The following is a 144179-nucleotide window of genomic DNA, read 5'->3' as shown; positions in this document are numbered from 1 at the left end:
AAGAAATGTAATCTCCAGATCATTTCTTGTGCTCTGAGACTTAATTCTGCAGAAACTGATTCTTGTTAACAAGTTGCAAGTGAGTAAATAAGCTAAATGATTAATTTTTCTTCAGTGTGTGTAAGCAGATGAAGTTTGTATGTTTTGAATGTCCTTTGCTTTGTAGAAATGGGTCCACAAGCACAAATGTGTGGTAGAACATGCTCAAAGATTAGTTAAGTACAAGCTTTAATAGCATAGGAACCTTAATTTCTCTAAACAGCAACTTCAAGGTGGTATGTGATCAGGAGGAACAACAGGCAAGTACCTAATTTTACTGAGTATTTTAACAATATTAACAATCATAATTTTTCTTTTGTTTACTACATTTTTTTACATTCTGGTGATCTAGCCCTGCTCCAGGAATAAGCTCACCACAGTAAATCCATTAATGACTTTACCTACTACCAAATTTGACTTCACTTTAGTATTAGTATTTCCCACAACAAATTGATATAGTGGGTCACCTTCAACATAAAGTATGTTTCCAGCTTCGAGACGTCGGTCCTCCTCTTGAACACCGGCTGCGTGCGTTGAGGCCTTGCTTCAAGGACGTGGTCAATCATCGCTCATTTGTGGGAAGTAGAGAGTAATTTCTTTCCTCTGCACTTCCATATAGCCTTCATTTATTTTGTTTGTTTGTTTTCCTCCCTTCTTTGATTTTCCTTTTTTCCCCTCCCTTTCCCCTTTTCCCTTTTTATTTCCCCTTAGTTAAATTGTTTAGTTCATGGTAGTCTTTATTTAATTATTATAATTATTTCCCTTTAATTAAATTATCCTTATCTCAACCCGTGAGTTGTTCTTTGCTTTACTTCTCCCCCTCCTCATCTAAAGGAGGGGGAGTGAGAGAGCGGTTGTGGGGTTTAGCTGCCCAGTACGGTAAAACCACCACACCAGTCCTCATCTGTTCTAATATTGACCATTGTGCTCATTTGGTTCCAATTATGTTTGTTCATGTTGATACCATTATCCTGGAACCATGCCGGTTCCAGGATATGTGATGTAATGCTTCGAAATTTTCTTGCATCTTCTGTCAAATTGCTTTCCCTTCCACAGAGAAAGGGCACAATTGTTCAACTTTCATAAGCTTTAGGCATGAAAATGAGGTGAACTTTAGATATGCAAAGATCTAAATAGCCCCAAACAAACTGTGAGTGGTCTGCCTCTCCTCCAGGAAATGTCAGTATCTGCAGTCAGCAAACTATCCTAAAAACTTTTCCCAGGCAACATGTAGGAGGCACGGGGATGCTGAACTTTTGTTCTCATTTCACTCACCATCTGGTTCTGGTACTAACTTCTTCCAGTCCCAGACTGGAGCAGCATAGATTGGCTGACCTGTTGTAAAGTTCCATATTCTCAGCTATTTGATCAGTGATCAAAACAGAGATAGAACATGTCATTTAGTGTTTCATAATTTGTCTATTATCATACTATTTAGTGGAAAATGTCCTAATAAATTCAAATATAACCTTCAAGGGTCACAAACTGTTGTTGAATCGGTTCAACAGAAGTATTTAGCAACTTATTACTGCATCACAATGCTGGTTACTTTTTTTTTTTTTGTCTTTATATTTTGTCTGCAGGTTTCAACTGTCTTCAATCAATAATGGAAAGGAATACACTATAGTCTCTAAAAACTCATTACTTTCACTCCTCACACTTTTTTTTGGGTGGGGGGCAATTGCTTTAGACAGGGACACTAATTTTGTTGAGAAGCTAGGACACTATGTTGTAAATACAGAAAGCACTGAGGTGAAGAATATACATCTTTACTGTTGATCTGTTTTTCTGAATTCTTGGATCACCAGTAGCAATAATGTCAACACATCAGGCATATGACTGACCAAGGTAATTGCAGGGAACATTTTGCATTGCTCACAGATGGCAATATCTTTCACATAAGTTAAATACTACAAATTACAGGAATGTCAGGAGAGGCAGGATCTACATTCTGTACCAACCTAGTTTTAAGGTCCTAGGGCAACTCACAGTAATTTTATTTTAGTCCTTTCTGCTTTCAAAGGCAGTAACATTCGAAGCAGACAAGGGTACAGGAGGGTAAAATCTGAACTGCTGATGTGATCTTCAACACCACCCTGTACAAGTCTGACCCTTGGAGGCAAGGAAACAGCAGTCACATTCACCTGCTGCCTGACAGTCCATCCAGGTGGATTCATTAGCCTTATACGAGCTCATTTTACAAAATGAACTGGTTTAGCTGACAGTTGCAGGGGCACTTTCGTTAAATTAATTGAATTTTCAAGGAACAGCGTGTATAGGATTTAAATGCATTTTAGTCTGGTGATGCCCTTTGAAAGATATTAATTTGTTAAAAGTCTCCCTAATAAAACCTTCCACCAAAGAGCCATCAGCAGCAAAAACAACGCAGCAGATGAGGCATAAAGCTGCTTATTTAAACCCATTGTAATAACCCCCAAAACAGCGGTTCCTGCCACGTGACAGACAGAGCCTTTTGTAACCCTGAATCACGGTGTGAGGCTGGAGACAAGAAATAAAGATCAGTCTTTTGCCAGAGACTTGACAAGCCACACGTTTACTACAACAGCTCATTACAAGCACTGTTAAGGGAGCATTTTTCCATTTGTCTTTTCACACACACAATAGTTGGTCACAGCAGTGTTTGTGTCCCTAATCTGATTAGCTCAATGGTGTCTAAAAGTCTCCACTCCTACAGCAGTCAATTTACAGTAAGTATTGAACTGAAATAAAGCAATGATTAAGAACGTAAGCGTGGGCAAAGGCACTTGGAAGCACACGGGAGAAGAGGAAATGAAATGATAGGCGCTGTAGGCTCTGCATTTCCAAATTGCATAATTCAGTCACTTTGCTTGGCCTGCTCCCTGTACAGGAACACCACGCTCAGCTTTGCTACCTCATTGATTTGTGTGCACAGAGGATTCAATACTACAAACTGTACAAGAACCCTTCTCTCATCCCCAACCCCTTGCCCCAACAATTCTACTCTTTTAAGGCAAAAGAGATTTATTTATTTATTTATTTATTTATTTAGGTCTGGGTCTATTCTCAGTAGTGTAAAGAAAAATTAAGTACAAGCTACGCACCAACCTGAAGGCAAGAGCTTGCACATGCCTTTGATAAATATGCAGTTGTGTAATTTCCAATTTTCTGTATAAGCAAGCTTTTTCTTCTAGTCTAAACTGAACCTTTTGTAATATTCTGAACTACAGAAAGCAGATCAGAATCACTGGACTGGAGCATCTAGGTAGACCCCACAAATTAGATGTATCTAAGTTTTTTCATTTCAGTTGCCCGATCAGGAAACTTTGGGTATTAAAAAAAGAGCTACTTTGTAGTATATTAGCATGTAGAAATAGCATGCCTGAACAGTAAATCCACATACAAGGATTTAAAACTATGCAGGAGCATTTACTTAAAATTAGGAAACAACATTTATATAGCACCATTTAGGATCCTGTGCATACTTACTTGTGTGGGACTGATCAATTATCAGAGTACATGTAATGTGATAACAGAATTAAAGAGCATGTAAGGACCCAGTAAAGCTATGGGATACATTTGCACGCAATCATGACCTGGATTTTGCAGCCTTAAGTTTCTTTTAGAAATCTGTGCTGCTCCCTCCATGCTTTTCATGGAAAAGAAAAACAATTGCAGCAAGCACTACATGCTGAACCTGGCAATAAAACTGCTGCAGCTGCAGACAGGGATTTGGCAATGTCTGGGAACATTCTTTAGTTCCCTGGGCCTCATGACTGTCACACACAGCATGGGCCTACGACATCGGTGGTGGCACGAGCCCTGCCTCAGTACTCCAGTGCTCTGACAGTTTGCAATGCTGCTGAGCTTTGGAGAATGAATGAAAGCACAAATTACCAGTGCACATCTCTGAGGTGTGAAAAAAAATAATAATAAAATAAAAATTAAGTATATCTAATGTGTGGTGTCTGTCCATGTGTTTCAGTCCAGTGGTTCTGAGCTGCTTTCTGTAGCTCACAGTATTAAAATAAATAAATAAATAAATAAATAGACTATTCAGGTTAACTGGGTAAATTATTCTTGTCTGGGGGCATTATCCATACTACATGTCCTCTAATGCTTACCATCTCTCCTTAAATCCAGTGGCACTGAACTCTGGGATAGAAACAATACGAAAACACTTTATTCTCACAGCTGCTTTTCTTCAAAACAGTGGAATTTAATGAATGTTCAGGAAGCAGTCACTACATATATTTTTATTATGATTTCTTTTCCTTTTATAATGCAGTGTGTCAGGAAACAAACAGATCACTACCAGTTGCCGCTAGGTTTACTCCTGTCTCAGTGTATTCACCACTGGAAGGCAACAACCTACATAATGTTACTCAATAAAAGTAAATCTTCACACTGAGAAAGTGTGAAGATTGCAAACTGAAGTACCCAAGTAATGAAATGACAAGCTATTTATTCTGTAATTATTCACAGTCGCTTCAAATGTCCTATTTTGTTGTTGTTGTTGTTAACAGTATAGCTCAATCTGCCTTTCCCTCACAGAAAAGTAAGGGGTACTGGGCAGATAGCAACCTTGGAAATTTTATTCCAGTTTCCAAATGCAAATTGGCTAAACTGATAAGACCCTTTTGGCAATTCGAGGAACCGTGAAAACCTTGCGAACCTTTGTTCAAAGCTAAGGATTTTAACTTGACTTGAGAAATTGCATATCCTTCTGCCTTGCTACTGTTTTCCTGCCCTCTGCTCCACATGCCCATCAAGGGCACGAAAGGCAGATGTCTTCATGGCTGCCCTGCAATGTGAGAGCCAACTAAACTGCAGAGAGTGAAATAAAAAGATGATGGACAAGGGGTGTCCCCACTGTTTCTTCAGAGGTGTTTGAAGGGTTGGGATTATCCTCGCATAGCTCAGTGAAAGGTGACTGCAGAACAGAGAGGTAGGTACTTGCGGAGCATGCAGCTCCTTGGGAAGAGAGAAAAAAAAACGGGCTTATTCTCATAGCAAAACCCACCTTCACTTGGCTGCAGGATCAAAGATAAAAGAAATCCAACCAACTAAAACACACAGGTATGCTATTATTCAGTAATAGGATGTGATGCTCTTCAAGTCTCTGATCGCGCCCTTCAGATCCTGCAGATGGGTGAGGAAATCAGCCATGGAGTCGGTCAGCTTCATTTAGTTGTCACCTCCAGTCATCTATTTTGCCCACCTGAAATTAGAAGGATTTTGTACAATATATTGCCTATTTCAACTTACATGCATCCCCAAACATCAAAATGCCCTCCAGGCTGCTGCAGTAAGGAGGTGTGGTTTATTGAAAGTTCAGCATTTTCATAGGGGGCTTTATTGGAGCCAGCAATGGGTCAGTAACAGAGAGATATCTGCCAAAGAGGCTACGATCTAATCAAAATTGACTCCTGTTCTTAACCCAAGGAAGGTTTACAGCATGGATATGCAGTTCAGACATAACTGGGGAGCACTCCATATGGCTGTTATGAAGCTTATTCGGAAAAAAACTGCTAGGTCATTTGCAATTACAGTCATGGTCTGTGTGCCTCACGCATAAGGAGACACAATAATTTTCCAAAACATTCGGAAAAGAAAACTAATAAGAAATCCAACTCTGTTTACCGGAGGCAAAATGGTATTACCTGAATTTGGCACAAACATGGGAGTCAAATTCCTGCTCTGAAGCATAATCACAGACACCATATGCACCCCCTAAACAAAACCTGCAGAAATCCTGGGAGAAACCACCCTCCTGTGAGAGTGTCCTCCCATGCAGTGTTCCTCTTCCTCTTGGCTACACACCTCCCTCAGAAGTTTCCTCTAAGGAACACCCTTGCATCATGTAGCTCCTCGGATTGCTGCCTGGGACTACACAGCTGTTGAGCACTGCCACCTTCACACCCTTCCACTTGTTCTTCTTTCAGCTTCCTCACACTTCACACACATCAACAACAGGAAGACAAAAAGTATTTTTGCAGCTACAAGTTGGAAGTGTCTAACATTCATGAAAGCAGGAAAGTTTAACTCCAGTCCCAAGGTTGCTGTCAAATGAATACTTTGATTAAATATAACGAATAGGAGACACACACACACACACGATAATAAAATGCTGTTTCTCCCACAGTCACTGTCGTCTAACAAAGGTCGTTTGATTGTTTACAAAACAGATCATCTTATTTTACACCCGTGGGTAGCATTTCAGTTGTGGGAAGCAATTTCATTCTAATTTAATGGCAAGGAGGCATGCCTAACTTGAATTCCCATTATACCCACTTTCTGGCTTCAAGGAAATTGCACATTGTGAAGGGAGGTACATGTCTGTACTTGTTAAACTGTTAAAATTAATGTATTTAAACTTTATTTAGCATACACAATTTTATCCATTCTCCCAGAACCCCTTAACTGAAAACAGATTTAATGAATATTTTTAATATCGGTTGCAGAGGAAGCTGAATGCGTGGCATTCACTCCTGAACAAAAACATAAATCTAGCCATTCCTATGAAAGAAACTAACTTCCACTTATCACTAAATAATCCTACACCAACTCACAGCCTTTCTACCTTTAAACCCAGTTATTTTGCTCCCTTTCTTATACACTTACCTAATGCCTACATTTAAGAATAAATTTTATGATAACTCTGTAACTGGTATTTCATTCTTAATTGCTTATTTTACAGCAATAGTTAGACAGACAGACTGAGATAACGACCTGCTTATACTAAATGCTATAAATACTACAAGAGATATCTTGGCCTATAGATCTTATAGGCCAAATCACAGGCTTCTCTAGAGAATCAAGGCACTGTGAAGAAGCTACTATGATAGACAGTGTGCTATCAGAAAACAGCATGAGTTTGTATTTGTGAACACACTGCTGTCAGTATGTTCCTGGTAATTTCAGATAAGTAGCATCTTTTTTCGCTGCACCATTATGTACTCAGCAGAACATCCAAAAGCAGTCCACAAACTTCCTACTCCCCTAGGATGTATTCTGATGCATAAAAATGCCAAAAGCTACATAATAACAGAGTCAGTCAAACAAGCCACAATAAAGCTCTGTTTCCTTAACCAAGTATCTCAGGGTAGGAAATGCTCCATAATAAACACACTCTCATCACTTACCAGACAGTTGTTTCAAGCACATCAAAATAATAGTGGATTAAGTTAGTTAAGCAAGTATTCGGGCACCCTCATGTTTCCCATAAATACTATAAGACCATATATTGAAGCTGGTATTTCAGACTAGGTTTCAAAATTGATATAAATGATAAAGTTTTATGCCACTGGTAGTTTTCATGTTATTGGGCAAAATACTTACCACCACCAACTTTTTATTGCCTATTTTGGAGGCTACAAAGAGAACAGAGGTTAATGCTGGGATGATAAACTATTTTTAGGGAAGCACTTCTCTCCTTCGATTTAGTTTGTGTCACCAGACAGTCAAGGTAGGCTCTTAATTGGGTGCTTAAAGTTGGCTTCTGTAGACTAGCTGTCATTTCTACATCAAAAAATATGGTTTTCTTTGTCTCCTGGTAGGTTCTTTGCACCTACAATGCAGGAATGAGTAATGTACCCTGGCCAGCTGCAGGCAGCCCAACATCCAGCTACCACAAATTTACCTTGAACTTCCAACAATCTGAAGAGCTGTCATCAGGCAGACAATTTTTTCAATTTTCTTTCACACAAACTGTAAAAATTCCTTCCTTAAAAATATCTTAAGTCAGGAACAAAACAGATGTAGTTACAAGCTAGTGACAGCTTCTCTCTGCACTTTTTTAGTGCCTCTATGGCCAAAAATAGAGACTTTGGTCATTGCAAAGAGGAGTTTTTACCTTAACGTGGGAGAAAAGGCCAAAGGTAAGAGACTTGAATATAATGACACTATTAAGGGCATGCCTATGCAGCACAATACATTTTTTTGTGTAGTGATTTGCAAGCTATCCTAAGGACAAGTAAGTACAATACTTTCTCTAACACACGTTTCTGTTCTAGTTAATCAGCTCTGTTAAGAAGCTGGCAATTAGCATGGGTGTAATGTAGAGCTAATGCAGCCACAATTTTTCTATTTGTAACCTCATACTTACATGATAGTGCAAGGTGGAATGTAGTCATACCTTGTGTGCTATTTACACAGTAGGTTTTTTTTCTTTTTCCTTTTTTTTTTTTTTATGTAAAGATAATTTAGAAATTTATATACAGAATCAAATGCTGTGTGAAACAAACCTATGTTATACTGCAAAGTTCTAGCGATGATCCTCTCTCTACACTTGAATTTATTTTGCATGCTTTCGTAGTGAAGCATGAATATTGCTATTCATTTAACAGAAATGTTATATCTCTGGTGCCCAGAGCCGGGCTATGAAGCTGGTGAAGGGCCTGGAACACAAGTCCTGTGAGGAGTGGCAAGTTTCTCTGCAACTGCCTGAAGGGGAGCTGGGGGTCAACCTCTTCTCACAGATAACTAGTGATAGCACTAGAGGGAATGGCCTCAAGTTGCACCACGGAAGGTTCAGGCTGAAAATGAGGAGACATTTCTTCTCAGAAAGAGTGGTTAGGCATTGGGACAGGTTGCCCAGGGAAGTGGTGACATGGTGGCATCACAGTCCCTGGGGGTGTTTAAGGAAAGGTTGGACATGGTGCTTGGGGACATGGTTTAGTGGGTGACATTGGAGGTAGGGGGATGCTTGGACCAGATGATCTTGGAGGGCTTTTCCAACTTTAATGATTCTATGATTCAAGAATACCGTATGAAGGTTGATTGTGTTTGAAAAGACTCACATTCTGCTTTGTAACAGCAAAACTTGCTCCTTAATAGGTTCTCTCTCTAGCCTTCTCACCAGTACATAAACAGTATCACAATAGCAATATTAAATATATGTAGTTTATACACCTACAAAATTTAATTCTGGGGTCTGACAGAGCTCCAAACAGTAGTCATAAAACAAGTCAACTAGCTGAAGATTCCATTTTGCTGAGATTTGTAGAAATCATAGAAATCTCACTTAGAAAGGATTTTTTATCTCTCCAGTTAAGACAGTTTATATTGTCTTCCATTGGAGTCTTTTTCCCTTTCAACTTAATTTAAACCACCCGATAAGATAAATATTAGAAATGTTAGATAAATAGATGCTACATTTCCTTTTTTTTTTTTTTTTTTTTTTTTGTAATGTGACCAGTGGAGAGCATGGAAGGCAGTGCTTGAATAGCTACTCCTCTTTAATCTCAAAGCACTTTATATGGGAGGAAAGGGATCTTATGAGAGTGAGGGGCATGCTCCTGCTTACCCACAAATTAGCTTTGCGGACAGTTTCACCCACATCAGTAAGCACATGTAAGTGTGCAATCCCACTGACTTTCAGGCACCTTCACAAAAAAAAAGTGTAAAATGGCATTATTCTCCCACTTCAAACCTTCATTTGTGCTCCTTCATTTTTCTGTGCCAGTAAGGGAGGTTTTGCTCCAGACAGCTATCTTAACCTCTAATCTTTTAGGAAAACATAGCCAATTGGAACAAGATTAAAAGCTGCTGTCTAATGAAGGTCCTATGCTGATTAAAGAAATGCTGTTGTTGAAGAAAATGTAGAATCCGTCAGATCCATTACTTGTTCCTACTGTTCACATCAAATTTGAAATTTCCTGAGTTATGTAGTCAATAGAGCCTAAGAATTTTTTCTTGGGTTGGGCTGGTTTTGTTCGTTTGGTTGTTGTTGTATTTTTTTTGTTTGTTTTGTTTTTGTTTGTTTGTTTGTTTGTTTGTTTTTGGGGGGGAGGGAGGGAGGGAAGAGTGCATGGATGGGAGTCCATAAAAGGGCCACAAGGACTACTATATTAGCAAGTTACTATCCTTTTATATTTAGAAAAAATAATGTGAGTAGAAGCCACTGTCTTGTGTGCTGCACAGAAATTTCACTAGCACACTGAGAAAGATCAAGAGGGAATTTTTAGTTTTTAATTTAAATTTGAGTTTTACACATTATACAGATCAAATAAAGCAAGAATAGATCCCTTAGTTATTTTTAAAAGTAAATTTTGTAGCTCATCTGGACTTAATAACACATACAGTACAATACAGAAACACTAGAAAATGCCCTATTTATGATGTATAATTGAAACTATGCTTCAAATGTAGTCCTCCAAAGAAATTTTCCAGCCATTCTATGATTCTAAATTAATTTTCTTGCTCCTGCAAGCAAGTTTCCTGTATTCCTTTCAACATGAAAAATGCTAGCTCATAACAACCTTCTCACCCTATGAAAAGCCAGTTATGCTATTTTCCAGGTGTAATAAAGGGGCAGAAGGTAATTATCTCTAAAGGCCAATGCCTTGACAGCTGAAACACCACTTTAAAAATGCAGTGCTCTTTGTAACAGAGCCAGGTGATTCTTTTGAATACCTGTTGATAAACAACTAAATATTTATCCCCTAGAATCAGCTAGTGGTAAACTCATCAAAACTTCAGGAAAAAAAAAAATCCATGCAAACAATTCACTCATATGAGTGGGGTTTCTGTTCATATTCTTCAGAATCCCAGAGGTTTCATGATCCATCTTAAAAGTGTCGAATGAAAGATGATTCAGCAAAATGAGTTTGCATGTGTTATGCAGAAAACCACAAGTACGAACTTTCTGAAGGGTTCACAGTGTCCTTGGTATGCTATCAAAACACTGAAAACCACTGGCTAGAGTAATCCACTGCTTTACATCATATTACAGTATATTTAGCTGATAATATTTCTGTCACAGAGCAACCACGGAATATTTCCAATAAATTCTGACTGACATCAATTGAAATGCATCATTGACCATGCAAGGAGGATGAGTTATCAGGTCACGGAACTAACATACTGTTAAATTTTATGGTTAATCAGAATATCGTAGAATAAATATTCATGACAAAATTGATCAAGCTGTGATGCATAGTCAGTGGTACAGAGAGACCAGATTTGTGAATCCTTATAGACAAACATCGTTCATGCTGATGCTGTTGGCATTTCACTGAAAAACATAATTTTACAAAGCTGTCTTTACAAGCAAGATTCCTTGATCACATTACTTAAATAGGGTTGCTTTATCATTCCTGCTTTAGCCATTACCTCAGCCCAAATACATGGCTAGACCATAAATAATCTAAAAACACAACATAGCAGCAAAACAATGAATTTGTAGAACTATATTTCCCCTCTCACTCTCTCTCTCAGAATTATTAAAATAATGACTTTTTCGCTGAGTCTACAAGATTAAGCATTAGGCTATCTGGGAATTAATTTCACAGAATATTCTGTTGTTTCCCTTTGTATGGTTATGGTTTTGAGGATGTATTTAATTTAAACATCTTTGTTAACCTAGACAGCCTCATGATAGCAAAGAAGAGTTAGTGGTAGACAGGAGCTAGCAAATCCCTTTCTAGATGTGGCTCAGATTTGGACTAGCCTGATGCAAAAGCTGAAGTATTGGTTCTTAGATAACCATAATACATATCATATAAAAGCAGGTCTCCTCTTTACAAACTGTTTGATAATATGCATAAGGCAGAAAATCTTTCACCATTAGCATGCAGCTACAAGAGAGCAGTTAAAACAAATGGAGTATAAACACTATAAACCATAAGCAGTTATGAAACATTCTAAAGGTTGAAAAGTTTATATGCAAACAAGAGGAAATGTTAATTGCTCCTTTTTTTTTTTAGGAACTGATTTCCTACAGATAGTGATCTCCAGGTTTTAACATTTCTTCAAGAAATGTTAATTCCTTTCCTTAATTCTACTCTTTTTATCTTACAGAGAGCAGAAATAGCTAATTAAATCTGAGGTCCACACAACACAGGTTTGGGACAGAGTAATACTTAACCTGGGAACTTTGAAATTTAGAAAAGGTAATCCATGGAGGAACGACATGGGGTAGGAATGAAGGGCACAATGCTGTACTTTGTATTCCAGACAGATTTTTCTTCCTCAAAATTTTAAAATACTGTGGCTGGAAAAGCATGTTCTTAAAAAAATGCCCCCAGTTCCAAACACGGAATTTGTCCATGATGTAATTTAATTAGAGATAACTCCTAACATCAAGAGCCATAGCTTCTGAGCACCGTTCCTCTGTTAGTCTGGGAGGCTGTTTTACGTGATTGCTGTCGTGTGTCTATACTTAACACGTATCATAAATAGTTGTATTACATAACTCTGCTTTCAGGTAGCTGTGGGAAGCTCACTGCTTTCCTCTTTTAGGATACAAATCTCTCTCATGTCACAAAGCCCCTATCTGCAAGAAGCCTTATGCCTTCAGCTCTGCCAGCCCTTTGAACAAAAGCCGGCCAAAACCAGGAGCAGATTGCTCCTGTTAGAGGGGGAAACCAATGGAGACATTGCTTTTGACAGAGCTCTGTACAAAGCAGGTGCTACATCTTACTCCCTGGAATGTAGCAAAAGACAGCTTGTAGGCTAGAAGGCCTCCTTAAATGAAGCATTGCAGTTATAAGCAAAGAAATTCAGCTGTTTTAAGGGCTAGGCTGTCTTCTGTGCCTGCTGTTAAATTTTTCAGCTGTGCTGGTCCTTCCTACTCCATGTTCGTTAACAAAATCCTTGAAAAATAATAAAGGCTAGCCAAACCTTTCTTCCAGAGATGTCTTATATATTTATAGAGGGTGGCAGTGAAAAGTTGGAGCAGATAGTTTCCATAACCAGAGCTGACCTAACTTCTACACTTTTACGAGAAGTAGCTACTGCCATCTCTTAACAATATCCTCCCAATCTGAGACAGTGAGAGTTTCCTTTGCTTAATGTGGGCAGCTTCATTCTGAGACACCAGTTTCCTCACTGAGATCAAATTGGTTACAGTAATGTTAGACTTGCTTAGTATGAGAATAAGCCTGACAGTGGCCATGTATAAACACACCAGAATTATGAACTAATCTAGTCATTCAGAGGCATCTAACTTCTTAAATTCCAGCTTAATGAAACAAACCTCACAGATTTTACTTACCAAAGATACAGCATCATAAAGCACTGCTTTCAAAAGGAACTATAGGCACTTGATTTCTTAACAAAACACAGAAACAAAAATCAACTCAAATGTGAACATTTGTTATGAATTTAAGGATGTGGCAACTTGCATGTTCCAGAATAGTTCATATTCGTATCCCTTTTTAATGTGGATATAAACAAAAGCAGGTAAGTAGCCAAAACATGCAAAACTATAACCATTTAAAGAAATAAAATTCAAGCTGAATGACACATATTTAAACCATCAAAGAAGAGGTTATTCATTGTTATCTGGCTGCCCACCATTTACCAGCATAACCATCCCTCTCATCTGCCACACACGCAAAATGGCTTCTTCTCCTGTCAGCCTTACGTACAGGAGAACTGGTTTCCTCAGCTTCCAGACATCAAACAAATGTACCCACAGCTGTGCTGAAAACAGATAAGCTCAGCATTTCTTTCAGGTGTGATGTACCCATTCTAAGAGCATCCTGTGAAGAGCAGTGAGTTGTCCAGCATACCTGGCTGGCATTCTCTTCAAAAGCATAGTAAGGCGAGCGAAAAAGCACACGCACACACATTAGAAACCTTTCAACCTGCCAGAACTACAAAGAACCATTTCACATATTGTTGTTATTGATTCATATACAAGAAGAATAAAGACACCCACAGTGGAAAACACCAGCAATTTAAAAAGAAATGCTGTACTTGTAAACAAAATTCATTCCACTCAAGCTCCATTATCTACTGGTGCTACAAAACTCAGAGAGGAAGGTTATTTAACAGCTTAATTTGAATCCAGACCATTCAACAGACTGCTCATTGCTCAAAATCCAAATACCAGCAAGTCCTTACACCCTTTCAAAATAAAATACCTGTTATCCCTCTTCCATCTGCCCTCATCTCATCCCAGACAATGGAAGAAACGTGCTAATTTTTCCTACAGTATGCCAACAACTGTAACCCTAGTGTAAGCTGATTTTTCCATTACAGACCATACATCAACCCTTCCCATAACTTGAATGGGGATTTGGGAGATGGACAACAGCAAGGAAAGGATCAGTTGTGCAGAAGAGATCTGCAGGCATGCCACAAGGGCTGCTGAGTGGAAAGGCAGAAGGTATGTTCAGGGCAGCCTTCTGCAGGAAAACCTCCTTCTGGAACTCATTCCCAACAGAAGCAGAGCTGCTGTGCAAAGTGTGTCAAAACAGCATTAGCAAAATAACTAGGGTAAAATTGATTTAAATGATTAAATGAAACTGTTGAGAAAAGCTTTTTAGCTGCTCTTGAAAAAAAGAATTAACTTATATTATTTAAATTACAATTCAGTAATTGACATGTATTTTTAAAAAGGATATAATCACTTTAACATCAGATATGCAGACCTGTGTGAATAAAAAAGAACTTACAATTGGCACTTTCCACACAATATTTTAATGGCAAGATTAGATATCTATATTAAATTAGCAGCAGTTTTCTGCAAGACAAGCTATTTCCATACAGTTATACTTCTCACAACACTTCTAGGACTTTATGCTATGACTTGGTATAGAGCGGCACAGTGCCCTTTCTGGCTATGAAGGCCAGCCACACTTTGATACCAGACTCAGAAGTACTGTACACCATGGACACTTTCTGAGCTCCTACCAAGTGAGATGGCACTGCTGATAGACTCTCACCTGGCTGATTCATTGCAGATGTACTAACTCAAAGCACTACTTATAAGGAAATATTAATTTTATTAAAAGCACGCAAAAGACAGTATGCGTGCACTAGAACACAAAAGTATACTTGAAAAAAGAAGGGTAGTATCCTTGTTACGCAAAGAGGTTGTATTTGGTTATTTTTGAACCTGTACCTTGTATGCCTTGTGTATCTGATGGAGAGACTCCTGGGAGCAGACTACAAAGGGAGTTTAATTGTCCAAATGCAGCCTTTGCTACAAAATATGCAAAACCAAATGACAACAGCAACAGCCTTTCAAATTCCTGCTACTGCTCTGCCTTTTCTAGCTGTAATTGTTGTGGAAGCTACTATAAACACCGAAATGGCTCCTCTTGGTATAAGAAAGTACAATGAGAGACTATCTATGACTGTGCATACACTGTGACAGTGAAGTACTCAGCTTATCTGCACAGATAACAATCAGCATTGGAAGGTTACAAACACCTCTGACTTTGAAAGCAATTCAAAAAAGAGAGAACTGTACTGTTATTTCACGGAAGCACAGAACATACAGGTCAGAAGCGACCTCTGGAAACTACCTGGTTCAATACTCTGCTCAAAGCAGGTTCATTTCTATCAGGATGCTCAGCAACTTGCCCCACTGAGGTTTGAATATTTCTAAAGATGGGTATATCAGAAAGAAATTCACTGATCACATCTCTCTAAACCCACCAGTCCCACCCAACTTTTCACCTCCTTTCACGTGCATTTATCTCACCAATTTAGTGAGAAGAAAGCTACGGAGAACTCTGCCAAAGGCCTCGCTAAAGTTGAAGTCCACAATACGCACTGCCTGCATGGTGCCAGCCACCTCATCACAGAAGCAGCTGGGTAGGCTGGGCAGGCCTTGCCCTTGGTAAACCTGTGCTGGCAGCTCCCAGTCACCCTCTCTTTCTACAGCTGGAAATGTCTTTCAGGAGCACTTGGATCCACACACGTTCCAGAGAAGTGGCAGAGATGACCAGTCTGTAGGTGCCTGGATCCTTTCTCCATTCTTCTTGAAGAAAGGTGCAACATTTTCCATCTTCCCATCAGCAGAAACGTCCCCAATTGTCACGACCTTTCAATGTCAAATGCCAGCACTCAGCACCCTTTGGTGTAACATCTGATCCCATGTGCATATCAGTGGGTGAAGTGCTCCCTAAACCCCATCTTCCTCTCCTGTGTGTGCTGTCTCCTTGCTTCTGAACTCTGCTAGGAGACTCGGGGACCTCAGTGCAGGCCTTATCAGTGATGAAAATGACAAAACCAAAAAAGACAAGCACTTTTGCCCTTTCCACCTCCTTTGTCATGAGGTTTTCTGCCCCTCCTGAGTGGAGGGGACACATTTTCCTTAGTCTTTCCTTTCACTGTTGATGTATGTATAGATAAACTTCTGTGCCCTTCACAGCCTCACCAGTTTCAGCTGCAACTGAGCATTCTCCTTCTTCACTCCACACTCAGGCAGCAGGTACTCTCTTCATAGCTCTTCCTTGTTTCCAGCTTCTCTTCATTACCTTTACGCATTTGTGACCATCTCCAGTCACGTTGTCCTCTGGACACCTCTGCTCTGTCCACGGAGCCCTTGCGTTACCTCAGGTTATGGGAAAACTGCCCTAGCTTCACAAAGTTAGTGAGTCTCTTTCTAAACAGTCAAGCAATCCTCATTCTTTGAGGAGGGTTCCCAGGAAAACGATTCATTCACGGGTTCATGCATGATGATATTTTAATCATCACAAGAACTTAATGCTAAAGAGAGAGGATCTCTATTTCAGATTCATGTGTAAACACCTAGATTTACTAATAATTCTTCAAATCACCAAGCTTACTTCTCAGCCAAGAAACCCTAACTCCATTTAAGCTGAAAATTAAGAATGCACAATGTTGAAAAATATAAGTATATATTACATATGAACACAACTTCACATTTAACTTGCACATTATCCTCCTGATTGATTATAGACTGCCGGACACAATTTTATCAACAGACATATATGCCATGCAAGTGGATTCAACACATGTCTACTGTCTAAGAAATCTGTGCAATCTTATAAGATACTTTGTGTTTTGAACAGCTAAGGTGCATATTTAAACAAATTCTGCTGTAAGCTTCAGATCTGAGACTGGCCTCCTTTTGCCAGTTTCTTGCATGCTACTCTTCCCACAATGCTGGTTCCCACAATGTTGCTTTAAATCCACCTAAATACAACTTTCAGGATGTTTTATAAAATTATTGCAATTACAGGAATTCAAAGGACAGTGACAATGCTCTTGATGTTTGTAGTATTTCTCAATTCTCATGCAAAGGGAAGTCTTTTTTGTCTCTGCTTTTGTAGATCCTTGTGGATTACCAAAACACTCAACCGCAGAAGACAAGATCCACTAACCCAACCTACCTTCATTTTCAAATTGCAGCTGGACAGCTTTGAGTATTTACAGCCTTATACTACAACTGCTGCCTTTTTCATCTCCTACTATTCGAACAGCAGTTGGAGACAGATGACTTAAATACCTCACCCAATGCAAAATGCCATCCTGTATTCTTCTCAAGAACATGGTACTAATCATCTCAAAAGAGCTCAGAGGGGACAGGGCTGACTACATGAACGTCAGCAACAGAAAATGATATCATGACTAAATGTTAAACTACAACAAGATATGCAGTGAGAATTTTCAACTGGATAGCCTTCAAATGAATAATTCATGCTTTAAGCTAACATTATCTTTGTAACAATAGAAGAAAATCTTGGATCAAGCTTTTACGTACCAACTTGAGTTTTTTCACACCATAGTTCACAAATTGATATTATGTCAGTATATACTTTTAAAAAAGCTAACTACCAGGGAATATTTTCAATATATGAAGAGAGAGCAACAGATTTCAATTCTGCTTAGCCAGCAACCCTTTTCTACAACGTGATCTTCCAGCTCATGAAGATTCAGCTACCATTCTGCTGCTCCTAATTTAATCAATTCTCTCCTCTTATTCAAAAGGAAATCAAAATCACCTACACTTGAACTCTCATGGCCAATACTCTCCTCAGTATATGCAGTCCAAATATAGAATAGATTTATCTTAGGTGCAGAGACTAAGTCTCAATATCCTGCTATTCCTTTCAAGCTGGGTAAAAGCAATCCAGAAGAAAAAAACAAATTGGAAGTTTATTTTCTTATTTTGGAGTAAAGAGCATCTATACACATCCTTTTTAAAGGAGAATATTATTTTTTTTCTTCAAGTAGTGGAAAAAGAGAATTAAATATCTTTGCATATAAACAATTATTGTTATGGTTAACAATAGAACTGTCTTCTGCTATTAAAAAGCACAGTATGAGAAGTAATGGGAACTGTGGGGTTCTAGATTTATGAATAAACAATTTGCTTTACAGCATTCACTAGGATATATCAGCTTCTTGCAGTCCAGCTGATATAAAGAACAAAGTCTGAATTGCATATGTGCTTTTACATCTGCAAAATTAGTGCAAGATAGTAGAAATATCCTTTCCATGGAACGTAAGAAGCACAATTGACAGGAGAAAGAGGAAAAAAAAAAAAAAAGTTGACAGTTGACATATGAATCAGAAAACAGTAAAAAGATTTAGGAGGGGAGTGCCTTCACCTTCTGACATACACAATTAAGGACAGTTCTGACCCTGATGCTCAAAGGCCCCTAAGAGTTTACAGTCCATTAACAGACAAAATAAAACTTTACAAAGTTCTTGCATCTAATCCTACACCATCATTAAAGAAAGGCATTACTCACTCCCTGGTCTCTACTTATGGTATCTTCTCTTCATCAGCCTGTGAACCCAGACATAAAATCATCCATCATCTGCATGGAAACGTTCTGCTGCAGCTTCCTTTACAAAAAGAAAGCAGCAACAGACTTGGTAAGCATTTAAGGAAAGATACTGCTACAATAGCACAAACACAACCACTTTCTTTGAGATTAAAAGAAAAAATACTACACACTGCTAATTTAACACATTACCTCATGTATTTTATTTGCAGTGACCATTTACTGGTTAAATTATAAGGATGAACAGCATCACACTAAGAAGGCAATTGAAATGAAGAAATTTTCATCTGCAGATTTCTTCCCAATTTACATTCTTACAGTGAAGGAAATAAATTACTCTGTAAAGCAGAGCAATGGTGTAGAAATAAATGGTTTTAAATTTCCACTTTCAGTGCAATTTGTCTTCTTGGATAGTTCTCAGACATTCCAATGGCTAAAGTATTGGAAGATGAATAATTTCAGATGGGTTGTTTCACTGCAAGACCTTGAACAACTGTTTTCACCCTATCTGTGCCTCAGTTCCCTGCCACACACAGAACAAATAAAAGTTATATGGGCTGAGCTGAGACAATGAATGGAAATTGTTTCTGGAATGAAAGTGGTGTAACTCATATATTCTGGTCTGTCCCTTTTCTTAGTGTAGTTCCTTTCACCTTTAATGATTAATGAGGTAAATGACCTACTTGGCTCACTTTGTCCATAGATGGAGCAACTTGAAAATATTCTTAGGCAATAACATTTCTTACTTGCATACTAAGCCTGTTCCATCAGGAATGTTGATTTCCTCCTCAGAAATCCCCAGGATTAAAAATATAAGTATAGAAGAGTATAGTAGTTAGGTCCTTCATACACTGACTACACCACCTGCTGCTGAACTACCATCAATTAACTGCATATAAAATTTTTTATAAAATAGCTTCTCCAATCTCCTGAATATATGCTATATTGTCTATCAATGCAAAATGAGCATTAACATGACTAATTTCATCACATGTGATTTTGTACTTAGTCTGAAATACTTTAAAATCATAAACACCATATAGAGTTCCAACACTGCTCAAACTTTATTTTATGTACACACCATATTTCAGTGAATTGTTTCTAGTAAAAATTTTAATTTCAAGAGCTTTAAATTCTGTAAACAAATTTAGCTCAGCTCTAATTGACTTCTACTAAAATACAAGGACACAAGTTTCTAGAAATATAGCATGTATACATTCTGTCAGGAACCTTTCAACTTATTTCTGTCCCTCTGCTGACCACAGGTTGTGTGGGGTTAGAATGGAAAAGCTGTAATTTCATTATTTCATTCTCTGTAAAGGCTGCATTGCTTTCAATGGGGGAACACAGATGCAAACGAATCATAGAATATCCCGAGTTGGAAGTGACTCATAAGGACCATCAAGTCCAACTCCTGGCACTGCACAGGTCTACCCAAACGTTTAGACCATGTGACTAAGTGCACAGTCCAATTGCTTCTTAAATTCAGAGAAGCTTGGTGCAGTGACTACATTCCTGGGGAGCCTGTTCCAGTGCGCGACCACCCTCTCGGAGAAGAACCCCCTCCTGACATCCAACCCCCAGATCTCTGCAGGGCTGCTCTCCAGCATCTCGTCGCCCAGTCTGTATGTAAAGCCAGGGTTGCCCCATCCCAGGTGCAGGACCCAGCACTTGCATTTGTTAAACTGCATGTGGTTGGTGATCTCCCAGCTCTCCAATCTGTCCAGATCTCTCTGCAAGGCCTGGATGTAGCGAGGTGGCAAGGCATGGGATGTAGCAGGACAATACAGCTCAAGTTTCTTGACTAATTTGCAAACATTTTGAAAGCCTTGTTTCACTAATGTGTAAAGTAAGTTGCTGCAATGGTTTAATTCACAAAAATCAGCAACAGTTCACAAACAGTACTTCTTTCTCCCCTACAAAGTATTTTGGCGATTAGAGTAAGTGCTAAGAGTAGGTGTGAGAAGCCCCCATACTGACAACATTTCTACATGGGTGGCTCACCACAAACCCCTCACAGGTCCTACCACAACCATCCAAGACCCTTAGAAGTGTCTTCAAGTGCTCATTATGGAGCACCATGAAAATGTTTTTCTAGTTGACAGCTTAGAAAATAAATGTGCCATTAATAACAGGACATTTTCTGGTTTCCCAAAGAGCATTTCCAGGGAAGGGGTAGAAATCAGGCAATGTCAGTTTCCAGAGTAGAGAAATTCCTGTAGTAGAAACCTACAACACCTGCTTTACCAACACAAGTTTTGTTTGCAAAGAAAAATCTGAGAAACAGCAAAAAGCACTGATGCAGATGGATGTTAGAAGAGCCTCAAATCATAACCAGGGTTACAAACCCCTAAACTGGGTAATGGGCTGTGCCTCTGGTGTTCCAACAACTGAGGTAGAAATTACAATAACTAGAGTCAGATTCCATTTTTTGATATTACTTTTGTTTTTATTTTATTTTCTGCTTTTTAAGACAGAACCTGACCAACTCAAATATCTGAAGCTTTGTAGCTGGCCTCTGACCACCTTTTAAAGTCAATGCACTTCAGAGATACTGCTACATTAAAATCAACTTTCCGCAGAGAAAAAAAAATCAGCCAAGTTCATAGTCCCTACTGTCTAAGACATTAATTTATACACTTTTTCCCCCCTCTGTCACTCACTTTTTGCAGGTAAGCCTTTAACAAGAGCTAGCAAGACTTCTTGTTTTGATTGCACAAGTGAAAATAAAGCCCCTGGCAAGAGAACTGCAATAGTTTAGTAAATGTTGCAGCAGGAAAACTAGAACTAGCCTGTATCTCATGACTTCCCAAAAACCTTGTATCTGGAGGTCTTCAAGAAGTAGATCACATAAACACATTTCTATATTTCTGACATATATACATTCATTTATATTCCATTTCAAGACAACTACTGGCTGAAACAAACCAAAGCTTCAAACAGTATTATGTACTATGGCATGATGACAACACCATATCTTCTTTCTTTCAGCATCATCTGCAAAAACTGATTTGCTTCTAGACAAATGTTATATGTTTAGTTAATTTATTTTAAATGTATCTAAATTGCTCTCTTAGATAAAAAAACAAAGGTTTCAAAATAAAGGTTTTTAATTTAGGACAAAAGCACCAGATTTGCTCTTTTCCTAAAATACCCCCAACTGTTTCCTGAACTAAAACAAGCTTTTACTTTACATCTTTTTAATCATTTATCTTCAAATATTGATATAAAGCAGAATTTCATGCTTGGAAATATTTCTATAAATCTACATTTTGAAAGTTGGCAAAGATACTCTGATCTGCACAGATAATCACAAAAAATGCAGGAAGTGCTCAAAGAATGACTGTTTTCTGACTAAGTAAGCCAGAGGATTTACAACATTACAGTGCCCTGATTAATGAAATGATGACTAAGTCTTCTCAAACTGGGAAATGCCAGGGCTTGCTTATTTGTACCAGTCCACTGAGCAATTTTTCCCAAGAATTAATATTGCTTGCAGGCACATACTTTGAGGTCTCTGTGGACAGCCTGCTTGGTTTCTCATATTCCCAAATATTTTTTTTTATTGGTAAGATTAAACAATTAGCAGAAAAGCCAGAAGTCTTCTGTATTAAACACTGAAACCCATTCATGATGAGCTTTTGGACAGCTAGATTCCTTCAACAAAAGAACTGAAAGGGCAAGAGAAATACTCTTATTAGCACAATGGCAGGCACAGGATAAACCTTACTGAAGTCAAGCCTTTTGTCTCCAGCAATACCAACACTGAATGAACCTAATGTTGTTAAAAAAAAAAATAAAAATTTTTGATCATTCTTATTCTTCATTAAGATTATCTGAAGCATTTCAACAGTCTCAAATGATGCTTTGGCCACCATACACATACCTAAAAATTTATTAAAGGTGATCAAAAAGATTTGGAGAACCTACTCATTACACCTACAACAGGATGCAGAAGTGCATTCATAAGTACACAGTACTCCCTTCAGTATTAGTCTGAACAGTAAAACATTTGTGTATTTGTGAATTTTGGTTTAAGCATGTGTTTCTTATACATGTAAATTGGAGCAATAAATTGTCACAATGAGAGTCAGCATGCCTCCTCTCAGTCTCCACCCTCTACCAAACATACACATCATAGCTATTTAGGTAATAAATAGATGCCCTAGATTTGATCATTTTCTCAGATACCAACATGAAAAAGGCTGGCATTTCAGAGGAAAGCTGTACAGGTAGACTGTACCATACACTTGCATCAGTCAGATGTTCACTTAATTATACTTCTCAATGTTTACTGCAAAAGTTTTGCACAATAAGTTTCACTTGTATATAAGAGAATCTTTGATGTTACAGAGTTAAAGATGCATTCAGTGCAATTACAAAAATTCTCTTTAGTGATCACACACAACCAACCGACCAAGGGATACACAATTGGCAACAGGACACATTGCATAGCAATGGACATGACTGAGTTGACTGGCTTTTGGAATAGCTTCTCATCTGAGAAATGCAAGGGATGCTCTCACTTTTCAGATATATCACTTGGCTTCTTAGCTATACAGTTCAGTGCAACATCAAAACACGGTGACACGAAAAATCACACACAGATAACACAGATAACCACCAGCTATAAAAAACTGCTTTGGTTAGCATGATTTCTGCGACAGCATGTGCGTGGTATATTGGCTGTATTAGGAAACAGGTTTCTTTTTCCACTCCAGTAGTCTGAAAAATTTACATCCTTTGCACAGCTAGATAAGTGTGTGAAAAACAGCACTTTGCATGGCTTATGGGCACGCTAATCTGCATACAGGCCACTGGGGAGATAAGCAGCTACGTCTTCTGGAATACTTGTTAAAAGGGAGCAACGTACTACTGGGTTACCACTTTCCATCAGGACTTCTTTTCTGCTACTGTATGGGAATGGCCGGAAAAATCTAAGCAATACACATCAGAGTAACTTTGAATTATGTAAGAGATCAGAGATTCCTTCTAAGTAATAAAATGGAAGCCTCACTGCTCAAACCAAGCTATCCATGAAGCAGTCCTGAACCACTTAGGCTCCCAGCCTAACAACTCTGGGAAGCCAGGTACAGCGAGATACCGTTTGGGTGCTGTTTCCCCCACATGTCAGTCACCAGGTAGGCACAAAAAAACATAGGAGCTACCCCAGTTTGAGCCCAGCTGGCAAGCCAGAGACAAAAATCTGTATGGGCTTAGATGTTTGTAAAGTATTTAAATGCCAAAGCACTCAGGCACTCTAATAATGTCTCTCATTTAAGAACGCTGCCAGCCAGAATATCCTCCTCTGCATTTGTTCTGTCACAGCAGAATAAAGCTAACTTGGGCCACAAATCTGTCCCTCACTTCAGCCACAGCTCATTTTCTGTGTTTAAGCTGCAATTGTCTTTATCTCAGCAAAATTGACAGTTACCGTGATGAATAATGACAATGCCATTAATAGGCTCCTACTTAAATATCTCTATTAAACGTAGCCTCTGCCTCCATGAGAGCCTATGATGTCAGCTGAACAAAAGCTGACTGATGTATTAATGAGAGAGATTCATTAGCTAAATTAGATCTGCTGTTCAGCAAGGGCTGATGGTATCACACTATTTGTGCTAGAAGTGAGCACTGGTATCCAGGATTTCTGACAGAAGTCTGCTGAAGACAAATAACTCTTCCCTCCACAGCACAGAAGCTCTGATTTAAAGGACGTGCTACAGCAAATGAAACAACTCTGTGTTCGGCTGACAATTAGCAAGTACTTTCTGCTGGTAGAGGCCCCCCTGCGATGCATCTGTTTAAGAAGAAAGCTTTAAGCATGAATGATAGGCTCAGTGTCTGACTCTGAGTGCAACTGCTACATCTGTTAGCACTGCAGTTGGTTTGTGTCCCCTTGTCACTTTTCTGAAAAGCCAACAATAAAAAAAAAAAATAGATCCTTTGGGAAAATGAAGCAGAGGTGCAAATTGCAGTCACACCTCCCCATCTCCTCGCATGTCACTTCTTGTCTTCGCAAACAGCATGGACTTGCTTGCCTGCTCATTGCAGGTATCCACACTCACTGCTGGCAATAGGAATTGGTCAACACATGACAGCTGAATTTGGTGCTATCCTGTAACAGACAAGCTCCTGCAGAGGGAAAAGGACAGACCTCAGCTTTTTGAAGACCCCTTCCCTCTCCCCTATTGTGACCAGCAGTGGCATGTGTGTGTGTGTAGGGGTGTGAGAATATTGCTGCAAGCTGTGTTAGAGTGTTTCTGACAGCTAAGTTATTGCCAGTTTTGCTATGATCCAAGAAAAGAAGCTACCAGTTGCAGTGAGGTTAGGTGACACTCCTGATAAATTAAACCTCATGAGGTAAAAACAGAAAAAACAGGGAAAACCATTTGGACATAAGAGGTAAGTCAACTATTGATATCCATCATAGCTGATTTCAGTGAAGTGTTCATTAGAGGGTCTACAAAACACCAACTTTCCTATGTTTCTCCCCACCTCCTAAAGTCTCTGCAATGGCATTTTTTTTTCTGGTAAGTTAATGATGCAGTGCTACACAGATATGAGGAATCTTGAAGGCTTGAACACAAATTTTAATGTATCTCAGTTATAAAAGCTTAAAAAATAAAACCAAAATAAGCAGGTCACATTTGAGTTTAGTCTTGTAATAAGCATGTTTACCAGGGTTAAAGAAAATGTTTAGCTTTAAAGGGGAAAAGCAGTCTAATACTGATTATATTTAATTTACATTTAGATTATAGTGATTGCTTAGAGCTCTTAAGTTTTCAATCATGCCTTGTTGCAAATATTTTCAAACACACTATGTACAAACCTGATACTGAAAAAATGTATACCTTTGTTTACCATTCAGAGAAAATAATATTTCATAGTCACTAATTATTTCTATTTTAAAGCTGTCTAATGCAGAACATATGGAGCTAAATTAGCAATAGCACTGCACAAACGTGGCTTATTATTTGCAAAAAATATTTAGAGAACTCCAATTAAGCATACAGAACTGGTGAACTTCCAATTATTTTGGCCTCAGAAGCCTCAAAGAGGAAGTATGAGAAAAATGAAACTATATTTTTTCATGAGGAGATTTAATGCTTTTTAAAAAAGTTTTGAATATCAGAAGCACTTAAGATTTATATGTGAGAAAAGGAAATGAGGATCAGAGATGCAAAATAAGGAAAAAATATCAATCCCCAACAGAAGTCCATACACCATTTTGCAAGAGCAGGAACAGGCATCCAAGGACAGGGACAGTTCCCAGAAAACCCCAACAGAATGTGAGATTTAAATAGTAATTCACTTACCAGTAGAATCATAGCATTATATAGAGTGGTTAGGATTGAAACGGACCTTAAAGATCACCTAAATCTAATGCCCCTGCCATGGGCCTATGCCACCCTCATCAGGTTGCCCAGGGCCTTGTCCAGCCTGGCCTTGAACATCTCCAGTGATGGGGCATCCACAGCTTCTCTGGGCAGCCTGTGCCAGTGCCTCACCACCCTCTGAGCAAAGAATTTCTTCCTAACATCTAAATCTTCTATTTTTTAGTTTAAAATCAATATCCCTTGCCTTATCACTATCTTCCAATGTAAAAAGTCATTCTCCATCTTATTTGTAAGTCCCTTTTAAGTGCTGGAAGACAGAAATGAGGTCACCCTGGATCCTTCTCTTCCTCAGGCTGAACATCTCCAGCTCTCTCAGCCTGTCTTCACAGGAGAGGAGCTCCAGCCCTCTGATCAACTTTGTGACCCTCCTCTAGACCTGCTCTGACAGCCCCACACCCTTCTTGTGCTGGGGGCCCCAGAGGAGGACGCAGCACTCCAGGTGGGTCCTCATAAGGGCAGAGCAGAGGGGCACAATCCCCTCCCTCCTTCCCCTGCTGCCCACCCCTCTGTTGGTGCAGCCCAGGATGCAGTCAGCCTTCTTGGCTGCAGGCACCCACTGGTGGTTCATGTTGAGCTTTTCATACACCAGAGCCCCCAAGTTCTTCTCTGCAGGCTGCTCTCCAGTCTGTGCTCATGGCTGGCATTGCCCTGGCCCAGGTGCAGCACCTGGCACTGGGACTTGTTGAACCTCATTAAGTTCATGTGGGCCCACTTCTCAAGCTTATCCAGGTCCCTTTGGATGTCATCCCTTCCTTCTGGTGTGTGACTGCACCACTCAGCTTGGTGTTATCTGCAAACTTGCTGAGGGTGCACTCAATCCCACTGTCTATGTCATTGATAAAGCTATTAAACAGCACTGGTCTCAAGGCAGACCCTTGAATGACACCTCTCCTCACTGACTTCTACCTGGACATAGAGCCGTTGTCTACAATTCTCTGGCTGAGCTGCAGCCATCCAGCCAATAAAGACTGACAGAACAAATTCTTAGCTTGGACCAGTGTCTTGTCCAAAGTAGACTCACTAAACAAAAACCATGAAGAAATTTCTTGGACTTCTGCCAAAAAAAAAAATATCTGATTTTGAGAACAATTTTAATTTCAAACAACTCAGATGTTTACTTGCTAGCTAACACTTATCTAGGATGTGTCCTGAGTAACCGTACATGAAACAAGCAGTAGCCATACCTGCTGTACTTATTCTCCTGTGCTCATTAGTTCATACACCCACACAATGGTTAAGCAACCGGGGACACAAACTGCTGCCATCAGAAGGCAAATCCAAGCTCAAATCACAGCCCCTCTCAGTGTTACTTATCATCAGTATGTACCTTGAAAGAAAATATCGCAGCAGGCCAAATTAAAATGCGATACATTTTGAAGTATTTATTTGTATCACCTTTTTCTTGCATACTGTGAAATGCTTGCACAAATGTCAAATAAGGGATGTTGTTTTTCTCAACTTGATGCCAAAATGTTGTTCCTTCTGAAAACTGGAAAATGTATAAACTGCTCTATTTTACAGCACGATAAAGTTTACTTTGTATTTTACAGAATAACCTGATATACTGACATATGGTAATGATACTTTCAAGGATAATCTTTACTTTCATTTACATTGTATTATGTAGATATTTTTGCTACGTACAGCAAGCAGACATGTATAAACAATTACAAACTGAGCAGGTAGTTTCTGCTCTTTACGCATCATCTTCCAAATGTTTCTTTAATGAAGACAAACCACTTCTTGCTGAGATTGCAGACCTTTTTAAAGTATACATTAATATTTCCAGAGCTTATTAAAACTATACCTTTTAAATTTTTAAACATTTAGCTATTACAACTGTCACAACTTCAAGGCAGAAAGGAGATGAATTACAACACACTACTGTGCATGCAATGACTGAGCAAAGCCATTGTTTTGTAGGCAGACTTTTGAAAAGACAAAATGAAATCTCCCATTGCCTTCCTTCCTATTTCTATATAAATTGTTATGCAGTTTAAATCTAGGACATGGAAATTTAACCATTTTGTGAACTACTCTATACTTCCTCAGTGTTCTTGATTCACAAACCCCCAAAAGTTATTATTGTCGTGAAGATTATTCCAAATACAATTGTCTCTCTCTCTCTCTCTCTTTTTTAAGTATGATGTTAATAGGGTTGCAAGCATATATTGTTTTTTTTTTCCCAGGAAAACCAATCTCTCAAAATTTAAAATTTCATGCTTTCAAGAGCTTGCATATTGATAAAATTTAATACATTCTCCATCAAGACAAATACTTGGTTCTTTGGCCAGATGTCAGGATAGGAAAGGTACTGTAACTGCCACATTAAAAAAAAAAAAAACCAACAACACACCACACCACAATTTTTAAATGTTGCTGGTTTGGCAGTGATGTATTGAGATTCCTTTCCCAGACAGGTACGAAAATGAAAGAACTAGAAGAATGAAAGGCACAATGACACCAGTTCTTTTCAAACACTTGAAACACATGAGGCTTCAACTTTAGTGCTCTTCTACTCTTTCAAAGGAGCTGACAATCAGACTAAATCTGAATAGCTGAGGAAGATTAACTGTGGATTTACACAGACTTTTCAATTTGATATTTCCTCAAAGAGGACCCAATATGAAGCAAGCTACACACCTTCATGATGAAAAAATGTGAGTTATTGATGTGAACTTGGTTTTCTACACAGTATCTTCCTGCAGTTAGCTGCTGTAACGCATAGGGTCATGAACAGTAAAAAAAAAAAATAAAAAAATAGCCACTTGTTTACTGAATTAGATTCATGAATGTTGATACCAGAACTCAGGAGATTTAAATGCAAACCATGGTTTTCTATTAGCTCTATTTTCAAATGCTGCAGGGAGCAAAAAAATTCACCAAGTGATGCTCATGTCTGTCTCATTCCAGGTGACAGACAGACACATCTATTACTGTGGAAAATTGTTTTATATACAAATGTCTTTCTATACACACAAGGAAAGGAGCAGAATCTGTGATGAAACTGTTCACCTTGCCTTTTGGGCACTTAGGGGTTCTTCTGTCAATACCATACATCCTCCAGATGTGCACACAATAAAACCTTCGATATTCACACATCTTTTTTTTTTTTTTAATACCCATGACAAGTTGAATTACACAATAGCACACCCCAGTTGTTCAGCTGAAAATTAAAAGCATACAAGTGGTAGAAAACAGTGACCTGTTATGGAGCAATCAGCCAAGTGCCTTGCTGTTAATTCAACCCTGGTCCAGAGGAGAGCTGTCCTCTGAGCAAAGTCACATGGCTGCACAGTGAAATAAGCAGAGCTATGAACACACAAGCTGATCTCATTTCTCTTTGTGGACCCGCTGATTGCCAGGAGCATCCCCTGATGTAAATGACTCCAGACCCTGACTGGATTCCATGCTGAACCTAAACACACACAAAGCCTTGATGATCTCTGCTGGAGCTCAGAGTATCTAACAGCTGCAAGTGACTGCTCTAGCTAATTACTCCCAGCAACAAAAAGAATAAACAATCACAACAGGAGGAAGACTCTCTGCCAGTGAAATATTAATGCATTTTTAGGCAGCTGCTGTTTGTCCTACATCTTGGTTAAAGTTTTCTCAAAGGCAAGACTCCTTTTGTAAGTCACTGGTCCTCTACTTGATTTTTCAGGGTAGCAAAAATGGTAGCATGGTCTAGAAAACGTTTTAGGAAATCTTCGACAGTTACATTTTTTGTCATCGTTCAGTAGAGAAAATAGCATTGTTTTTCCTGTTTCAGGGACCATTGCTTACCTAATCCTATTAACTCTTGTAGAGCACCACCTGTTTGTAGAGATGTTTTACAGTATTTCCTAAACGTGACTAAACTTTGCATTCTCTTGTTTCCTATAGAAATTTGCTCATAACTAACTTCTTAGGAATGTCTCTTCGCTGAGCTTATAGCACATTTTCCAGGACATAGTGGCATGCCTCATCCCAGATGAATGCAGTTTCTTTAGTGATTCTTTGGTGCAGATTATGCATAGCAAGAGTCTCTGATGATGCATTTCAGAACAGGAGGATCTAGCATCAAGCAAGTGGTACTGAAGTCCAAAGGTACTAGCAAAGATGTTCCCTGCAATTCTAGCAGAAAAAGCCATAAAGAACAGCACACAATTTTCACAGAATCACACAGAATCACAGAATTGTAGGGGTTGGAAGGGACCTTGAAAAATCATCGGGTCCAACCCCCCTGCCAAAGCAGGTTCCTTAGAGCAGGCTGCCCAGGTAGGCGTCCAGACGAGCCTTGAATATGTCCAGAGAAGGACACTCCACAACCTCCCTGAGCAGCCTGTTCCAGTGCTCCGTCACCCTCACTGTGAAGAATTTCTTTTGTGTGTTGGTGTGGAACTTCCTGGGCTCCATCTTGTGGCCATTGCCCCTTGTCCCGTCCCCACAAACCACTGAAAAGAGTTTTTCAAATTTTTCCAAATCCCTCTGTCTCCCACCCATCAGGTATTTATACACATTGATGAGATCCCCTCTAAGTCTTCTCTTCTCCAGGATGAACAGACCCATGTCTCAGCCTTTCTTCATAGGGAAGATGCTCCAGGCCCCGTATCATCTGTGTGGCCCTCTGCTGGACTCTTTCCAGCAGATCCCTGTCTTTTTTTTTGTACCGGGGAGCCCAGAACTGGACACAGTACTCCAGGTGAGGCCTGACTAGGGCAGAGTAGAGGGGGAGGATCACCTCCCTTGACCTGCTGGCCATGCTCCTTTTAATGCACACCAGGATCCCATTGGCCCTCTTGGCCACCAGGGCACAGTGCTGGCTCATGGCCAACCTGTCATCCACCAGGACTCCCAGGTCCTTCTCCTCAGAGCTCCTTTCCAGCAGGTAGTCCCCCAGCCTGTACTGATACATGCAGTTGTTCCTTCCCAGGTGCAGGACTCTACACTTGCTGTTGATAAACCTCATTTGGTTTCTTCCTGCCCATCTCTCCTGCATGTCCAGGTCTCGCTGAGTGGCAGCACAGCCTTCTGGCATGTCAGCCACTCCTCCCAGCTTTGTGTCATCGGCGTACTTGCTGAGGGCAGACACTATTCCCTCATCAAGGTCATCGATGAAGATGTTGAACAAGACCGGACCCAGCACTGACCCCTCGGAAACACTGCTAGTTACAGGTCTTCAGCCAGACTCTGTGCCACCGATCAGCACCCTCTGAACTTGGACAGTCAGCTAGTTTTCAACCCACCTTGCCATCCACTCATCTATCCCACACTTTCTCAGCTTTGCTAGTAGGACGTCATGGGAGACAGTATCAAAAGCCTTGCTAAAGTCAAGGTAGATGACATCCACTGCTCTCCCCTCATCTACCCAGCTCGTGATGCCATCATAGAAGGCAAGGAGATTGGTCAAGCATGACTTCCCCTCAGTGAATCCATGCTGACTACTCCTCATAACCTTCTTCTCTTCCAATTGCTTGGAGATGGCATCCAGAACAAACTGCTCCAACACCTTTCCAGGGACAGAGGTGAGACTGACTGGCCTGTAGTTTCCCGTGTCCTCCTTCTTGTCCTTCTTGAAGACTGGAGTGACGTTGACTATCCTCCAGTCTTCAGGCACCTCTCCTGTTCTCCAGGACTTTTCAAAGATGATAGAGAGCAGTTCGGCAATTACCTCTGCCAACTCCCTTAGCACCCATGGATGCATCCCATCGGGACCCATGGATTTGTGTGCATTGAGCCCACTCAGATGCTACCGAACCAGTCTCTCATCAAACAGGGGGGAGCCCTCCACTTCCCAGACTCTTTCTCCTCCCTCCAGGGTTGAGGAGTCCCAGGGGAGTGTCCTTGTAGCAAAGACTGAAGCAAAGAAAGCATTCAGTATCTCCACCTTCTCAGCATCTCCTATTACCAGGACACCCCCCTTGTTCAGCAAGGGACCCACATTATCCCTAGTCTTCCTTTTACTGTTTACATACGTAACAAAAACAAAACAAAATCTTCTTGTTATCCTTTATCTCTTTTGCAAGCCTCATCTCTAGGTGGGCTTTAGCCTTCCTCATTGTGTCCCTGCAGGCCCTGACAACACTTCTATACTCCTACCAAGAGGACAGACCCTTTTTCCACATTTCATAGACCTTTCTCTTCCTTTTGATCTTGTTGATGAGCTTCTTGCTCATCCATGAAGGTTTTATGCTCCCCTTCCCTGATTTCCTACTCTTGGGGATGCACTGATCCTGAGCTTGGAAAAAGTGCTGCTTAAATGTAGCCCAGCTCTCACAAGCACCCTTGCCTTCTAGCAACCTAGTCCATGAGATACTCCCAAGCAGGTCTTGGAAGAGATTGAAGCTGACTCTCCAAAAGTCCAGGGCAGCAATCCTGCTTTTAGCCTTACTTCTTCCACCAAGATCCATCTTGAACTCCACCATCTCATGGTCGCTGCATCCCAAGCTGCCCCCAACCTTCACATCCCTAACAAGCCCATCCCTGTTGGTAAGGACAAGATCCAGGAGCACCCCCTGCCTCGTCGGCCCCTGCACCACCTGCATCAGAAAATTACCTTCAACGTATTGTAGGAACTGTTTGGACTGCGCATGCCTGGCCGAGTTGCTTCCTCAGCAGATGTCTGGGTAATTGAAGTCCCCCATGAGAACCAGTGCCCGTGATCGTGAGGCTACTACCGGCTGCTTGTAGAAGCCCTCATCAACCTCCTCCTGATCTGGTGACCTGTAGTACACCCCCACAGCAGTGTCCCCTTTACCAGCCCACCCCTTACTTCTCACCCACAAGCTCTCCACTTGTCCTTCACCATCCCCCAGCTGGAGCTGGGTACTCTTTAATTACTCCCTCACATAAAGGGCAACCCCACCCCCTTGCTTCCCCAGCCTGTCTTTCCTAAAGAGGACATATTCCTCCATGGCAGCGCTCCAGTCATGCGAGCTGTCCCACCACGTCTCTGTGATCGCAACAAGATTGTGGCCCTGCAACCAAGCACAAATCTTGAGCTCATCCTGTTTATTTCCCATGCTCCATGCAAGAACGCATGCATTATTGTGCATTTCCAGGTAAGTGAATATGGTGATCTAGCCTAGTGGTGAGGCAAAGACGGACTCTATGTAGTCAGACCCTCACTCAGTCTGAACAAAGTATTTGAAGCTAGTATAAGGTAACATTTCTACATTTTTTTTCATGCTACTGTGGTGACTTAGTTCTAATATTTAGAGCTTTTTAATGATGATTCTTACTAACTGAAATTCTTCAAAAGCATTTTTCCTTTCACCTATATTTACTATGGTACTGCTTGAGTTCAACTTGAGTCGGGAACTTTTTACTTAAGAACTGTTTCAAAGCAGCTTTTCAAACCAGGAGAAGTTATAGCTGCTTGAATGATAAAATGCCATAGCCTAGCCACAGTCATTGTATGTCAAAGGTACTAAAGATAAAGGTTGTAATGAGATCCTCCAGTCATTAATACACATGAGGGTCAGGGGATCACTTCTGTTCTGCACATTGGCAAGGGCTTCATGATTGTCTCTTTATAAAAAAGCAGCAGTAGCAAGCCATTCTCACACGCAGGGAGACTTGGCATGTGTTCATGACCATGGGATGTCACTGGGGAGAGTTCCAGGCTGCGACAGTATGTGAATTATCACAGCTGACCAATGCAACACTTTGAAGCATTGAAGTTCTTTTGGACTTGATCAGGAGACAGATGACTTTTCAAAAACAAAGTTTTCCATAAAAACGGAGAACTAGTTTGTTTTCAAGCATTGTTTCCCCTCTTGGGTAGACCTTAACATCACTTTTACAAATCTGCCTCTGTTGTATGCAACAGCTCTATTTTCCAGTGAATCTTGGAAAGACCAGATCTGGAACAGCATATACGTGGACAAAAATTCAATTTTTTTCACTTTTTTTCTCCTTCCTGTTGATTTTGCATAGAATATTTGCAAGCAGTGTTCCCAGAATATCGAACTCAGCATCTGATTGTCTCAGCTGATTACTTGCAGATCATGTAGTGTCTCTTGCTATGCACAAAACCACTGTTTTGACAGCATAGAACAGGAAGGCTCATTTTGTCTTTGATCTTGCAATTCCAATAAAGCTGCATATAGATTTACCTGCCAGTGGTACAGTGGAAATCAGTGTGAAGTGTGATTTTCCTCTCCACAGTGACAAAGCACAATAAGGAAATCATTAACAGTGGAATTTACAAAACAGAGCTCAAACTAAATGGTGGTTTGGTTTTGGGTAGTCTATTTTCCTCCAACAGACAGGGTCAAAATATTTTCTCCCCTTAACTATGCTGGAAAAAAATGCATGCATTTATCTCTAACCCAAGTAATGGAAGAATTGATAACTGTTCCTACCAAAGGACAGTGAATTATTAGAATTTCCAAATATCTCATACTAAACAACTCCTGTAGATAAAGGGTCTTTGGGAGAGAAAGCATTTTCATTGAAGTATTTCACCGTTAAGGTTGGAAAAGACCTTAAAGATCATCTGATCCAACCATTCCCCTACTACCCATATCAACCCTGTCCCCAAGCACCAGGTCCAACCTTTCCTTGAACGCCCACAGGGACAGTGGCTCCACCATCTCCCAGGGCAACCCATCCCAATGCCTGACTGCTCTTTCTGAGAAGAAGTATCTCCTCATTTCCAGACTGATCCTCCCCCAGTGCAACTTGAGGCCATTTCTTCTAGTCTTATCACTAGTTATCTGTGAGAAAAGGCTGACCCCCAGCTCCCCACAGCTTCCCTTCAGGTAGCTGTAGGAGCAATGAGGTCTCCCCTGAGCCTCCTCTTCTCCAGACTAAACAATCCCAACTCCCTCAGCCGCTCCTCACAGAACTTGTGCTCCAGGCCCTTCACCAGCTTTGTAGCCCTTCTCTGGACATGCTCCAGGGCCTCGATGTCCTTCTTGTAGTGAGGGGCCCAAAACTGAACATGGATGACTTTCAGGAAAAAAGAATTCCCTGCAGCTTACAAAAATTTTAATGTGTTTATGATCTCAATTTGAAATGCAGAGAGTAGTATAATAGCTATAGATAAAAAGGTTAACAAGATCATAGTGAAAAATAACGATTAGGATTTTTTGTTCTAGAAGAAATAAAGCTCTTGATGAGTCTCTTTTGAATTCATCATTACAGCATAATTTTCTACTTTTTACAGTGAATTTCTGAAGTTTTAGGCCAAAGGCTAGTAAAAAAAAACCACTATCCTAGTACGTTGTATTAATATTTATCAAACCTGTAAAAGATTTTTGAAGGAGTAGCATAAACATTTAAGGCTAAGCCTGCCTCATTGTCAAGGTATGCACTGGATTGCAAACCATAACAGCATTGTGGACAGAGATGAGCTATACCAGGAAACACAGTGTTCGCCAACACCATGTTAATCTGCATGTACAGATTGACACTGTACATGCAGTTCTTGTGCAGAAGAGACCAAACAAACTCCAGATAATCAGAACTGCCTTGCTCCTATGCTACATCTGAAGTCATGTCTTGTCTCGCTCCTCCTTCAGCTCCCAGGACAGGAAGGTAAAAGGGACGACCATGTTGCATAATTAGGTGTGCCAGACCTGGCACAGGATACACCCAAACCAACGCTATACGTTAACTCTTGCAAACAAAAAAAAGACAAGACCCATTTTACTCTTCCTATGTAGCTATTCTTGTATATCTTTCACACTGCGAGACAGTTTATCATTTCCTGATGTGTGCTTTCCGGGAGCTGTTACAGCTGTGAACAATTTAGCATGCCTGGAACCAACTCTTGTTAAAAAATCACTGCGTTATTTCCAAGAGCGCATATGCCAGAAATACTGTAGTAGAAAAACGGCATGAAAATGCCATGCTTATATGGGAATATAAATGCTGTCTCGCGCATGCAAAAATTGAATGGTGGATATGCCTACCTTGTAAGACAGCTCTGCCTCTGAAAGCTAAACATGCAAAAGATTCAGTGCTATGTTTGATACTTAGAACCACTCGGGTTCCTGGTCCTACACTCTTCCCAAACCTCTTTCAGCTCTGGAGTAGTATGAAGATTGTGCTTGAATTCATAGGAAAGAAGGATTATACTAAAGTCACAAATAACAGTCTTTTCTTACCTGTAAAGACAAAGATGAGCTTCCAATTGTTTAAGTGTATTTCCACCCTTATCAGTCAAAGTGGTAGGATTTTCTTCGAGTTTTCTCTCTACCAGCACCTTAAATACATGCCTCTTGTCAACTACACCCATTCATTTTTCAGAAATTGAAAAAGAATGTGCAGCCTAAAATAAAGAAAAAGACAAGTTAGTATTTACACATCAAGGTAACTATTATTCCCTCCTATACCCTTGCAACCAATTACTCCCCCATGTCTGGGGAGACATTTTTATTTTGCTTATCTAATGAAGTCATTGTAATTCTAGAGCACTTGATTTCTTCCATAGATTAATCAGTGGTAGCTGGAATTTATGATCATCTTAACACATGTAGTAGGGGGCTGTTGTAATTTTAGGACAAAAAGCCATTAAGACTCACACTGAATGCTGCATTTCACTTGACACATTACAAAAGTACACAGATTCTGTGAAAATGGTTTAGCTTGGAAGCTCATGTTAGTAGCAAAAAGGACAAAAAACACACCAGCCTTCAAAATAAAACGACATTTATGACACTTGTATCTTTCTGCTCCTCTCTCTTCTCCAGAGCCTAAAAACTATCACAGTGGCAATACTGATGCATTAAAATTAATAGATTTGAATATGAAGCAATGCTCCTTCCATCAAGCATTATGTACAGGATATCAGGCTGAAGCTGGAAGTGACAATACATAGCCTGCTAAGGCTGAAATGTAAAACAAAAACACCTTCCCCAAAACAATGGCAAAGGTTTACCGGTTTATAGGTCTTAAAAGGGTCGAAAGAGCTCAGCTGGTGAGCAGCTGACTAGAATTAGTCCATAAGATTTGCCAATACTTGAAGACATTTAAAGGAGCATAATGAGAAACAAAATCTTTAAAGTGAAGTACCATTTCAAATGAAGATGATATATCTGTTAATTGATAGACAAAGGAGCCTGAAGCAGAACTGACTGTGAGAATTAAACTAGGTAGATCCCAGATGATATTTCTGGGGCAGCCAGGAGTTACTTATGGTGGAGATGACAGTACCAAGATGTTGAAGAGAAATGTAGCTATTGTGCCTAAGCCCTAGCATACATGCAGGGTCATTTATAGAACAGAGCAAGTCTGATGGAAGATTCACATTGGATGTCTTCAACAGACTCCATCTCCGCTCCTCCACAGTCATGCTGAACTGTTTAAGAACCTGAAATGCATCTCTTCCAGTTAAATAGGCTCCTATTCTCCTAAAATCAAGCTCAGAGATGCTCAGCTTCATCCGATTTGTTACTGGCACTCTGGTGATTTCCACTACATTCCTAGAAAAACAATTTCACAACATCTTTCTGAATCTAAAAAATCTTAATTTGACACCTGTCCTTGTGGCTAAGTAAAACCAGATTACAGCAGGAATACTGCTTGCCACCAATGCATGGAGACTTGGAAGAGGCTGCTTTTCACTGAACCACGCAAAATCCCAAATGAGCTTCCAGTTCCAAAACCTGCTGGCAACTATTGTCATGATTATTGAGGAATTCTGCCAAATAGCTTTGAATTTGCAAGTTGACACATCTGTTCAAAGCCAACCCCTACTACTGATGGGATACCTGACACAGTAGACTTTCCAGATTACAGGGTTGTTTTCTAAACAGGGTATTTAGGAAAAGCTAAAAATCAAAATTTGAGAAGCATTTTGTGACATCTGTCATAGTGCTGCCATACCATGGAAAGATCAGTAACAACAGAAGACTAAGAACTTGACAATGCTTTAAGATGATCTCAGCCTTAGTACCCTGAAGTTGAAAGAAAATATTCCATCCCGGAATATTTTACAGAATGGATCTTCATCAATGGAAGAGAGTACCTGCCAGTCCTGAAAGAGAAGAGGAGAAAGGCTTTAAGGTAGCATCATCAGGAACCTACGTGGTCATAGAAATACCAACTTTTTTCAAGAAAACTAAACTTGCCTTTAAGTGATAGGTAAGGATGAATTCCATCACTGTCAGATAGAAATTCCCATCTACAGCTGCTGCTGCTAAGAAAAAATATCTGTCTGGAAAAGAGAACATAAAATTATAACAATACATCTGATAATTACTTTACATTCATGAGGAAGGAAATTTGGTCAACACTTTCTCATAACTCATTTCCTTTTCTGAGTAATAGCTAAGGCATTTTATTCTGAACATTTGCTTAAAGTGGGGGAACTCTACAGAGGTTTACCATGACCAGGTGAAGTCCCCAAGAAATATACTACACTTCACTGGTGGCAATTCAGTAAACCAAAGAGTAAATTCACTTTTTTACTAGATTTTTTTTTTTTTTTAGAAATTAGTTTAAAAAGTCTTTAAAAAGTTTTATTTTTTTAGTTTTAGAAACTTTAATTAGAATTTCCTTTTTTTTCTGAAATATTTGGAAAACATGAAGAGCAAAGAAGCACACTACTGAAATTCAGTATTACTGCATTTGAAAATGTTTCAGGCATCTACTGCCCTTGCTTCTATATTTTTTGTATCTTCTCACTCTGCTTCTGCTCTTCTGGAGAAGCTACCTTGGTAGCAGCAACTGAAATACTCATTTTCCTAGAGAGCAAGAAAGAGCCAAAGAACTAAAAAGAATCCTTTAAACAAGAGAAACATTGATTAGCTTCAAACAACATGTTTAAATGACTTGGTTATCTTTATTTTTCAGTGACCATAACCTGTCGTGGGTTCAACCCTCCACTTCTGTCAATTGTTCTGCGGAACTGCCAAATAAATTGCTAATGCACCAGCTTCCAGGTATATAACAATTATTAAGGAATATTGTTAAAGCTATCTAGAAGATGGAAGATTTTTCAGTCAGGAGAGTTCAATCAGTAGAGTAACCAATAGCATCCGAGTTCTCACTTGAAAGTAGGTTATTACTCAGCTATGGATCAATTTATGTAAATTCTGTCTGGGGAATCTAATGAAACTAAAGATTAACTTGGCCTTCGCTGGTCTTCACTGAAGTCTGTAAAACACAGCCTAAGTTCTAGTGCTTAAGTTTTTCCTCTGTTACTTCAAGAAATCTAGTTGGATTGCTTGTGTTTACAATGGTAAGTTAATAAATGAGAGCTCAAAGAGGTAGGATGTTTTCAGTTTGTTTTCAGGATGTTTTCTTCTGTTTTCAGTCTCTATTTGATCATAGAATATCCTGAGTTGGAAGGGACCCATAAGGATCATCAAGTCCAACTCCTGGCACCACACAGGTCTACCCAAAAATTCAGACCATGTGACTAAGTGCACAGTCCAAACGCTTCTTAAACTCCATCAGGCTTGGTGCAGTGACTACTTCCCTGGGGAGCCTGTTCCGATCTTTCATTGTTAGTTTGCTATGAAGCATGTTTGGGAAGACAAAGTACAACAGAAAAATTAATATTTTTTTAGATCTTGTATGAAATAAGAGAAACATTAGTTTTAAAAAAGTGAGTAAGGAGAGACCTTTAAGTGAGAAAAACTGAGCATAAGTAATCACAAGACCCAAGAGAAACAACAGGGCAAAGAACGTGTCATGTCAGAAAGACAACAGGATAATATTGTATTTCAGTTTATTTGTAATCAAAGTAATGATTACAAATAAGACAGCTAACACAGTATCTGGCAACACAATTATTGCAAGTACATCAATTGGGACATGGTCTCAGAGCTTAAAGATAGTGTAATCTGGTTTAATCTATTGAATATTAGGACAACAAATGCTAATCACTTTAGGGAATATTTTGCCCATACAAGAAAAAAAAAAGCCCACCATCAGTATCTAAAAATAACTGTAATGCTTGCAATAAACTACCATTTCATGTATGAGTATTCTTCTGTCTGTTGTTATTCTCAAAAACAGTAAATCAATATTCAGATCTAGCACATCAATTTCTGGCAATAAAAGTGGATACAGCAGCTGTTTGCAATGAATATGCAACATGCCAGTTCATGAAAGAAACTGACTCAATGTGAGTCTCTAGAGTCAGCTTCTCAGAAGACACCAACTATTCTACTCTACATCGAAGACAGGCAGCTTGGAGGATATAGCTGTGCTGTTCTGGATTGTTCATAGTAGTGCCAACAGTAATCAAGAATAGAAAAATAAACAGTCTACCACTACCCTTTTGCCTGTTATAAAATTTATTATGGCACAAAGCACTTAGAGTAGTGGGAAAAGAGATTGCACCATGATGTATCCCCTTCATTACAAAACAGGCTGCTAGGGAATGTTGCATTTCAAAAAATTAGTACCAATCTTTTCACACAGTTGGACATCAAGAAGCAGACTAATTTTCAGGGCTATTTAGTTTTATTTGTAAATTGTGTCTTTCATAAGTATTGAGAAATAGCCCTGTTGAATCAGCAGGTGAGTGAACTGCAGAAGCTCCTAGAGCATTCAAGCAAGTACTTGAGACTCAGATCATCTATGGGCTCCAAGCAACATGAACACATGTACTGTAAGGGCCTAATATCTAAATGAGGATAATTTAATGAGAAAAGTTGCTTCAAATTGAAATGCAGCTTATCTGATGGTTTTGTAAAATATGCATTGTTTGTAATCTGTTCTGGGAGCACTTCCTTCAACTTTCCTTACAGGGGCACAATAAACATGTTGACAAACTCATGTAGGCACACATAGTACTTGAAAATAAAAGTTCAGATACGGTGTACTGGTGCTTTAACTTTCTGCAGCACTTCTTGGTTTTTAAAGAATGGCCTTACAAGAACAAACTTTAAATTTTCCATGTTCCCACTGATGTCTCAGAACATCTGTCAAAAACAGCATCTACAAGATGATACAGCAATATTCCAGGCTTAATAACATAAAGTTAGGCAGCCTCTTAAACCTTTGAAATTACTCATGCTGCTTTGAAGATACCTAGTTTATGCTGCTTGCTCTTTTTTTTTTTTTTTCCCGGTATGTGTGGGCAACAAAAGACAAGTTTTTCAGATTCAGTCTGCTCTTCCCCCTAGAACAGACTCTTTTTAGTGTTATCACAGTGTACCCATTCCACCTCCTCCCACTGAAAGGCCCCAAACCACCCCCAGCTTTGTTTCAAGCTGCTTTGCCCAGATGACCTTTGATGTTCTAATACCTGCTGGCCCAAAGCATTAGTCATCACAGTGGTTTTTTAGACAGGTGCAATCTACAGCAAATTTTAATTAGCAAAGTTTCAGTGTAAAAATAGGATCATTCTTCTTGCTTTTGAGATCCACACACTGAAATTTCAAATCCCAAATGCCACAGCTGGGCAGAACGAGCCCAACATAAAAGAAACACAGTTGGATCAAAAATGTTGACAGGAATTCCGAATTCCCAGCTATTTTAACCATGACAGAGCATCTCAGGATGTTTTCAGTTTTCAAGCTGGTGTACTAAAAAACCTGAAATATTCTCTACTCATTACAAAAAAAGCTACAGACATTTTGTGAGGAAGTTATCAAATAGTGTTGCTTTTTCTCTTTTCTTTTTTTTTTTTTTTAAGCCTTCTATAGCTTAAGTCACCATTTCTACACATTTAACTAACTACTGGCAGCATGTTTCAAGTGACAATGCAGTGAAATACAAACTTTAACAACAGTCAGGACTGCCCAGTGCTGCCTGCAGTACTCCTAGAGTACCCTAGACTTATTTGATGATAACTGGATGTTATAGACTTACTTGATGATAACTGGGTGTTATACAACAAATATACACCATGAACTATGCAAATGGACAGCAAACGGTCCATTGAAAAAAAGTACCTTTCCTCTTTACAGTGTGAAAATGGGCTCTGAGTATGGGAAGGCTCTTCTAGATGCACGAGTTTACCAGACACAGCTGATTTCATTGCAAGCATATATTATAGAAGAGGCCACACAAGCCTTGAGCATGTGCAAGGCTATGTTACTGCAGAAACAAGTCTCCCTACTAACATTCATGTCTTGTGGTTACAGCTGACCCCCTGCTAGGGTCATGTTTCCAGCTTGGCTCACCTGCCACTGTTAGTCCCCAAAGTTTTGCAGATGTTCCTGGAACTCTTACCACATAGATATAAGACTTGAAAAGTAACTGTTCCTCTACCACTACATCCCCATGAAGGGATTTGATTTTCTTCCTTTGCTTTAAGATTTATACAGTGAGAAAAGTGTCCCCACTGTAAAAATTCCCATCAGGTTCCTTCACTCATGAGCTCTGATGACTACCCCAAGGTGCCCAGCTAACATGCAATCAAAATTGTATTTTCCAGCACTTAGCATTCTTCCAGGCAACTGCATTTATAATTTTCAGTGTTGCTCATTGACTGCCTGTTCATGTACAGCTAACCCCCAAAAGTATAAGCAGTTTTGATTTTAAACTGAAGGCAATTATATAAACACATTTTGTCTGTATTTCTGTATTATGATTCAACCATGGATAGCGACTCAGACTGGTTTAAGCTGAGAACTAGAACTACTCTTCCATGAAGGAGTGAAAACTGAATACACAGATATCCCTGCTGGAATAAGAACTCCAAATATAGCTCCTCATTTGCTGCCAACCCCTGTAATTTGTATCTTTTTCAGTACGCCAGCCAAAGAACATAACTGTATGAAAAGCCATCAGCATACACTATTTCTATATGTAAATATAAAATTACAATTGTTAACACAGGTTATGACTAACAGACATTAGACTTAGGCCTTAGTCTTCCAAGAAAGTTTGACACTAATGTGCCGTACTGATGGGAGATGCTCCATGCCACATATTATATGGTTACGAATCAAAAAATCTCACATTAAAAACGTAAAAAGCAGGGTGAAAAGAAACAGTTAAAAATGTATGCCATATTGCATACGATCCTTTTATGGTAAAAATTCTTTCTCATTCAATTGAGAAAGCCTACAAATTTTGGAGCATATGTACTTTAAAAGGGCAAAAGAATTTATGGCAAGTTTAAGCATTCAAGTGTTGAGAAGGGGGAAGAACAAGATTAATTGGATATCCACTAGTAATGGTGTCAAATAATGAAACAAAAATATAGTAATCAAACAGCAAGAGGATATTGCGATAAAGAATGAATTATTCTCCCTCCTCCGTATTTTTTCTTAACACAACAGGGCATTAACTTAGCTATGCTGAAGAGCAGGTGGCTGAACAGACAAATTCATTTTAACTGAATGTGTTTAATGATCCTCATTTATTATACCAGCTTAAGTATTGAGTGGTTCATATAAAACCAAACTGAAAAGATTTGACACCAACTCCACAGAACTAGCGTTTGGCTCCAGTGCCTACTTGTTGGTAACTAGTGTCCTAAGCCAAAATGAGCGTTGAAGAAATTTTTCCCTCCTCCCCTCAAGATTGCTTACTCATTAAAGTGGACAACACAGTAAAGAAAACCTGCTCAAGACACTGTTATCCCTTCAACTTTGTTTATTGATGTACTGAACATGAAAAAGTACAAAGGATCCAAACACAAAATAAAACATGTACAACCTCTTAAATACTCAACAGAATATATTTTTCTATTCCAACAGATGTGAATTAAGTCATACTATACAACTTCAAATAAATACCAACCTTACATTTTACTAAGTGCTCTGATAAACACTGTAAAGTGAAGCCCAATTTACATGCCTTCTCATCAATGCCGTTGTTTGCTACAGTAGTATAAGGAAAGAAGCATGTAGCTGTTTTCCCCCACACTGGAAAGTTTGTGTTTTCTATAGTATATACAATTTTTAATGCAGAGGAGCTTTAACAATCTAAATGCACCTAAGAATGAGGAAGTGCTCAGGAAGCCAATTGATTTTTGAATAGCATTGAGTGGGTCAGCATGAAAACTCGCTTATTCACTTTAGCACGCGCTTCACAGTATATGTAACTGTACTATACTGAAAATTTTATAACTACAATTTAAAGGAATAAGAACCAAAAGCAACTGCAAAGATAGTGTACAACTATGTTTATGCATAGAACATTGCTTTTTCTAAGGGGAAGCATATGAGCATCTCAGTTTATACAAAAAGCAGGACGTAACTATATAGTTGTCAGTGCATCCTGGTGAAGGCATGAAAACCCTCAGCATTTTTCCAAAAATTCAATTATAAGCTAGATGCTAATCAGAAAATATTCTGTATTTTTCTTAAATTTCTTCAATACATGGTAAAGACTTTTCTATGTCCCCAAATAGTGATTTAAGCATTATACGAAGTTAAATTTCAGTAGCATACAGGTATTCATGGGTTTTGTATGAAAAATGTAAGGAAATTTGTCCAAAACCTATGATTATACTTGTTTTTACCACAAACATATTTATAAACCAAAATGTAGCATCACCATAAACAGCTGAAGCTAGACTATCTACAGACAAAAATAGCAACAGATCTGATGCACTGTAAATTCAAGTCCTCAGGACAACAAAAATGAATAAGCAGACCTCAAGTAACAATGTTAATGCCATTTACAAAGAAAAAACTCATACAAAAACATTCAAAGTTGACCATCACTTGGCATGTAAGTTAAAAAATAAACTAAAACCAAAATTAGCTGAAAGGTTCATAATTCAAGGTCTTATTTACATTACACAAAGCTCAGGTGTTAGCCTTGAACATAACTTTCAAAATACCTCCAAATATACCCAACTCAGGCCACTTCTGCTGTGCAAACCATGCACAATGTCTTTTTCTTAAGACAAAACAATTCTTCAAACAATAGCAAGTACATCACTAAACACCATGAGCTCTATCTGAAGGGAATTCTTTAGGAAGAACAGATTTTTTTTCCCCCGTCTCAGTATTTTTAAGTTTCCTGCTTGCTCTTATATAGCTTTTTTAAATTTTCTTTTGTTTCAAAATCACAAATTAATGTGAGCCATCTATCACTTAATAACCAGGATGATCAAAGACTCCACTGATGATTACAAAAATGAAATCAACAGTGCATCCCATCAACTCTACTTCTTAACAGAAAGGTCTCAAAAGTATTTCTACATCATAAATCTTTCTAAATTTTTCCCCAACAACTGCAAATTTCCTGGTAAGTTTTAAAAGCTCACTAGGTGTCTTATGAAGAGATTTCTCAAAGTATTCAAGTCAAAATATTTGTTCCAGGACCAGTAAAAAGTTTCTCCAAATTTTTTTTTATTTTTTTTTTATAAAAATAGATGCTTTTTTTTTTTAAACCCACATCAAAGAGGCTCTTATCTCTTTGGCAAGGTACTGCTTTACGAAAAGTTCTCCAGTATTCTTACAATAAGCTTTTATAACGTGTTCCCCTTCCCCAACCCAAATGATAATTATAAAATAAATACTGCTTATAACTTTATAAATAAAGTGTAAACTTCAAATACTTTTCTTGAACAACAGAACAGCAATGCATTAAAATGTAAACTAAACACAAGGCAGATCAAGAAATTATAAAAAGAAACTTAAGTAGTATAACACAAAGCCTCAATATTTACTCATAGGTTAAAGGCAGTCATGTAAAGAAAAAACTTCTTCCCTTAGCTGAAACATTTTAAAAGGTCCACCTTCTTCAAAGAAGGCAATAGAATGCATTGTGACAGGTAAAAACCCTGTACCTCTTGTCAATATTCAAACACAAAAGGTATTTAAGAAGTTCTAATTCAAATATTAGCAATAAAAAATCTCACATATTCTTAGGATGCTAAGTAGTCATTTTATCCCCATTTCCACACTGGCATACAACAAAGGCATTTACTAATGCATAAAGCTTCTTGTAAATTGCCTTTGTTGTATAGATTTCGTATATTAATGCACTGAGAATAACTTGTTAGGCTTTGTGCGTTTTGTTTGTTTTAAAGGAGACCTGCAATACTCTGTCCCCAAGGCGGTATCCATTCAGGCTGGCTATTGCCATAGCTGCCTCGTCATAGTTTGTCATAGTCACAAATCCAAACCCTTTGCACTTGTTTGTGTTAAAGTCACGAATGACCTTCACATTGGTTACTGCTCCAAAGGGTCCAAACATTTGCCAGAGGATACTCTCATCAGCATCAGGGGCCAAATTGTACACAAAAATGCACCATCCAGTTCCTGCGTGTCCAGGGATATTAATTCCAGCCAAACTGGTCATTCCATCAATAGTCATGGGAGGAAACCTACTGAATAATGGTGGAAAACAAAAGAAACAAGCATAAAGCAGCTGTTCAGAGAATCCCAGCAAAGAAGTTTCAAACAGAGAAAGAGATAGAAGGCTTTTGACAGTGGGCATGGACATTTCAGCCAGATGAGTAAGGTAATATTGCAAAGTACTGCAAAGTGTTTTTTTTTCAGCTGCAGAAATTCTATATGCAGTACAAGGCACAATTGTGGGAACAGAGTTAAATCTGACTGAAATGAAATAATAAACAGAAGAACGTAAGAAAAGCATGCTAGAAAGCCAGTGAGCATTAAGTCATTTGAAATGGGAATTCCATGAAACTGCTACTGAGTTTGTCTTTCATGCACAATGCACTGAAATGAGCAACTTCAGCTGAAGTTTCAACATGTGGAAATGTCTTACTGACAACGTAATGGTAGCCAAAATATTTTCTCTTAATAATCTGGTTACTGTGAACTGAATGGTTCTTTACCTCTTTACACCATAAGCCATGTTGAGCAGATTGTCCAGCCTGCAAAACATTTAGCAAAGTGTTCAGTCTTCAGACTTTTCTAGCCTTTTATCTTAAGAACACTTGGTTTCCACCAGCCCCTTAAACTGTATTCTAGAGAACCTTATGCAAAGCTTGAGTACCTGAACTACAAGAGCTGGAAGACCTTGTTACACATGAAACAGCCAATGTAACACTAAACAGATGTTCCTGTGTAGTACCCACAACCACAAGTAGTTAAGTTCAGAAAGGCTAAACTTGTGGTAGTGGTGCACTAAGTCAAACAATACTGTCAGCATCAAGTTGTAGTCAGTGACCACTTCAGTGAAATCTTTGAAATTATAAACTTGTTAGATGAAGGCTTTACTGAGACATGACTTCACAATATGTTGACATGAACACCCAGACCAACACAGAGTTTTCGAGCAGTAAAAAAAATATTAAAACAGGTATTGCAGTAAGAGCCATTTTTTCCCCTACATTTTCTTACTCTTTTTTGAAAGAATTTTTTTTAGAATATTGATACATTTCACGTTGTAAGTTTTCTCCATATATTTCTTCCTTCACTTTCTCCCAGGCTGCTGATCTGTAGTATGCAGTCCCACCTCTAAATGCTCTTGGAGTTACTTAGCCAATACCTAAGAACATGCAATGCCTAACAATCCTATTAAGCAACTTCAGTAATAAGTTGAAAGTGCTTCTCCAATAAAATTTCTTCCCTAAAGCAGCTCTGGTGTCTTCCTAGTAAAGCTCGGACATATGAAGAGGAAGTCTCATGCTTAAAGGTTATCTTCATGATTTCACAAAATATGAGCTTAGGGAATAAAGATTTAAAGGATTCAGTTTTTAGCTTACAGCTACCTTACAGATTCGTACTTGGTTGTCATTTTTCTTCAGTAATGAGCTATAGGATTTAATAACCATTACTAGTATACAGAATCCAAATTTAACTGCTCTAATAGTGTAACAGTGCTTGCGCACAAAAAAAAAGATTTGGTCTTGCCTGCAGCTAAGTAAAGGTCATAAACTATATAGAATTTTGACTTTGCAGTGAACAGGATTTTAACAGGACAGCAAGCCACTGAACACCTTAAAGAGCAGAAAGGAGGAAATGAAAAAAGTGTCTGCCTACTATCAATAGACTTAGAGGGATTAGATTACAGAGCTCTATTCTGACGATCTGGCGTGTGAGAGGGAGGTGAAGAATTCCAGAAAAAACACCAAATACAAATTCTTTGCTGTAAAACAGGCTGAGGACTTCATATAATAATGGGGTCAACATATGAGTTTTCATCATTTACCTGGATGACTTAAAAGATTCAAGAAGGACAGAGGTGTTCACTAGGCAATTAATTTTTAAGGATGCTTTAAGTTACATAACCTACAGATACAGAACAGTTATAGACAATTGCTTTTGAAAGTTCAGTTCAAGATTTTTGCTAGTAAAAAAAAATCATTAGAGTGATCCAATTGCTCTTCATTATTAGGTTTATGCTACCTGTGTGTTTTCAGGCCTCTACCAACTGTTAACTGACACAGGGCAACCATGGAAAATAATCAATCCTGTTAACATCTGAAATTTCATCAGTTGGGATTTTTTTTTTTTTTGGCATGTGAAAGACATTAAAGACTTAAAGCATCCCAGCAATCTGAGCTGGATTGTCAGCAACTGAGCTGAAATACTGCAACAATAACACCTAAGCAAAGCCCTAATATACAGGCAGACTTCCACTTACAGTTACGAAAATGTAGAACTTGGCAAAGCTGTCTTCTAATGAACAGAAGCCTGATGGTCTTTCAAAAAAAAAAAATTCAAGTGTCTGCTACACCAGTTTACCCTTTTGACCAGTCAGCCAACTCAGCCTTTCCTACCTTCCCCATCGACCCAAATGAGAGATTTTACTCACCCACCTATTCACTGCAGACATGATACTTTATGTTACCATTATACTTTTAAGTGGAACAAGATCACATCTCTTTATGGCTTTCAGGTACCGCTTTACACTTAATATCTCACCGAGAACTTACCAGTGAAATTTAAACTGACATTTATAAAAATGCACTTTCTAATAAAGAAAAATCACAATTGAAACTTTTTTATGTCTCATGTTGCAGGACATAGGTATTCTACAGAAATTACAAAACTGCAAAGAACTTCAGGTCCTATCCACAGGAAAAAACATTTGTTTAAGTTTTACAAATCATAATGGGTATACCCAGAGTATCATTTAAATACAGGTGCTATCCAAGCTGGTATCAGTAATACTGAACACAGCTTTGTGCCTGGGAACAAGTGCACTCAGAAGAACTCATGGAGTTAGCAGGCCAGGCTTGCCAGAATGTCAGATGTTGTAACAACATTGTTGTTGTACAACAGCTCCCTCACCATCTTATTTCAACGCACCACAGTCCATCCTGGAAGTCTAACTTCTGCTCATGTGCTCTGCTTATGGAGCAAGGACAAGCCTACTTTTGTTCAATATATAGCAGGCTGTTTCAACTAACCCTTTTATTCCCTAAGGAGCAGTACAAAAATTCACTGAATACTGAATAAAATTGGGTATCCCCTCCTTGAGGGCAGAAAGCCTTTTCTAGTGCTGACCTTCACTCGTGTTAGACACTTGCGGTACATAAGGCTGAAAAGTTGAAGGAAAGAATTCACAAATTCTGCCAGAAACGCTATCTATGAACTCCGAACATTTTACCTAAAAGAAGGGTGGCCAAAGCAGAGCTTCTGAAGCTTGATGCATTCTCTTAAACTGCAAGCTGATTTGGTTCTTGAAAAATAAAAGAGCAAGTGTTTGAGTAATACTTAGCAAATTCTAATCACATAAACCAGGTGTAGAGGTTAGGAAGAAACTATCAAAATAGCAGAAAAAAAGGGTCACTCACAAATATAAATAATACAGTATTTGTTTTACTCTGTTCTCACCAACTGTTCTTTTTGATACTGGAACTGTAGGAACTGGGAACTGCATGTCTGTAGTTTCAGCATGAGGAGAACATACATTCACAAATATACACATGCAGAAGATCTTCGAGTAACAGTCATTACAGAAGCTGGGAATAAGGTCAGTAGTATGCATGATTTAAACTAGGACAAAACCTGAAAGCCAGAATGGGTAAGAAACACACCAGAGGATGAAGAAGATTGCAGTAGCATGACATATTACTAAGGGATAAATTGAATTGCCTCAGTCAAAACTAGCTGAGTCAACTTTCATATTAATCAATAAAAAAAATAAAAATAACCTTTAAAAGTGATTTATTTTTTTTTTAGTGACTATATAGAAAGTATCATCTTGATTTAAGCAAGTTTATTAGGTGCTTTTTAGGTGTTTTTCAGCTATCAATAGGTTGGAATGCATTTTCACTTTTAGCTGTGTTCTTGGAACATAGCTACAGAAATTCAACATTTTCATGGGTTTCCTTCATAGAGCACAGAAGGAAAAGAGTGCAGGAAACCAACAGACCAACCCATGGAAATACGTGGCTTCCAGCACCTCTGTTACATACAAAAATTTGACTTACCGAAAACGTTGAGCCTGCTGAGCTAGAGGTGCCGGATACCTTCTGTTTGGAGAATGGTACAGCTGAGAAAGGATGGCCTGGTTATTTTTTTGGCTTGGATTGTTAGCAAACTTTACAGTGATGGGCTCGGTGGCACCTGGAGGTTTCTGGCCATTCAAGCCTTTGATAGCTTCTTCTGCTTCAATTCGCTTGTCAAAACGGATAAATCCCACACCCCTTGACACCCCTGCATAGGTTGAAGGAAGCATATAATAAATCCAGGTGTTATGGCACATTTGACTTTAATATTCAATTCTTTCACCAGCTGCTACAAATGCTAAATTGTGAGCTTACTAGAACTGATCTTTTGCTGACAGAAGACTTCGCTAAGTTTTTGGGGATTTTAATTTATTTTTTGAAGTTATGTAAGATACGCTGGTTAGAAAGAGCTTGGAAGGTTGAATGAAAAACAGTGACATGGCAACTTAAACATCAGGAGCCAAAGAGATATCCCAAAACTGATTTTGGTTGTATGGAGGAGGTGAACCCAGAACAACCTGCATGGTAACCTCTGTTTAGTTAATGCCACTCCACAGTATCTATATTTACTGAGGTTTTGTAAATGGCTTAGTCTTCTCCCTAGCAGCAAGGAATGCTTATGCTCTGCTGCAGCACCCCTTAAAAGTTCACTTTGGAACATATATACTAAAACACTAAGACCTATGTGGGTTTTAGGTTGCAGTAATGTAGGTTACAGCCCGGTTTTAACAGGCCATGTTTATTTCTGTAAGTGAAGATTCAGTTTCAGTATATCACCACATACTTTTGTAGGGGATGTTTCTGAAGGAAACCGTTTTTTTGGGTCATAGATTCTTCCTACATACAGGCAAGTCAAAGACAACATGCAAGGAGATCATCAAGTATTTATGGAAGGTCTTAGGAATGTTACAAGTCGAAGCTGTACACCGTGGCCTGAATATGAACATACTGGGGTGTTAATACTTACACCAATTACCAGTAAAGGTTCTAGGGATAACACTAATTAGTTGTATGCTTTATTATAACATTCCTGAATCCATTTAGAGGCCTCTAACATTTCCCTTCATAATCAGCAAAGTGAGAAGCCTATCCTCACTTTAGAAAGACATTAATGACAAGAAATATACTCTGTTCATAAACAATGACAATTTAAATCAAAGTGACAATGAACAAGTGAAAAAAGCTTTAGAGGCAAGTGTCACAGCCTCAACTTTGCATTTTTCATCTGTCAGTTTTTGTCACAACCTTATTATTCATACCCTTTTGAGTCTTTTTTCCACCTTCTTAGCGACTTGGAGAAAAGCTTAACCCTGAACAACAATCTATGCTAAAGAACTGCTGTGCTCATATTAGGATTTGAATGCTTAGAACTACAGTACACACTTTTATAAGTTTAAATTTACTTATGTGGACCATGTAAAATCCCACCCTTTCTGTGCATTAATATCAAAAGCATACTGTAAATATTTGTCAAATGAAGAGTGAAAACTTGTCCAGCAAATCTGCTTCTTCTGCAAATCACTATATGGCATTTAACTTTTCTGTCCCTGCCTCTCCACACACACCAACGTGTCAATATTGAGATTTCTGTTAAAACACAATTGCAAAGAAGTGCATGTGCAGTCAACTACAGTTCAGCCAAGTGTCAGACGATATATGTATATGTATAACACATACAAAATAAGGTCATTTGAAAACTTTATGACTTCCTGTGGCTGAAAGCTGTTTGTCAACCACAACGACATACTTTGAAAGGGTGCAACTATAAAAAGATATCTAAACTAACTTATTCAGAGAATAATTATGAGTTAAGGAATTGCCCCCTTCCTCCCCCAGCAAGTTTGTTGGTGTGTTTGTGTTTTTTTCTGAGATGTGAATTCTGAGAGCCCTCCTCCGTGTTCTGCTTAGTACGCTAAATAACTCAATACTTATGTGATATCCTAGGCACTTAATTTGATTGCTTATTTTTGAAACAAACCCACTGGAAGCAGGTGAGGCAGAGTTAAAGATCTTCAACATCAGCCATTTGAGCCAGGATGAATGCACAGCAAAAACACGTTTGGTCTGAAGAGCAACCCCAGAGCGTCATTGACACCAATTTACTAGTTTATACTAGTTTAAACATACTGTAAAAATGCAACTAACTTAATATAGATCTTACTTCTGGTTAGGTACTGGTACAGGCTGCCCTGAGAAGTGGTAGAGTTGTCATTCTCAAAGGTATTTAGGAGATGTGTATGCAGAGCTTAAGGGACATGATTTAATGGTGGACTTGGTAGTGTTAGGCTGCTGGTTGGATTTGATGATCTTAAAGGTCTTTTCCAACCTGAATAATTCTATGATTCTTTAAGACACTGCTAAGGACAGAATTCATCTGCTTCTGAAGAACTCAAAGTTCATTTTCTTCAGTGTACCTAAAGTTAATGAGGCAACCTTGAAAACAGTCTTAACAGCAATTACTAGTCCAGGTCTTTTGTAATCCTAGCAGAGAACCAGCTGCGCATTTCTGTTTTTTTTTTTTTTGTTGTTGTTTTTTTTTTTGTTTTGTTTTTTTAATAGAAGTGCTTAATAGCATTTCTTAAAGAGCATGGGGACTATTTTCACACAGCAGCTTGGAAAGGAAGATTATAGCAGCTGTAAATTTATTACAAGCCATGAAACAGGCTTCCAACCTGCACCTTCAGGGTGGAAATGACTCAAGGTGGCTCAGTTCACTCCAATCTATTTTTGTCCATGCATATTTATGAACAATTCTAGCAGAAAATTGCATTTTCTGGCCCACGTACACCTTTCATATATTCTAGAGACAAGACTATTGTACTAAAAGGCAGTATATTTTTCAAACTGCCAGTCCAAGAACAAGAGCACGAGCACAAAGCTGCATACTTACCAGTGACTTGGTCAACTAGAATACGTGAAGTAATAATGCGTCCGTATTGGGAAAAGAGCTGCTCCAGTTCCTTCTGGGTCATTGTTTTGGGAAGTCCACTGACATACAAATTTGCATCTCTGATAGAAGCTGAACTTGGTCGCGCATAGGAAACCTTGAAAGAACACAAAGCAGCTAGAAATTGGAACAGTTCTAAAACACTTGAAATAGAACACTACAGTGTATCAGGACGGTGTGATTTGTTAAGGTCAGCCAAAAGTTACCTTGCAGTAAGAGTTAAGTGGCTTTTGGTGATGACTGCTATAACACTACCACCAAAGGAACACAACACTGATCATGTAGAATTTGACTACATGAACTCAGATATAAATCTGAACTTCAAGCACTATTTATAAATAAGGAGAAAAGCTAGACATATACAAGTCTTGGTGGAGAAGTGTTATTTTTCATTTATTTTAAGATTAGAGAAAGATTTAAGATTTAACAAAAATTTTTCCTTTTAATTACCATTAAAACAAAAAATACACAGTATGTAGATTGTTTTGATACCTAGGTCATAAAGGCAGTCCAAAGCACTTTCAGGGGTTTGAAGGTATTTAAGTGCTAACTGTGCCCACTGTAAATGTATTGAGCTCACTGTCAAACGACAGCCACTCACAAGAACAAGAGAAACTCCACTACTTCATTTATAGCCCTAAGAATGTGTGGCAGAAGGCTTGGGCGCAGAGCTACAACTCAGACATATGGTTTAATTTGGCTGTGTGGAGCAAGCAGTTGGACTCAACAATCCTTGTGCGTGTCCTTTCCAACTCAGGTTATTCTACATGCTTGGACTATTCAGCAGATCACCAACTTCAGCAACAGAGAAGTCATGCCAAGTGCCAGTGAAGCTCCCAGGTCCCTTTGGGCTGGAATTTTTGCCTGCTGCCTCAAAGTGCCAGTCAAGTACTTTATAAGATTATCTATTAGATTATTTAATCCTTAAATACATGCCACAGAGTTGAGGAGTTCAGTACCCCTCACTGAAGTCTGCACAAGACTTATCTTTGTTACAGAAAAGACTGTAATTGGACGTCCATGCTTGTGGAACAGGATGGGCCCAAGTACTTTATTTGGTGTTTTCACAGTACAAAAGTACAGTCAAAGGAGACTCAAGGAGAAGTCAGATTTGAGACTCGAGAAGTAGTCAGATTTAACCCTTCCCCTCTACAGCATAGGATCAGCTGCTTCTAGTCAGCTAGAACTTAACTCTGTAAACCTATCTTCTGCCTAATCCTTTGGCATTTGTTTTCAAATCCTCCCTCTGTCTCAGTTCAGTACTTATCAGTGAACTGTAAGACTCCCATGGAAGCAAAACAAACAGCAACTGAGATAGAGCATCTCAGTGACTAAACAAGCGATACTCTGAACATTGCTTTTATCATCCAGCCTTCTACACAGACGCTTTGGGCAAGGTAAGCTGGCTGCATGGGGCTCACCTTGGACACTTGTAGCTGTCCAACGTAAGACACTCAAGACAAGACCCCGTGAGCAGCAGCACCTTGCTCTTTAACATGAGACATGTATGAATTAAACACTTGTGTCAACACAAGCAGCTGGGAATAAACACAGTCCTTTCTCCTAATTTGCTTTATGTATTTATTTTATGGAGTGTGCAAGTTTAATTATAACACTCCACTGGATCTGAGTCCACTCAAGTGAAGTCCTCTTTCTTCTATATGCTGTCCACTCTCTTGTTTTTAATTTTTTTAAATAACTATTTTTAGGAACACATACCAGGAAACTGTCCACAGAAGAGCTGATAAAAATTACCACCATCACGATGTCAGATAGCAAGCCACAGTCCCTTCTTCAGCAAAATCAGATTCAGTGTCCCTGATGCAAAGTGTTAAACAATAAAAACACTCCACCAAATACTGTCAAAAGATTCCTGACATCTGGTCATAGCAAGAAGCTGCTGTGTCACTTTGGACTAATCTTTGACTCAGCTTTCCACATCACACAAAGCTCCTCTATCATCCTGTAATACGCACTGACAAGGGTTATTTTCTAGTAAGCTTTTCCTTCAAAAATATCATATTTTTTTTTCCAGGTACACTATAAAGAAAAAGTAATAGTTCCTTTTGTAGGCTAGCTAGGAACTGATAAAGTTTCTGATTTTGACTCAGTTTTTGCCATCTAAAAACTTAAGTGGTGAATATTCTACTAAAAGTCAGTATAGGAATATTCCTGGAACATAATATGAACTACTACGTAGAGTCAGATAAACAGAAGCGTTCAAGACAAAAGTGCTGGTAACATGCCATAGACCTCTAATTATCACAATTGTAGAAAAAGCTGATTATGCATCACACAAGCTCTTTATCCACATAGCATGCACCACTTCCCTGTAAATTACAGCGATGACGCAATCTCGTAACTTGGATGAGAGGTCAGACAAATATTAAGAAGAGAGTAACCACATTCCTGTGTGAATCACATTACTGTGTGGCAGAAGTGTTTTTCATAAGACCAGTGAGAGGTTTAACACGACCTTCCTTAACAGGCCCTTCCAGAGAGGCAAACAATTGATTTGCTAAACCTTGCTAGAGCAGATTCAATAATCCAGTTCAGGTCTCCTCAGCAACATTAGTTCTTTCATGAAAAGAAATGGGGACATCCTACTGTTATTTCCTTGTGCTGTTTTCGCATAATCAACCACACACTTTCTTCTGATGAGTATTTGAAAAGTCAAGTACAATGGGTGGAACTACAAAAATTAAGATGAGAGGAAAGCAAGGTATTGCAATGCAGAGAAACAGAATAGGAATAAGACTTCACTAACCAGCTGTATGGCAGATTTTCTGACAGCTGGGTGAGATGCCCAACCGTCAGTTCTGTGCAAAAGTATATAAACACAAATTTGGTAAAAAAAATTTCTTTTTGAAGTTGTAAATCTGCTACTTTCATATGGCTGTGCAGCCAAAGCCCAATACTTGCCCAGTAATTGTGTTTAATGCTGAATTCTTCTTTTTACTCTGTATATTCAACCTTCACGCTGCATACAGCTGTATTTAAGAAACAGTTTTTAGATCTTGAATTTTTCCTACTTTTCTGCAAGCAGAAGTGTATGCTTATGATATTTCCTGGTACACAGTCAGTGAGGCAAACTGGAGGCAGGAAAACCAACAGAATGAAGCTTTCCTGCATTCAGACGAAGAAGGGAACACAGCATGCTGGCTACTCAAGAGGCAGAAAAACACAGCTACTAAGGAATGAAGGATTGCTGATGCTGAATATGAGCTTCTGAGCTCCATGCCACACTTGGTGGGAATATCTTAAGGAGACCCAAGGCCAGAGAATGGAGACAGACAGGGTACAGGCCTGGACACAACAAAATCCCCACTTAACAAAAACAAGTAGTTCTGACCAGCTGAGTTCATGTCGGTTTTCAAAATCAACCCTTCTACCCCCCAAAATTTAGCACTATCAGACATGATAGGAGTACCTTGCAACAAAGTCTGGTAACTGACCACAATGAACTATTAACAATATAGAATTTGATGCCAATGGAAGTAGGGAAGGACTAGTTCTAGTTTTAAATAAACTACATGAGAAAAAAAATGCATAGCTGCATGGATCACTGGAACAGTTTTATCTGCCAGTTTTTCATTCTCTCTGCAGCTGAGATATGCCATAAAAACTGTTCTATCTAGTCTGACTTAAGCTGCCAGACAAGTTTTCCTTTTTGTATGCATTTGTTCAAGCACTCTGGGGAGAAGTTGGAACTCCTGGGAGCGAGCATCAACTAGAGAAAGAAGTAAAAGTGACTTATCTTTACATTTAAGAAGAAAACTGTGCAATCACCAAGCAGTTTTCTAAGCATGCATGCTTTTAAGCTTGTAGAACGGAGGTTGCAGAACATAAGCCTTGTAAGCTGCTTTCAGACAGGACAAAAGTTTGAATAGAAGACACTGAAAGGCCTCCTGAACCCCCCTAGGACATACTTTAGGGTGCTGCTGTTTTCCCAGACTCAAACCAGACTACCTAGACTCAGTTCTACATCTGTTGATAGATTAAACAGCTCCATTTTCTAAGCAACCTGAAGCAGTAGGTGGACTTTCCATCCAGCTGCCTACCGCTAACAGCCAAAGATATTTTGATACAACACATTAAAGGCAATGGAGTAACTAATCACGGAAATCTATTCCAGATACCTGAACAAAAAGAGGTGACTGGAAATAGTCAGCGTGGATTTATAGAGGGGCAATCACGACAAGGCTACTCAGTTGGTTAGACAAATGACATGATTGCCATGGTGGAAAAGGGGAGATGACCAACATTCATCCCAACTTTAGTAAGACCTTTGACACTCTCCCCTATCACCCTTATAGGCAAAACACACATTAATAACACTTAAGCACATACGAGAAAACAAAATAAGTAAACAGTGAGGGAGGCTAAAAACTGGCTAAATTGCCAGGTTCTGTGGGTTGTGATCACTGTCATGAAATTCAGCTGTAGGATAGTCATTGGGCTCCATCAATGTGGGAAGGATCTTCATTAGTAACCCAGATGACCGGGCAGAGTGTACCTTCAGCAGTTCAGCAGATAACACAAAATGGGATGAGTGGCTGATATGCCAGAGGGTTGTGCTGCCACCCAGAGTGACCTCAACCAGACTTGAGAACATCCTAAAGTTCAAAAATGGGAAAAGGTAAGTCCTCCCCCTGGGCAGGAATACTCTGTGCTCTAGTACATACCGGGAGCCAACTGGCTGAAAAGCAGCTCTGCAGAGGGCTCTACAGTCCTGGTGGATAGCACTCTGACCACAAGTCAACAAAATGCATCCTTGTGACAAAGACGGCCAACAGCATCCAGGGCTGTGTTAGGAAAACTATTATGATCAGCACTTCAAGGGATGCGATCCTTCTCCTCAACGTAGGGCTGACATAACTCTGGTGCAGGAGTCCAGAGCAGCAGACTGTACCACAAGAGATATTTACATACTGGTGAGTCCAACAAAGGGCCACAAAGGTGATTAAAGGACCAGCACATCTCTGATGCAAGGGGAGGCTGAGAGAGCTGGGATTGCTCAGTCTGGAGAAAAGGCAGCTCAGTAGGATCTTATCCCTAAATTCCTAACGAGGGTAGTAAAGACGGAGCCAGACTCTTCCCTGTGGTATCAAATGACAGGAAAAGAAGCAATGGACACAAATACTGATATAGCAAACTACTTGGGAAGACCATATACATTTAATTCTGTAAGAAAACGTTTTTATGATCAAGGGTGGTCAAGCATCAGAAGATGCTGGTTGTCCAGTTGGGTTATGAACGTCCCCAGGGATGGAGACTCACAGTCCTAGGTAACCTGCTTGAGGTGACTCTGCTCGGAGCAGGAGGCTGATTAGTGATCTTCAGAGGTACCTCCAACCTCAGCCATTCTGTGATTCTGCAACAATACATAAACTTTAAAATAAGTCTTAAATGGACTTCAACCCAGAGGCTGGAAGCAGTTTGAATCAAGTGAAAATTACAAATCTGTAACAGATGATTCAGTGTTTTGGTTTTTTGTATAAACTCAGTGATGTAGACATTTTTCTCCTATTCCTACCTAGAGGAATTCAAAATAGAGACACTGTCTTCAAAAAGGAAATTCAGACTGCTGGGCACATGCTGTCACATCAAGGATAAACTTACTGACACTCCCCTATATGCCCCCAGAAAGGAAAAATCCACAGGAAAACATTTCTTAGCTTACTGCAAGTTTACCTTACACTACAGAACCAGTGGATGTCAAAATATCAAACAGTATCTGCAAAGCACCTATCACTTTTCCTTTCATCTCTTAAATATGCACTCCTTCATGGTGATTTGTGATCCATTGATGTCTATTGCTCATGTCCTTGCTGGTAAATGCTACCTGGAACAGTCAGACGTAGCAGTCAAGGCCTGTACTGAACACTTGAAGAAAGCAAGCAAATGAAAGCAGTAAACTCTAACCAGTAAATAGTACTACAGGTATTCCATATCTAAGAACACACAACAATCGCAGATTTCTCTGTGGAAAGTATCTCAGAGAGTACTCCTGTCTTCTGACTGATGCTTGCTGGCATCTGTGCAGATCAGTTACAAGAGTAACATACAAACAGAAATTAATACATCAGGGTTAAGATCCAAACACCACCTCTAGATGTCTTGCTAGGCACCTGAAGTTCTGACCAGGTAGGAAACTGAAAGAAACAACTTCAAAAACCCAGTGTAAACGAAATTTAACTCTGGCAAACCATTACCAGTGATCTGAGATTACTGCAAGCCAGCATCATTAGAGAAAAACAAGGATGCCACAAAACATAAGAAAATTAACTCCCATGAAAAATAAACTTACATGGAGTATGAGATATGTTTCAACTCATTATTGATATCAAAGTCCAACTATTTCACTCATAAGATTTCAAGCAGAGAGTCTCCAGATTCATCTCACTACCTGGCAGTTTGCTAGCTAGCTCAGTAATTACTTGCTGATCATTCTAGATTCATTCTTGTCATGCAATATACATATGCACTGAATTAACAGCTGCGCTTAGATATTACTTCCACAGCTACTTCAACAGGTGAATACTTAATTAATAAACACCAAGGTTATGCAGTGTCAGAACTATTGTACACAATGTGAGTCAAGAAGCAGCCGGAAAGCCTGGCTTTAAATATTTAATGACGACACACACACTGCGTAACAGTGAACATAGCTGCTCTGTAGACAACCACTTGAAAACAGTTTTACTGGAATTTTCCATTACTGCTAGTAGGAAAGACTTACTTATAGAAATGTAAACATCACATTAAAAATTTGAGGTATTTTCCCTGTTTTAATATTTCATTTTTCAGCATCAAGATGAATTGATTTTCAACTTAAAGCCATGAAAGCTAGCAGGTTAAATTAGTTGCCAAAGAGAAGAAAGACCCAGTCCCTAAAAATGAGAGTCCGTTTCTTACCATCTGCTGCTACTGTTAGACACCTTACTCTACTTCTAATATATAGCCTCTTAAGTAGTATAGAGAACAAGCAAGGATTTGTTTTTATTGCCTGCAAGAACTTTAGGAAAAACTGATATTATATTCTAAAACACTCTGCTTAAGGTATTCTTTTTATAGTTTTTATATCTGATATCTTTAAATATCAAAATACTTCTGTACGTGTTTACATTCAACAACTTCCAGTGTAAACTATCAACACTGTCTTATAGATGGTATCCATTTCTTTTAAAAATCTTGTGTTGTGGTTTAACCCAGCCGGCAGCTAAACACCACACAGCTGTTTGCTCACTCTCCCCCCCTCTCCCTCTCTGGGATGGGGGAGAGAAATGGGAAAGTGAAGCTCGTGAGTTGAGATAAAGACAGTTTATTAAGACAGGAAAATAATGGCAATAATAACAACAATGATAATAGTACTACTACTAATAATGTGTACAAAACAAGCAATGCACAATGCAATTGCTCACCACCTGCTGACCGATGCCCAGCCTAACCCCGAGCACTCCAGCCCCCTACCCCGGCTAGCCATCCCTATATATTGTTTAGCATGACGTCAGATGGTATGGAATACCACTTTAGCCAGTTTGGGTCAGCTGTCCTGGGTCTGTCCCCTCCCAGCTCCTGCTGCACCCCCAGCCTGCCCACTGTCAGGACAGAGCAAGAAGCTGAGATATCCTTGGCTTGGTGTAAGCACTGCTCTGCAACAATTAAAACACCAGCGTGTTATCAGCACTCTTCTCACCCTAAGCCAAAATATAGCACCCTACCAGCTACTAGGAAGAAAATTAGATCTGTCCTAACTGAAACCAGGACAGCTTGTTTCAGTAGAAAAAAATCCAAAAAGACTACACGAAGTTTGTGCAGACAAACATGGGTTAACCACTCCTGCAAACCAGACAGATGTATATTGGGAAAAGGAATATATTACAAATATAAGCCCTCTTGGCAAGCACAATAAAGACAAGAAACTATTTCTGTTACAACAACATTCTCAGACCATTGTGTTCTTAACCTTCACTTAAATTAGTATGAGATGCCATGACTCAAAAACTCTTCTTCTTGATTCCCAATAAAATGCTGAAGCACAAAGCAGAGGCTGAGACTCGTCTCAGCTGTCACTAGCCAGTAAAAGGTTGTCTGAAATAGGAGAGCACATTGCTATATATTCAGGTTTACTTTGTCTCTGGTCAAATGAAAAATAGTTCCATTCCAAACAGAAGTTGAAGGCCAGTTTTCCCAATATACACAAGACTGCCTACTTAAACACTGAATTTAAGTCACTAGTGCAAGCTTGCACCAGCATTTGTGTGAGCAAGCAAAGTGGTAGACTTAGGCCACTTAGACAACTCTCAGGAAGTATGAAAACATACTTCTAAATTCAAATTCACCTATCCGTGTAAATTAACAAAAAGGATCATATCTAATACTGGCTGTGCTTTTACAGCCTATCCTGTAATGGATGTCTTTGAAAAAAACAGGCACAGAAGTAACAGCCTTTCAGTACTACAATCAGCAGAAGTTGAGATTTTAGTCCACACCTCATGAAGACTGTCCAGATATAGACAGTGCCCGAACTGCAGCCTTGAGGTCAGTCCTGGGATTCATGTCCATTCCCTGCCAGCTCAGCAGAGAGTACAAATGGACCAAGCAATGGTCTGCTCCTCCAGAAAACAAGACACAACTGGAACCACAACCAGCCAGAAAGAGGTAACTGCTGAGGGATCATGGTTGGAGGGAGCTACACTTCACACAGTCATCTGGCACATCATAAACACTGAACTGCAAAGTTAGTGATTCTCTCAGGATATCACAGCATGGTGATCGTATCAGCTGCTACACATGCTTGATAAACAATCCCCAACCCAGACATGTAACAAGCTACACTGACCAAGGCAGCTCTTTGCACATCTGAATTAACAGCCCAGCTAGAAGAGTGCTGCAGCTCCATTTTCTTCACAAGCAGGCCTAACAAGCTGTTCACAGTGGTTACTGACAGGCAGAGTAGTTTGCACAAGTATGCCAAAGCCAACAAAGTCCCACCTTTATTTTTTATAAATTTCTACTTTCAAATTGGAATTATTTCATCAAGACAACACTTTTTGAAGTCTGAACTAAAACCACACTGAACTTAAGACTCACAAATGCAAACTCAACATGGTTCTAGGTGGGGGGATGGAGTCTCTTGCAGCAATTTGTAAGTAACTTCTCACTGGAAATCTTCCACCTTTACGTATTTATGATCTTCGCTCCTGGGTATGTTAACGCAGTGTATGAACACTAGATATGAGGTCCCCAGCATCTGAGGCTACATCAGTTTTCAAATTTCTTACCAAAAAGAGGAATGCCACTGATGTTATAGTGATCACTGGTGCTCACGGGAAACACGGGTTTTGTACTCTAATTCCTCTTTGACCATATCGTGAGATTCTGTGTTTGACTCTTGTCAGTCAGCAAAACCACCGCAGCTCCTTGCACTGCTCTCCTGCAGCACAGCCCACGCTCAGCAGACCCTGCTTTACCCTGCTGCCCAAGCAGACCTGTCAGAGCACCATTGCAAAACAAGGCTAGCAACAGAGATTATTTGGATCAGCATGAAATTTTGGATCAGCATGAGATCTAAGGAAAAATCTGGTTTCAATTCTGGCTCTAAATCCCAGCTGGACATCTTAATGCACTTTTCCTCCTTTGTGATTTCTTCAAAATGAAGCATAATTTAATTATTAAAGCAGATGCAACAGCAAGTTCAGCACAGAGAATCAAGTTTTACAAGGAACTCAAGACCATGAGCAGGCGTCATTCGGATGAGAAGACTGTGAAGGCTTAAGACAGCAAGCAATGAGACAAAGACAACCAGACTGAGAAATCAGAATCAATCTGAAATCAGAAACCAGAATCAATCCCTTGTGAAGCATCTTGGATGGGATTCTCTAGTCTAGGAAGCACTTCTTCCCAGCACTATTCCCAAGAGTATCTTGAATTGAAGTACAGAAACACCTCCTTGTGAAAACAAGATCATTTTTCATATGGTGAAGAGACTGTGTACAGCATCTGAGCCATCATGTTGACATGGTTAAGACCAGCCCTCGGTCTTATGTCAAGTGAGTCACCAACTCTTTTTGTTACCACAAAACCAGACATTAAGCACTGAGTCTTTAAATAGAACACAGCCTGCCTACTTTCACCTCTACTAATCAATAATTGTATCAAGTTCAATACACAGAGCAACAACATGCCTGTAAGAGCTACTGTTTCAAGAGGAGCTCTAAGGGGCTCCATCCCACCTAACACTAATTCAGAGCTCCCAGCTCTTTGTTTTTCATTCAAGATGCCTTCATTCTTGTTCACTGCTCAGTCTCACAGCCTTGGGGTAACACTTATCCCAGAGAACCAAATTTCATTTGAAAGAGCAGCACAGTGTCCTTATGAGATTTCATGGGTCCTTCTCTGTGTAAATCAACAAATAAGCCTGCTCCAAAAAGATTTATACTTTGTTCTCTTACATCACCAGAAAAAAACTGGCAACTACAGTTCACTGCGACTATTACAGCCATTTACAAGCAACACAAGGTTTCTTTGAGTAGTAGAGATGCTTCAGTTAGATCAGGAGGCCTGTTCTGACTTTCAGTAGCTACCAAAAAAAATAATTTTCTGTTCCACAATTCTCAGGAGGAACACAGCTTGTAGAAAAAGTCTTCCAGTTTATAAAAGAATTTTCTGCAAACAGTGATTTCAAAGGTATCTGAAATTTGCTTCATGCAAGAGTGATAAATACATGACTCAGCAAGCAAGGGCACATCAAGCTGATGCTGCATTTAAGCACTGCACTGTTCTGGTATCTTATATTCTTCTATGGTTATACCAGTTCCCTGAAAAAAAGAAATCCTTGGAAATGTCAGCAACAAATTAGAAATATGCATTGAAAGTCCCAACAAAAACCCTAGAGCCCTTGAGATTTTTCATGACCTGTTTTTTTTTTTTTCCTCCAGATCCTGGCTAGGATCACACACTCCTAGTAGTATGCCACAGGACCAGATGGGGACTTTCAAACATTACAGAAAAAAGCAGTCTTTGACCTTGTTTAGAGAAGGAGCTTGGTACACGAATGTAGCACGCTATTCAGAATATGGTCAGCTTAAGCAAAAGCTGCATTTGTGCTCTCAGAGAGGCAGTGTGAGAGAAAGGATGAAAAAACAAGCCAAAGCAAACCTCTGAACAATGGTTACCGTGTTCTGCGAGGATGGCTCAAAGCATTTTACATTAACTGCCCACAAAGGCTGACCTTGCAAAGGGTAAAGTGGTTTTGCTTTTTAGATTCCTTCTGTAATCACAGATGAAGACAAAAGGTGTTTGCTTTAAATGTTAATATCAGAAATGACAGGTATGATACCTTGAGTATTACAGGCCTTAAACTCATGCTACTACAATTTTCGTTTTGTAATCCACATGCAATTCCAAATACATTTATTTTACTTTAAGAGTGGATGGGGAAGAGTGTTAAAATACAGAGTTCAATACATGAACGAAGTCAGCTTCAACCTGACACTGCAACTCGTCTCCAATTGGCAGCCTCAGCTCCTGTGCTGTGCTGTTTTTACTTAACACCAGTCTTTATAGAGAGGACAAGGACCAGGAGTACTCCTTAGGATTTAACTGGTTAAATACAACATACTTTTAAAGACCTAGTAAACTGCTTCTATGCCTACCACAAAGGAGCACCAGGAACAGGCTTTCAGAAGACTTGGTCTGAAGTGGCTACAGAAGATCCAAATTGCTTCTGTTCACCAAATGACACGTGCAATAGCATATGTAAATTAGCAATTAAAAACTGAAATCCTGTTAAGGACAAAAACAGAATTGGAGGTTTTCTCAGAAGTGCTTAAGGTAATGCGGTTAAAATGCTGTACTACTAGAAGTTTATCATACTACTATAAGAAAAGGTAATTAAATTCACTGATGTCTCTCAACAATAAGATGAGAATTATGCACTATAATCACAGAACCACAATTCTGCTGACAGCTTCGCCTTTAGAGGGACTGTAGTGCGTAAGATTTAAAACCTGTAGTCATAATTATATCAGTATCTTTAAAGAGAGGAATCACTTAAAACTTTGAATATAAGTACAAAGAAAAGGCAACAAATAAAAGGAGACAGACTCCAAACTCTGCTCTTCACATTTGGAGAAAATACATTTTCAAACTTTTCCGACTTTCTGTTAGTCCTCAAAGACCTCCCTACATACTTTGCTTCGTTCTTCCTATGTTCTTTCTTGACTCAGGGGGTGGTGAGGAACTGGCACAGGCTGCCCAGAGAAGCTGTGGATGCCCCATCGCTGGAGGTGTTCAAGGCCAGGTTAGATGAGGCCCTGAACAACCTTATCTATTGGGTGGCATCCCAGCCCATGGCATGGGGGGGTTGGAACTGGGTGATCCTTGAGGTGCCTTCCAACCCATGCCATTCTATGACTATGTTCCTGTGGAGGGCTGGATATTATCCTGGGTAGTCTTGTCATATGAAGTATGGAACAGCACAGTTTTTACAGAACATAACTCACATTTCTAATGCTGTTACACAAAGGTTGTGGGAGAGTTGGGAGGGAGTATTCTTCACAGACAGAATTTCTAGGTTGGAAGAGACCTCTAGACCATCAAGTCCAACCTCTGACCTAACACTAGCAAGTCCTCCACTAAACCATGTCGCTAAGTTCAACATCTAAACGTTGTTTAAAGACCTCCAGGGATGGTGACTCAACCACTTCCCTGGGCAGCCTCACAACCCTCTCAGTGAAGTTCTTCCTAAGATCCAACCTAAAACACCCTGGCACAACTTTAGCCCGTTCCCCCTCGTCCTGTCACCAGGCATGTGGATGATCAGAATCACTAACAAAATCTAAAAAAAAAAAAAAAGGTGGGACCCAAATTCTTCTGTTCTTGAAACTGAAGTGAATCTGTTCACAACTTTTGCTCTTGGAAGGAAAAACGTGAACTTCAAAGTTCTCCATATTTGTGTTCAGTGAACTGCTGAGGACAAACACTGGCCAGAACATCTGCATTACTCATTTCACAAACACCTTGCAGAAAAGCAAACAACCGCATATCCATTGACATTGTTACTGCTTTTATGGAAGATCTGAATCTACAAAACCTTTCAAGAAAAAAACTAACTGCATGGGTAAGATATCTAGAGTTGATATGTAATGTCAAAAGTCACTAGCTTATTACTAAAGGTCAATCAATTTTTCACAAGGCTTCCGCAATTTCTGAAGTACATCTGTATTTTACAGTAACAGCAGCACTCTTATGGAGAAATCAAGTATTTTGATTTTTTAAAAAGCACAGATCTCCATATTTGGAAATTTTAACACGTTGGACACATGCAGAAAAGTTGTATTCTACTTAAAGGACTTTACATAGCACTGGGAAGGTAGAAGACAGAAGATGTGGTATTGGTGTCCCAGTATTAACAAACAGTTTAGTTTTAGTTGATTTTTCTTACTGCTTGGAGCTCAGCTCTTGAGCAATTTTCAGTCTTCCTTCAGCCCCATGGAGTACTTCCTGCCCCTTCTAACACATCAATTTTTGTGCCAGACATCACACCACCCACACAGGCTCAGAAAGGAACCACTGCACGACCAGATGCAAACCTGCTCAGCAGTCTTTGTGTGAGCTGCACTGGTCTGAGGGACCCTCTCGCTGGCACAACAGCAGCAGACTCCTGCAAGAACTGATCGGGTGTGACAGAGCCCATCTGGGGACCAAACAGGAAACAAGCTATGCAATTGCAGGAGAGATGAGCACATTTTGAAGTTCAATCTGACATGCTGAGCTATTTTGCTTGGAGTAGTTAGGTATTAATGAAGAACCGTGTGACCTGAGCATGGTTTACAGGAAGAGACAGCAACACGCATTCACAAGTGAATGCTCCTCTCAATGTTACTCAGCAACATGAAAAATAAGCACCACACATAAGACGGTTAAGTAACATCCAAAGTCTGAAGGGATTTGAATTTCAGTGAAGAACAAATTTTACCTGGGGGTGAAAAGGCATGTGTGAGGTGGGGAGGGGGGTTTAAAAAGGAAATGCTGTCAAAGCTTTAACTGTAACATAGATAAAAGGTTGTATAATTATCATTTATGTAACTCCTGCAGAAACTTAAGGTAAAAAAACACCTTTACCTTTGTTCCAAGACACATTGTTCTGCTGCTACAGATCTGCTAGAGCACTTCAATTTTACCTTGAGAATACAGTCCTGAGGTATTTAATTACCCTGTCAAGACCACTAAATGGTCTGGCACCATGCCCCTTCTCTGAATCTCTGCTGATTGATAGCATCAATAAAATTCACTAGCTTTAATTAAACCTTCAAACAGGATCCCCTTTTGCCACTCACTAGATCAATGTCCTTTAGTGCTGTAAGAACAAAATTGAGGAGGTAAAGAGGGTTTCTCTCACCTTCACAGCTCTTGCCCCCCGGTATTTTAATGGACTTTTTACTCAGTTCATATATATTTCATCGCTCTCCAGGGAGATCAATGAAAAAATTAATATAGAAAATGATGCTACCAAAGTTTTCTTCTAAAAATATCAATGTTAGAGAAGACAATCTTTTTCTGCTGCACCAATATAGAAATCAAACTAGTATGCTTCTTTATTCTGCATTTTATTATATCCTGTGAAGTGTTTTCAAGAATACTATCAGAGGTACAAGTTCACAAGGGTGAAGACCTTAAGCTGCTACAATTGAGGACAATTTCCTTAAAATTACTGTAAATCTAAGTAATGGTTCACGGCACCAAGTGAAATTGCACATCATAAAGCCAAGTTTTAAGGACATGCTGACTCAGAGGACATTATCAAAATTGTGGCATGACATGCTTCAAGTATCCCCTTGCTGAACTGCACTTTTTTGGGCATGTGTAAAGCAAATAGCTCAGTATTCACTCCTGTTAAATTCATAACTAGCTGTTTTTAATTACACAGCTTTCTACAGTAGGGCAGTTAACTAGGTGATAATGATGACGAAGTAGGACTTGTGCATGTAGCCAAATAATTTGTCAAACTTTCTTACAGCTTCCTGTTGGAATTATATTACATGTGAAGGCAGTTTTTTTTAAACATATGCAAAGCTATGAAGAAGTGGGAGGAAAACCTACAGATTTAATACTTTAGATAAAATATTTCTTAAATCTGTATTCCCCTGACAGGTGATAATTACCCATGTAAATACTCTAATAGTCAAGAAAACTAAAAAAAAAAAAAAAGAAAGAGGAAGAAGCTCTACTAAATTTGATTTTTAAGAAGCACTAGCTAGATAGAAGACAGATAATCAATGCTATCTTATAAAAAAGGATAACAGCTAGGCCTGTAGCTAGGCCAAACCATTTTTCCCCTCTACACTGCAGATTTCCATACGTGCCTATACACGTATCACCAGCACTGAGAACTAAGACAGCTGTCAGCTCCTGTACAGAGAGGCTCTGCTGCTTCAGGCCCTCTCATGCTGGAGAGCTGCAGGATGGACAGAGGGAAGTTCCTCGGCCCTACTTCACCTTGTGAGGGGGAAACAAACACGATGTTACTCTGTTGGCTGCGTCCCTTGGGAGCTCTGAACCACCAAAGACCACATCCATCACTCATACACCCCAGCATCCACAGACAACAGCCAGGCTGAGCTTTCCCTGTGTCCTCCTGGTAGCCCCAATTGACATTAAAAGCTGCCTCTTATTCAGGATCTTACACAGCTCTGTACCAGTTCAAGGACAGGATATTTGTTTGCCCTTTCCATTCCATTTTAGACTTATTAGCACTGAAGGCATTTACAACACACCAAAAGGTATGGCCACACAGATAACCTTGCAATAAATTCATCTGAGTCTTTTTGATGGAGCTTTCCCAGGAATGAGGGCAGGAAAAGTCACTGATGATCTCCCTCCTCCCAAGCAGAAACTGAATAAAACGTGCACTGAATTTTCTTATTCCTTTGCAAAAGGAATGATGACACTTGCATGCTGTTTGCTCCTCAGAGTTTTTCAGACTTGGGAAGAAGAGATCTTTTTGTGACAAAACAAATGAAAAAAACAAAAACCAAATCAATGAACAAGCAAATGGGTAAGCAGAAAGATCGCTCAAGGCACAGAAATCCATGTTCTCTGTTCTATTTAAGAGCCAATGAAAAAGTACTTTCCAGCAGCAGCTTCTTCTGAAAAAAAAAAAAAAAAGAGCCATAGCAAGTCTTTCACCTCTCCGATACAGCTTGCTTTTACACTGAAGTTGCATAATTCAGTGAAGCCCAAAATTCACAGGCTACCTGCAATATAAATACACCAACTTAAAAGTATTTCATGAAGCTTTCCAAAGGACAGCCCTCCCTCTAAAAAGGTAGCAAGTAATTGGTTTCAATGTTGCTACCCACACAGAAAAAACATAAGCCAGCAATCTGCAAATTTGTGGTTTGAGTACATTTTACTTCAAAAGAACAGTAGGTGGCAGCCCTTTTAGGGATGGAGGAATGTAACCAGTGACTGTAGAAAAGAAGCAGCGGGTCAGATGTACCTGTCATGCACCCAATACAGAATGCCACAGACTGGGATCAGGATTTGAGCAGGAATGCTCCCACTTCAGCCACTACATGGAGGTATCAACTACAGACAAATTGGAACACTGTGGTCCCTGAACCCTTACGAAGGCTCCGCAAAGGTCCTGGTCTTGAGAGCTCTGAAATAACACCTCAAGTCTTGAAACACATTAGGAATCCTCCTAGCCTCTTCTTCTCCTGCAGTGTGGAAGGAGGTAAAGACAGACTCTTTAAACAGTACATAGGGAGAATCCAGTCATGAAAAGTTGGCCTGAAATATGGCTTACCCCCAAGAAGGGATAAGGGAATAAAGCAGCCTTTCCCCAGGTGATGTACACTAACATTGAAAGATGCTGCTGAAATTGAACAGAGCTAAACATGGGTAGCTAGAGTCATTATTTGCCATGTAACATGAGAAAAAGCAACATTCAGAGATACTTTCTTGTAAATAAAGAGATGACAACTATTTTGTTTGCTTTACCTTAGCACTTGAAGAAGGCAAGAAAGGAAAAGCAGTGTCACCCCCCACCTCAATCTATTTTCACTTTTTCCCCCCCAGACTTTTTTTTTTAAACAGTACATTTCTATTTGCAGAAATTTGGTGATGTTTACATTAATCACTCAGGGGCAATGGGTGCAAGCTAGAACATTGGAGGTTCTGCTTAAATGTAAGACAACTTTTTCGTGGTGAAACTGGAACAGGCTGCCCAGGGGTGTTGTAGAGTCTCCTTCTCTGGAGACATTCAAAACCCGCCTGGATGCATTCCTGTGTGACCTGATCTAGGTGTTCCTGCTCCAGCCAGGGGACTGGACTAGATCTTTCAAGGTCCCTTTCAATCCCTAACAACCTGTTATTCTGTAAACTGAAAGATGACCAAGAAGTCATATGCTGGAAACATAAATTCAAGTCACCTGAACCCCCTGTAAGGAATCTATTTGATTTGGGAAGCCTGGATTGATTCTCTGTATTCACCATCCTTTTCCTTTGAATATTTACATAGTCCACAGAACTTGTCATCCTGAGCAGATGCATTTCTTAGTTTTGCAGTCTAAGATATACCTAAGATACAACATACCTGTAACATTACTGGAGAACTAATCCATGCCCCTTTCCCCCAGAAGACTGCTTTATAAGCTGCACAAGCTTTGGGCGTACTAAATGGCTTTCTTCCATATTCCCTCACCAAGTAGAACATGGGAGAGGCTGCCTTCAGGCAAGCCTACTAAAAGCAAGTAGGTAACTTTCTGCAAAGCATCTATCCAAGTCTTTCCATGACTCAATGTTTATTAACTGCAGCATATATAAGTTACAAATAGCATCATGCATTCAATAAACCTCATGAATCCAGAACAGTTCGGGCAATCTACCTGAATTCATGCCATCTTATATCTGCCTGCTATTTTTTTTTTAAAGTTGCTCAGCATTGCTTTTTAACTCCAAAGCCTTTACAAGGTGAGCTTTATCTTACAGCTCAAATATGACCCTAGTTAGAGGGCAGTCACTGTCCAAGTGATCAGCTAGCAAACCCTGCTGTTTAATGAGAAAGAATAGGCTGGCTGGCCCCTGTGCTGCCTCCAGGCACGAACACCTGTGAAACACATTCAAAGGCCCCCATTCCCTGACAATTTTATTTCATCTCCTTTCCTAAGATTTCAGAGTCCAACAATTGCTCAAATCGATATCCTGACTCTTCTGATAATGGAGTAATTGCTTAATGCTACATTTCCAAGGTATTAATGTGAAACTTTAGTACACATGAATAACATGTGCTAATTACAGTGTCATTTCCCCATCACCACAACCCCACCTTTGGAGACATTTAAAGCCATTTTATAAGAAAGAATAAAACGTGATTAAATGTGGTTGGAGCGAACAAAAACACAGTTGGTAAGAAGTCTCAAGATTCCTTTCTCTAGAAATTGAGGGAATTGAATTTAGGTAACAAGAGGTGCAGTTGTTATAACAAAGTGAAAAAGCAGGAAACCCTAATATTGGAGAAAAACAAGGCATATAAATATGGAACAACCTTGAAATCCAGTAATTCACAGACCTTTATAAACAAACCAGTTATCTCAGCATTTCATTTTAAGGATGTGAGCGAATACTCCTTTAGGCTGCAACTGTCTTGTTTAATAAGCAAATTATACTGTCTTCTTTGCAAAAAAAAAAGTAGGAAGCATACAGTGCAATCTTCAGACTATATGCAATACTGCATTTATTACTTAAGCATGCAAAGCATATGATCTGATGTCACCTAATTGAGATATCACCTAATTTAAGCTCAAATATAAAATATTAACAATTATCATACATACCAATTTTGTATATTCAATTATAATCTCTAGGTGGACTACAGGACTAATCATCTGCTCCATGGTGAAGTCCTAGGCAAGTTTATTAGCATTAGCAGAATGCTTACGTTGTACTTGGAAAGGGAAAATGCATCATGCATCTTAACAAGAAGTCAAAACACTTCTGTTTCTTTAAACCATAAAGAACACTACATACTTTTATTGTTTTAGTTTGAAGTCTCAATCCATTCAGAGTGTTGATAGCTTTTTCGGCATCCTTGGGATCAACGTAGTTCACAAAACCATAACCCAAGCTCTGTCCTGATAAAACAGACGAAGAAGAATGAATGTTAGTACTGCTATGCTACACAACAGATAACTAAAGGTGTTAAGAACTTCTATGGGCACACTGAGCAAAAAATTGCTTATATTGAAGAACAATTATCTGCCTCAATGAAGTTTCAAAGGCTTACATCTTATTTTGCCAATAAGCCTGGGGGCTTTAGCTTCCTCTGCTCCCATGGGCTGCCCTAAGTTCAACGCAGAAAAGGCTACAGTCATTTTAATGAAGGACTTAAATAGCTATGTGAAATATGTTCAGGATTTTGTTATGAACCATTAGAGATAAGAGGAAGCGCAGGACCTTCCAAGTTAAAATACCAGAAATCCACCACTGAAGTATCAGAAATCCATCATTCACTCCTCAAATTTTTAGTTGAATATGGAAAATATAGCAAAAGTCTGTAATGGTATATGAAAATGAGCGCATTTCAAACATACTTAATATCAGAATTTGAGACAAGAGATCTTTGGAGCAGAACATTTCTACAGATGTTACACACTAAGTGGAACCTCACAGTAACAAGGGGTTTAAAAGGTAATTTTGTTCTATATTCAAGCCAACTGCCACAAATAACTGGATATCAGTCAAATACAATTAGAATAAAAACACAACATTATCAGGTTCTTTACATATCTGAATTTTTACTTATCTGAATTACATAATTCAGATCACATATGACTATAAAGCATTGTAATTAGCTCTTAATCAGAACCACAGCCCATTTCTAATACTATTGTATATGAGCACTTAAACCCTTGAGACTTTAGCTGGAGATATCTCAAACTTCAAAGCCTAGAACATATCTGCCTTCAGCAGCATACTACATTGAGAAGTTTTTTAGTGCACAAGAACAGAAACAGGTACCAAAGTTTAACGCAGTGAGAGTATACTACTGAATAGATGGATCCTTCATTAGCACAGACCTTTTAAAAGGTTTAAAATCCTATACTTCTTGACTATTCTTTTTTAACAAAACTGGAAAAATTAGGTCCAAAAAACAGAGTCAAAAGACAAAGCAATGGGAAGCATCCAACATAGCCTAATCACAAAAAGTTAAAGAGATTATTTGGAAGCACAGTTTGTATAGAGGATAAACACTATTACATAATGCACAAGTGGCAAATTAATTGCCAGGAAAAATGAAGAAGCATCCATGCTGTATCGAATTCTCATGTACCTAAATAGCACATATTAAATATGCAAAGCAAAAAAGATGCAACGTTTGCAACTATTTAGGACAGACAAAGCCCCACCACTGCTAGCATTTTGTACAAGTTAGCCTACCACAGCACTGAAAGTTCAGAAGACAACCCCCTCTCCCAGGCTACACTCAGTCTTCACTGTGCATTATTCTGGGGAGGTAACAAACAAAAAAACTGTCTAGAAGCAGCTTTAAACAACTTAACATATACAATGTTATTAACAGAAAAACATCAATAAACAACAAGGCAAAGCCTGGAGTATCCTGCTCTAGACATCCCTACTCTGAGCAGGGGGTTGTACTTCATGATCTGCAGATTCCAGCCTTCAATCTCAGTTTTGTAACAATATAGAAACATGCAGAAGCATTTTTGTGTTCATTTATGGCTTACCTAGATATAGCTAAGTTCTCTATCCTAGAAGTGATTTTTCTCTTATTAGTTTAATTACAGCAGAGCAATTTCTATACCTGTCACCTCCATCACTCCCACCGTCTGCAGAAACTCTTCCCTGCAGTGTCTCAAAAAAGAGCAACTTAAATGTCTTTTTTGTGCACAGCTTTTATTTTTGTCTTATTTCCTAAGGCAGAATTCTGATGTTTGGTGTTATTAGTTTTGCTCTAGGAAAAAAAACTTATTTAAACCACAACCTTAGAAAAAAAAATCTAAGACAAAGCTATTTCCCGTAAGATGTTCCCAACAAGCTACTATTTCCAGAGTATAGAAAAAGACGTGCAGAGACTTTTACTCTTCTTTTTGTGATTTTATTTTTCACACAAAAACATCCAGCCCACTGCAGGCAAACAGTATCCAACCATTACAAAGGATACTATTCATTCTCAGTTCTTCCAGACAATGACTTAGTTAAGCTTTGTTAACATTAGTAGATTCATCAAGTTATACAAAAATCTAGCAATTTCCTCAAGAGAAGCTTGAACTAATTTCTGTAGGCTTATTCTGTTATTTTACAATTAAAAAATGCTTTCACTGTAATGGCGATCAGACACTGGAGCATGGTCAAACACCAGATCTCCAGAGCTCCCTTCTACCCTTTATGATTCTGTGTCATCCTTTGTGATTCTTTATCCCAAAACAAAACTGAAATAAGTTATCATAAAAATTCAAAGGTATTTAAGTCCGTCATTCCAAAACCCTTCTTATAACTCTGAAGATGGTTAAGAGGTAAGATTTTCTAAATAGCGACGAGTGAAATTTTGCCTGACGATCAGTGGTTTAGTTGCATGATATCAATCCTTAAAAGTAAAGAAAATAAAATAAAATCACTTTGTTCACAGATGCCCATGAGAAGATGAAACTTGGCTCTCAACAAGCAATACAAATAGTTGGAAATTGAATCTGATTTACTCCAATCGGATAGACGATCGAAGGGCTTTGAAGGGCTGCTCTTAGCTCTTCAGTCAAGGGAAGATAATTAAGAGGTTTGCCAGTTCACATACAGATGGCTGAGTTCTAGAAAATCCAGGCAAACATACCTGACAAAGCGCTAGAAGCATCTAACTCAAACAACCCATCAGGTATCCCAATTATTGCGAAGTGTCCCTGACAGCTAGTGTTATCCCCCACCTTTCCAACCCCCAAACACACACACACGTTTGGGGGAAACAAAGTTGAGTTAAAAGGACTTAAAAACCAAGTTCTCCTTAAGTGTTTCAACGCCACACAAGTACTAACCTGTGCTAACACCAATGTGTACCTAAAACACCCAGGGCAAGTCCCACCTGACTAGGTTCAGATGGGGGAAGAGCGAAGAGCAGCCTATCTGTTGCACACACATTTCACTCATTGCTTGAAATTGAAGGTAGCTGGACAGGTTCTGGACAGGTTCTCATTCAGTGCAGAGGAGTCTTCTCCTCAATATGTAAACCCCTTGCTTTCTAAACCAACTACACAAAAACTACATGCACTTAAACCAAATCATCCACTACACAGAAGACAAACATCATTATTTAACAATCATAATCACTAATTTTTGTTGCCTGAAGCTAAAGATTAAGCCAAACACTGACAGAAAATTGCTCTGGACTTTTTCATCTGTGACTCTTTCATAACAGCTAATTCCACACACACCGAGGTAGAAATCTGCCTTGTTTTCAAGTCCAGTAACACACTTAAGCACACTTGCCTCTATGCTTCTTGTGGTTACTTCACAGCACTTTTTAAAGCTGTTTCTGTATACTTTCTACAGGATTTTATGCTTGGGACACAAGGACACTATGAATATTAAACAGTGTGGTGTAGGTTAAAGAAACACCAAGTACTGGGTAAGAGAAGAAATCAATTGAAGACAAGACAAAGTAACAAGATTATCTGGAAGGAAAAAATCTGGATTACAGCAAATAGAACATTCCTAAAAACAGGGCCTGTTAACCAGGTATCATCACCAGTAAGGCAAAAAGCAAAAACACACAGAGCTGGACAGGGAAGCTCAATAGAGCATTACTTCCTCTCCACCTCAAGGAGAACAGGACAGATGTGGAACTGACTCTCCTGAACCTTATAACTTTTCACTTAAGAGGTGGCCTCTCCCATAAGCTACTAAAACCTGTAACCGTATGATCACACAATCATCGTCTCATAGTAAGACTATCAATAGGAACAGAAACTAATCCTTTACTGTTATACCACGAGGGAAAACAGTTTAACTTTTCTTTCAAGAAACTTTGGTAAGAGACCACACACAGCAACAAAACTGCCTCTCACAATCCTGGAAGAGAGAAAGAACTTAAAGCAAAGGTTAGTCTGAAATTTCATATTAATGACATTTTATGTGTTACTGGCACATGTAACGAAACCAGGTTTGAGCCTGAGTGCCATAAAAGGCTTTTTTTTTTTTTTTTTTGTAAAGAGACATGTCTTTTTGAACCAAGAGGTGTTATATTCATCACTAACTGGGAAGCGTTCACCATCATGAGTACTATGAGTATACATGAGGAATATTCACTTTATGGGAAGTTATTCCATTTCTGTTTCAAGTTTTCTACAAGTTTTAAACTTCATAAATTTCATGCGACCACCACATATGACGATGTTGTAAAATGAAGAGGTAATATTTTATAGAATGCCAAGTCACTTCTTGGCACTGCAGTCAAAGCCAGAATGAATTCTACCACAACAGGGGATAGAAAGTAACATTTCAAACGTTTTAGTTCTAGGTCTCTGAAAGAGGCCTAGTGGAGATCCACATGCACTCTAGACAAATGTAGACTGAGTATTATATCATTAAGGAAAAAGCAACTGAAGAACATAGTGCTTCATTACTTAGGAAAGACAGTAGACTTTAAAGGCACTGTTAAGCCACAGACCAACTAAGTTTCAAGTAGACAGAAGGAAAGAAATGGGTTGGAAGATATAGCCATGGGCAGTGCCTTTCAATTTACCACCATGCCTTGCAAAGTGTCACATTGTGGTTTTTTTTTGCTTTAAAAACACACAAGCTCTAATTCACATAAGTTGTGAGAGGAAAAATCATAAATGAGCTAGTTCCATTCTGCTCAGGCTGTTTCACAACTGACTACTAAAAACGAAGCCTATTAAAATATTGTGCACAGCTGCAAAAGCACAAAGAAAATCCTCTGCTGCACAACACTGAAAGTCTCAACAGGATGCTACCCACAGAGAAATTTGTCCTACAGAGTATATGTAAGAGAAGCGATGTCTGTTGTCCATTCTTAATGATTTGCTTTTTTATGTAGAAGCAATATTCCTTACAGCAGAATAAAGCCCTTTTAACTGGTAAAACATTTTCCTACTTCTGCAGACAAAAAACGTTCAGGTTTCTGAATGGGAATAATCACAGTCTATACCCTGTTAATTAAGATCTGCTAAAGGATTTTTTGGTTATTTTCGGCAGCTGCCTCAAGATTTCTGAACGGGCTGATTACAGCAGAATCCTGTTCACAAGAACTGAATTTTAGAAGCAAAGATCATGTGGACACTTTCTGGCTGGGCTACTGCAGTAGCAGTGGAGTGAAGGAATTACAAGATTGAGGAACTTAATTGGTTGCTTAACTGGTTGTTCAAAAAATCCACATCAAATCTTATTCTTCCTTTAGTAACTCAAGGATTTGTGGAGTTATAGAAAAATATAGCATGAAATTACACCATACATTTCCACGAAGCACAGCTATTTACATTGTTTAGAAGAGGTTACTACTTAGTCACAGAATGCTCAAAATCCATTACAAGCTATTTTGCTTGGCCATCATTATTTACTTCTGTAGTCCTTTCACATAAGCTTGGGAAGGAATAGGAAATCTAGAGAGAAGATTTATTTATTTCATGCTTTATTACCTTGTTACTATCCAATTAGTTCATGAAGAAGTCATAAGCAAGAAGGTAAAGAAGACTGGTGATATGAAAGAAAAAGGTAGTGGTGCTGGCCAAACATCACTTACTAACTAAAGAAGTCCTCTACTGGAGAAGTTTCATGTAGCTAAGTATTTCGTGCATGAACACAAAACTGGTGGTGTCTCCTTGCTATTCTTTATCTATTAACCGGCAGTTTTTACAGGCTGAACAGCAAATGGTCATCACCTGTCCAAGCCAGCAATTTGTATCTCCACTGCAGTAAGGGCAGCACCTACAACCAGCAGAAAACAATAAAAGACAACAGTCTTTATTCTTCCTAGATATTCTATACATAATTAAAACATCCTAGCAGTTTGTAGTAAGTTTTTCTCTTTTTACTGTTTTATCTAAGCTGCCTGTTTTGGGGGATACCCAGAACTTACTTCTGAACAGTGAGTTTTGAGTACGCTGGAACATAAGGAAAAACTGGAAGACTGAAAGAGACACACTAAACTAAGTTATTTACCCATAACAACCCTGGTTTCTTCTTTCAAAGAAACATGCATTAAAAGAAACATGTGTTCATGTGTTAAGGTTCTCTTACATTAAGAGTACTATGCCAACACCTGAGACAGGCCATTCAGCCCAACCATGGGAATTCCCAACTAGGAATTAATATCCTGTTTTACAGCCACTCCTCTCAACTTTCTAGGGTTAGTGGCTTGCCTGACAAATATTCTTTTAAGAAAAAACATTCTTGCCAACTGCCATTTCCTTCCTTTTTCCTTCTAGGAACAGCTGCAGCACCCACAGGTAATGGCTTTTCTTTAGAAATGCCATTAGAACTGTCACGTAACAGCTAAATTCCTTCTTGCTGCATTTCCACAAAAGGACAGGAAGGGCAAGAGTCTTCAGATCAGACAGCTTTCTTGAAGGACAAATTAAAGAGACCCTCTCCCTTTGACTACTGTACCTGTAAAACAGAAGTAACTAAAAAAAGGTATGACTAAAGTATGCACCAAAAGAAAACTTCTGTAAGGAGACAGTTGTCTGTGAAGCACCTTCTGTCTGCAGTGGACAAAAGATGACAAGTGTTTTGTAACAGACCTTGGAGTGGAAGATGGCTGTAATGCTTCTGTTACATTTTCAACCCAAGAGCTACCACTCGGTTTCAGGAGAAATGTACTTGTAAAGCCTGTAGGCAGCTCAGAACCAAGAAGAAATACTAATTCAGACAAGCGCCCAAAGCAGCATCTTCAACAGCTCTTTACTCAATGCTGCTGGGCTGGATGTGCAGTAAGAGGGAGTTCAGCCATCTGAACTGTGCAGTCCTGTTAACGAGGCTTTGCCTGAAAGTGCTCAAGTGTCATTTACAATCTGCTACACCTTAAGAGAAAGGCTTGAAATGTAGGCAAGTATGAGCTTTAACTTAACAGATGTTAAGCGAGCCCTTTTGAAAGCTACTTCTAAAACACAGCTAAGGCTGTATCACACGGAGGTGAAGTCCCTGAGAGGCCATAAATGCGCAGTCAACTCAAGTGCTGCGTTTTCAGTTGTCCTGGAGCATTTTATCTCTTGAAAAACGATGCATGTTGTTCTGTCTGACAGCATGGTTAGAGAGCAGTTGATTAGCAGGGAAGTTTTATTTCATGACTCATTAAAGCATCTTGGTAAATTACAAGGCTTCCCTGTATTTTTTTTTTTGGGGGGGGGGGGGGGGGGGGGGAAGGGCGTGGGGGAGAGGCAGAACCATTTTGTCCCCAGGAATTTCTGCCAATATCAAGCCTAGCTGTCCAGTTGTCTGCTGAGTCTATGTCTTCATGATTCTTCTATTTCAAGAGCTAATGTTGAAGAAGACTTTCCAACACACATCCCAGACAAAATCCAAAACTACTCCTGTAGAACTTTGTATTTTTTGCTTGAGCACACGTGGTGTTTTTTTCAGCCCTGCTCCACTAGTATATACACTGGCAATTTTGTCAGGTGACTAAGAGGTGCAGAAAAAAACAGCAGCAGCAAAACTAGAAAAGTTTCTATTCCTACATTTTTTCCTGTGGTCAATCACTTGCTTTATTTCAACCTGCACTCCCCACTTGCATGAACCAAAGGACTTGTAACAGAAACACAGAGAGAAGTCTGAAAGGTTGGCACACCCACCACACGAGGGAGTCCTTGGCTGCTTTGTTTCATAGGACTGAAAGACCTAACACAAGGGCTGAACAAGCTACCTTCCCTAACTGCTGGGTGATATTACCACAGCATCCAGCTCATCATGCCCCCTCTACGTAGTTTTTAAGCATTCCTGTAGGGTCTGCAGACCAAACAAGATAAGACAATTGAGAATTTCAGGTAATCTCCTTTTCCACAAAGAAAATTATCAAGTGTGTAATAACATATAAATACTGGAAGCACCTGAGCTCTCAAAACCTTCTGACTATGGGCTTGCCATAATCTTACATGGTTTCGTAGAACTAATTCAGTAACACAAACCAGTGTATTTAATGGTGAAAGCATATGTACATTTATAAGTTCCATCTGTCCTCCATTTCACTTACTCCTTAACAGATAAAGTAACATAAAAGAAATCACACCACTAGTTCTAAGAGTCAACATCAATAACTCGAAGAACTCAAAATTATCACTCAGTTTCAGGAATTTTGAAGATGAAAATTGCATTGTTTTGAATAAAAATAGAGCAGAATACTCGCATTTCGTTAATAATGCAATCAATACATACCACTGAGCTAAAAGAACTTGTTTCACGTTCTAATATAAAAATTTATGAAACACAGTAACCATATTCTAGAAAAGTTAGAATCTTCAAGTGATAGCAAATTCATACATCTACCTTCCACAGGGAACAATAAAAAAATAAGGCAGCGCTTAAACTAGGATCAATGATTTCAGTATGACGACTTTTCAGGCACCTTGGGCTATTTCAAATCCTGCAAAAACCACCTATTTTGAAATAATGTATTAAAGGAACACAACCATTAAGAAACAGTATCACAAGATGCTAAAACCTATCATCCAAAAACATTTATATAGTCTTTTCATCAATACTTGACAGGGAAGAAGGTACTGCTGAAGCTAAGCATGTTCTAGGAGCTGAAACTATACAAAAAAAAAAAACAAAGTACCCAGTCAGAATTCTTATAACTGAACATCAGCTATGCATGTTACCTTCAGTATTTTACTCTTCAAGATGTCAGCCAAACCCTGACTGAAAATGGATGGTCTTTTCCAGTGAATTTATTTTTCTGCCAACAGTCATGCAAGTGTTCATTTTACATCAAACACTACTTTCAGTAAACTAAGAATAACTTAGTTTAAAGCCAGAGGTTTCTTCATCTGCACATGAAATTAATTAGCAAAGATCTCCTAAAGCACTAAAGAACAAGCCGATATCCTTTCTTTGTAAACAATACCAAGTCAAGTTGACAGAAACTTGACATTAGAAGTGATGCAAGGCCGAAGAAAGCCTGAAGTTACACACACTGGTGTAAGAATGCTGTTAAGAAACATGTATGACAACATTACAAGTCTGTATACAAAAGCTCTCATTTCAATTCACCCCTTAGACCTGTAATTTTTTTTTTTATTTTTTTTTTAAAGTTTTCCAGGAGTTGAACAGAACAGAGGTGCTGTGTTACGTGATTGACATATCAAAGCACAAGTGGCATTGCATGGAAGATGGTGCTGTATGAAGACTAACGTAAAAACCGCAATTAGTCACAGCCTACAGTGTCCTGAGGGCAAACCGGGGGCGGCACTGGAAAGATCAGTGAGCAATACTTATAGCCTGAAGTCCAACTTCATGAGCTTGAAAAGTCTGATGAGGAGTTCCAGGTAAAGGAGTATGAAGTAGTCCGACTTAATTGCTGGAATTCACAGTGGAAGACATCAGAATGCCTCACAACACGGTAGCATAATCCTACCTAGTGGCAAGCCCACAGAGCACTTCTGTTCCACAACAAGGGCATTACTGCCAGCTGGTACCAGCTCTTTTTCAAACGTATTACATCTTCAGAAATTAGCACCATCAACTGAGTCTGCTTTAAGCCACTGCAATTAGCAGAGTGTTATTTTGACACTGAATAAGGCTAGGAACACACACACATGCTATTCACTCAACTGTGCAACTGCAACTAAAATTGTACCTACACAGCCATCTCTCTAATGAGAAGGACTAAAGAAGTACAGAATACCATCAGTATTGCTTCCTCACCATTTACCTTTAACATAATTACTGCTCAAGTATCACAATCCTTTTTAAGTTTGCATTGTGGCTTGAACTGCATTTTAAAAGCAGCTTCAGCAACATATGAGCAAAACGCATGAGCCACTAAACAATTCCCAATTTAATGGCAATTTGTGCTTGTAGATCCAGAAGATGGACTCTATTTACTGAACACGCATAAGTCATACCACTGAGCTAACACGCTAGGCAACTATAAAGAAAATGGCAATTATGAAGAAAACACCTGTAAATCATGATCACTCAGAGATTACTATATTTGATACTATGCTGCCTCTTTCTCCCAAACCCAGTCAGGCTGAATGAAAATAATCAAATATTGATCAACATAATGTATGACAGAATAAACTGTCAAGTAAGACATTTATGTCTGTAATTAAACAGCTAAAACAAAGGCTTTAAGCTATTCTGAAAGTGGAAGTTTCATCACAGCCAGGTTCAACTCCCCCATTCTATTAACTTGGTGTCATTCTATTGCCTTACGTCTTGCGTGCTTTTTCCAGATGGGAAGAACACCATCAGCTGCTACTCCAACACAAGCAATTAACTCTTCCTAGAGACTTTGTTGCTATCAGATTCAAACATGAGGGTGCACCTCTGGTTCTTCCCACAGCATTCAGAGAAAATCAAAGGGAGGAGATACTGTGGATGACATGATTTAGGTGAACCTCACCAAGGGATACACTATATCCAAACAGGAAATCTCACCCTGAAACAGTTTGAAGCAGGGACTGTATGTGGGGATGTACCATTATTTTAGCTTGTATGGAAGCAGAGTGTTATGTTACGGACAGTACAGGAGGCTGAACAAACAATTGTCTTGCCTGTTACAGCCACTCTTGTGTTGAAATAACCAGTGACAATTAGGAACTGCTTGAAGTAACAGTGACTTACCTATGAAGCATGTTTTCTTAAAATTAGCCTGTCATATTACAAGTAGAAGCTCCTTACTATGTTAAGGTGAAACTGTACCATGTACTTTGGTAAACCAACTACTTTTTCAAAAGTGGCTTCACTTTGTTATCACTTTTTTTGCAGTAGCACAATATACCAGCTGCTTCAATACGTAATGGAGCCACCATGAATGTGGAGAAACAGCTAGTGAAAGACTTCTCACTTACTGCACTGCTTGTGGTTGCAGCAGGCAATTACTTTAAAAACATACAGCTCCATAAGCCACACAACATCCTTGGAGTGAATGGGTTTCAGGGTGTGCAGGTCAGTAATGTTGACTAATGCTGCCCAATTGAGCTAGACTTCACAGAAACGTACCTCTGTTACTACAAATACTTGTCACTAATCTCACAGCAGCTACCCTGAGAAGCAGTGCCGGCCTACAGAAATTCCCCACTATTTAAGGCCTCTTAGTAAACACTGGTTTGCCCTAGAATTAACATTTATTCAAACAGTTGGCCTAGAATCACTAGGATGTAACAGAAATACATACCTACAAGCACCTAAAGAAAGGGTGAACAATCATGGTGATGAAACGGGCACCCTGGGTACTCCTATGGTGGAAGCAAAGGGCATTACTTCTGCCAGAAGCACACAAGAACATCCCATGTCACTAAAGGAGTACTGACAATTTGCAAGACCCAATATTCTCATGGGCATCTTGTAAATCCCTGTAATCTGACAGAAACAAGTTCTGTTTTATTTTATTTTTTTAAAGAAAAGTACATACTGCATTAATCTCAATAAAAAAAGACATCATTTGCAGAACAGCAGAATGATTTAATGAAGGTGATGCTCTGATTCACTAGAGCCAGAAAGGTCCCTAATCATATTTAGCCTTAAAAGAACAGTTCCAGTTTTAAAACATCAAGCCCTTGCTTATGCTTTATGTTGAGATCAATCCATGGCTAGAATTTAACATGCATGGATGAATAAACCATCTAAACTTTTTAAAAAGTAGTTTGTTTCGACAGTGTCAGTAGTAAGAACTAACTAGGCAACTTAACGGAATCCCTGTAAAAAGCTATGCAGGTTAAGTCAAACTTTTTATTACCCTATTTGAAAACACGAAGTGTAAAAAAGCTTCTGAACAGTCAAAAACAGTGTCATGCCTGCAAAGGAGCAAAGAGTGAAGTCAAGGTTCAACGAATCAAATGCTATTTTGAGTAATGTAACATCAAGCAAGTTACTTCATTTCCACATGCTCGCATGTCACTTCCAGGAGACATGTGACATGCAATAAATCATGTAGTTTAATATGAAAATGCTCAGTAATTGCCATTAAGTCCTTACCATAACATTAAACAAGTATACAGAATCGGAAAAGGCACTATAACATACAGTATTAACAGGCTTAATACAAGTCTCCATTAATACTGCTCTGAAGCCACAGATGGCCTGTTTGAAAATGCAATTCCTTCAGGATGATTCCTGCAGTCCAGACAATAGGACAGCACTCCAACCACCTGCTACATAGGCCAAGGCTTTCTGTGTCTGTAGCAAAATCGTGCAACACCACAGTTTTTAAAACAACCACTGCTCTTGTGCTATAACACTGGGTCCTCAGGCCACAACACAGACCGCATTCTAATAGCTGTGGGGTTCAAAATATGGACTACCTTAAAAATTAAAAAGATGGTAACAAGAAAAGCCTTCTTTTCCCATCCACCTCCCCAGCTCTGTTAAAAATCTATCTTAAAAGGTTCTACGCAAGTTGCTCCAGAAAGAAATCATCCTAAATCAGTTCAATCCCAATTGCTTTCTCTTCATTTTCACGGTAGTTAAGAAGGATGCTCAAAGCATCCTGCCAGCAAGACAGTTTGACAGGAAGGACCTTTTGTCCATATCCCTTTCGAATTAGGAGTTGTCAGGCTGCCAGAATCCTCTCCTTATGTCAGAACACCATGAAGCAGCAGCTACCAAGAGCCACCACCTTTGACTCAGCACACCACAGAAGAGCAGCCACCTTCAGCTGGCTCCTCCTCTACCTGCCAAACTACTCTCCTACCTTAAGTGGGCTCAAAACGCTGCAGAAATATTTGACTGGTTGGAGTGGGATAAAGGCTGCGAATATCATGTGTATGTGGAACAAATGATGAGAGAAGAGGTGTGGGGTTTCACAACAATAGCAATCCTCCTCTCAGAAGCTGCAAAGAAGTAATTGCCTACTTGTGTTTTCTTCCCTAGAACAGGCACTTGTGCCATAAGGCAAGCTCCTGGAAGTCCAGCTATTTACTGCCTTCCATCCTCAATTTTTTCCCCCACAGCGATTTCCATTTTTGTGACAATAACTAAGATTTTCTATCCTTTGTATAAGTCAAGCATGCAGCCACTTTCCAGACTAAGCCACCTCACTGTTAAGCCACACAGTTTTTCTTCTTGCTTCCCTTTAAGACACAGAGAAGAAAAGAACTTGGTTTGTCTCTCACCTCATCACCACGGAGTGCTTCAAGAAGGCAACATGTTGAGAGTCCCGGATTGAATGTGTAAGTATACTTTCTTCATTCCCCCATAGGGTTAGTTTAGATGCCCTAAAATTAGTCTAGCATTAAGGCAAGAAAGATTTTAGGTTGGAGCGTAAGCTAACACTGTTCAAAGCGATTGTGATGAGACTCAAAGAAACCGTCAGCCTAGTTTCAGCTGAACCAAGAGATCACTCTGAAACTTGGAGTTCACATATGGGGAAACTCTAGAGTTTTTCAGCAGCACAGAGAAGAGATGTGTCTTCCAAGAGCTCTGTTCTCTGCCAGACACCAATGTGGGCTAGAGTTTTTGCACTGATTTCATAGAAGAGAACTACAGGCTAGCAATGTTCATATGTTCAGCAATTAAAGTCAAGCAGACAATTAGACAAGGCACTTTCTAATGCCTCAAAGGATTTCTGCCTTGATTACCAAAAGACTGCAGAAACAGTCACAACAAACATTTCCATTTTCAGTTGTGACCAACCCAGAACCCTTTGCATTTATTACCATGGCTCTTCAACAAAAAGAGAGAGAAGGCATGAGACTTAACTATTACAAACTATTTCCATACAAACATTAAATCCAAACATACTGACTACAGCTGCATCAACAGTTTTCCAGAAACATTCAACTTTCTGTTCTAGGCACCTGCTGCATCCTGTGCTGCCTTTTGTATCTGCACTATCTGCAACAAAACTGTAATGAAACACTTCAAGTACCCAGCGAAGGAACATCTGCAGAGGGCAAGATAAAATATGCAGAATTACACAAAACAAGATAGATATGACTGTTCTGTCAACTTCAGCCTTACGGAAACAGAAGTAAGCGTGACTCCCTTCTTTTTATCTGCTCATTACACTGTACTATTTCTAGATAGTGTAAAAGTACTGAGGATCACATAAAACCCAAGTAATTTTACTCTGAGAGTTAACACTGAACAAAGAAACCTCGCCACAACACTGCAGATATTTACTGGCAATGAGACAAATGAGAACACAGATTTTTGGAAGAGGGTTGGCAGGAGTACCAGGTTTTCAACCAACCTGTAAAATTCACAGTAGGCAGCTGGATCAAATCTGAAAAACAGGCCCATGTAATAGTGATCACTTAGAATGACCTGAAATAAACTTTGTCATCAGGTTGACAGGAAGGTCTACATATATGCGTTATTACTAGTTCAAATGTGTTCTGTCAAGAGACATGAAAAACTGACTTGTCGAAGTCATTTTTAGAGAAAAACATCTGAATTTTATAAGTGCAATATTATTACAACAGAAGAACACTTCTTGGCTTCAAACCTTCTGTAAACTATGAAATTCTCTCAAATTTATGAAATTTGTTATCAAGCTGCTCTCACAACATGAGACTCAATTCCAAAGTTATAATGTAGGTAACTATTCTTCAGTAAATTAGAAGAGAAAGCCTGAAATCACAAGGAGTCTTTTATGACATGAAAAGAATATTCCAGACAACCAAATTTATACTCTTGTAAAGACAAGTGGGTATTAAAATGAATTGCAGTCTTTTTCATGGGGATACATACCACACATTGTCATTTTTAATCTATACTGAAGTTCAGAGAAGTGAGTATAGTGTAGCAAACTGCATTTTTCTAACTTAAGTGCTGATTTTTAAGGGACAGTTACTACTCTCCCTTGCATTTCCCCTCAACTGCTGCTGAATCAACCTGTCCTGAGGGAACAGACTGTGCTTCTAATGCTTGAAGAAGGGCAGTTTGATAATTAGACTTCATCACATTTTACCTTTCCCCTGTTTTTTAGCTTTTTTTTTTTAATGAATACACATGCTTAACATTATATTAAAAAGTTATCTTCCAATTTTAATTATGCAGAAGCACTTAGCCATCCAAGAACAGATGCTAAGCATTCAGTTACATAGCTTTTGTTGAGACCAGGGTCTCCCATCCACTGTACAACTACAAACATTTCACGTGTTGGTTCAGCAGCATGTATTTACATAAATCTACATCAGCCAAAAGCATCTAGGTGCCAGAGACCCCACAACATTTGGGCACAGTACCTCATTCTGGATCAATTCCTTGGTTAGCAAGTGACAGTCATGCCTTACTTCACAGATGATTATCTTGTTGATGGAATTCTCTACATGAAGGGACTAGTTTTCAGCTCCTTTTAAAATCTTCATTAATAGGAGGGTTTAATATTCCTGCCATCAGTATAATGACAGAACAGCAGTCAGGTATTTCAATTCTTGCTCAGAACATTGCTTTTGCCTACTACATAAGTACATTTCACAACTGATATGAAAGATGCCTAAACAGCAAGTTGTGCCTGTGAACAGGTTATGACCAGGAGGTACTTCTTCCACTTCAGCTTTCTCCTCACAGCCAAACCCTTAGATGAAAAGGAGTACTGACACTGCCTGCCAATATGTACAGATTGATTAGAATTCCTTGCTTCCTTCATCAAAAAATGTTTCATTGCTGTGAAACATTTCATCTCCATGTTTAGTATTATTCATCTGTGTAGACAGAGCACGATATCTTAGCATTCCTGTAATGGAGCTGTCTTACAGGCTTGGCAAAAAGCTGTTAGTTCCAAGCATTTCATACGTGAAGTTTCACTTCCAGAGTGGCCAGAAGATTCATCTGATTCTGAGGTTAGACAGTCAGTGACAGACCAAAGTTTTGCCCCATATGAATTCTCACTTGCAGTTTGGTCTGTGTGAAAACTTATTTCAAATTCTATGCTCTCACGAACTCCTCTTCAATTAAGGAGTATTTGGCACAAGAATTAACAAGGTAATTCTGAAACTTATCTCAAGTTTCCTCTTCATCTCTGATCTGAACTGTAGAAAAAGGAAAATTTGTTCTCCAAACACTCCATATAAAACCTGAAGATAAATGAGAACAGGCATGAAACTAGTGTTCTCAACCCTGTATCCACTAATACAAGGTAATCTTGCTCCAGGCTGCTTAAATCAGACATATGGCTCCCAGTGCAGTTATAACATCAGATACCTCATTTCTCATTTATACTAAAACCTTACGGAACGAGACTGAGGCAATGTTTTTGCTAGTAGCCAAACAAATGCTTCAAAGCTGAGGAACTGCTATGATAAATGCAAACACCATCTCTTTCTCCAAAGAGTTCCAAACCTGGAGCTGTCATCAACTAAAGAGTGTAATTTCAATTCAGGATCCTTCTCAGGCAACACTTTGTGCTAAACAGGAGGCATCAGACCTTCAGACAAGGTCTGCAATTAAGTTTTCCTCCATTCTATTCCCAGGCAAAGAGTCTATCTGACACTAAGTAACAGCAACGTGAACTTCCAGAATATAAAACATCAGAACCATCACGTAAGGATATGGGTAATTTGCACATTCATCAGTAAGACCTTGAGGATCACTTCTGTGTGCTTGCAGCACTCTTAATTGGGACAAGAATATAATCCCTAAACATCTTTAGGAGGGGATGCTAAATAAGAGAACTCAGGTCTACAAGACAGGTAAACAGCTTGAATAGCCATCCTACAAACAGATGAAGTAACAGTTTTATCTTTTAACTCCTGGAACAGAAGGCCAGAAAACAGTTAAGTAAAGGGGCTTTATTTTAAAGCACTGAAGTCATGCCCTACAGAAAAGATAGGCTTGTTTTCTGCATCAACCAGCCTTCAGCTGAAGGCTGCAATGCATGGCATCAGCCCAGCCTAGTTTCTTTGGCATCCCCAAGCACTTCTGGTGTTCCTCACAATTACGGGAACAGATTACTGTAAGGTTTGGTAGCAAAGTCAACCCAAAAGGTCTAAAAGCAGTGGTTTCAGTAGCCAAAGCTACTGAATACTGTGCTGGAGCATGGAATCTCAGATTTTACCCTTTTGCTACCTAATGTCTCAGAGCAAGACATCTGGAGTGCTGGTCACTATAATCCACAGGGAGGTAAAACAACCTTCACTCAAAGGCACAAAAAGCAGGCTACTCAGTAAGAAAGAAACAGTGTTGGGCTTTGAGCAACCTCTTAGCTTGACCTATTTTGTGCCACTGCATGGTCCCTATGGAAAGAGTAAATTGTCAACAAATGTTATCTGAAATGAATAGTCAGAAAAGTACAGTCTAGTGAATTCACCAAGACAGATGGATCCACTCTGGCAGTCTTTTAAAAGTCATCCTTTTCAGGAAGGATTACCGAGTTTGGGGGAGATTTGCTTTCAAATTAACAAATATAAACTGTATGTAGTATAGTCACTTGAAAAGACAACCTCATTCTTACAGTCTCAGAATCAGAAATACAGCATCATGTCTCTAGGCCTGAGCCTATTTATTTCTCCTTCTCTTTAGGTATCTTATGAAGTAGAAACTAAAGCAAGCCATAGAGCTAACTGATACTATACAGAGCTGAACTGCAGGAGGCTCAAGAAAGTAAGGCTTGAGAATCCATGTTGTGACACAGAATTGTAGTTAGCTAAAATATGGGTAAGAACAGGAGCCAAAACCTACAACCATGAGTAAACAATGCCAAGAACATCCCCTTAGGTGTAATCAGTCATCCTCACATCACACACAAGTAAAACTCACTGCCACAAGCACTGCCTATAGAGTGCAGAGAATGATTACAAAAAAACATTCTCAAAAAGCAAACGGAACTATTCAGAAGCAACACAAGTGTCATATCAATATTTTCCACTTATTGCATGCTAGCAGACCTTTGGTATGAGCACTGGCAATAGAAGTATTTTGAGATATTCAAAGGTGATGCCTGTGGCTAAAGTCAGTCTCACTGCTGCCTCTTTATCAGGCTAGACAAATTTAAGAGAAAACCCTAATGCAGCCCAATCTGCTCACCCTTGGCAGATGCAGTTGAAAAAAAACACTGGAAAAAGTCCCCTCAGTTTTTTGTTGCTGGATTCCTGCTTAAACATCACCCTTCCACACAGTAGCACCTGCACCAACATAGGAAAAGCTGTTAGAACTTTTCTGCCATGGTAGTACAGAAAATACGTTATCAGGACAAGAGAAAAAAGCATGTACTGCATGCCAGAGAAGTTTGATGTTGGTGCCAGAACTGCCTGAAGGTTTTTAGGCCTCAGCCTCCACTATTCATGTATGCCTCTGGGGAACATCTCTCCAACACATCCAAGGCATCAAGATCAATATGTGTAGTAAGGGCTGAAGCCTCCCATACAAACTGTATCAGGCTAAAGCTTGTCTCTTCTCATGTCCAACTATTGCAGCCCTAAGAACACAGTCACAAGGAAGTTTATTTATTAAAATGACCATGTTCTGCACTACTTTTCAGTGGTAAAGTATTGGCTTCCATCCCTTAAGCCATGGAGAATATGTAGCCTCCAAGAGTAGTTTGAAACACAAGCTAACCAGTACATTCCACAGCTGCAGCCGAGAACTTAAGATATGCTCTCTAAAGCTAGGTATTTGGCAACTTAAAAAAAAAAAAAGGCAGGCAATAGAGTTCTAAGTCAATATTTCTGAATAAAAATAATGAAATGTCAACATAAACTGTACCATGTTTTTTAGTCTGACAGAGCTCAGAGTTGACAAATGGAAACGAGACAAACTGAACCTTGCCAATCATCCTTTCATTTGGCTTTCAGAGTGCAGGCATCCATCTGGTAGCTCTTTCAAAGTTAAACAACTGGTCTAAATACATGCGCTCTATGCACCAGCTGTTGCTAAAATAGAGTGCTAACAGAAAACATCACTCTGCAGGCTCATACTTCCACTCTGACAGCACAAATCAATTCAAGTGTGCATCCTAAAGAAACGCAGAAGTGCTGCAATGCAAAATCTGCTTTACCCACAAAGCTAAATAAAATTAGTCCACCCTTCTTCACAAGGTACCAGATTAACTCCCTGAATCCTATAAAAAAAATAAGTTTTGTATTAGCCAGGCTAACAAAGTCACAGCTTCACTGGAGTTCAATAAAATCTTAAGTGAGCCTTGTATAGTTAACTGCTTTTCTGTATCTAAATCTTTTCAACGACTCAAAAGCTCAGAAGAATTAAGCATCCTGATCGCATTTACAGCACCCATACACAGAACTGGATGAAATATAAGTATACAACTTTTTGGCGTGGAATCTAGACAATGACTGACAAAAGTTCCTTCTGACTAGCAACATCTGCAGTGGTTTCTTCTGAGTTTATCCCATAGTTTAAGAGAATTGCAAAGCCACCGTGTGACAGCTCAGATGCCAGGAAAGTGAAAAGATGCAGAAAATCCCCAAATGCACATACCTGTTATTTTGTCCCTGACAAGCTTGCAGGACTCGATCTCACCAATGCTGCCAAACAGACTCTTCAGCTCCTCTTGCGTCATGTTCTGTGGAAGGTAGTTGACTATTAAATTGGTCTTGCTGTCTTCTGTGTGTCCAGAATCAACTGGTGATGAGCAATTGTTTATGGTGGTTGAACCATGGGCTGTGTTATTGCAAGTTGGTCCATTAGACAGCTGTGTTTCCATGGCAGCGATTACCTGCTAAAAATATAGAAAGCAAGAAACATCAAAATTCATAATTCACCCTCTGTTATGGAGAGTCCAGATTAGAATCTAAAAGAATTGTCACTGTGCACAAGTGGTATTGCCAGGGCCAGATAGTGCTTCTACATGCAAAAACAATACTGAATGATTTTTTAACTGTTAATCAAGGAAACATTTTAAAAACTTACAAGCAAATCAAGTCATCACTAAAATCTTCTATGGCTTATTTCAGTGAAATCAAGAGCCATAACTCAGTTTCTATCCTCCCCCACATCCTCTTCGCTCAGGGCATCACAGCCTTTCTAGTATAGAAATTACCAAGCACAATTGGACTGTTGCAATGGTAATCAGTACTATTAACTTAAGTGACAACTGAAATGTGAAGTGCAGTTTTTCAAGTATTTGCCTTTTTTGGTTATTTTCAAGACAGGTGGGCGTTAATTGTATTTTGACCCTGTCTCTGATAGTACTGGAAAGCAAGAATAGTAATTTAAAAAGAGATGTTTAGAGATGTAAATGGATGTGCTGGGATGGGAAACAAACTCTTCCTTGATAACCTCTAGGTCAACCTTCTGCTACCACAGGCTGGCAATCAGTTTCTAAATGTTTTTTATTTGATTAAACTGCCAATTTCTGTTAATCACCTCCTCCTACCTCTGCACCCTGAAAACTGTTAAATTTGATTCTTTAACTCACTCTGTTAGACAAAAGAAGTGAGCGATCACTATCCCAGAAACTCCTGTGTTTCACCCAAAAGTAACTGACTGTATGATTTGCAAACGTAGCAGCAATCATCTGTGGAGAAGAGTCAGTACTTGCCCACACGTTACCCAGATGTTCAAAGGCTCTCTGCCATCACTGGCAGCCAATGAATGCTAACAGCTGTTAAACAGTGTTTTTTTTAATGGCAGTCTAACATGCAAGGCTTGGGTAGCCTACGCTGTAGGAGACCAGCTGTATAGAACAAACCTCACCAGAAAGTTCTATGTATGTTAGCCACTAACAGATCATTTACTCCAGAAGCAAGACTCATCAAGAAGTTTAAATAAAAATCCAGTAATCACTGAAATCCAACCTCATACTATGATTTCTAGAACGAGATCTGACTTCTAGAAGGAGATCTCAAGCAAGAAAGCCTGCTACAAAACCACAGGAATCATCAGGCTGGAAAAGACCCCTGGGGGTTATCTGTCCTTACTTCCCTGTTCAAAGCAGCATATTCAATCACTACATACATGAACAAGTGATTCGGCCAACTGTACTCAGTGAGTTCACATCTGAATTTCCTAAATACATGAAAAGGAGGTTACAGCATCTGAAATGAGGTCAGACATTCCTGGGAAGACACTTCCATGTTTTGTATACAGAAGTATTTTCCAAGAGGTTACTTCAGCACAAAGCAAGAAAAGGAAGATGTATGTATTAAGTGTTTTATACAAAAATGTGATCTGTTTTTTTTCTGAGGAGCCACCACTGGGTCACCAACATTTTCACTCCCTTGTGACAAACTTCAAGGGGACAACCTGCTCCTGGCACTGTGAGGAAACACGTCTGCTGAAAAGATGGGAAAATAGATGATCCCAATTAAGATAAATTACTCTTTAGAATACCAGTGTATCTGGCAGAGCTGGTAGCCACAAAAGCTGTGCTCTGACTGAAGCTCTGTACAATTGATTTTTTTTCCCCCCCTTTATCAAATTTTAAGTCTGCATTGACCAAAATTAGAAGGATTTAGCAAGGACAGACAATCCTCACTTAATTGCACATTTATTTTCATGTTCAGGTGGCAAGAATCCTATCTTAAGCCAACATTCAAGTGAACAGCTGCAGTAGCCTGTGTGTGCTGAAATTACAGCATTTCCCAGCTATAGAACCATCTGCTCTGGATAAAGCGATACTAATATGTTTTACAAATAATGCATACTCCATTGATAGGTTGAATACAACTGTTCATAAAACACATGCCACGTCTTCAGCAGTTACTAAATATTTTCTACCCTGAAAGATAGTTTGAGATAAATTTACAGTTTAAAAACAATTTCTTAGAATAAGACTTATAAATATACTTTAAAAAATAGTAATCAAATACACAGTATACAGGTTTTTAAAGTTACTGCAATTTAGTATTCAGACCATACCAAAACAATTTTAGTGCAATGCTACTCTTCAGTTATCCACTGGGTATTTTGAATTATCACTAAAATCTAATTGACATTGGAAGAAAGGCAAGCTCTGCAGTATAATTTCTACAGGAGATCACCATATAATAGAAAAGCTGTCATGGTACGCTAGTGTGCTCTAGGCCCTGACAGAGTAGGGACACAACCTGCAGCCTGTAACGAAACAGAAGAGAGTTAGTGTTCCAAATGGGAGATTAGAGTTTGGTATGGCCTCAGCACTATTAACATGTAAAAAAAAAAGTAGCCTACATAATTTAATAAAAATCCCACAGACCCCAGTCCAAGGCTCTGCTGCCCACGAACCACTTCTAAGCAGAGAAGCCACATCACACAGTCTGACTGCCATGTTAGTTTGGAGTTGCCGTCTGCAATATGGACACAAAAAGTACTGTATGTTAGATTAGCAAGATAACGCAACAAATCAGTTTGTACAAATTTACAGTAATTGCATTTATATTCCCAGCACATCCACGCAGTGGGGCTTAATTGAATTTGAGGCAATTCCAATCTAATCTTTCCAAATTTAGTTCCAAAATTATTTTTCTTACGTGAATTAGGATGCTTATTTTTAAGAGATAATTTAAAAGATAGCAAAATCTATTACACCTCTGCATCTACCCTGAGAACTACCGCAAGAACCACACCATACCTAAAAGGACTATACCGCAACATTTTTTTTTATTTTTTTTTAAATCCTCAAGATGGAAAGAAGAGGAAAGAGGAAATGCAGTAAATCAATTTTCCATTAGCATGTAAGATGACCATGCACCACTGAAAAATAGCTCACCTGAAATGCTTTTCCCATCCCACAAACAGAAGAAACTACTTTGCAAGGATCAAGTCCATTACTAAAATCCTAGATTAAAAATTTAGTAAGTTAAAATTTTGCAGAGAAGGCCTTTAGAAAGTTTCCCTGCAACAGCCCTATTTAAGAGTACCAGTGGACGTGCAAGTGGCAGCGGAGTCAAGGATATCTCAAGGAGAAGTGGGGAAACATATCAGTGAGGTAGTTCTTCATAATGGCATTTTCATGTCCAAGCACATTGTTGCAGTTTGCCTTTTTTTTTTTTTTTTTTAAAAAAAAAGAGGATTGTTGCAAACCCAGTTAGATTTGAACTGTACGGTGCTAAGAGGATAACAAAAAAGCTAATGGGCCATTTGCAGCTGATTACAACTAGTCCAGATGTCAAATATAACCACAACACTGGCAAGAACAGGAAGACTGTTGCCACAGTTCGAGACTGGTATAAATCCAAGAAACTTCTTGCCTCTGGTTAGCAGATGAGAGATCTAAACAGTGAATTTAACTTGATTAAAAAACTCAGATTTTGGAAGATTGCTGCAGCCAGGGTTTATAAACACATTTCTCAGAACAGCCGCTGCCATTTCGAACAGTGTAAGTTTGTCGTCATCGCAGCTTGCTACCAAAGCCTGTCTTTAGGTTAAACGGCTTTACATCAGGACTTCGTTCCTAATTTAGGTTGATATCAAGACCTTCAATCTCATCTTCTCATGCAAAACACTGAGGCTTTGGTATGAGCTGCAAGCCATTCTCTATGGTCTGAAACCAGAAACAATTCCAACAACTTCTGAAGCACATCACTGTACACAGGCAACCATGCTTGACAAAACTCTTACTATTGGAAAAAAAAATCTCAAGTGACTTCTGCTAAGTCCAGACAAGTTTTATTAAGGAAGCTGCATTAAAATATCAGTCTGATATTTTAATATCAGAGACTGCTTTCCTACAGACTGTAGAGATGTGTATAAGATGCTTGTGTCTCTGTGCCTCCCAGCAAGCCTGCATGACCTAGGCAGAGTATTTTCACCCTGCAGGCCATGGGCTGCAGACAGAAAGCTCCTCCAGGAGAGCTTACCTGGGTGAACTTACACTGCACTCACCAGAGACTGCAGTGAGCCCACAGAACATCCCAGCACTTCCCCAAAAAACCCCTCTCGCTTGAAGCACTTTGTTTCCATAACACTCCTGTCTTCACTGAAGTGCTCCACAGGACACAGCAATGTACCCCTCTAACTACCACCATCACATCTCAAAGAACAAGTCCCATTCCACCAAGCCTTTCACCGCTTTTTTTACTTTTTAAATTACATATTTTTTATATCTAATATGGAAAAAGAGTTCTTACCCTTTACTTTATACTTCCACTTGACATGAAAATTATGTGATAGCTAATTATGCCAAAAAACAAGACTTTATAAAAAGCTATTTCCAACCTAGCACTGCACTTTACGATTAAAGTTGTAGCATTCTGACAAAATCTGAACTGTGAATAATTCCCAAGAAAGCTAAAACATTGACCTACTGGAAAATCATTGGTATTGTGGGAAGACCAAAACAGTTTGACAGTGTTAGGCTTGTAGAGAGAATGCTCTTCAGATTACTGCAATAGCTCAGCAATCACTGCATTCAAACCTGAGAAAGTCTGTAACCTCAGGAAACAAGACTTTGTTGAAGAAATCCAAGATGACCTTGCAGTGAAGTTGGAACAGGAATTTTGCTATGTCTGTGGTCCCCAGAAGAGGAACCAACATTGCTGAGTTTGGAAAACAGTTACTGGTTCCCTTTGTTAACATACAGCATACTGGAGCCATCTATCTTTGAATAAATCTGCTTTTAATTTATGAAGCCAGTTACAATTTTAAATCTAAGCAGCCTTAAAAGCTGTCCGTGGTATTATTAACAGAATCCTGGTTTCTAATTAGGTCCAGTTCAAGTGAGTCATGAAAACAGTTTGCATGGCAAAGGTGGTTTTTTTTTTTTTAAAGACCAAACATCAGGAATTAAAAAGCCATATGCTTCAAAGTGATTAGTCCTGCTTCCCATAGAACAGTTACAATTATGTCAATGGGAGTGCTTTAGAAAATAAAGCAAAGCTAGCAAGACAAAGACCAGCAATATAGTATTTAGTGGGCTGCTACTCATTTTCCCTGAAAAATAGGTATTTTGGTATGCAGCATCGTTTCAGTATTTCCAGGATTCAGCCTCAGCTACCATTTCCTGCTGGGCGTGAGCATTTGAACAGCTGATGAGGTGACAAAACCAAAGCATTCAGACTCCTGTTATCACTCCAGATACACTGGAGAGAGAAGCATTTAGGGCTTTTGGCTGGAGACCCTCTCCTACCTGTTTGTATTCAGATCTTTTCACCTCCTCTCACTGAGGGGGAAAAACATTTCACATGCATTTTATATTAACTTCTGTATAGAAGTTAATTCCACTTAGACACATCAAAATCACTGCACAGATGCCTCCACTGATTATGCTGTACATTCTAAATGATATTACTACATAAAGGTGATTACAGATAAACAGATGTCATAATACATAATACTTAAAAGGATTTTGCTTTCATAATGCCGAGTGGCAGAATGAGCAAAGCCCATAGATAAGAACAATGTCCTTTATGCCTTCCAAATACAAAGGTCTGAAAGTCTACACCAGAATTTTAGTCTCAGCTTGTAATAAAGTTGTCTTTTTAAAAAATCTTTGGTCTCCTTTACAAAGGTTTTACTCCACCTACTTCAACACACAACAGTAATGACAGTTATTTAGCAAGCCTAAGTGGTTTGTCTGCAAGGAATATTGCTCAAAACCTTAAACAAAAAGGAAAAAAAATCATTATTTGAGGGCTTAGTGAAAGTCAATAAGCCCTGACATATCAGACAAGCTGAATTTTACTTTAAAAACAGAACTCAAAATTGTACTTCCAAAAATATTTAATTGCACTGTTATTTGTACATTGAAGAACTGAAAATATTAGTACTTCCTCTTAACTGCTTTTTATCTTTACTGGAGTATTAATTTGACAAGTTTTTTTTGAGTACTCAAATATCCTTTATGAGGCTGCATGAAGACTCATCATTCATTCACGGACACTCACAAAAGCTGTATAAGGAGAGACAATGCAGGCTGCTGAATTCAGCATACACCAAGAGCTATCGCATAGGCTGCTAGAACATCCCAAACTTCATGGATAAAGGCACATGCAGGCCAGAGGGCAGCTCTTCAGGCAACAACCTTGCTTTTCAGAACAAGACACCACCAATGCTTTCAAGTTTCCCCGCAGGAAGGGTAGTTATCAAGGAGAGCTTGATAATTTCTCTGATGTCCAGAAGTAACAGCACAGATTGTGCTTGGCGAGTCTGCACAGGCAGGCTAAACAATCCTAACTTTGTCTGCGGTTTAACTTATTTTAAAACACCACAGACCAGCGTTTCTCCATTAGCAACCCTTCCCACTCACACGTCTGTTTACTTCTGTGTTATTTCTTCCATTATACTATTAAAAAATTTGTAGCACAAACAATATCAGTGAACTACTCCAACAGAATACTCACTCAGCACAAGAGAAAACAGCCAGTAGAGAACCTTCTGATTTATGCATGTTACCAAGAACTTTTGATACAATATTAATCAAAGCCCCCAGAAACTCAAAGAAAACTTGGAATTAGCTTCTGATAATAAGGCACTCTCAAAGTTTTCAAAGTAATTTAAGTTATTAATGTAAACATGGGCAACTGTAAGACCAGAAAGGAGAGTAGTCACTACGTAACAATAAAAAACTAACCATGTACCCTCTCTACGATGACTGGATTTGAAGAGAAACCTTTCCACATTGGCTCTGGTACACACAGCTGAAAAAGTAGCACTGCTGAACACTTCTACACCTTGGCCTGAGCAAGAGCAAGGTGAGAAGGTGATCAAAGATCCAGGATGGATATAAAAAAGGCATATGATATATAAACAAGAGGATTTTAATTCATCTTTCTGACTGGCGCTGACGAAACTCATCTGCAGAAGCTTTTGGCAGCAGCAAAGCAGCAGCTGGATAGGTTTGCCCGTTCCAGGTAGGCAATGAGAAAGCAAGTGAACAATTCTGGATGGTTGAACAAGACACTGCCATCAACACAGGCACAAAGTCTGCTACCAGGAAACAGGGTGGCAGCTCTGGTAACAGCACTAAAACGACATAAAAAGAAAGGTCAAGTCATCCATTGAAGGTAAAAGATTATGGGGATCGCTAAAAACGTATACCTGAACTAGAGGAGTGTCTCCACATGTGAAGCAATACTTTTGGAAAGTCAGTAATCTGTATAACCCCAAGAACCTACCAGCTGCTCTAAACAATGTCACCACATTAATGCAGCTACTGCATGAAGGAAGAAGCCAGAACAACAGATTTGTAAGCAGCTCTAAAAAAGCAGCACAAGTACAACAAAGTGAACACACTGCTTGAGGAGAGGCTGATCTGGAGACCACACAAGAGCTCTGCCTGACTGCAGTTATCGATTAACTGCTGTGGAAGAGGTGTGCAGCACAGAAATACCTAAGAAGTCACACTAGAAATATCAGCACTAATGCTTTTCTCTAACACCTGCACCCTATTTAGTGATCAGTTCAAGCGAGACTGATGAAGTAAAACTATGCATTCCTAATTATTCAGGTCAATCTGGAGACACAGCCACTTCTAACAACAGAACTATTTATTCCCAAAGCAAGAAAGCCTCAACATTAGCTGACATGCAGGATGAAAGAGCCCAACATATAACTGTACTTTTCACTGCTCTTTCCTTTAAAGAAAGTTCAGGCCAACCGAGGACAAACAGTTACATTTATTAGATTCAGAACCTTAGCTAAATGTCAAGGTGGTTTTGTCTGAGCAAAACCAATATTGTGGATGTGAGCCTAAGTTCCACCAAAATTATCAACAGATTACACAGGACGGACATTCAGTCCTGGAACAGACCAGAAATCTCCAACAAGCTGAGAAGAGTATCAGGCTTGATCAATGCTTTAAATAATACTTAAGCAGAGGATACACTCAGACCTTTCAACTGTACACCATCACCCACAATATCGTGCTAACTACAGAGGTGATTTTGCTCTTGCTCATTTAGCCATTGGCCCATGCTGTCTCAGTCTCATGTGCTGCTCCCAGCCTCTAGCAAAGCACTGAGGCAAAGCAATCCTGTCACATGCACATGCATTCGAAGTAAGATTAAGTTAAACTAAGTAAGTTTAAGTAAGTTAAAACTCAAGCAGTCTCTTACTGCAGACACGTCCCTTCAGCCTTACACAAACATCTGCAGTCCTCTTGAGCCTGCTGTGAGTAGAAAAAGAGAACCCCAAGACTCAGTGGGGCCAAATAAGACAACATGGGCTCTTCAAGGACATAGATAACATCACCCTGATATCCTGAAGGGTTTTCAAAGTCATCATCCGGTTTTAGACAAACAGTTCCACTGCTCCACCTGAACTGGCTGGGATGCCCAATACAGTTTCTGAGCATTTACTTTACCCTTTGGTTTGGGCTATGAAACTCACTCACTTCAGTTCAAAGTTCATGCCCCACTGGCAATCCCAATAGCTGAGGTTTCACCCAAAAAAGCTACTTAGTTTTACCAATAGCCATGAAAAAGCAACGGTGGCTCAGGAAACAGTCAAATTGACAAGAAAGTAAAAAACCTGGCGAAGAGCTTCTTTTCTGACAAGGAAGTCATGCACCTATATGGAGTGGCAGATGGCCCTCAAGTAACCTCCCATTCCTCTCCCTGAAGGAGATTGTGGCAGAAGGTTTTGTCCCTCACCCTTCCCATCTCCAGCAGTGCAAGAGGGCCAGGAAGCATTAGGGAAACTCCTGCACCCCTTCACTTTTTCACAACAGCAGGCTGGGCCAGCAGCAGAAAGCATGAGCACTAGGATGCTTCTGTCAGCTTTGATTAGCAGGGACTTGACAGAGCCATGATACTGCCCCCACCTCTCGGCTCTGAAACTGGTACGGAGCACGTGTTGGCAGTGTGGAGATGCATTCACACCAAAATGAAGCAGGCACCTTTACACACACACAGAAGCAAGTTACTTTTGTCCACAAAAACCTCAGGATGGCTAGGATAATGGCTTAAATTGAAACTAAACGGTGACGCTGCAGGAAGTGTAGCTTTGCTGACTTCTGACTCCTAGACTGAAAATTTCAAGAGGCTGAACAAAAAACATTTCCTCCTTCAGAACCATAACATGGGAGAAGCAAGTTAAGGAATAAAGACTGTCCTGTCTAAACCTGAAAGCTAAAAATGCCAGGTTTTCTCCTTTAAAATTCACCCTAAAGGTGAAAGGAAAGGAAAACCAGCCTTGCTTTGTGCTTTGCTGCTACACCCCTACACAAGGGCTAACCACTTCAATGCATTTCTTTTAGCTGCTGCATTTTTTTTTTTTTTTAATATTAAATCCCTGGTTTTCCTCAGTGGTAGAAGACCTAAAAATAGAGATATGGCACAATTTGACTAGAGCTGTACAATTCCCCCAGATCATGTGGTTGTATTCTACTCTCCACACCCCCTCCAAATGGGCATGGGGACAGAATCAAAGCAAAAGGGACACTGCTCAAACCAAAACTTTTAAGAAAAACTTTAAGAACAACAAGCTTAAACACAGCTGTGACACCCACTCTACCCTGCCTGCTCCACCAGGAGTAGGGAATCACTGCAGTCCCATGAATGCAGCACTTCTACGGTAGCAGATGAAGAAAATTTCATTTCTTAATCCAGATATATCAAGTAATGAATAATGCAACACAGATATAACATGACAGATCCATATGCTGCACTGTGATGACTTATGCACATTTTTTTTTATTTGTATAATCCAACTAAATGCAGAGAGATAGTAATTTTCCTATTTTAAAATAATCTTGCACTTTGCGAGTATGATTTCTGCGCTGACTCAAGTCTGCAGATTTGACCTCCAAGGATGTGAATTGCTATGCAAACAGAAATTCAAAAACAGAAGCTCAGTCAAGATGCCAGAACCCTTTGTTAAGTCTAAGAATTAGATAAATCATCGTTAATACAGATATTATCTTATTCTGACCAGAAAATATTACATTTCTGGGGCCATGTGGCTTCCACACACTTCAGCTCTTTCTCTTTTGCTCATTGAGTCATATCTAATTTATCTTCCATCTCTAGTGTTTTCCAGTACTTCAATTTCCATGAAACTAAATGGTACAAAACTGACTGAAGATGCCCTTGCTCCTTATAGGCTAACCTGAATGTTGCTTTTTTATTCTTATGCTGCATGATTTCATGCAGCCCCTTAGATGCTATATTCAAGCTTATTAGAACTTCCATCTGATATAGTTATGCAATAGACATTTCTCTTATCTATGTCCAACCCACTAAAAATTCTATATACAAATTATGAAATCTACAAATAACTGCAAATTCTAGGTTAGTTCATTTTCTAACGAGTTTTGGAAGGCTGACTTAGATGTATTAGGAAATTTATCTGTATCAAAATCCAGAAGCAATACCCCATTTCGTAGTAACATTAATTATACACCTAAATCAGTAACTAAAGAAACAGTCATCGTGGACATGCAACACTGCTGATCTCCGAAGTATGCTTAAAGGTATCCTTCCCAATTCACGCCATTCTCCTGCACACATCTTCAAACTTTAGTATTGAAGGAAAAGCAAAAGAATTGATCAAAAAAGTTGGTGAGAAGTACAGGACAACATGAAAGCAAGAGCAAGGTCAATCTAATAGCGCACAGCCCTGAATTCCTATACTTTCCTGCCTTTGTGAATGCACATCAAGTGCTATGAAGTTCTCTATGCCCCATCAAAAAACCCTCTGTAACAACACATTCTACAGGATAAAAATGAGCCTGGCCGGAGAAATGAGACATAAAACAGACTTACCTTAGGAACACCAACGGGTGGAAGGTATAATGCTAACACGATCTGACCTTGTTTCTTGCAAGGGATAACCTACATGTTTTTACTTGGTATTTCACTGAAGCCATGCACTGACTCTGAGGCATGGGTGAGCAGCTGCTTTCACCCAGCACCCATGTTTGAAATGAGGAAGTTAAGACCTTGTTTATCTCTACCACCTTTGATTGCAGACCTTTCACACACCACATTATTTGCAACAGCACCCAAAGACTGATTTTTCTCAAGTGCTGAGTACCTCAAATCCCACAGTGGACTTATGGTGTTACGTTCTTCTGACATAGAGACAGGAACCTGAATTTGGAAGCTTTGCTCTTTGTTTCATAATGAAGTACTTTCAAAGTAGCATCAAGTCCACTTCCACAGGGTGATTATACCTCAGGGAAGATATGGGGCCAGAGGAACTGAACACCTTGAAAAGCAAGGGCATCACTAAGTTACTAGTAATGACTGTTTTGAAATAGCATGTGTCTTCCCTCCTAGCACTTATACCTTGCAAAAAGATGTCACTGGTTTATACTGAATTTCTAGGTGGTGCCTACAGATAAACCTCACCATCACTAAGTCAAGAATGTGTTTTACTACAGCAGGAAAAAAAAAATCATGGAAACTAAGCACTGGAGACTAGCTCACAGCAGACCAAAGGAGTCATGGAAGAGTCTTAACAAAAGCTATTGTCAGTATTAAAGGTCTGGCAGATATCAGATGTGGGTCCTCATACTGTCCTGTATGATCACACCTTCCATGACGCAGGAGTCTCAAAACAGCTTAAAAAGGCATTTACACTACAGGAGAAAACACAGATCCCAGTTTCAAAACAGTGCCATCCAGATTGTGTTAGAACAGATTCTTCAATAAATTGCAGTAAGTAGCAGCTCCAAGTTGAAAAAGGCTGTTTCATTAGGTATCAGCATGGCGTAGCTCAAAAAGAAGGCACGTCTGGAAGAAAACCCTTCTATTCCACACTTTAAGATCTGCTGCCTATGTTTTAAGTGTGAGTTTTTAGAAGGATAGCATAACTAACACAGACAAAACAAAACAAAAAACAGACAAAATATTATCATTCGCATTTGGAAGTGAACTTAAATACTCTGAGGTCAGGATGGACAAAATCTGAAAGGAGTCAGCCAACACAAAGTGTTGTATTGTCTCACTGCCAGAAAGCCAGGATTTTTCATTTTCACACTGAATATAAGTAGCTACTTCTAGGAAAGCATTTTTCTTTTAAGTAGTTCCAGTAAATTTTGACTCTTTGATACTGAATGATACTATCTTGCACCTATTTCATAACATACAGACCAGCATCTCTAGATCCCGAAGCCCCAATATCAGTAACCCACACATCTGTCTGAAAGATCAAAACTGTATGTCACTGTCCCATTAAGTAGGCAGAACATTAAAGAACAGTAGCAGGATTAAGTTATTTTTAAGCTAATTCTGAAGTCAAACAGAAAGGTCATTTCTTTCTTTCACTCTGCAGGAATGTCACACAATTCTGTATTACACCTTTCAGTCAACACTGAACCTTCAGCCTTACAAAGTTCACTCTGCTTTGTGACGTTTTGGGGTGAAAAAACAGTAGAAAAAGATCAACTATGCTTACTAGCAACAGCAGTAAGGAAAAGGGAATTTAAAGCTCTTTTATTGTAAATCCTATTTAAATACTGTATACCACATGCAGGTACTACAAGTTACCTTTAAGTCAGCTCTGCAAGACAGCAGTTGGACTCAAAGACCTGCAAATGTATAGTGTTAATGCAAAAGTTTTACACCTGTTTTACTCCAAGGAGAGAGCACACCCAAGGAAGGACAAGAGTGCCTAGGTTTAGCAGTAGCTCCATCTGCAGCTGTAAGGCAGTCAATTCACTGAAAAAAAATATTAACAGGACAGTGGTTTGAGAGTCATGACAGCAGGTCATTTAACCATACTAAAGCTATGGAGCCTGTTATTGCAAAGACTTAAGAAAGCCAATGCAGGGTAAGGCTGGAAAAGTTAAAGGCACAAACCAAGAAAGAAGTACTAACAAAGTCACTTTAAAGAAAATCCATGCCATCGAGACATACACACACAAAAGGAAGATGAAAACAGGACACCGTGCAAGCAGAACATGAAAAGCAGCACCCTGACACTGAAGACCTTTCATCAAGCATCACTTGACTGATGACCAAAAAAGCTTGCAGTACAAAAATGATTTCTAACTTGCAAAAAGTAGACCAGTAACTGCTGTCTTCTGCTGTCCCACACATACCACAAGCTGCCAACAGAAAAATACCAAATAAGTTACACGTACTAGTACAAACTTGCATGACACAAGATGTAGTAAGTTTAGATTTTGCCTTCTTCACAGTCCAAAGAAGCATGCAACTGCTCTTTAAGGATTATACTGTTTGCATACAAACAGTTTACTGGAGAATGGACTCAGCATATGTAATTATCAAATTCTCTTACTTCTTTCTGCAGTTTGTGAAGTGGCAAGTTCCTAAAGCACAAAAACAGCTAAATTTAGTATAGTCTGTCAGGAATATTGTTTTAGTGACAATTATTCAGAAGTAAATTCTCAGTAAGTTGCTAAAAGCTTAAACAACTGTAACAGAAGCTTGGAACAAACACAAGTCAAGAATTAAGATTAAAACGTTACATTTTTCACTGGTTTAAGAAAAGGGTCTTTTTTTTTCGCATTTTTGTTTTTAACTGAAATCTAGAGCAGTAGAAAAGAAGATCAAAAACAGAATGCCACCATATCAACCCCTTACTAAGTTCCAAGGAAACTTCCTTTCCTCCTAGATCTGCAGACAATGACAGCAGCTCTCAAATCTGTATGAGGATTTTATCTAGCTGATGAAATAGCTAAAAATGTTTAGGTACAGAAAGTGCTCAAACACAAAGTTTCTCAAGTAGCAGAGACTGTCCTCACAAAAAAGACATTCCATATGGTAGCTATTTTTAGCCTGTTAAGTATCAGAGGTTAGAGAAATCACATGGGTGTCTCCAAACTACCAGCTCCTCAGCTGATTTTTATCCTTTGCATAAAGGAAAGGCAAGTTGGGATCATTTTTAGAACTAACAGGGCTCAGATGCAAAAACTGTACTTCTCCAAAGTACATTCAGCTTCCATAGCTTGCAAGGCATCCTTGCAAGTACCCAACTCAAAGGAAAAAGCAAGCCTGAACCTTTTGACAAGAATACTTGGAGCATCCAAAGCAGATCAGCTGAGTCGTATTTAGGCTGGTTCTAATTTACTGCAGTTGTATCTAATGAACCACAAAAAGCTTACCACAATGCAGGCAACACAGCCCAGAGATCATGAGCTGAACACTCTCCAGTTACCAGCTGGCTGTCCTCAACATCAGGTACTAAACCATCTCTGCAGTGTAGCTAAGCATGCAAGGGCAGCAAGACAACACTGCCATGCTTGTTTATCTCTTGTATACATCACCACAGGAGTATCGGATGGGGTACACTGCCTGGTATGTTCACTGCTGCTGCAGAGCATGTCTATCCCTCAGTCCCGCAAGTACTGATCTGCTTCATGCAATGAAAAACAGCAGTCCTCTGTCCCATGAGGGTAACTTATACAGAGACTTCAACACAGGGATTTGTCATCAGCCACACTGGAATCAGGTGAAGCTACCTGCAGGACTACCATGATTATCTTTCCAACAGGAGATTATGGACAATCTGAAAGTAACAGTCTTGATGCAACTTTGAGAAGTGCTGGTTAAGAACCCAGTAATCTACAGGAAAATCATTTAGGGATTCCCACACAGAACTGTGTACAAGTCTTAAAAGAACATGAGTGTACAGTACACTCTAAATCTGTGACTAAGCTCAAGACTAAGCTTAGATTGTAGACTAAGATGATTTATTCTTGACATCTGCATTCCCTGTTTTGAAGTAGCATTTAAGGCATGGAACAATTCACAGATCCACTCTGAGGAGACATGAAAAGAAGGGGGGAGGCAAAAAAAGCATTTTGTTCCAGGAAGCCTAACAACAAACCCCTTGTTGTTTGTGCTATAGAATGCTTCAAGCTTTTCACTTAATTGCATACTTCCTTTGACTGATGAAGTCAGTATCCTTAAGTAAACCCTTCAGAAGAAAGTCAAGTAAGCCGAAGATGAGGTAGATCAACCACACCAAGCTGTAACACATCAGCAGCAGCACCTTCAGTCCTTCAGCTGAAGAGACAACAATGTACTTCAGAAGCAGGCTGACTAACAAAAGCACTACAGCCTAAAATTAGAAAGACTATTTCCCCTAACATTGTTCTTTAACTTCCATTCCCTTTTGATTTCCACAAAGCAAAAAAAAAAAAATCTATGTTCTATTCAACAAGAACATCAAAAATATCATCAAAAATCTGAGTTCTGTGGGCAGTTTTGGGCACAGTACAAGAAGGATGTAAAACCATTAGTGAGCATCCCCTGGAGGTCAACTAAGATGCTGAAAAGTCTTGAGGGCAAGACTTATGAGGAGCAGCTGAGGTCCCTTGGTTTGCTCAGCCCAGAGCAGAGCAGGCTGAGGGGAGGCCTGATGGCGGCCTGCAGCTCCCTCATGAGGGGAGCGGAGGGGCAGGTGCTGAGCTCTGCTCTCTGGGGACAGCGACAGGACCCGAGGGGACAGCATGGAGCTGGGACAGGGGAGGGTCAGGCTGGGGGTTAGGGAAAGGTTCTGCACCCAGAGGGTGGTCGGGCACTGGGACAGGCTCCCCAGGGCAATGGTCATGGCATCAAGCTGCCGGAGATCAAGAATCATTTGGACAGTGCTGTCATACATCTGGGTCAGATTTGTGTGTTGTCGTGTGTGGAAACAGGGGTTGGACTCAATGATCCCTTCCAACTCAAGATATTCTACAATGCTATCATGGCCTGTTTGGTGAAATGTCTTCTCATAGCTACGCTACAGCAAAGAGCATTTCCACAAACACACAGGTCCCAGGTTCCCAGAGCCATCAAAAACATTGCTGTCTGAGAAACCATCCTTGAACAGCAAAGCAGAAACTACTATAAAATGATAGAGGGGAAAAAGCCACCCTTAGTTCCAATATTTAAAAAAAACAGTAAGTGGTGCAGTCTCCCAGCTGTCACGCCAGTCTGTTACATTCTAATTTGCTTATGCAAAGTACAAATTGTTATATTTTTCTACCAAATCCACTATGGTAAGAGGATTAGCTACAGAGACAAACATTATTAGGAAGACTCTTCTCTGAAGCACTGAGAAGAGGTATGACTCTGGGGGTGGAGTTCTGCAGTTCCTGAAGACAGGTGGCAGAGAAGAAGCAGCATGAATCTTTCAACAGACCTCAGAAAGGAGTAAGCAGCAGAAGTGATTCAGCTGGCTGAGAGAGCCCACTCCACAAGCAAGTGGGAAAAAGTGGCATCAACTCTTTTGCAAGTGTATTACAACGGCATTACTTGACCCAGAACAAATTGCAACCACGTAAACTGACCTGGCAGATTCTGCTCACCCCTGGCTGATCTGCTCCTGGGAATCCTTGCTTCTTCTGGTTTTCAATTAAGCCTTTGCAAGTGATTCAGCAGCACATGATCACAGCAGCATATTATGGAATAAAATGCTCTTTGCCTACCACCTCCATAAGACGAACTCCTTCACCCCACAAAGCTGCAATCCCTAACACTGGTGCTCTGCAAGACTGTAGAGAAGTAACAGAGCATGGGTCAAGTTCCCAGGGAGAATTAATTCAGCACTTGCACAGGTGTTTCCTAAATTTGCCACCCAAGTGCTGGTGGATATACAAACAGAGTTTCCTGCCAATGCAAAAAGGTAGAATAAGAACAGGTTATTCTGCCACATGAGCAAAGTGTGCTGTGGCTCAAAAAAAAAAACACCACCAGAATATACAATTTATTCAGTTAGATCTTGTATGAAAACCACATTTTCCTAACTAAAAACCAGGTGCCCCTCATTTTTCTAAACTATACTGGAAACTCCGTACTCTGCCCTGTATTCATCACATTTACAAGTAGAAGCTTCAAAGGGAAAACAGAAGATATCCCAAGTCAAAACTGACATACTGATTTGGTTTAGAGTTTTACATGATAATGTCAAAATGCTGCCAGTGAGCTCAAGGACTCTGAGAGCACTCAATTACAATCTTCTACTTCCAGGATTTGTGTATTTGAATATTTCATTTACCTTTTTTTTTTTTTTTTTTTATCAGTTATCAATCTTTACAGCCTCCTGAGATGTGTCTGAACAGCTTCTAGGAAATGGCTTTTAGAAACACAATAGTACTACTGGCAGTCCTGGGAGGACCATCGTATCACCGCTCCCAGATAAAGCATGCTTCCACCCAGTCACAAAATTCTACACCAATTTTACACAACACTACTCCTCCAGTTAGAGGGCTTTGTGGGACTTCCTAAACTTACCATAGTAACTTTATCTTGTTACTAATATTAAGCATTGGGAATGCTTAATTCCAATGTCCATCAAATGTATAGTTACCTGCAAAAAGCAGAATTAAACAACCAAACCAAATGCATTAAGTGAATTTGAATAATTAGAGAAGGGTTTACAATAAGGCTCCAAACAAAATCCTCTAAGGGAAAACTGAAGACCAAAGAAGACCTGCAAGCCTCGTTTTGCCAACACCAACCACCATGTTTCAACTTCTGCAACTGCTCCAGCAATAACATCTCGTTTCCTAAAGGTTTTCCGAAGTTGAAGTTCAGTTCTGTAAAGCACTATATACACTATTCTTATAATACCTGCTCTAAGAGCTGGACTATTTTCTGTTCCAATGCACTCACGAAGAACCAAAACTCTGAAAGACCTAAATCAAGAGAAAGCAAACGACACTGCCAATGATATACTTACAAATTATTCCCTTAAAACATGATCAGAATACAGAGATACCTAACTTCAGCTGATGCAAGCCCTAAATACTATTACCCATGAGATCATGTTTGAATTTGTAAAGACCCTCACTCAACGTCTTATTTCATTCCACCTCTGAAAAGCTGTAATAGCGCTTCATCACTGATGCCACACAAAGGATCCATTTGTACCTGAGGGCACTGTGCTAAATCTCACAGCTTCGCAACAACCCCTAACATCTTTATGAGCAGTAAACAAAGACAAACGATGAAAAAAAAAAAACAAAACAACGCTATGGTTAACTAGTGCTCAGAGCACAATCAGATGGAGCACCCAACAACCCTACAGTTCCCTCTTCAGGAATTGTTGGTTTGAGAAAACAAGTTACACCTGCACTTCTAACCCCACCCCAAAGGCAGCTTTCTTCACACCTGAAGTTGTGTAACAGAAGCCCAAGCCATGCAGCATTTGCACAGAAATGAGAAGTCCCAAGTCTGACAGTGATAAACAGCAGCCATTCTGGGGCATCAGAAGTTACTGACAATTACGACAGTCATTGGTTTGTCTCAAATCTAATTAGTGTTCAAGGCAAACCACTTGCATCCTGGCACTGCCCCAATAAACCTGTGCAACAGGGGGCTGTTTTTTAAAGCAGTCTTCTCTTAATCTTTCATGTACCAGTACCAGCTATGCCACCCAACTCTAGTAGGGAAATGATCAGGTAAGACCCTTCTAAAAGCTTCCTTGTGCTTGCTTTCAGGAAAATCACACTTTAAAAAACACTTGCTTTCATTAGGAGATGACTGACATTTATAAACAACCAAGCCCAGTCCCTACCTTTATTCTGACTTTTAAGGTAAGTGTTTTAAGATTACCTGCTTCTTCCTAAATTTCATGAACTCAACAACAAGTTTTGACTTAACCAGCACGCCATGTGCCATAACTGGCTTCTGAATAGAAACTATGTCAAAGCAGAAATGAAAGTGTGCCAGGCTGTACCAGCATATTTCACCAGGTCTCGCTTTTCTGAAAATACCACCCCACCCAAGCCCTTTTACCAAATCAGTTTTTAGAGTGCCCCCACTGCCATTTACATTTGTTTATGCTGAATCTCTTTCAATACATTAACTCACTGAGTTAAACCCTTACCTTCCTCCTCAGCACAATCTGTCATACAGGGGTAGCACTGTCTCACAACCAGGAAATCTCACATAATGAACGATTCTCGAGCTTATTAGAAGTGTTAATGGACATGAGGTGCAAAATAGTAACTTTTCCTCAGCTCATAACACTTCATGTTCGTACAGATTGCCAAAGTGCTTTTAAATCCATTTTCTATTCTTTGCACCAGGCTCAGCCCAACTGGTACACAAGACGCAAAGTTTTGGCACAGAACGAAGTTATTTAAACACTGACAGCTATACACAACCTAAAACAGATGGCTGGTTCTCCTGTGAGCTCAAGACTTAAGAGAAAGATTCGTGCAAGTCTGGATGTGCTCACTAGGCCTGCTTTTCTGATGAATTAGAGAAATTAATGAACCTGACAATTGTGGTTACCATCCTGAAGCTGTAGGTCTGTAGACTTATTCAGAAATACCTCTATAGACAGATTCAGCCCATCTTCTATCACCTGCTGTTTTGTCTAGTTAAAAGAAGCTACCTGAGTCAAAGTAAAAGCATGGGGGCTTTGTGTCACAAACCACCCCTCAGTCCAAAAGAGGCCAAGACCTGCTGTCCAAGTTACTTCACTCTTGCTTAAACTTTACAAACAGCAACTCCACTTCAGAAGCTTTGGTCCACTAGGAGCATTGAAGCCATGAATTTGTTTTGTTTTTTAAACTCCTGGGATTTTTCTCATACAAAAGAGCTGTCCAGGATCTATGTCATTCCCTACTAAGTCTCTGCAGAGCTAGAGACTCAAACCATCACGTCTTCGGCATGCTGTACCATTCTATCCCCAAGGTCTTGTCTATGCTTATCGGAGCAAAAGGAGAGCTCCTCTACAGTCATGACATTGAAAAGTACTGCAAAACCTTCTTGCTAAGCTCAGAAATTTACCAAGCTACAATGCTTTGATTCCAGTGCCATTACTTGTGTAACTATATAGTAATATAGTTACTATATAGTAATAATGCCATTACTTTTCCTCCATTAGAAATCAGCATTGAAATTAGGACGAGGCAATACTTGAGAGCGTGATGAATGTTAAGAGATTTGGACAGAAAACTAGGATTATTTTTCTAACAAGCAAGTGATCCTTGCCTTTAAAATCTGTGGGTTTTGTTCATAATTCAGTTCATGGGCATAGAAAACTAGCACGTAGTAGCCTGGATGTAAAACAAAAACAATAGCAAAAACCAGAAAAGGTAAATGCCAGTAAACAATTAGTTTCCAAGGAACATTGTAACATTATAAATGAAGATTTACTCCATAGTTCTCAACAAAAACACAAGCTTACCAAAAAAAAAAAACAAAAAAAACAGCCTTTTAGCTATTCTAAGAGGTGACTACTGCAATTTCAGGTTGTGCTAGAATCCCAGCAGTCCCATGTGGAGATAAAACTTTGAGGATTACGTGTTAGCACTAAAGCCCAACCACACAGGACACAGGGCTTCCTCTAAGGAGTTTGTGAAACACTGTGCAAATGAAAGATCTCCTACCCCCAATCCACTCTCAGTTTACAGAAAGAGTAGAGAGATAGCTGCGACAAGAGTCCATTGTGAGATACAGCAATAGTTTCTACAGACTCAAAGTTGACAAGCTTTGTACAGATTTACTCAGCCATCAGTTGTTTTCAATCACCGGCTTATTAGATATTCATGTTCAATACTGTACTTTACTCCTCTCTCGCAAAACCAGAGGTATTTTTCAGGCAACATCAGCATAAACTATTGCTTAGAGAGTGGAACGTTCCTCCCACAAATATTAAGAAAGGGAAGTAAACTCGAGACCTGTATTAGACTGCTACTCTACTGGGGTTTTGACAACGTTAAAATATCACCTAGACCTCTTACCAGAGTCATTCTTTGAGGTAAAACCTCAAAACAAGGACTTGGCTGATAACATACACATAGGACCTACTGAAAACCAGATCTCCAGTAAGTAATTCTTCCCTCTTATGCAGCTCACTGTATGGAAAGTAATTATGAATAAAGTATTAATTTCAAAAAACAATCATGCACGCTATACCATGGCCAGTCTCCAATTATAGCCTCAAATCCTGCAGAGAAAACAAAAGATGAACCAGCACTGAAAGTTACATCATGGGTCTTTTCAGGCACACAGTCTCAAGATACAATTTGGGACAGTAGTTTGGAAGTATCTTTAAAACAGAGTTATTAGTTGCTCTTAGGTAAGATGGGAAGCACAGTAACATCTCAGTAAGTCAGTCAAAACAACTTGGTTTGGACATCTCTACTACTTCTCAACTCTGTTGATGTCAGTAAGTGTAAAGCAGAATTGGAAGCAACCAGTAAAGAGAAGCTCTTAACAATTAAGCACTTATATCCTAATAAAGAGAAAAAAAAAAGCATTGAACTTTTGGGTCTTTTCCTTTTTTTTTTTTTTTTTTTTAAGGTACAGTGAACATCACCAAGCACTGACAGGTCACAGAGTGTTTTTGTAGGCAGAGCAAGAAAAATTCAAAAACACAACCTGGACTTGATGTCCCTGGACAGATGACCCTGCTTAAAGCTGGTGTTGGACTGTGTTATAATACACACGAATGTTGGGGAAGAATATGGGAGCCACACGTCCTGTGATAACACCTTTAGCTTGTCCCTTACAGATGGTACCAATAGTAAAGCAAAAGAAATATTTTTTTGCACAGTTAGCAGACATAAACAGTGAAATTCACATGAGACTTCAGAAAATTTTTGGTTTTTGTTTTTTTACATTAAAGCATCCAAACTAGGCTCAGGAGGACAGTCCATTTTGTCCAGTAAGCACCATTTTCTAAGTTTAGAGTCCTGCCACTGTTTCCAGCATACATACAGAAATAAAAGACCCACATCAAAACAATGTTTCTTTCAGTAGTCCTGATAATACTACCCATACCTTCTAGGGAAGCCACTTTGTTCAACAAGTTAACAGATTAACAAACTTTCTTAGCAAGGAAGTTTGAAAAAAAAAGCCTTATGCTTCAAAATTTCGAGAAAAGATACACCAATTTGATATATCAGAAGCTTCATCTCCAAAATTCTGCTCTGACATTTCTAATGCACGGTCTACCTCCTCGAGGCTATTTGTGACAGCTTCCTTATTAAATAGAGACAGACAAAATGTGTCATGCCTTTACAGAGGCTTCAGAAAAGAATTCTTCAATGTTAAGGAACAGTTGTACACAAGCCGTAAAAAGGAAAACACACACTTGGGAGTGAATTGAAGCAGAAGGAAATTGCCTTGAACAGCAACTGTTGCTTGATCCATTGTACAAGTTCACTGTTCTGGTTATCAGTGATTTTTTTTATTCCTCTAAACAATCAAATATCGCCTACAAAATTCTTTACCACCCATTCTCAGATGCCATCTCCTGAAAGCACTAAATTTTACAGCTGTGTCATACTGAAATACAAGGCCAAGGTGGATGGGGCTTTGGGCAAACTGGTCTGGTGGAAGGTGTTCCAGCCCATGGCAGGGGGTTTGTAACGAGATGAGCTCTCAGGTAGGCTCCTTCCAACCCAAACCATTCTGTGGTTCTGTGAAATAACTCAGAGCACTTGCAAGACTGAGCACACTGTTCTTCTGGCACAGCATCCCTTGCAGTGCTGCAGCAACCAAGCACCTCCAACTTCAGTTCACCACTGATAGCGTTTTTGCTTTCCTCTCATCACCCTCCATCCTGACATCTAGGGGTGCCACAATGAAAAACTTCAACACAATTTCAAAATGCTGGAGGACAAAGTGACTCGGCAACAGTTCAGTCACGCTGAAAGTAGCCATCGAATCACCTCCACCTTAGCATCTACAGTCAACCTTTCAACAAATGCTTGCTCCAACCCGTAAGAGCCTGCCTTAATAAACTGTTAACTAGAAACAATTAACTGAATTTCACCAAGACAAACACTACTGTTCTGCACAAGCTAGGCTGAAAGAAGAGACAATGGAGAAGGAAGTTAAAACATCCAAGAACAAACGCAGCACCTCTACCACACATAAGGTGCCAGGTTCTGAACTCAGCTTATCTTCTCCCCCTCTCATGTAGAATAGGGTTTTCAAATGCATACATATAAAGCACAAGGACCAATTACAAGCTGAGCAGAAACATTAAACTCTTAAACAATCCTGGTACTGCATAACCAGTGGCCCTTTTTCTTATCAGTGTCTTTGCAAGAGCTGAGGGAGAAAGCTGCCATTAGAGACATCTGCCAGAACCAGCCACAATTATTCACAGGTGGGCACTTCTGCTTCTAGGAACTCTGCACAGAGAGCATCAGGCAAGTAGGAACTCTAGCACCAGTGCACATTTTACTTCTTGACTCCTCTTACATAATTTAGCATAAGATTGACATGAAATTAAGTGTCAAACAGCTATCTTCTAAGATAACATAGGCATGAGAGACAGAATCTTGTTTTTAATGGACTGAAAATAACAGAACTGCAATCTGAGTTGTTCACTCGTTGGCAGTAAGCCCCACAATGAACATGGCTGCCCTAAGTCCTCTCAGCTTCCACTCACCTCTAAATCAGACACTGTAACGTGAAAGATACACAACTTCATGGAAGGTTATGTATGACTTTTTGCAAAATGAAGTGGAAGATGCTTGAAACCATGTCACTTACAGTTTGTACATTACAGAATCTCTCCCCTATCCAAATATTTATGGGGTAAAGGATCAAGGAGGTAACAAAACAAGCACAGGTCTGAGTTCATACACCATCTCCTGGGGTGTTTTACTGATACGCAGCAGTTATGCTGTAGGTTTTAAGGGTGGTTAAATTTAGCTTGAGCAAGATTAGTTTTGTGATGAAAAAAAAAAAAAAAGCAGAAAAATGTTGATTAGCCAGCAAGAAGCTATGCTCTGGATACACCCACACAGCACAATAAGTCATAAGTACTTCCTGATCAAGGAAGAGCAAAGCAGTTCAAGGAAAACACACTGCAGATATCTATTGTGAAGTGTGCTCTTAGAGGGAGAGCCATGCAGATTGCTCACTCATAAGAGATATATTCCAAATGCCACTCCTGTAAGTAAACCAATGACACCACCTTGGTTCACTCCAGAACCTGACCTTGAAGAGAGGCTTTTTTTATTCATAAATTGAATGATTGCTACAACTCCTGGTCTGAAAAGGTATACAATCCAGGCAGACATCTTTAGAAGGAGGTGATCAAGCGTTCCTTTTATGATTCCTTCTTGACATCACTTGGGAAGTATGAGTTTGCAGGTCTTGCCTAGGTACTACAGAGAATGTACTGTGGCAGAACAACCTGTGAATGTCTACTCATAGAGCAAGTATTCACCAAGCATGGCCAGAAGTTTCATCCAACTATTACAGCTGGAGATTTTTTTCCCTCCCTATTTTACCAGTCTCTTTCCTGGCTTCTCAAATTTCCTCCATACCAGTTCAGATGATGAGATTCAGCAGCTTGACAGAACAATGCTCCCTACATTGTTACTCCAACATTTAGGCTGCATGGCTGGACCTGACCCTTCCTAGCCCCACACCACCTCTTATGTCTACCCCACTCAACTCCAGCAAGTCGAAACTTCTCTCAGGATTGAAGTTCTGAGCAAGTAAATGGCTTCTTCTGGGAAAAGTGTGAATCAGGTAGGCAGAGACAATGAGACAATCACTAACCCCCTTGTCTTAGACGACATCAAGTAAAACTGATGTTCTAGTTCTATACATTCTAGTTATGCTCAAGCTCATGACAAGAAATGACACTTCAACACCACATTGGGTAGTTCCCAAGAGTAGTTTTCATGACTACCTTTGCTTATCCCGTAGAAGAAAATGGAAAAGGTTGCTTAAACATGCATTTCACTCCTTCCTACCTCCAAGTCCTAAAAAAGTTAAGAATCACTGAATTGTCTAGGCTGGAAAAGACCTTCAGGGTCATCATGCCCAACCATCAACGTTACCTCCAGGTCACTCTGGCTATAAATTGTCCACATCACATTGCAAGTTAAGGATTTCTTTTTGCAGCAAAGCGCAATAAACACGGACCAAGGACAACTATTTTGTTAAAATATTTGAGGTATTGTCTCTGGCTTAGATACTTACTATCCCTTCCCTTGCTCTCACCAGTGCCTTTCATGCCAAGAGTTTTTCACTACATCTCTGCATCCTAATCCTCCTGAGATCACCCATTATTATATAACAGAAAAACAGAGAGCAGGATAGCACTGAGATATACATACACGCTGTGAAGAGTTTGGCCACATACTGTTAAAGTATAAGTGTTATGCCTCTTCCACAGCATCACCAGTTTGTAACTGGAAGCAGAATATGCCAGCAGTGTTACTGTAAATGGCTATAGACAAAGCTTTTTTTCTTTAATTATTGTTTTCTACACAGAAGTCTCTCTATTACATGAAAGCATAAAAGAGCAGCTAGCTGTTTGCCTCCCCTGTTTAAGTTACCACTTAACTTTACAATACCAAAATGAGCTCCACTTGTTGAATTAGAAGTCAGGGAGCATTACAACACAGGAAATGAAGCAGAAGTTGCCGGTGGAAGAACTGGGATATTTAAGTTTGATATAACACAAAACAAACCAGACTTACACTAAGTTGTCACATGAACAGGTTTCGCCTGATCACTACAGCCACCTTCAGCCCTCCAACCCAACTGAACACACCACTTACTCTTAGTGCACTGAAACCAGCTCTAAACACAAAGATGGATATTGTCCGTATACCCTGGTCCACAGGACACTACAGTCTGCCTCTGAAAGAGCCTGAAGCTCAAACATTTTCCCAAAAGTACACCCCAAGCCTCATTTGCCATCTGAACCAGTATTAACATTCCCAGGAAAAAATGCCAAAGGACACTAAAACCGATACACAAGTAACAGCGCTGAACAGCTTCCAGTCTGCACAAACAGGGTCAGTGTTGGCCAGTACCTTTTCCACTTCTTACCCAGAAAGCAGCACTAACACACTCCTAACCCTTGGCCCCAAACCACCCACAGGGATTTCCAGAAAAAACAAAAGGTTTCTGCCAGCTCATGCAGAGGTGCATCACATTTTAGCTTTAACAGGGCTCTGAAGACTAATTCTAAATATGGAGCCTGTTTGCCTCTAAGCTGATCCCCACCATGAAAACAAGTTCAGACAGATCACAGTATTTATTTTTTGATTAGGTCAAGGAAGAGAACTAAACTCTTCTCTCAAACCAACTACATCATCCAGTCCCTCAGAAAATATTTGACTCTATTACTGTTTGTGGAAAAAGCTTGCGGTAAAACTCAACAATATAGGTCAAGTGTAAAGTGGATTCAGAAAGACTGCTGCCCACACAGTACACAACAATACTTGCTAATTGGTATCCTCAATACCTGTAGCCTGAAGGAGAGAACAGAGGGAACCTGTTATAGTAATACCGTTAAACAGCATCAGGGACTGAATTTCACTTCGAAAGGCACTTCATATAAGAACAGACAATAGGTTCACATTGTGCTGGTATCTTTGGTTTTTAAAATATTTTAGCTTGGCGTTGTTAGATCCTCTACACAAAGCTTACGTCAACTGAGACCAAAAGCTACAGAATGTCTTCCAAAACAGTGACATCTTAAAGAGCACAGATGACAAAGCAGAATCTGACTGTGATACCTACCTACCACAGGCTCTCTTCTAGTTTTTGTTGTTTTTTTTTAATCAGATACAGCAAATCATTAACTTACCCCAAAGATCTTTCAACTGTGCTAAGAAAGCATGTGGTGTTTTTTTGTTGTTGTTTTGTTTTTAAACAGAATTGCTTTATAGGAAGTAAACCAAAGGACTCTGCCATACCTTAGTTCAGACCTCTAGTAAACACATTTAACAGGCACAGGCAGATAGATCAGTCTTTCAGAGCAGCAGAATTTTCAGGTTTTACATGGTTTAAGTCTCAATTCTCACAGATCCCTCCTGGCTCAGGATATTCTAATTTCTGTGATTACAGAGACTCTCCATGGAGGTAGATGACACCGTCTCTGTCAGATGAAGCCCCACCATCCTTGCAGGGTAAAAGCCTTCTCTTCTCTCCAGTCTCTCTGGCCTTGCTCATTTGCTGCACAAGGCCATTGCTCCAGAGCTGTCCCCAGCCCCAGCAGCACTGCACTGGGGCTCTGCTTGCCCTGGGCAGGGGTACATATTGAACCTGCCTGAATTGCACAGGGTCTTCCTTAGTCCCTTCCTCTCACCAGTCCCAGGTTCTCTGGACTTTAGCCATGCACCCTGAGAGTATCAACCACATCCCTCAGCTGGTGTTGTCTGCAAACCTGTTAAGGGCAAGTTTTCTTCCCTCCTCTAGGTCAATGACGAAAACATTAAATACAATAGATGCCACTGACTCCACAGGACTTGTAACAAACCTCTAGAAAAATCATTAAGTATCATGAAGTGTTAAACACTAAATTTCAAGCTCTGAAGTCCCACCAATTTTCCTATCTATCTGTCCCTCCCTCTAGAGCTCCACATCCTGAAGCTATTATAAAAACCCTGCAGGAGACCGCAGTCATGTTAGATTTAAGGCAGATGACATCTCTTCATCCACAGACTTTCTTTCCAAGAAGTGTTCCACTACAACTTACCATTGGTAAATCAATCTTGGCTACTTCAATCACCTTCTCCTTAATTCGCACAGAAATTACTTCAACAACTTACAGAATGATTTACTCAGGGACTAGAGTGAGACTCCTCAGATCATCCTTACTGCAGTCTTTTAAGAAAAGCAAGACTTGCTTTGCTTCAGTTACAAGGAGCCCTCCCTGATCTGTCAAATATTATACAGCAGCCTCTCTTCTCTGACCTGCAAAATGAAGTTGCAATTAATATGCAGCTGAGTGCACCACCCTAACTCCCACAACAATCTCTCACACCTTTCACATGCTCGAAAGAAGGGACAAAGACCTACCAGAGAGAGACCATTTAAAGGTCTGTCACTTTTGGGGACGGATGACTGCAGATCTTTAATCGTGGTAGTGAACACAAGCCACAGTAATTGTCTGTGGTCTAGGCAACTTGTTAATAGAACCAACTTTGACAGCTGATTTCTTTGTTTAACAAATAAAAGAATGTAGCCAGTCATATGCCTTGGAACTATTCCCTTCCAAAATGTATAAAGTCTCCAACATCTTACTCCCTCTTGAGAAGGACAGGATCTGTGGCTGTCAGGAATCTGTTCTACTGACATTTAAAAGCTTCAGGTGCCAGTATGAATGAAGACAAATCTGTTATCAGGTCAGGTACTCACACAGCATCAAGCAGATATCCTGCCCAGGGACCTACAATACTTACACAGCAATATCCCTTCCTGCAAGCATAAGCTAAAGTACAGAAGAAAATACAGGCTTTCACTAGTAACTCCCTAGATGCACATCCATGGGTCACTTTAAAGCCTGGTTATTCCTTGTTAACTAGGAGACAGTTTGGAGAAGCCACACCTCACAGGCAAACAGAACTGAATTTGGAAGCTAAGTTCCTTGAATTGAGGAACATTCATGTACTGCCAATTAAAATAGATTTAGTAAAAAATGTCCTCATTTCCACTAGGATAGAGTTAGTTTTCCTCCTAGTAGCTAGTATGGTGCTGTGTTTGGGATTTAGGATGAATAATGTTGGTAACACACTAATGTTTTAAATTGTAGCAGAGCAGTACTTACACCAAGCCAAGGGCTTTTCAGCTTCTCACACTGTCCTGCTAGCATGCAAGCTAGGGGTGCAGCAGGAACTGGGAGGGAACAGACACAGGACAGCTGACCCAAACTGGCCAAAGGGGTATTTCATACCATCTGACATAATGCTGAGCAATTAATACGGGGGAACTGGCTGTCTTGGGGATAAGCTGGGCATCAGTCAGCAGGTGGTGAGCAACTGCATTGTACATCAGTTGTTTGTACACAGTAGTAATACTATTATCATTATTTTCCTTTCTTTTCTGTCCTAATAAACTGTCTTTATCTCAACCCACAGGTTTTCATTTCTTTCTAATTCTCATCCCTCATCCCAGAGAGGGAGGGAGGAATATGAGCAAGCAGCTGTGTGGTACTTATCTGCCGGCTAAGCTAAACCACCACCACAACAACAAAAATAAAAAACAAAACTATATCTCCCTCTCACCCTACCCACATCTTCCAGGTTTAACTTCACTCTATTCCTAATTTCCCCCACCACGGGACAAGTAGGATGGTAATTACAGTCGCTTCTCCATCACACGTTTCTTGTGCTCCAGCATAAGCTCTCCATGTTCTGCAGCTCTTTCAGGAAACGTCCACCAGCTCAAGCATGAGGTCCTCCACATGCTACAGCACGTATATCTGTTCCAGCATGGTCCTCCATCAGATACCGCATGGATATCTGCTCCACCACAGTCTTCTTCGTGGACGTCAAGGAAATGCCTGCTCCACTGTGGTTTCCCCAGAAAATGTCTGTTCCAGGCCTTGAGCAGCTCCTCCCACTCCAACCTCTGTGCTCAGAGCTATTTCTCTCACTTTTCTCCTCACTCCTCTCCACCAGCACATCATGCTCACCTAATGCCTACCACCACAATAAGCCCTCCACTGACACACAGCTTTAGTCTGCACAAAGCTCTTTCTCAGGCTACTTCAGTTCCTTCCCTGAAATCCGTAACACTGAGACCAAAACAGGCTGATTTGCTTTCATTCTCTCAGGGGAGATGAGATTCACAGCCCCCAGCATGGGGCTTTCCCCTCCCTGCCTCCTGAAGCCCCAGGGTATCAGGCAGGCTGCACAGACTGGCCTTACTGGAACCTCTACCAACAGCATCTACCATTGACCATGGCAGGTACATGGTCCTGAGATCCTTGCAAGCCAGCAGCTTCCCTCGTCTCCATGGGAGCTGACACCAGCTGATCAAAAGGCAAGCCAATCCCCACTTCACCTAAAGAAAATTCACCTGTCGTGCTTCAGCTGAAGCAGTATGGGGGCTTGTTTTGCTTCAGAAGGGAAGAAAAAACTTTTTTTTTTTTAAGAAATCCCTGTAGAAGATTAAGGAAGTAATCTGTCCCCTTCACACAGCATGTCCCCTTTATATAGCATGCTTAATACAGAGGTCCCTCTGCTTTCAGAATAGCATTCTCCATGTTTAGCTCTCTCCCATATACCATTGGGCCAGACATAAAGCATTCATTTTTGAGGTTACAGCTGGTAACAGCAAGAAAGGCTCAATACCACCAGCTAGGGTAGCTTGGCACAGAGAAGCCACCTATGGGAAATGGCTCCTCAAGGAACTTTTTTTTTTTTTTAACCCAGTACACAGAAGCCTGGCACTTTTTTGGTTCATGGTGTAGAATATAAGTTTGGCCAGGAAATTTAACTTAAGATCTATAAAAAACTACCATGAGGGATTAAGAAAAAAAAAAAACTTCAATGTTAGCTAATCCATCTTCAAGCCAAAGCAATGAAGAACCTCTGTATGAGTAGAACATCAAGTGCTACAGCCCTCAAAGCAACTGTTTTAAAGGTTTAATTTGAGCATAACAATACCACCAAGGATGACATTTGTAGACTGTCACTGATTCTGACCAAAGTTTTAACTAGGTGAGTAATGTGATCTTCCTGAAGTCAGGAAAGAAAAAGCAGAAGGAAGGGCACACCATGAAGCCAAGGACTCACTGTTTCTGTAGTTTTCAACAGTATTGCAAAGTAGATGGAATCAGACATGCCTTAAGAGATATCTCAAGATCAGCTTTACAGGACTTTAAAAACCTCAGTTACAGACATAGCTCAAGCTACTCATCTTGCATCTCAAAATGAAAGGCCTCTTTACCTCTTTCCTATATTTACAATACTTCAAACACTTATTTTTTTTCAATGATTTCAAGCTCCTATTCCCATTTAATCCTGTTAAACAATGTGTTTTTCCATTTAGGATGAAGAAACCCTTTCATCCATGCACGTGTTACAAGCACGTACACCTACATTTTAAGTGTTCAAAGCTTTCCTGTAGTGTTAGATATCTACATCATGCAGTTTATGTGCATTTAGGTAGCACAAAGAAAAGACCAAAAGACCTGCATACCTATACTGCAGTTTGATAGGAATTTACTCGCTTATCTTAATTTGGACTAAAAGCGTGATTGAAATTACATGACTACAGCTCTTCCTAATAGTCTAACAGACAGATTTTTCAGATGTACACAAATGAAAGCAACCCAGCCTTTTCTGGTAACAAAGATATGAAGAGGTATTGTGGAGTCACAGTATGGTTAAATTGGAAGACACTTCTGTAGATCACCTGGTCCAAACCCCAGAAAGGGCACAAGCAGCTCTCAGCCTTTCCTCACAGCAAAGGTACTCCAGTTACTGAAGGCAAGGAATACAAGGAAGGCAATATCCATTGCTCTTCCCTCATCCACCACGCTGGTCATTTCATTGTAAAAGCAAGATGGCCAAATTTGACTTCCCCTTGGTGAATCCACACTGGCTACGGTTGATGATCTTCTTGCCCTTCACCTGCTTAGAAAATGTTTTCCAGGATTAGCTGTCCCATCACATTCCCAGGGACTGAGGTGAGGCTGACCAGCCTGTTGTTCCTTAGGTTCTGCTCCTTGCACATCTTTAAGAAAGAGACATTTACATTTCTCCAGTCTTCAAGCACTTCTTCTAGCTGCCATGACCAAAGAAAGATTACTGCAAGTGCCCTTACAGTGACAACTATCAGCTCCCTCAGCATTCAAAAGGGCACCTTATCAGAGCCTATGGACTTATAGCTCAGTCTGCTTAGTATTCCCTGACTTCATGCTCTCACCATGGCTGCATTTTCCTTGCTCCGTTCTTCCCCTGGTTTCTGAGACCTGCAGTTCCATAGGGCTGTTCTTGCTTGTAACGCTGAGGCAAAGAAGGGATTCAGTACTTTTGCCTTTTCACTATCCTGTGTAACCAAGTCCTCTGTTTCATTCTGCAATGAGCTCACATTTTCCCTAGTCTTCCTCTGTCATTGATGAGTACATCAAAGACTTTGTATAAAAGACTTTGTTGTTGTCTTTGACATCCCCAGGCAGATTCAATTCCATTTCCAATTTAGCTTTCCTAATGTCATCCCTGGATGCTCTGCCAGTGTGTCTGTATTCCTGCCAGGTTACCTGCCTTTGCTTCCACCCACTTTGGGTTTCCTTTTATGTTTGAGTTTGGCCAGGAACTCTTTGTATATCCATGCAGGCCTTCTGGAGTTTTTGGTGGACTTCCTCTTTGCTGGGATGCTCTGCTCCTGAGGTTGGAGTAGGTGATCCCTGAATACTGCAGAATGTTAGCTTCTCTTCCCTCCAGGACCTTATCCTACAGCATGCTACTAAGCAGATACCAAAAAGGCCAAAGCCTACCTCCCTGAAGCCCAGGGCCATGAGCTTGTTTATCACCATCTCTGCTTCCCTAAGGATCTTGAACTCATCCATTTCATGGTCACTACAGCCAAGACTGCCTTTGACCTTCACATTCCCAATCAAACCCTTCCTTGTTGGTAAGACTGAAGTCCAGCAGAGTGAGTCTCTGCACTGGCTTCTCTATTGCTTGGAGAAGGATGTTATCATCAACACATTCCAGGAACTGCTTATGCCCTGCTGTGTTGTCCTAACAGATATCCAGGTAGCTGAAATCCCCCATAAGGCTGCAAACATAAGGCTGCTCCCATCCATCTGCAGAGGACCTCTTCTACTCTCTTCTACTCCCCTAGTCAGAAGACCTGTAGCAGCCCCCCCACTATAATGTCATCTAACCCTGTTCCCTCTTTAAGCCTAACCTATGAACTGTCAGCTCCTCATCCGTCCCCTGGTAGGGCCATACGCTCCAGCTGGTCATTACAGAGCTGGTAACAACACCTCCCTGCCCACCCCCCCCCAGCCTGCCCTTTCTAAAGAATCTATACAACATTTGAGCAGCCACTAGAAATAGCCTATTAAATTAAGTCCCTAATTTTGGGCCCTCTGGCAGAATACATCATGGTTATGCAAGACTGATACGTAGAAATGCAAGTTAAATCAACTGTGAAATTTCAGATTCAAGTCAAGAAAAAGGAAAAGGTTCCTATGCAACTCATCTCACTTCATTCTCATGTGTTACTTTCAACAGGAAGTTTGGTGCATTTGCTCATTCCGTGCAATACACACCAAAGACTGGCGATGCAACTTAGCATTTCTTCAGGAACACTGACATCCCTTGTTTCCCTACACACAAACATGGTTCAATACACTTAACGCTTACTGCACCTGGTTACATGTGCTATTTGTAAAGGTAAAAAAATGTCATTTACAAAAGAGGAAAAACAATTTGTATTTTTACTATAGAAACTTTGCCGGCACTATCTACTCTTTAACATTTAGTTCTGAAGTTACCAAGCCCAACAATTAGTAACAGAATCTACATTTCTCCTAATGTTACTCATCTTAAACAAACAAACAAAAAAACCTTCAGAGAGACTTTGTATGCATAGTCTGTGTTATACCTCTTAACACAGAAGCAGTCAACTGTTTCATACACATTTAACTGTGCAAGAAACCTTCCATGTGGAAAAAAAAAAAAAGCAACCCTAAACTCAGTTATAAATCAGCATAGACGATAACCTTGGCCATCACAGCTGCATCCAAAAAAGCCTTGTCTCTACCAGGATGACTAGTTTTATATCATTAAATTGCACTGGTTCAGAGGAATTTTCACTACAAGAAGCACTTTCCTGACAAAAATAGCCTTTATCAAAAGACAAGCATGACTCCATTTAATTTTCTTTCAGTTTGCTCAACTGTTACAGAAAAAAATCAGCTACTGAGTTGGTTAATGAGGCTGCAATTCTCATCTTGCCTACCAACTTCTCAACCATGGACGCAGTCCAAGGCAAGTGCTATTGCTATGCCAAGTTTCACAGTTTAACTATCTGAATGCAAAAGCAGCTTCTAAAGTCTTCCTCACTTCATGCAGTTCACTTTGTCAGCAATTTTCCAGTCCCTTTTGGAATGGGTGCTCTGGCCAGATTAGGAATAGTAGTTTTGTCAGGAACTCAATTTTGGAATATAACTAAACTCAAAACACATCAAAACAGAAGTTGAATTTATTAATAAACTCACTTCTTTACTACTGTGTGCTTGCAGTATATGCATAGTTTGTTATGAGAAGCATATGGTGTTTTAGAGTTATGACTTTAGTTGTCCCTCTTTTGAAAACACACAGAAAACAGCTTCTAATGCATATTGGGAAGATAGAATCACAGTAGGAAGTCTGACAAGATTTCTGAGCATGCTTCTAGAAATAAAAATAATATCCTTAATTACAATTACAGCAGGTATTCGGATGTTAATATGGAAAATATTTAAACACCTTTCCTAAATCAACTGTGATGTGCAAGGAATAGCATTTACTTCTTACCTTTACCTCGTAAAGGTTTGCTGGTTGGAGATGAATAGTAGACAGAAGGAGAAAGCAAACCCCAAAATCTTGCTCTGCGTTGAAATCTGATAGGTACGTATGAAATTTAATGCTAATGGATGAATAAAAAAAAAAAAGAGGTCCCAGCATTAGTTTTTTGCCATTTGAGGAGGACAAACAAAATGGACGGCACAGAAACAGTGACTCCATTACAAAAGCAGAAGAATATCGTGAAGGTGTACTTGCCACTAGCAGTGCATTACCCATTTATTCCCTATTTAAGTGCAATTGCTATGCACATATATGCAAAAAGCAGTCATTCAGAAGCACAAATACCTGTTAATAGTGTTTTCTTCTGCCGTGACAGCCACAATACCTACTCCCCCTCACAGACGCAGGTTCCCCACCAAAGACCCACCCCCCCCCTTCTAGACCAGATTCCAAGGGACCTTCTCGTCCTTCCTTCCTTACGTGCACCTCTGAGTCACCTGGAGCAGTGTTGCAGGAAACACTTCCTGTAGCTGAACGAGCGCCTCTGTTCCTGCCCCACTGTTTCCATGAGCAGTTAAAAGCTGTTTAGACATCCAGCCTTCTGCACTGCTTTAGACCAGGCATAGATGTTTCTGCAGCACATACGGGAGAAGACTAACCGCAAGAAACCATTCTCAGATACCCTCAAAATATCGAGGTTAAGCACAGATAAGTGAAGGAGTGTTCTGCGTCAAAAGTGGAGAGGTATGACACAAGCACAGAACAAAAGATGCCAAATTCACGAGGCCCAGTTTAAACACGGACAAATCCTTGCCCTTTTTCTGGCTGCCTGTATTTCATTTCTCACTTTACATTTTTGCTTGAGCAAGTCTAAAACAGAATTATTTCATGAAGGCACTCCACAGCTCCAATATTAACAAAAAGCAATGTCAGACATCACCATGAAATCCACAACTGATTTTTATCTACATTAAGGCACTACTGAGCTTCTCATATTGTTACATAGGAACAAAACCCTACAGCCCTCTGTAACTTGTGTGCATTTTCTGTTGACTGTCTAAATCTCAAAATGACAGCTTTTGCTTCAAGACTCACAAAACCACTTTTTTTTTTCCTAGCAAACTTAATTTAGATCCCACAAATGTTAATGTTAGACTATATCCACTGCTTGCCTTGAAGCTAAAGACAAAGCAGGAGGCCTCTTTCACACTTTAAAGCACAGTAGCATGCAGGTACAGCTTGAATATCTGCAGAACTCACTGGTACCACTATCTCATCCTGGCAATTCAGCCCACTGGAAACTGCAGAGAGGTTACAGCTTACCTCTGTCCTGCCTCCTCCTCATATAGCAAAACTCTTCAGTGAATCAATATAACACAACACAAGAAACTAAAGAGAACACACAGGAAAGTAGACTCCAAGTGTTCCACCTGACCACAACTCTACTTTTGAAAAAAAATATGCAACACTACTACTGAAAATATTATGAGAGAGGTGAAAAACTGCTACCAGCGGAGAAGTCATATCTGCATTACTTTTCCCTTTCCACAGCTGGATCTCCTCCTCTCACCCCTTGTTAGTTAGAATGAGGCATTTACCTACAAATTTCCATGAAATTCAAGTAAATGTTAACTTTGTTCATTCATACTGTAAAATAAATCCTGCTAATTTAATTGCTGTCATTAAGATTAAAACTACGGAAGAGCACAAGTAGCCTGACCACAAGAAGGCAGCTCCGTTCCATACCTATACATAAATCTTCTTTAGATCAATCTGTAGTAGTATTTGGATAAACAAACTCATCCTGAGGAGTCTGAAAGGAAATGTACCTAGCATGGACCTACAGAAAGGCTGCTCGGTAAATGCATCAATGAATACATTGAACAGCCTTTCCTACCTTTATTTCGACTGTTTTATAAAGCATTCAAACATTTAAGTTGCCCTATTTCACCAGTACTCAGGTATTAAGTAGTTAAGAAATTGCACTGACGTATTTTATGTTCCAGCAATTGAGCAACTGTCCAGTGCATAAACTCATCTATATCTACTCCATGCTCAGATGAAGATCAGAGAAAGCTCCTGGAGCCCTTTGAGAGCCCACTGTATTATTTTCTAGCTCGAGTCATTTGGTCAACTACTGCAACTGTAGTATAGTACCTAGGTTTTTTTTTTGTTTTTGTTTCCTCTAAAAACAGCAAACCAATATGCTCAGTCCTTATTGCAACATCTGAACAGTTCATCTGGTATACATATCTGTTTGTACGGTTTCTGCTGACCAGCAGTCTCAGGGCTGAACAAGGGAATGAAGAATTGGTGTCAGAAAACACTCCACAAAGCGAAGCCCAGAACCATCTAGAACGATTCTCACCGATCTCAGGCCGGTGCACTCACAACTGCAGAGTATTGCAGAGCCACTCACACTCCTTGTACTCTTCCAGACTTCCTAATAGGAAGTTACAGCTTTTTCCAAACCCCCATATGTCCAGGCTTACTATGACTATCAGATCAAGTGAAAACCCCTGTTGCTTAACTACAGGAGTACCACAAAGCACAGTGGCTCAAACAGAACAGAAAACAGTGCAGCACATTGTAAACTCCATCTGGAGAGCTTACTCTTGTTCCCAATTGTGTTTTCAAATGTACTGAAGAAAGATGTTCCCATTACAATTCCTGCTTTTATATAGTTACAGCTGCTACAACTCCACAGATATTTTGCCAGCAAAATCAGATTTGGAACACAAGCTACTTGAAAACTTGATGCACTTTTAGAATTTCAAAGTAAGTTCAAAAAACCATGCATTTCTTAAGATTTCTGTAATTAGCAGTTAGTAAGTATTTCACAATTTTAGAACTGAAGAGCCACGCTCTACAGAACACAGGCTACTAAAGCCAAGTGTTTCACTGAGGTCACCTTTCCAAGATACACTTTTTACAAAGCTGTGTGTCAAGAAGTCTGGGCTAAACAGCAAGAATTCCCAAATGCAGAGAAAACCAGCAATTAGGTGTTTTCTAACTGAAGTCTCTGTCAAGTTTAGCACCATAGGTAGTTGCTCAGTAACAAAATATTAGATGCTAGGTGTCCCTACAAATCAACAGCAATACATAACAGGCAAAAGCAGCTTGCTCAGTGTTTGGTACTTTCTCGATCTTCAGCAGTAATCAGTAAAGAAGCCTGCCTCTCCACGCTATTTTGCCATCAGAAACTCAGGATGGTTTTTAAATTTCAACAAGGATTAGACAACAAAACATCTTGATCTGGCCCACAGGTTGTAGTAGCTTTTAGCTATGAATTCTAGCGCTGTTATAGCAGCTTCTCCAGACTAATCCTCCTAAGTGAAATTAGGTAGATTTACACAGACAAGAGATCAAAAAGCATGCAGTTGCTTCCTTCAGAATTGGAACTACAGACGTCAAAACCCAAAGCACCGTCAGCTAATCCTGCTGGATAGCATTGTGATTTTTTCAATTGATTTGGGGGCTGTCAGGACAAGAAAGCTCTGTGCACAAAGGCAATGTTCTCTCACTTTTAAACTCCTAGCAGTAGCTGGTAGCATTCACTGCCCTCTGTTGATACCAGCATCTATTAGAAAAGCATTAGAGCAAAAGCAAAGATGGCTTTAAAGCAGGATTGAAATGTATATTCATCACAAATTGAATTTATCCATTAGGTAGCATTCTGTTTTATTGCTATGAAGAACCTCAGTGGCAACAAATATAATCAAAAGTCATTACGCTGCAGAACTGCAAGGGTTTTACCTATCAAAGCAGCATTTCAACATTTCTGCTACTGGGAAGGAGCTTATGCTTGCATCCTTGTACTATTTTTACCTGCAAAGTCCACCTCTCCAATGGCACTGACTTATTTTAAGGAACACAAAAAGCTTAAGTATTCGTTGCGCTTTTTAAAAAAGACAATGCTAGATCATACGTCATCTATTTCCTACTTAGTCCCTAAATAAAGATATCTTAGCTCTGTCCTTCCCAAAAATCTAGCTTAGCTTTACAAAGGGTTTAATTGGATTGAGTCTGGGGCTTTAGCGTAGTCGGTACGCAGCCACCCAGAAACCTGTGAAATAACGCAAAAGATTTTTGCCTTTTTTTTTTTTTTAAGAGCATATACTCCAAATCAAGTTAACAGCTGCTTAGAACAATTTAAACTCACTACACCTGGATACCTCAGCTCAAGAGCAGAAGTGCAAGATTTATAAAGAGGCAAAACATATATGAACAACAACAAAAAAAAACACTAATGAAAGGACCAACACCTCTCACAGCAGAACAGCATTTAAAACAAGCCAGGGAAATGAATGACAATTTATGTTCACCTTACTATGGGAAAGTTAAAATAAATTTATACACAGAAATCTCATATTAGCATAACTAAGCCAATAAAAAAGAAGAGATTTACGCAAATATGACTGTATTGAAGAGGCTTCAGATGCTAAGACTGAAGCAATTAGTCTCCACTGCATACAGAAAGGATAAACCACTCCGCCAGAATAAAAACGCACAAAATTAATACCTCCATTTCTGAGAAAAAACATTAGTTCAGGTAGAGCCATAAGGCATTTCAAAGTGGCACTAACGCTACACTTTGCCAAATCTTAGGAAGTACAGTAAAATTCCTCAGCGGTTTCAAGGTCATTTGTGTGTGCCTACAGTCACAAATGCTCTCAATATTTCACTGTGAAGACTCCAAACATCTACATTTCCAATTACATCTCATCCCTTCTTTTCCAATTAAATCTCGCCCCTTCTTAAAGCAGTACGCACAACTACCAATTCTGCATTTACAAAGAAAATGACTTATGAGCACAATAAGGCAGATTCAAAGTCTATGCTTCAGCCATCACCCCCAGCACAGCTTTTCCAAAAGGTGAGGGAAGGAAGACAGGACTAGAACTGAACAAATACCACTTCTAGATGCAGAATGCACAGCGTTAAAAGGAAAAACGCAGAACTGAAGCCCTAGGTAACAGCCCGCTGTCCAGCAGAACATATTCCCATTTACTGGGGTATTTTATCAACTCTGCCAGCGCAATTTAACATTCACCATCCAGGCAGAGATAGACAAAGTCGAAGGGCATCAAACTGGCTGCTTTTCAGTATAAAAGCCTGGAACCCCTTACCTTTAAGAGAAGCACATACATGCTGCAAGCCTCTCAATTCATTTGGTACTGCTACTTCAGCAAATGTCACTTGTTAGGACAAGCAGACACGCAAGTCCTATGCGGCTGCTAAATCGCAGCACCAAAGTTGTCTCCCAAAGCCCCACGAACGTTAACACATTTTTAGCGCTCTGAACTCAATCACACCCAGCTACGACCACCACTTTTCCCCCCACACCACGAGAAATAAGATCAAATTTCCATCCCTCGCCCAAACGCGCTACACCCGCACCTAACCCGCCGTGCACCAACGCGGGTGGCACCCGTCGAGGAGCTCTTGGGGCGACACAGGCATGCTGCAGCACCCAAGGAAGGGCAGGGCGACCCACAGAGCCCCCTCCCCAGCACCCAAAGGCGCTTCCCTGCCCGGCATGGGCTGCATGGGAGCGGCGCTCAGTGCCGAGGGTGGGAGAAAAGTCACCGGGAGACGCTGCGGGCGAGACAAAGGGGGTTGCTCCACAATGCCCTGCCAGGAGAGCAGGTGCCAAAACCCGGCCAATTAGCACCACGTGGGAGGCGGGGGGGATGAGGGGGAGAGAAGAGAAGGCGTTCAAAAAAAAATAAAAAATAAAAAATAAATAAAATAAAATAATGAAATAAAAAAAAAATCTGCATGGTCGCACAAAACCCGACGGAGCCCGTCTAGGAGGAGGCGGGGAGGGGGGGTGGGGGGGTGAACGAGGGAGAGACGGACGGACAGACGGACACCGCCCGCAGCGGTCCGCCGCTGTCAACGCCACGCTGCAAAATACCTTGGAGTTTGCAAGTTGCCAAGTGCAGCGCTCCAACACTGCCGAAAAGCCACAGGTTACCTACGACGACAGGGCAGGATGAAAAGCCTCCGCACGCTCCTCGCTTTTACCCTCCCCTCCAACAACACCCGCTGCGACCACCCGCCCCCTCGAGCCCCCCCTCCCCCTCAGCCCCTCCTCCCTCCCCAAAACCGATATCCCCCCCCCCCAATTCCCCGACGGCCTCCTCCCCATTCCTTTCGCCTCCCCTCCAACCTCCCCCCCCCAATTCCCCGACGGCCGGTCCCGCAGGGCGCGGATGCTCCCTACGACGACCCCCCGAGGGGGCTTTTTTTTTTTGGGGGTGGGTGTCTGCGCGGCGCCCCCCTCACCCGCTGGCTTTGGAGGTGCCGGTGCCGCCGCCCCCACCCTCCCTCCCACTCTCCCGGCCAGTACCACCCCGCCGAAAGGAGAGGACGCGGAAGGTGCCGGGCTGATAAAGGCTCCCACCGCCCGCCCCCGCCTGAGTGACACCGCCGGCGGCCACTCAAAGAGCCCCGCGACCACGGGGCCGCGCCCCCGGCACCGGCCGGAGACCCCCGCCCAGCCCCGGGCACGTTCCCCCGTCGCCCCGGAGGGGGCGGACCCCGGGCACCTGCGGGCACAGCGAGGCCGCGGGGGGCACCGGGGGGCAGCGGCCGTGCCCGTTCGCTGCCGGGGTCCGACGGCAGGGCACGGTGCCCTCCGGGGAAAGGTGCCCACCGAGCGCCGCCGGCCGCCCCCTCGGGCAAAGCCCCGGCCCCGGCTGCGTCCCGTGTCCCCCTCCACTCCCTCCCCGGCTGCTTCGTCGTGCAAATCCCTTCCCCGCAATTAACAATAATTTGTTAATTAGCCGCGGAGCCCGGTTCCGCCAACCGGTCCTCGGGAACGCCGGGCGAGCACGTCCCGCGATCCGCGTGCCCCGGCTGTGCAGCTCCCCTATTAATTCTTTTCATATGGGAAATAGGTGGGCACGGAGCGACGTGCCGGGCATAAATTAAGCAACAATGGCAGCGATCGGGTCTGGTCCCCACCGGGAGCGCACGGGAGCCGCGGGGACAGCGCCTGCCCGCCGCCGCCTCCCCCTGCCCGCACCGCGCCGTCGGGGGAGCAGAGGGCGAGAGGTGGTGGGGGGGGGGGGAGGGAGGGATCCCGAGACCGGGACGCCCCGTCCGGGGGGCTCCGGCGGCTGCAAACTTCCCCGAGCTCAGCGGAGAGGGATCCCCGCCGCCCCGGGAGGGCGAGGGACGGGAGCGGGGGGGCTCCGCCGGCGCGCAAAGTGCGCGCACAGCCCCGCCTGCAGCCTACGCGCAGCGCCGCCGAACAAAGGGGCGCGCCCCCCGCCCGCAGCGGGCTCACCATCGGCTGGGGGGAGGCACCATACCCCCCCCCCGTCCATCCATCCATCCCTCCCTCCCTCCATCCCTCTGTCCCCCGACGGTCGGCGATTTCTCCCCTCCGAGGGCTCGCCGCTTTCTCTGCGCACCCGCGGGCGCTGCGCGCTCCGGGTCCGCGGTTAATGCAATTAGGCGGAGGGGGTGTGTGTGTGATTATGTGTGAGCGTGTGTGTGTGTGGGGGGGGGGGGGTGTCTTATCCCGGCTAATCCCCAAAAGCAGGTTTATCTCCTCAAAGCGATCCGCCTCCCGGCGCCCGCGCCGCGTGGGTCCGTCCCTTCGGATGCTCCCGGCGCGGAGCCCGACAGGGGGTACGGGGAGGAGGGGGGGGTTAAGTTTTGGAGCCGTCGGGTGCGCGCACACCTCCCCGCGCGGCCCCGTCCCGCGTGTGCTCGGAGCCGCGAGCGGGGGGCGTGCAGGGGTTGGGGGGGGGAGAAAGGGGGGGGTGCGCGCAGCGCACCTCGGGGGTGCCCGCGGCACGCACGGGGTGACGGAAAGAATGGAGCCACAACTTACCTTCCTGTTCTCTGCTTTAAAAAAAAAAATAGGAAAAAAAGAAAAAAAGAAGGAAAAAAAAAAAAGTAACGGTGCGGTTCTCCCGGTAAAGAAGCGGTTCTCTGGAGAACAACACGCAAGAGATAAATTGCGGGTAGTTCTGAAAGGATGCAGGAAAAAAAAAAAAAAAAAAAAAAAAGAATAAAAAAAAAAAATCCAAACAATCCTCTCCCTCCCTCCCCCAACAGTCCGACACTGGGGAAAAAAAAAAAAAAAAAATGTAAAATTAAAAATAAGAAAAAAAAAAAAAAAAAGGAGGGGGGAGAGAGAACTGAAACGGAGCGCGAGTGACAGGACGATCCTCCTTCCGCGACCCGACGGAACAACACACACACAAAAAAAAAAAAAAAAAAAAAAGAAGGAGAAGGGGGAGGGAATGGAGGGAGGGAGGGATGGAGGGATGGAGAGCTGCGGGAACAAAGAGCCGAGGGCGCTCGGCGGAGCCGGGCTCCTTCCTTCTTTTCCTTCTTTTCCTTCTTTTCCTTCCTTCCTTCCTTCCCCCCTCCCTTTCCTAGCGGCTGCCGGCCGGGCTCCGCTGCTGCATGGCGGGGCGGCGGGGGGCCGAGCCGAGCCGTGCCGAGCCGTGCCCGCCCCGCGGCTTTATAGCAGCCCCGCCGCCCGGCTCCCTGCCCGCCGCCGACACGGGGCTGCGTGCGGTGCGCGTGCCCGCGCACGGCGGCGCGCACCGAGAGGGGTGGGGGGTGGGGGCGCGCGCGCGCTCCCGCTTCTTCTTCTTCTTCTTCTCCCACCGCCGCCGCCGCCGCCCCCCACCCCCCCAAGCCGCGCGTGCCGGCGCACGGCGCGCTGCCATTGGCCCCGCCGGCTGGGCCCGCCCCCCGGGGAAGGGGAGTAGCGCGATTGGCCGCGCGGCACGCCACTCCGCTGGGAGGAGGGAGGGAGGGAGGGGAGTGGGCGGGGGACTGCGGTGGGAGGGGAGGGGAGGGGGCGCGGTGGGGGAGATGCTGCTGTCCCTGTCCCTGTCCGTATCCATACAGCCATCCGTATCCGTATCGCTATCCACACCCCTGTCTGTATCCCCATCTCCATCACTTTTCCTTTCCCGTTTCCTTTCCCTTTTCCCTTTTCTCTGTCCCCTTTCCCCTTTACCCTTTCCCCAATCCCTGTTCCTATCCCTATCCCTTTCCCTTTCCCTTTCCCTATCCCTATCCCTATCCCTATCCCTATCCCTATCCCTATCCCTATCCCTATCCCTATCCCTATCCCTATCCCTATCCCTATCCCTATCACAATCCATATCCATATCCATATCTCTTTACCCCTTCCCCTCCCCCTTTTCCCTTTCCCCTTTCCTCACCCTTTCCCCTTTGTTTATCCTTTTCTCTATTCCTTCCCTTATCCCAATCACTATCCCTATTCATTGTCCTTCCCTTTTCCCTTTTCCCTTTTCCCTTTTCCCTTTTCCCTTTTCCCTTTTCCCTTTTCCCTTTTCCCTTTTCTTTTCCCCTTTCACCTTCCCCTACTGCCATCCCCATCCCTATCCCCGTCCCTATCCCGTCCTTATCCCTATCCCCGTCCCCATCCCTATCCCCGTCCCCATCCCTATCCCCGTCCCCCTCCCCGTCCCTATCCCTATCCCTATCCCTATCCCTATCCCTATCCCTATCCCTATCCCTATCCCTATCCCTATCCCTATCCCTATCCCTATCCCTATCCCTATCCCTATCCCTATTCCCGTCCCTATCTCCATCCCCACCCCTGCCCCTGCCCCTATATCCCTGCCCCTGTCCGTGTCCCCGTCCCGGTCCCCTTCCCCCGGTGCCGTTCCTCCTGCCCGCCCGCGAAGTTTCCGTCGCGGCCCCGGGGCTGCTGCTGAGATTTGCCCGCCCGGGGCTCGGCATCGAGGGCGATTTGTGGAAACAAACCTTCAGGGTGGAAGGGAGGGAGGGAGGGAGGCTGGGGGGAAGGGAAGGGAAAGAAGGGAAGGGAAGAACGAGAGGAAAAAGGAAAGAGGAAGGAAAGGAGACAGGAAGGAAGGAGAAAAAAAATCTGCTTTTTGCTCGTTACGTGCTTCCTACGGCTCCTGCACAGAAGTTGTGCTCGCAGAGAGATCCCTGCTGCACGGAAGGAAACAGCTCCGCGTGGCGCTCGGGGACCTGCCCTCCATCCCTCACACCCCGTGCCCTTCACTGCACTTGCTCGTCATTCCTTTCCAGGACCCGTAAGGCTTCCTGGACGTGGGTTGCTTTTTTCCCGGGACAGACAAGGCGAGCTCTCGCACATTCAGAAGGTTCTGGCATCCCCGTGTAGCAGACAGGAGCATGCGACTCCAAACCGAGCCATCAAGTGGTGCTCCTTGGGAGCGTCCTTGAGTGCTTATGAGTGATTTACACACCGAAAGGGAAAAGAAAAAATGTTCGCCTATCTTGTGCTCCCTGCAACCCTCGCACCCCACCCTTGTGACAGCAGCTGCGTGTTACACCGGGCCCGCTCCTATTTTCCTCCTGCAGAACCGACCGGCCTTTGGGGCGGAGGAAAAGGGGGGATCCCCCCCTGCTGAGGAGGGTCCGGGGAGTCCCGTCCCCTCCTTTTCCCTCCCCAGGCACCGTGAGATGCGCCCCCAGCAGCCCGTGTCGGGGCTCGGGAAGGTGCCCCCGGGTGTAGGTGATTTGTGCCTGGCGCTGATTTGTTTCTAATTATGGCGGCGCTTACCCTTTGATGCAGTGATAACCGCGATTAGCGACGGGCTTGCCCCTGTGCTTTATGCTGCGGGTGCGTATGTCACCGATCTTGTGCACATCTTCAAAAAAAAAAAAAAAAGGCATTTGTCGCATTTGTCTCTTCTAGGCCGAATTTTGAGGCATGGGTTAGAGACCAGGGGGAAAACATCTGTAACACTAGTGCACTGAGCTGTCGTTACTGGCTTTAAGTGCCGGATGCTTTCCCACCTGGTTCAGTCCAGTGCTGAGCGGTTCCAAGCAAATGGCTGAGTGCCTTAGCAGAAAGTCAGCATTGTTTCAGAAGAGAAGGAAGGAAGGAAGGAAGGAAGGAAGGAAGGAAGGAAGGAAGGAAGGAAGGAAGGAAGGAAGGAAGGAAGGAAGGAAGGAAGGAAGGAAGGAAGGAAGGAAGGAAGGAAGGAAGGAAGGAAAGAGAAAAGAAAAGGAAAGAAGGAGAAAAAGAAAAGAAAAGAAAAGAAAAGAAAAGAAAAGAAAAGAAAAGAAAAGAAAAGAAAAGAAAAGAAAAGAAAAGAAAAGAAAAGAAAAGAAAAGAAAAGAAAAGAAAAGAAAAGAAAAGAAAAGAAAAAGGGAAAGAAAAGTGAAAAAAAAAAAAGGGAAAGAAAAGAAAAAGGAAAAGAGAAAAAAAAAAGAAAAGGAAAAGGGAAAAAAATAAAAGAAAAGAAGAAAAAAGACCCTCTGGAATTCCTAAGTAGTTCACTGACTGCCGCCCCCTCGTCCTCCATCCTCTTCCCTTCCCCCTTTCCCCTGCTCCCCCCCCCTACTTTCCCAATAAATAAATAAATAATCGTAGAAACAAGCAGCTGTTCTCAGGACTTGGTTCAATGAGTAAGCCAAAAGCGAAGCCAGAAGTGTGGGGGTTTTGTTCTGAACTTTCAGGAAATTAAAGGACTCTACTCTCAGCAGCTTCGCTGTCGGGTCTGGTTCTCAAGGATCCGACTGTATCTCTCACTATTCCCCAAAAAGGGAACAATTCTCCGTCTGTAATTAGTGACCAGCTTTTAGTGCAAATGCAAAAAAAAATCTGCATTTTCTTTCGAGGCATAATACCTGTACCGACAACGCACTCATGTTTGTGGGTATAGAGTGCTAAGGCGAAATTAGGCAGAAAAGAGCTACTAAAGTGAATTCCCTTGTCACTGGCCATTCCCCTCCTTGGTGCCTTTTCAGAGTCCTTTGATGTCGGCAGCGGCAGCAGAAGGAAAGCGAAACTCTCGCCTCTCCCATGGGGACACATTTTTATTTATTTATTTATTTTTTCTTTCAGAGTAAGTTGCCCCTTTGCTTAACACGCCTTGGAAAGAAACGCTTACGACCCACGTTAGCTGGCTGACTGGGCATCGCCCGAAGCTAGGATACGTGCTGCTTATGAAACGCTCCTCGCACACGGGAGAGCTGCACATTCACATCTCCCGTGCTGTTTGCTCGGGCGTGTTGAGCCCCCCCGGGCCGGGGCTGGGAGGTGAGGAAAGCGGCAGCTGCAGCGCGCTGCGGGAAGCGGCTGGCAGGGAAAAATAAATTAATAAAGGGGGGAAAAAAAAAAAAAGAGAGAGAGAGAGAGAAAAGAGAGAGAGAGAGAGAAAGAAAAGAAAAAAAAAAAAGAAAGAAAAAAAAAAAGGAAAAAAAAAAAAGAGGAAAAAAAAAAAGATAAGGAAAGAAGACAGCCGGGAGGGGTCAGCACCGCGGCTCCATCAGCACCACGGACAGCGGCGCGCCCCGACGGTGCGGCCCGGCACGGCTGGGCCCCGGGTGGCCCCCCCGAGCATCTTGTCCCCGGGGGTCCCCATGTGTGCCTCGCCCCCCCGGAAAGGTACTGCTGCAGTGGGCTTGGTCCCTCTGTAAAGACCAAACGGTCGCCTGGAGACTGTGCTTCCGTGGAGGTTTGCGAATTTCCCCCCCCCCAGTTTTTTTTTTTTCTTCTTTTTTTTTTTCTTTTTTTTTTCTATATTCTTTTTCTTCTTTTTCTTCTTCTTCTTCTTCTTCTTCTTCTTCTTCTTCTTCTTCTTCTTCTTCTTCTTCTTCTTCTTCTTCTGCTTCTGCTTCTTCTTCTGCTTCTCTCTTCTTCTCTGCTACTCTCTTCTTCTCTGCTTCTCTCTTCTTCTCTGCTTCTCTCTTTTTCTTTCATTTTCTCTTTCTTTTTCTTTTCTTTCTCTTTTACCCAATCCTATCTCTGGCCAAAAGATATGATAGGGCCACTGAAGGGACCTAGCATTCATACGCAAGGATGGGGGGGGGGAGGGGAGGGGGGAATGCATAACTTTTTTAGATCAAAGCTTAAAAGGTACCCTAAAACTCAGTTGCACACAAAGTAATCACACCTACAGGGATTTCTACAGGCAATTGTGGAACCTTGATTCAGACAAGTATAATACCAAAAGAAGTTTTTGTTTCATTTTGTTTTGTTTTGTTTTGTTTTTTTAACAAAATTACTGTATCATTGCTTGTTTCCTACTGTGACTGGGCAAGAGGTAAGTTTCTGCTGCACCACAGCTTAGACTTTTTTTTTTTTCTTTGAGGATTTGTATTTTCAGTGATGTGTAATGCACATTTAATTGTAAAATAATAAGACTGTGTCGACTGCCAGTCAATCGCTTCCATCGACCTCTTTTGTGCTTGGATCAAACGCTTGCACAACAGAGAAAGTGACAGCATCATGGCACAGTGACAAAGCTGTAGTTTGCACCGAAAGACGACCGAGGCCCAGAGAGACACTGCAGCTACAGAAACAGCTGTCTTATCAGCACACTGCAGAGATGGAGATGGCTCAAGAGGTCCTCAGCAGATAATCACTTGAATAGGTTTGCAATGCGCCAAACTTCACGCTTGATAAGACCAGCCCAGTGTAGAGAGCAGCAGAGATCCAGCTCCATTCTATTTTATCTGTGCTGTAAATTAAGAAATTGAAATTCAGGTGGCACAGCCAGCGTGCTGCTGATAATCCACTGAAATAAACTGTCATTAGGATGTTTTCAGCAAAGAGAAATAGGTTTCTCTTACTGGGTGCTGCTTTAATAAAAACACCTTAACACCCCCATCCCTAATCACTGTCCTAGCAGTACCTGAGCTGGGGTGGGTTCCTCATCTGTTTCACAGTTGTGACACATCTGTGACTCACAGAACAAACTGTCCAGAGGACAAAAAGCTTCCATGCTGATCAACTCTCCATTTCCTCTGCAGGAGAAGGAACTGCACTGTGATTTTTAATAAACAGTCAAGCTTGCATTAAAGCACATAAGCTCAATTCTGTAAAAGGCAATAAAAGCGTGTGTTTTTGCGCACAGATAAATAACCACAGAAACTCATTGCTGATGTAAAAAGGATACATAATGACCTTTAGACTTATTTGCTTGACAAAACGTAAGCCAAAGTGCATGCTGAGACATTTTATAGGAGCAGAAAATCTGGTTTCAAACTGTGTGTTTTGATTGACTAATGGCAGCAAATTAGAATAGTGTAGCTCTGCCTTGATTCAGCAGAAATACTTATTTTAGACTGAGTTTAGTTTACCTTTGATCTGTTTTTCTGAAGAAAGCTTTTTGGAAAATGCAATTGAAAGGAACATAGATGGAGCATATAGCCTGAGGTCAGCCAGCACTGTTTTGTAAAGGAAGGATAGCTACATTTGCTTTACTCCTTGTGACTGATTCCTAAAGAGCCAGAGTAACCATATAGGTTTATAAGCCATTATGTTATCTAATTTTGGCCATTAGAGCTAACTATCCATCTTCTTTGGGTAATAATATAAGACAAGGTAAGCTTTATTTCTTAACAAAAGACAAGTTGCTGGATACTTATGCCAAGAGGAACTTGAAACCTCAACAGAGACATTAAGGCTCATCACTCAGACTTGTTAAATGGAGGGCAAAGAGGTGAAACCAGCTCTATCCTCCTGATAATCTAACCACATACATTTGGCCTTAGCCTGTCAATTAAACATGTCTGACACAGGGAGCTATCAAGGAAGAAGAGGAAGAGGAGTAATAAAGACCCAGGAGATGACTCATGTCTTTCATGTTTTAAGATCGAAAGCTTTCCCAGAGTCAAGGGGAAAGGCAGAACCCAGGCAGGGTGGGAAGAAAGGCATCTTTGACACTTGCAGTTTGCTGGTAACACCTGTCCCTAAAATTCAGGGGCCTTTCTAACAGTGTAGCAGAGATCAAAACTGCAAGATGACTGAGAGAGAGCAGAAGGCAGGTATGGGCAAGGTCAAACTCATACAGTGGACTCTGCAGTTTTAACATGTGACTATTAATTTCTGTTGTGAAAGCTAAAAACATTTTTATTTTTTTTATTGTTCTTCAGGTGCATTTCAGTACTTCACAAGTAGGTAAGTGCTTTAATGAAGGTGACAATTCAGAGACAGAACTCTACAATTTATCCTTGCTGCTGCTAATATTTGGGGTCATGTATTCAGGGCCTGAAACCATCCCCATCTGTGACACGCTGTGTAGACACAAGGAGAAATAAACCTCATGTAAATGAGACAATCAAAAGCAAAAATGTAATCAATATTTTTAATGTTGTTTGTTATTAATTTTTTTTTTTTAAGTTCTCCAGTGAATCATCTGAAATGCTGTTAATTCAGTTAGATTACACTTCCACCATAACAAGTTTCTCCAGCAAAGAGATGTACAGTTATAAAGTTGCTATAATTCGTATGTCCTGTCATGGTATTAAAGTTACAGGAATATTGGCTTAAAAGATAGATTTTACTTTTTCAGAAGCATGTATTTGTTTTCATTTCTCAAGGGAAGAGCATATATTATACAAATACAGCTTTTTTAGTCTGCCACCATATTTCCTGTTGACAGCATAGTGGAGTAAAGTAGAGGCTGTTGCCGCTATTATTTTATTGAAAAAGTCCCCATAAATGGGGACAATATGTCATCAGATCATGTTCAGATAACTTGATTGCATGCACAGAAGATAGTTTTTTGTTTGTTTGTTTGTTTGTTTTTTTGCCTTGTAGAGCAATCCTTAAATACATTCCACATAATTTAAAATATCAGCTTGATTTTTTATTATTATTTTTTTTTTTAGTTAAGATAATAAGAAAACAGCTGCCAATTATATTTCATCTGAGCTGCACACAGTGTTCTGTTCTAACATGTATGGATAAAGGTTTTGAAGGTGTATGAAAGTAACATATTTTTCTCCTCCTTCAAACAGAGTTCATCTTTTTTTAACACACACCTACTCTAATGGCTGAGTGGTGAGGAGTGGATGAGTAGCTACACATACTGGAGAAGGGATATTAAAAATGCTTTTTCTCAGCATTATGTTAAAGGTCTTCTTTTCCAAATATACTTCTTCCTGCCTGTAACATAATTTCACTGAGTTCATTACACTTCAGTTTTATATAATATATACATATAAATTATATATATATATTATATATATATTTATTATGATCAGTTTATCAGACAGTGGCTGAATATTCAAAGGCAGTAGAATTAGGCTTTGCTGATTACTCATTGCAAATATTCACTATGAAGATACAATCTCACTTCCAAAAAGCATTTCCCTTATCTTACTTACACTGATTATCAAGATTTTACTTCTAAGGATCAGGCTGAAAATAATCTAAATAACCATTATTTCTTCTATTTAATGTCAGAGGTACTCACTTGTGGATGACTTAATTGTTTTTCACTGGTGCTGGCCTAGTTTTCTTTTCTTAAAATGCTGGAGGTTTTGTTTCTTCTGCTTATACAACTCTGTTTCTCGCATCAGAAGTACTATGCACAGCTCTCTGATACTTTGATTCTGCTGGAGATGAGTCATCAGCAGAAACCAGATCGTAAATGATCATGTAGCTGCAAATATCTAAAAGGTTATTCCAACTAACAGTAACGTACAGAGCTGTAATATGATTTATTGGAATAAAATATGTGATAAAATTACAGCCAATTATTCTGATGATAACATGGATATTTACTCATTGCTGAAAATTTTTCTGTATATCTGTTCATTAGCTAATATATATATACACACACCTCAGAATGGATTCAAAGGTACTGTTTCTTTTCCTAAATGCAGATTCAGAAAAAGTACACCATTCAGATGTATGTCAACATGCCAAAACACACTGCTTATTAATTCAAAAGAAACCCCTAAAATTATAGCAATAAGGAAGAGTCAACACAGATCTGCCAGGAACAAATTGTCAGGCAAAACCTATTTGCTCATACATGCATGGCATATTGCATAAGACAGAGAAGTAGTATAAGTTGATTTGTAAAAATATTGTGTTGCCAACCTCCACTACATTCTCATGGGATAATGAGGAAAGAGTGCTAATTAAACTACATTAAAAAGCAGTATATCTGGAACATTTTTAGTTGTAGTTCATTGACAAAATGAACGGACATATCAAATAAGTTTTTACCGGAGTGTGTCTTTTTAAGGCAAAGCTAGTACTTCTGTCCATGTTTTGGAAGATGAAACACATTGCTTGCATATGAAAATGGTGGACTGCAGGAGGCAGAAGGGTTATAAACATTTGGCAGGTAAGTGCTGAGTATAAAATGCTGTTTTCAAAACTGAGAGATTTAGCAGCAAGATAAAGACAAGCAAGTCACTGTGATTTTTAGGAAATATAAGCAATATGAAAATAAATAAATAAATAAAGAATAACATCAGTACTGAAGAAGAGGATGCATGATACTGCCCTACCACACCGAAAGAGTCAAAGGAATATGCAGCTGGAAAAAAATAATAATAAAAAAAATATTCATACTGAGATGTATGAAGGAGAGTGTGAACTGAGAAGACATACATGAATACATTTCCTGTTGGGCACTGATGAGCCCAAAACCAAACCAACCCGTGTTTAAGAAAGTTGTAGAGAGACCTCAAAATGGTGTTTAAAAGTAAAGATTTCAGAAAACATAACCTATGCAGACATTTTAGCAGCAATTTTTTTTTTTACAGATAGAAATAATGGCATAGCATATATGAAATTGTTTTGGGGAGTTTTACAATTGGCAGATAATGTTCAAAGAGTCTTACTTTACATGACTTGAAAAAAATTAAAAAAAAAAAAAAAGAAAAAAAAAAAGAAGGAAATGGCTTAATCCACAACACATAAACTTCAGATTAACAACTGGGAAACATTTTGTAAGGGCAGTTAAGTGCTGGCCCATGTTGCTTCTGTATGTTGCTGAGGTTCAAAGTTCCTCAGAGAGCTAGGACAGAAGCTCCTGAAGCTCCTTAGGGGTCTACACCATTCCCCACCACCAAAATTACTGGATTTATAAATGACAATTTTTTTTTTTTTTCTTTCTTAATAGGAAAAAAATAGAAAAAAAGCTGTAAAGTACTAAACAAATTCTCTACACAATTATCCTCTTTGTCAAGCACTGAAACTAGACAAATACAAGTCCAATGAAAAAAGCTATTTGCA

The 144179-nt window shown here is 40.4% G+C and overlaps 1 protein-coding gene across 33 annotated transcripts; it reads right to left on the bottom strand.

Moving 5' to 3' along the window:
* Positions 1-43390: 43390 nt before the first annotated feature.
* ELAVL2 (ELAV like RNA binding protein 2) lies at positions 43391-134825 on the bottom strand. Of its 33 annotated transcripts, none has more exons than XM_068666840.1 (11): positions 134043-134175; positions 132114-132173; positions 126203-126314; positions 94336-94451; positions 91663-91903; positions 72124-72227; positions 53029-53182; positions 50121-50346; positions 49295-49366; positions 46572-46610; positions 43391-46100 (listed from the first exon to the last, which is right to left on the bottom strand). In XM_068666840.1, exons 4-11 carry the CDS (start codon positions 94411-94413, stop codon positions 45770-45772), a joined length of 1245 nt encoding a protein of 414 aa, XP_068522941.1. In that variant the 5' UTR covers positions 94414-94451; positions 126203-126314; positions 132114-132173; positions 134043-134175; the 3' UTR covers positions 43391-45769. The 33 variants fall into 33 exon arrangements, with proteins under 33 accessions (XP_068522941.1, XP_068522940.1, XP_068522939.1 ...); XM_068666839.1 differs by lacking the exon at positions 134043-134175 and adding an exon at positions 132485-132505 and having other exon boundaries at positions 91663-91900; positions 94361-94451; positions 126209-126314; XM_068666838.1 differs by lacking the exon at positions 134043-134175 and adding an exon at positions 132485-132504 and having other exon boundaries at positions 94361-94451; positions 126209-126314.
* Positions 134826-144179: the final 9354 nt, after the last annotated feature.

Source organism: Anas acuta, chromosome Z (assembly GCF_963932015.1).
Source record: "Anas acuta chromosome Z, bAnaAcu1.1, whole genome shotgun sequence".
Classification (NCBI taxonomy): domain Eukaryota; kingdom Metazoa; phylum Chordata; class Aves; order Anseriformes; family Anatidae; genus Anas; species Anas acuta.
The sequence above is the reverse complement of the archived record's forward strand: the minus strand, read 5'-3'. Positions and strand labels throughout refer to the sequence as shown.

Bases quoted from the DNA above. Each gene is read 5' to 3' on its own strand.
- ELAVL2 (XM_068666845.1), bottom strand. From the start codon at position 94,413: ATGTGGCTTCTCTGCTTAGAAGTGGTTCGTGGGCAGCAGAGCCTTGGA. The intron at 91,904-94,335 runs GTAGGCTACTTT...CTATATTTTTAG, and splicing joins TGGGATTTTTATTAAATTAT to CAGGTAATCGCTGCCATGGA. The intron at 72,228-91,662 runs GTATGTGCATTT...CTGTTTTATCAG, and splicing joins TGTCAGGGACAAAATAACAG to GACAGAGCTTGGGTTATGGT.